This window comes from Phoca vitulina, unplaced genomic scaffold (assembly GCF_004348235.1).
Source record: "Phoca vitulina isolate PV1807 unplaced genomic scaffold, GSC_HSeal_1.0 scaffold58, whole genome shotgun sequence".
NCBI classification, from domain to species: domain Eukaryota; kingdom Metazoa; phylum Chordata; class Mammalia; order Carnivora; family Phocidae; genus Phoca; species Phoca vitulina.
The window spans coordinates 4,958,368-5,060,396 of record NW_022589761.1 but is presented as its reverse complement, the minus strand read 5'-3'; the positions used below and the strand labels follow the sequence as shown (position 1 = coordinate 5,060,396).

The 102,029-nt window shown below is 46.6% G+C and overlaps 2 protein-coding genes across 6 annotated transcripts in view; both read right to left on the bottom strand.

The window, feature by feature from the left end:
- The window catches only part of GPI (glucose-6-phosphate isomerase), a 24,408-nt gene extending 9,946 nt beyond the window's left edge, over nt 1-14,462 (bottom strand). The window contains exons 1-9 of the mRNA XM_032390449.1: nt 14,247-14,462; nt 13,107-13,197; nt 12,694-12,762; nt 11,251-11,370; nt 6,764-6,847; nt 6,488-6,634; nt 5,663-5,734; nt 5,116-5,160; nt 3,850-3,903 (exon numbers count right to left, since the gene is read on the bottom strand). Coding sequence (XP_032246340.1) covers nt 3,850-3,903; nt 5,116-5,160; nt 5,663-5,734; nt 6,488-6,634; nt 6,764-6,847; nt 11,251-11,370; nt 12,694-12,762; nt 13,107-13,197; nt 14,247-14,368 — 804 coding nt within the window. The 5' untranslated portion in view covers nt 14,369-14,462. The remainder of the gene's footprint in view (nt 1-3,849; nt 3,904-5,115; nt 5,161-5,662; nt 5,735-6,487; nt 6,635-6,763; nt 6,848-11,250; nt 11,371-12,693; nt 12,763-13,106; nt 13,198-14,246) is intronic.
- A 7,609-nt stretch (nt 14,463-22,071) lies between these two features.
- On the bottom strand, nt 22,072-101,746 carry KIAA0355 (KIAA0355 ortholog). 5 transcript variants are annotated; one of them, XM_032390441.1, is made up of 15 exons: nt 94,207-94,294; nt 82,834-82,888; nt 72,291-73,600; nt 48,125-48,331; nt 43,431-43,571; nt 43,117-43,212; nt 42,837-42,998; nt 41,780-41,938; nt 38,966-39,063; nt 33,766-33,891; nt 31,814-32,838; nt 27,600-27,765; nt 26,683-26,820; nt 25,173-25,251; nt 22,072-24,679 (listed from the first exon to the last, which is right to left on the bottom strand). In XM_032390441.1, exons 3-15 carry the CDS (start codon nt 72,783-72,785, stop codon nt 24,371-24,373), a joined length of 3,201 nt encoding a protein of 1,066 aa, XP_032246332.1. In that variant the 5' UTR covers nt 72,786-73,600; nt 82,834-82,888; nt 94,207-94,294; the 3' UTR covers nt 22,072-24,370. The 5 variants fall into 5 exon arrangements, with proteins under 5 accessions (XP_032246332.1, XP_032246331.1, XP_032246335.1 ...); XM_032390440.1 differs by lacking the exons at nt 82,834-82,888; nt 94,207-94,294 and adding an exon at nt 101,680-101,746; XM_032390444.1 differs by lacking the exons at nt 82,834-82,888; nt 94,207-94,294 and adding an exon at nt 94,876-94,912.
- Between the last annotated feature and the right edge of the window lie 283 nt (nt 101,747-102,029).

Sequence of the window (102,029 nt, the reverse complement as noted above, 5' to 3'; positions counted from 1 at the left end):
GTGGGCCAGTTCTACCTACCTGTGCTTGACCTTGGTTCTTCAGACCTTACCTGGCGGGCCAGTTCTACCTGCCTGTGCTTGATCCTGGTTCCTCAGACCTCACCTGGTAGGCCAGTTCTGCCTACCTGTGCTGGATCCTGGGTCCTTAGACCTCACCTGCCAGGCCAGATCTACCTACCTGTGCTTGCTCGTGGCTCCTGACACTATGTAGTGGGCTAGCTCTGCTTACCTGTACCTCCTCTCAGTTGCTTACATCTAAGAGATTCGGCTCTTACCTGGACTCAACTGTGACTTTTTAGATCTCACTGGACAAGCCAAGGTATGAACCTGCCCTGATCTTGGCATAGAGCTTACCTGACAAACCCTGCTGTACGCACCTGTGCTTAACTCATATGGACAGTACCAAGGATACAAACCCGTGCCACATACAGACTCCGTAGACCTTACCTGAGAAACTCAATTCCACATATCTGTACCTGACCACAACTCGTCAGCCTTGCAAGACAGCTCTACAAGATAGGCAGAGCTACAGGTGCAATTCTGTCTGCCTACCTTGACCTTAACCTAGGAGATCCAGATCTAGGCACTTGCACTCAATCCTGGCTCCTGAGCTCTCACCTGAGAGACCAAGCCCTACCCTCCTGATGTCACTTCATTACCTCAGAGATCATCTAAGAGATAGCGTTCTTTCTAGATAAACCTTACACGGCCTCCTTAGGCCTTACCTGACAGATCTGGTCTACCTACCTATACCTAAACTCAATGGCGAAACAGAATTAAGTGAACCTAACCATGGTTCTTCAGGTCGACCTACCTCTGCTCACCCTTGGTTTCACAGATGTTACCTGAAAAACTCAGCTCTACCCACCTACGCTTGGCCCCAACTCCTCAGGTTCAGAATACAAACCAGGGCCCGACCTCAGCAATTCAGACCTTACCTATTCTAGATCCAAAAGTACAAACCTGAATCTCACCTCCCCTCTCAAGCCCCACCTGACAAACCTGTTCTACATACCTGAGCTAGACCCAGAACTCATACACCTTCCGGATGCATGCAGTTCCCCATCCCTCTGCCTGACTCTAGCTTTTGTCTTTCCCCAGAGGACCCAGGACCACGTCCAGGATCATCAACCTATGCATCACCAGAACCGCTAGATATCACCTGAGGGCACAGTTCTCACCTGGACCCAATCATGGATTTCTAGTCCTCACTTGTCAGACTCAGCTATGTCTGCCCTTCTTCGGCTCCAGTGTCCTTACCTGAGCAACCCATTTCTACCTATACGTACCTCATCTTGGCTCCTCAGGCCTCCCTAAGAAACCTAGTTATATAGACCTTGTCTGATTCCAGCTCCTGTGACCTCAGACGGATGAGGTTCTGCAGCACCCGCGCCCCCCCCTCCCCAGGAGACTCCACTGTACCAACCTAACTTGAACGGACACCTCCCTCAGACCAGACTGCTCCTGGCTGCTTACCTCAGCCTGAGGGAAAACTGGTGAGAGCCCCTTGGTGCCTGAGAGACTTGGGCCTCAGACAACTCACCCTGTAGACGTGGTTCTCTAGGTCTTTATCTACCACAAGCCTCTCGGACTACACCTTACCAATGTAGCTCCTGTCTGTTCTTCACGTGCCCCCAACTCCCCAATCCTTACCTTTTATAACTCAGTGTATTCCTACCTTTTACTCATCTGGGCCCCTTGAGTCCCACCCCAGCCAGAACCCAGTGCCAGAACCTTGGGCTGGTTGTAGGTCCTCAAAGGCCTCTGCAATCCCTGAACTCTGCTTATCACACCTGGTCAGGATGCCAAGAGCCAGGTAGCTGACATGACTCGGGGGACTATCTAGGTTTGCCTAATTCTGAGTTTTAATCACCTCATTTAAATAATCAGACACCCATTACCTGACACTCACTTTGCAGAACCAGTTGGACAGACCCCAGTGTATACACCCGTCCCATGCCAGGGACTTCAACTCACAGATCCAGGTTAAAGTACCTGTATGTGACTCTGGCTCCTCAGACCTTATGTGATAGAACCATCTCGAAATACCTGTGTCCTCCGGAATTCACAGACCTCATCAGTACCTTTCCCTGTCCTGGCTCCTCGGAACTCACCTGTACCTATCCTGGCTCCTCTTCAGACCCCACCAGCCAAAGTCAGCTCTCCAATGTGTGCTAACTCTGGCTGAGCCCTGAGAAACCCCATAATTTACTACTAAATTATTATTACTGCCTGATCCTGACATGAAGCTACCCCATGACTGACTCTAACTAACCAGGCCTCACCACTTGTATGTCCCCCTACCAGACTGGCCTCTTCTGATCTTACCTCAGAGCCAGCACAATATCCCTATGTCTGTCCTGACCCTCCGTCTCGCCTAAGAGATACTAGCTCCAGAAATTTCACCTGTCCCAGGCTCCTCAGATGTCACCTTCTTGATTCGAAACAATATACATACTTAGCGACCCGGGCAGGACCCTCTTCCAGCCACTGTGTATGTAGTTTGTCTGGCCTGGCCCAGGAGGCCTTCATTGTGCCCACCTCGGCCACTCAGGCCTCACTATCCAGCCCCAGCCCCACATTCATGTGCCCAACTGTCATTCCCAGGCCTTACCTGAGAGGCCTGGGCCTCGCCCTAAGCCGCCCCCTTCCCCATCACCTCTATATGCTGGGCAGTTATGGGCAGTGAGAAAACCCCACACAGGGTTTTGGCTAGCACGAGACCCTCTTGTTCCTGACCACCACCTGTTGAGGCTCCAGATCCCAGAGAAGAGGTAGCAGGTGCCTCCCCTACTTTATCAGACATGCAACATTTGTCAGAAGCTGCCCGATCTCTCTCGACCGGGGTTCCTCATCTGAGCCACAGGATGCAGAAAGTGATTTGAGTGACTTCTCGATTCTTCCAAGGATGGTACATAATTAGTCCCATTCTAGAAAGAAGTTAACTCATTACACACAACAGTTGCCTCAGAACATTTAGGGCTTAATGTTCTCCCAGACTCCAAGGCCTTTAGAGTTTTCAAAGGAGATTCCATCTGTGGATGCTGCCACCAAGCAAAGAGCTTTCCGTCTAAAGGCCTGGAAACAGCCCCAGTGGGAAAACCCCCAACTGGACAGTGGCCTCCCTGGTGCGCCTGCCCCAGTCATGTGTTAGAAGAGCGCCCCCTGCATTCCCAGCACCCACACTGCACCCTGCATCCCACAGCCGGAGCCCCTCTCCCAGGGCCAGCCGCAAGGCAAGGTCCCACTCGCTGCCTGACACCAGCCGTGGCTGTTGCAGAGATGAGTCTGTGACGACCCCCCGCCGCTAGACTGGCCCCAGCTCGGCCTCTCAGGCGCGGTTTGCTCTGCAAGCTGCCTGACAAGGCCCCAGGCAGGCCCCAGGCCTGGCGCCACCTCTCTGCCACCTTGCAGCTGTTCCCGCACCTCCTGACCGGGCCTGCCCAGTCACACCTCCTGCCTCACCCTGCCCTGTGGCCTTTAGAGACTGCGGCTAAAAGTTCGGAGAAAGGCCATCACTGAGAATAACTCACAAGCTCAGTTGTGAGAAGGGGGGAGGGGTGGCTCCAGTTACCCCCCCGGGGGTGCTGCTGGCAGACACCCCGGGGAGTGTTGGCCTGGCCCTGCAAGCTCAGCTCGCCCTGCTGGAAGTGGAACCCTCCTCCCGACGGGGCTGGTCCTGCCCCACAAGCCTCCCTGAGGGCCTCTCAGCCCTTCCCAAAGCCAGGCATGCAGCAGGTGCTCAATAAAGGTTGACCTGACCTCACAGGCCCCTCATCTGTGGCACGGCAGTCATGCCTTGACCCAGGACACATAATTCACCCAGCGCAGGGAAGTGCCTTTACTTACATCCCAGAACTCGAACATGTTTTGAGGGTCAATCCCAAACTCCTTCACTTTGGTCTAAAAAGGGGCAAAGGGAGAAAAGGAAAAAACCTACGTTAGCTGGATGAGAACAGGAGCTCCAGGGTGCCAGGTGTCACGCTGTCCACGCTGCGGACGGACGGGGTGGGGCTGGAGCGGCCTGTCAGTCTGGGGCAGGAACCGGCAGCGGCCACCCCCAGAACTGGACACAAGGCCAGCTCCCATCCAGCAACACCCGCGGCCTGGTGCCTGTGAAGCCCCTCACACTGCCCTGCGAGAGCCACCACCTGGACCTGTCGGGGTACAGACACTGACCCATGCAGGTCATGTGGGAAACTGAGCCCAAGGCTGGAGCCCGAGCAGAGCGGGGGCCACCTCCCAGGCCAGCTGTCACCCAGCCAGGACACCTGTCCAGCCCTTCCAATAGCAGAGATGGGGACTCTGCCCCAGGAAGCCTTCAGGAGATAACCAGTCCTACCCCGCGGGTGCCCTGTCCCCTGGGCAGACAGGGTCAGCGACCCCTTATGCCGTCCCTAAGAAGACGCCTTAATATGTCCTCCTGTCTCCCCTCCCTGGGCAGGTCAGCACTGGAGGCAGGGGTGGGGGTTGGACAAGAGGGGCAGAGAAGGGGGGAGGGAGTGGTCAGGACAACCTGAGAGTGGTTCCAGTTCTGACACAGCCCCGTACAAAGCCCACCACACAGCAAGTGCTCACCTGGTTTGTTACCCCGGGCACACAGCTCCGCCCAGCCCCACAACCCCACCCCACACCTCACACAGCCTCAGGCCAGGCAGACCGGGACAAATAGCAGGCAGGGGACCGCGTTCTCCTCCCAGCTCCACTGACTCATGCAGTCACCGGGCAAAAAATCCTTCAGTGGGGCTTAACCTCCTTATGTAAGAAATGGGATGCACCTCCACCCCTACCCCACACATCCCATGTGGGGAGAGGCCAGGGGCAGGCAGGTAGAGGCCAAAGGAGGTCATGTGTGTGGATATGTGTGTTCTGGACATCAGTCAGGCCTGGGAGGTGTACGCAGCCAACCGGATCCCTCTTTGGAGCTACAGAGATTTGATGGGAGGATGCAAAAGGGATGGTTTGCAGCTCACATCCCTCACAGGCAACCGACCCTTCTATCCCATCAGCCGAGCCAAGATCCCTAGGCCTGCGAACCACAACTCGACTTGAATATTCTGATAGGCCACGACCTTGACGTGACCAGGATGTCTGGGAGCCCACGTGGGCACTTACCGTGTTGGTAGACAGGGCAACAAAGTGCTTCGCAACTGCAGAAGGCTACAAGAGACAGAGCCAGGTTACACCAAACCCATCCCGGGGGGCCACCCGAGGGTAGTGAGCCTCCCATCTCTGGAGAAACCGAGGCCCTGGGTGGGACTGATTATTCCCAGTCCTTGGCTCTGAGGCTATTAGAGGAGCCCCATGTCAAGGTCAAGAGGACAGAAGAGTCAGAGGCCCATCCTACCCATCCCAGGCACACAAGGCCCAGGTTCCCTCCCCTGTAAAGTGGGTGTGGCAGGGGGGTAGAGAGGATCCTCCCAGGCCAAGGGACCTTGAAGTGCCTTCAGCTAATTTGAGCGGGTTCTGGCACATCTGACATGTCTGGGACTGGCAAAGCCAAATGCCTAAACGAAAAAGCAGGCACCAAGAGAGGCTGCCTCCTGCTGTCAACTTTGGGAGAAACAGGGCGACAGCATTAGCTTGGCCACTCAGGTGGATGGGCCGGCCCACCCTGCCCTTCCCAGCACACGCACTGCCCACCACCCACCCCAGCACTCACGTCCTTGGCCGACTGGAGAAACCACTCCTTCGCCGTCTCCGCATTCGTGATGGTCTCCTGGGTGGTAAAGGTCTGCAGCCAGAAGGTACAGCAGTCGGTCCCAGCTCGGGCTCAGTGTGGCCTAGAGCCAGGGCCCAGTGGCAGAGGCCATGGGGGTGCCCACGAGCAGTGACAGTCACCCCACATAACCTCCACCCACCTGTCCACAAAGCCACAGTGAGTGGCTGTGTCTGGGCACGGGCCTGGAAGGGGTAGTACCACCATCCTGGGATTCCAGGACTTCACAAGCAGAGGAACAGGAATCCTAGTAAAAGCCACAACCCCCACCCGCAGCCCATTCCTCCACCACAGGTCAAAGGCCAGAGCATCTGCCAGGAAAGGGGCTGTGGCCACACCTGGGGCTCCCTTCAGCCCAGGCTAGGCTGTGATCTCAGAATTCAGATGGAATTCTTAATATTTTATGTGCATCGATGTGAGTAAACAGGGCGTAAATGACAACAAACAAAACCCTTATGTTATCTGGGCATGGCTCTGCAATCAGAAAGGAGCAGACATTAAGCACAGAGGTTTCAGAAAGACAAGAACAGTCCCAGGCTGGGCACAGATCCCAGAAAGCAAATGGATGTGGTCTTAAAATGAAGGTTCTAACTGACTAGTTTAGGCTTCCATCAGGAAACTGTGTTTGCCACCTGCCAAGAACAGTCTGAGGGCAGCAGGGCTGACCCGATCCACAAAGTACAGTGAGCCCGGGGATAGTGGCAAAGCATCCACCCAGCACCGCCCCCCCCCAGGGCTGGGGAGCCAGGCCAGGACCAAGGCCCATACCTTGGAGGCAATGATGAACAGGGACGACTCAGGGTTCAGAGTGGCCAGAGTTTTGGCGATGTGGGTCCCATCGATGTTGGAGACAAAACAAACCCGGGGACCTCCTGAAGAGTACGGCTTAAGGGCTTCAGTCACCATGAGGGGTCCCTATGGGGAACCGCCGCATCAGAAAACAAGATTCCAGGGCCCACAGAGATGGGGAAGCCAGGTCTCACCCTGGAAAAACCAAGGCTCTGGGTGGGCCCCCTCACCCCACCCCCAGGGAGTCCTCCTCACCAGGTCAGAGCCGCCAATGCCGATGTTAATGACGTCCGTGATGGGCTTGCCCGAGTACCCCTTCCAGTCACCGCTCCGGACTCGCTGAAACAGAGTGGGAGGGGGGGATGCGTTCAGCCCAAAGCCCCCAGAATAAACCGCTGCTCAAAAGCACCCTCGCACCTCAGGTCCAACGTCCAGGTGTTTGCAGGGGCTTCCTGAGACCACACCGGCAGCTCCCTGCCATACTCACCCCCAGCTAGACCCCATTTCATCATTAGCAAAGTGGGGGACAGCCCCACCTCTCAGAATTCGCAAAACAAAGGCAAACTCTCAGCAGAACCTAAGGTATAAGAGACCGAGAAAGGTGAAAGGCCAACTCCTGGGACTGGTCTGTGCCAGGGACAGGGCTATCAGACATGCAACCAGCCCCTACGTGGACCCCACCGATTCCTGTCTCCTGGCATATTTTCCCCTCCTTATAGCACCCCCAAGCTGAATAAGGCCAACCTCTGCACCCACTGGGATACAGTAACCCGTTAGTCGTGTTAAAGGAACCGCCTGGCTTCCTGGTGCTTACAATAAAATGCGAGAAAAGAGAAATAAAGGAAGAACTTTCAAGCAAACAAACAAAAAAAGCCAGGGGGACGCCTAGGCAGCTCAGTCGGTTAAGCGTCTGTCTTTAGCTCAGGTCATGATCCCAGGATCCTGGGATTGAGCCCCGCTTCCAGCTTTGCATTCAGTGGGGAGTCTGCTTTTCTCTCTCCCTCGCTTCTCCTCCCTCTCATGCTCCCTCCCCTGCTCAGCGGGGAGTCTGCTTCTCCCTCTGCCCCTCCCCCCAACTTGCGCGCTCTCTCTCAAATAAATAAAAAAATCTTAAAAAAAAAAAAAAAAGCCAGAATTGTTGGGTTTAGAAATTCCCAGCTTCTTTAGGCAACAAGAGATGCTAAAATTAAGAGATGGCTCCTTGGCAAAGATCAAACGCAGGAAGCTGTAACAAAAAGCAAAGTATGAAGAGGAAGCAGAGGATGTAGCTGTAAGACCTTCCCTTGCTTGGACCTCCGAAAGACCTAAAGTGGTAACACAGAAAACATTTTGGTCAAAGATAAGGCTTCTGGGGCACCTGGGTGGCTCAGTCATTAAGCGTCTGCCTTTGGCTCGGGTCATGATCCCAGGGTCCTGGGATCAAGGCCCGCATCGGGCTCCCTGCTCGAGGGAAGCCTGCTTCTCCCTCTCCCACTCCCCTGCTTGTGTTCTCTCTCTCACTGTCTCTCTCTCTGTCAAATAAATAAATAAAATCTTAAAAAAATAAAAAAATAAAAATAAAAGAAATGCAGGAACTACTATGTTTGTACCTAATTTACATGATGAGGCTCTTGACTCCTGGCTGACACTGTAATGGGATATGGCCTTAGGAGAAGGTGAGGAGGGTATTCTCCATGTGGAAGGAACATGAATCACTGGGAGCCTGAAGGCAGGCTATGTAGCCAACTTCCAAGATGGTTCCCAATGGTCCTCACCTCTTGGCATTGCATTCATGTCCTTGTGCTGTCCCCTCCTACTTTGATCAGAGGTGACCTGTACAACCCACAGGGTATTACAGAAATGACAGATGTAATTTCTGATGCTACTTCAAGGTAATAAAGGACCTTGAGGCACTCTGCCTTGCTAAGCTCTCTTGGATCCCTCATTTGGGGAAATCAGCTGTCTTGTGATGAGGACACTCAGCCTCTAGAGAGGTCCACAAGGTAAGGAACTAAAGCCTCCCAAAAGCCAGCACTAACTGCTAGCGAGTCATCTTGGAAGCGGATACTCCAGGCTCCATCCATCAAGCCTTCAGGGGAGAGCTAACCTTGGCCAACATCTTGTCTACAACCTTAGGAGACCAAAACCAGCCTGCACAGCCACGGCCAATCCTGATCCACAGGAATGCTGACTTTTGTTGACAGACGCTAAGTTTTGGAACCATCAATAGAAAACTAGTAAATAGATCTTTCCCAAAACCAGTAACAGCCAGCAACGTTTTTTGTTTGTTTTTGTTTTTTTTTTATATACGGCAATCAATTGCCATGGGAAATTTTCCATCAATACAGAAATAAAGTTGCTCAGCTTCTCAACCCTTAACCTCACCATTAAAGTTTCGGTACATTAAAGCATCCCAGAGAAGAAAATTGTAGGTCTTTAATAGGATTACACACACCCAGGGCGCCCGGGTGGCTCAGTCGTTAAGCGTCTGCCTTCGGCTCAGGTCACGATCCCAGGGTCCCGGGATCGAGCCCCGCATCAGGCTCCCTGCTCAGTGGGAAGCCTGCTTCTCCCTCTCCCACTCCCCCTGCTTGTGTTCCCTCTCTCGCTGTGTCTCTCTCTGTCAAATAAAAAAAAAAAAAACTTAAAAAAAAAAAAATAGGATCACACACACCCTTTATCTGACCGGATGGCGTTTTACAACACGTGCCCGTTCGGCAACTTCCACTTTGAACTTCATAGCACATCCTGCACGGTGTGGCAGCTCAATGTAACCACAGCTGCCTCATATCTGCTGGTGCCTGGGACCACACCGTGTGAACATACGCTGACGTCACTAATTAGTCCTCTGATAAATGGGCTCTGGTTGCGTGTTTAATTTTTATTTTATTTTATTTTTTAATTTTATTTATTTATTTGACAGAGAGAGAGAGAGCACATGCACAAGCAGGGGGAGCGGCAGGCAGAGGGAGAGGGAGAAGGAGGCTCCCCGCTGGGCAGGGAGCCCGACACGGGGCTCGATCCCAGGACCCTGGGATCATGACCTGAGCTGAAGGCAGACGCTTAACCGACTGAGCCACCCAGGCGCCCGTTTGTTTAATTTTTTTTTTTTTTTTTTTAAAGATTTCATTTATTTATTTGAGAGAGAGAGAATGAGAGAGAGCACATGAGAGTGGGGAGGGTCAGAGGGAGAAGCAGACTCCCCGCCAAGCAGGGAGCCCGATGCGGGACTCGATCCCGGGACTCCAGGATCATGACCTGAGCCGAAGGCAGTCGCCCAACCAACTGAGCCACCCAGGCGCCCCTTGTTTAATTTTTAAATTAAAATTTTTTAAAAGATTTTATGTTTAAGCCATGTCTACACCCGACGTGGGGCTCGAACTCACGCCCGAGATCAAGAGTCACATGCTCCACCGAATGAGCCCGCCAGGCGCCCCAAGCTCAGGCTGTTTTTGATTTCTACCACTATAGACAAGATCATGGTGAACATCCTCAACCCAACCTTGGCGAACTTCTAAGAGCACAGCCACTGGGGAGTGTTCCTTACGTGTAACTGCTGCCACTCAGTAGCATTTTTTGAACTATAAATACCCCATTCGCCTGAGTCAGGTATCTTGCAGCCAGCCGTAAGGGCGGGCTTTCCTGGAAATAGTGTCCCAGACAGCCAGGACCACGCTCTCCACACAGCCGACCTGAGCACGCACACATTCGATGAGCTTCTGACGCACGTCAGCTCCACCACTCGCCACCGATGGCGGGGAAGGCCCTTCCCTACACCCGGCACACGGGTGCTGACCGGCGTTAAGGGACATTCTGGAATCCAGATTCCCAGCAGGCTGCCAACCCGTCCTCACCCGCAGGAGTCCCACTCACTTGGCTATCAGGCCTCCAGGATTGATGGCCAGATCACTGCTGCCATCTGAGGTCTGAAGTGGCTCTGAGCCAAAGCAACCAGACTTGGACCAGCCACCGGCAGGGGCCGCTGGTTCCAGGGACAAGCGGCCTAGAGCCCAGATTATCACTCCCAGAGCGTGCACAGCCCATACGTACAATGTGCACACGCACACACATGACCCCCGCACCCCAGGCTTGAGGATGGCCCCTAACCCTTGCAGAATCACCCCTGGGATAGACACTGAGGTAACAGTGGTTGACATGGGGAAATCGCTAGCTGGTCTCTGAGGCAATCCCTACACCACCACCCCCCAACAGGAAAAAGGGGCACGGTTATGAGCATCAACACGGACCCAGAGACATTTCTTACTTATTTGTAAGTACAAATAGGCTGCAGAAGAGTAGGTAAAAATGAACCCGTGTGTGTGAATACATGTGCACACGTGTTTCAAAGAGGAGGACACAGATGTACACATACATAGCACACGCACAGGAAGCTTCCAGAAGATCTCACAGGAAACCCCATAAATGCGGCTTCTGGAGAGTTGGCTGGGGGTACGGCCAAGCAAATGTTAACACACTGATTTTATCTAGTTCCAGCCTAGAAAAGGAAGGCATATCGCTAAAGAGATTAGAAAAGGCAAGTCTCTCCCCTACTATCCCACCCCTCAGAGGCCTCGCTTTTCTTTTTGGTAGGTTCCCTCACCACAGGGGCAGGGAAATTCCCTCAGAACACGGGGTGATCCCGCAGACCGCCTCCACCTCAGGCTGCAGTGAGGCCGTGGGTCCTCTCCAAGCAAGGCCCCCAGATTCCCAGACCCACGCGCACACGCATGGCCAAAGGCACGTCCAGCGCAGCAGCGGCCTACCTGGCAGAAAGACTTCATCTTCTCCAGGACCCTGTTGACCTCTGGCATCACATCCTTGCCATCTACCAGAATGGGTGTGTTTGCCCGGTTCCGCAAGGCCACGTGCAGCACCGCCCGATCCTGGGGACGACAGTCAGTGCGTGAAGACCCCCACCCCAGGGCAGCCACCCGGCTGGGGCGGTGAGGGCCCGGTGCAACATGGCCCTCACTCCACTGGACACACATCCCCGAGGTCTACTGACAGTCACAAGGGGAGGGAGACCTGGAGAAGCCCAGGACAAGGCCAGAGGGCCCGTAGCTGTTCAGAGCATGAAAAGCCAGGGACAGAGGAACAGAGTGAGCAAAGGCAGAGAATGGGGACAACACAGCAATAAACAGCTTCAGAGGACCAGGGTTCGTTAAGGTTGGTCTCATTGTCTCCATGAGAGCACACGGTGTTTTTGCCAGCCCCTTCTAAAAAGGACGCCCAGCCCCCTGGATGTGGAGCAAAGCAGGCAACTCAAACGGCCCTCGCCAAGCAGCCCCATCATGCTAACTGCCAAAAACCAAATGCAACTGTAGGCCTGTGACAGGTGCCAAGAAGCTGGCCTTGTCATGTGAGAGCAACAGTCCCATCAAGCTGAAGCCGGGAGAGGAGCCCTTGAAGGAAACAGATCTAAAGACTCCAGGTGGGCAGGAAAGGGATGGTCGCTGGACTCCAAACCAAGGAGAGGCCCACTGAGGTGGAGAACTTCATGCCACTCTGCCCTCACCCTGCCCAACTTCACTCCTGTCCCCCATTCCATAGGAAAATGCACTCCTCCAGGAAGCCCTCCTTGACTGCAGCCTCCCTCAGCCTAGCCCAGCGTCAAGACAAGTGGAGTTTGAAACCTCTGTCTCTTACAGATGTCTCGGGTAAGTGATTTGCCCTCTGAACCTCAGCTTCCTGGGGTGTAAAAAGAGAATGCTAACCCTGTGAGGAAGAGACTCTGAGCACCCAGTGATTATTATGCCCCCAGGCTGCCACAGCAATTCAGGAACAGGGCCCCCAAGCCCTGGCCTTATCGCTGCTTCTTACTGACTCGTACCACAGAGGAAGCGGAGCTTATGTCCTAAGATTCCTCTTTTCACTAAAAAAATATGCAGCAAAGATAGCCCCGAGGTAAGTTTTCTAAGCATGCCTTGAGTAGGCATCTCCCTGCAAGCCTGAGACGTGCTCTCCCCAGGTAGACACTGGGAGCCATTCCACGCTCACCAGATCGAGACGGCCAGTCCCGGGGAGGATGCACCCCACGGCCCTGCAACCCACCCTAGGAAACAGGCTTTCATGCCCCTCGTTAGGCAAAAACATTGCTTAAGAGGAGAGATGAAGACACAGTGTGATGCTGTCAGTCAGATGAACCCCAAAGGGAAGGAAGAGGCCCTGAAGGGTAGGCAGCGTCTGCCGTCCACAGGCCAGCTCACCTCTGTGAAGTTGATCTTCTCGCCGCTGAACATGCGCTCCCGGGCAGCCTCCACACCCCTGGATTTGGCCTGAGAAGAGAAGATGCTAAGGCTTGAGCCCATCCACACTGGCGACCAAGAGCGCAGGCCACCAAGCTCTGGGCTTGATGCAGCCCCCAATGGGGCTGACAGATGGCTGCAGCCTGCTGCCCTCCCCCGCTACCTGCAAAGGGTCTGCCCTGGGTCCCCTGGGATGCTGGTCAGAACCTGAGCCAGGGGGCAGGAGCTCAGAGCCCTACACTGGCACAGAGGCAGTGACCGAGGTCCACCGAGAGAAGGAAATAAAGCTGCTCAAGGACCCGGGGGCTCCCAGGAGCCCAGCTCGCTTGCCAAGCCGTGGGTCACAGGTCAAGCCCCCCACAGCAGAACATTACCAGGTCCACCAGCATCTGCATCACAGTTTCGGTCACAAGGTTCTTTGAGTAATCCACCAGAATATGCCCATGGTTGGTGTTCAGGTTCAAGCTGAAAAAGATGGCAGAAACCAATGGCCACACCCCAGTTCTCCCCTACCTATTCTCTGACCAGAACTGCATCCAGAAAAAAACATCCCCCCGAGCCACACCCCAAACAAGCCTCAGCTGCCCAGCACCATGGTGGTGTCCCTCACCTGCCTGCCCACCAGCAGCGGCAGCACAGTGAAAGGGAGCACCCTCGCAGAAGGGAGGTGCAGACCCCTCCTGAGGAGCCATTCCTCTGCTAAACCAGCGAAGACAAACAGCTGGGTGCACAGCCCCTGCCTAGCCAGGGGAGTGACCATTCCCTCCTAGAGCCTCCACGCTGCGACTCTCTCAGGGACGGACTCAGAAGGCGGGGCTGGCCATGGGGACTTCCAGTCCGGAGCCACAGACGCCCCCTCCCCAACACACCCGCACCAGTCACCAGAGCACCCCGAGATTCCTGCCCCCCCCCAAGATTTCCTCTAACAGACTTCCTTCCATTTCCTGGTCGTTCATGGGGCTCCACACCGAGCCTCTTTCGCAGAAATCATGCCCCCTCATCTCCACCCTTCCCCCACGGCTCCCTGCAAATCCCCCAGGCCTGCGCAGCCTGATCGCACCCCGCGGACGTCCCCACCCGCTCGGGGCCAGGAGCGGGGGGAAGGCGACAGCCCTTACCCCGCCTCCTGCGTCAGCGAGGGCCCCTGCCCACAACTGCGGAAAGAGTCCCTTCTCAAATGGCAGGGGTTGGGAGGGCGGGGGGGGGGGGGGGCGACAAGAGGTGGAGAGAGAGGCCCCTGCAGAGACGCAGCCGCGGAGGAGCCGGCTTCTCATGACTAAGCAGCCCGGGTGCCGAGACCTCCGGCGAGCCCGCGAGCCCCCCAGGAACCTCCTTCAAGGAGGCGTCAAGGACGAACGGAGGCCTGGGCCCCGATCCGTGGCCGGGGGCGGCCGAGGACCCTCGCCGAGGACCGCCGGCCGCGCCGTGCCGACCCCGGGCCTGCACACCTGACCCCGTGCGCCCGGACCCAGCTCCCGCCCGTCCGCGCCCCGCCTGTGGCCCCGCGCGCGCACCTGAAGTGGCTGAAGCGTTCCTTGTCCCCCTCGAAAAGGCGACGCAAGTTGAGGTCAGAGCCGTGCTCGCGGTACCACTTCTGCAGCTTCTGGAACTGCGGATTCTGGGTGAGCGCGGCCATGGCGACAGCAGCGGGGTACACGGGCTTGGACGAGCTTGGAGGAGGAAGAGAGGGTGGGCGGCGCGCAGCTAGCGGAGGCCGGGTGCGCGCAGCGGCCTTTATGGCGCAGGCGCAGCGTCCGCCCCGCCCCGCCCCGCCCGCCCCCCCGCTGTCCGCGCCCTCGGGGCGACCTTGGCAGCATCTGCAGCTCTTGGGCCTTAGCTTGTCTCTCCCTGCGACAGGTCAGCCACTTGGTCGGCCAGCCTATGATTGGAAGTGACTGCGGTAAAGAGGCCGAGCTCCCCATGCCCCGGCCAGCTTCCTTCGTCCATTCATTCATTCAGCACCTTCCACATCCCAGGTCGTGCTCCAGGTGTTGAGGATACAAAGTGATAAATAAAATATATGGGGGGGGGGTCAGAGGCTGGTAGGTGCTACTGACAAAAGGAAAGCTGGAAGGGGTGATGGGAATTGGGATTGCAATTTTTTTTTTTTTTTAAAGATTTTATTTATTTATTTGAGAGAGGATGAGAGGAGAGAGAGAGCACATGAGAGGGGGGAGGGTCAGAGGGAGAAGCAGGCCCCCTGCTGAGCAGGGAGCCCGATGCGGGACTCGATCCCGGGACTCCAGGATCATGACCTGAGCCGAAGGCAGTCGCTTAACCAACTGAGCCACCCAGGCGCCCCTGCAATTTTTTTTTTTTAAGATTTTATTTGAGAGAGAGAGCATGAGGGAGAGAGAGAGCAGGAGCAAGGGAGAGAGGCAGAGGGAGGGGGAGAAGCAGGCTCCCTGCTGAGCAGGGAGCCCAATGTGGGGCTTGGTCCCAGGACCCTGGGATCATGACCCGAACGGAAGGCAGATGCTTAACCCATGGAGCCACCCAGGTGCCCCAGGGTTGCAATTTTGAATAGAATGGCCAAGGGAAATGACTAGTGGAGGTGACTTTTTGAGCAAAAGCCTGAAGAAGGTGAGGAAGTCAGCCAATTAGATGTCTGGGGGGAAAGTGTTCAGGCAAAGGGAAGAACAGCTGGAAAATTCCCCTGCGAACATGCTCAGGTGTTTCAGAAGCAGAAGGAGGCACGTGTGGCTGGAGTGGGGTGAATGAAGGAAAGAGAAATTGAGGTCAGAGAGAAGGAAAGCAACAAAACCACATAGAACTTGTAAATCCAGGTTGCCTGGGTGGCTCAGTCAGTCAAGAGTCTGCCTTCGGGGGCGCCTGGGTGGCTCAGTCGGTTAAGCATCTGCCTTCGGCTCAGGTCATGATCCCAGGGTCCTGGGATCGAGCCCCACATCGGGCCCTCTGCTCAGGGGGAAGGCTGCTTCTCCCTCTCCCACTCCCCCTGCTTGTGTTCCCTCTCTCACTGTGTCTCTCTCTGTCAAATAAATAAATAAAATCTTTAAAAACAAAAACAAAAACAAAAACAAAAAACCTTGTAAGTCCTTGTGAAAATTTTGGTTTTCTGAGAGAGATAGGAAGCCATCGAAGGGTTCCAAGCAGTGGAAGGACATCATTTGACAAGCTTTACAAAGGATCAGACCCACAGTGTAGCAGGAATGGAAGTAAGGGAAACAGATAAGAGGCAGGCCAGGGAAGAAGGTGACTGGGTCAAGGTAGTAGGAGTTGGGCATGGTGATCTAGACACACTGAGTGAAGAACTGAGAGACAGAAAAAGAACAGTCAAGGTAACATCCAGTTTTTAACACAAGTCGCTGGAAAAATGGAATTGTCCTCACATCTCGGAGAGATGAAAGTTCTTTTTGGGGGGGGGAGATCACAAAATCTGTTAGAAATCTAAGTGTAGATATCGAATTGGGTATTTCTGACTGGAGTATGGGGAGAGACCTTTCGAGCTGGAGGAAAAACTTGAGAGTCATCAGTGGATAGATTGCATTTGAAGTCAGGAGCCTCGGGGCGCCTGGGTGGCTCAGTTGGTTAAGCGACTGCCTTCGGCTCAGGTCATGATCCTGGAGTCCCGGGATCGAGTCCCACATCGGGCTCCCTGCTCAGCGGGGAGTCTGCTTCTCCCTGTGACCCTCCTCCCTCTCATGCTCTCTGTCTCTCATTCTCTCTCTCTCAAATAAATAAATAAAATCTTTAAAAAAAAAAAAATGAAGTCAGGAGCCTCGGTGAGAGTCTGGATGAGACAGTATGTATATATGGCCACAGAGGAGCAGAGGTCCAAGAACTGGGCGCCCAAATTGAGCTTCTCCATTGTCTGCTTCCCCTAGAGAGGCCAGCCATCTGGGACTGAGCCCTGTCCTGCTGCCACCCCGGCCACCTCCCAGCTCCATGGAGTCACTGCCCCCTCTGACCTCTGCAAATGGCTTTTCCCTTCCTGCCCAGGAATATCCTGCCCAGAGGTCCTAAAGATTCAGGAAGAAAATAGGGAAAGGCTGAAGACTGAAGCAATGAGTGGTCAATAGGACTTTACAGGGAGCCGCCCTGTCCACATGGGCCCTTACTCACCCAGAGTTTTGAGTCAACTGTCAACTCTGAGATGTAACTCAGCACACCCCTGACAGCACTGAATGCCATCTGTTCTCCTGGAGTCCCTGAGAAATACTCCAACCAGAGTTTCCCATGCAAGCCAGTGCCTTGTCTACACAGAATAGCACATCCCATCGCTAAATCCTGTGTTTCATAACCTCATCCAAAAGGAAGGCTAGCCTCAGTAGCCACCGCCCCATCATCACTTGCCCTGTGATTCCTCAGATGACCCTAGCCCAACTGTAGCCACTGATTGCCTTTTTCTGGTAGGCTCTTTCTGGTGACCACAGTGGATGTCTGTTGTCTTTATCCAAAACCACTGCATCCCACTCCCGTGTCTCTTTCTTTGCCTCCCCGATTGCATCAGCATGACCTAAGTCAGCTAAACAAGTACCAGCAGGAGAAACTCAGTTTTGTGTAGGGTTAAGTTGCCCCTTCTGGAAGAGTAGGCCGGAGGATCAGTCTGGTCTGAAGGAAAACAATGCAGAGAGCAACCCCCGGAGAGATGCCAGAGTCAACTTCACAGGGCCCAAGTTCCTCGTGCCAGGCCACCTCCGTCTGTGGCTGGAGCATAAGTCAGTGATTTCCCTTAGTGTTGATGTTGTTTGGAGCTGGGCTGTCATTTACAGCTGCAAGTCTTTCCAAAGGTTTTCTGGGTGTTCACCTAAGTACTGCCACACTGCTTCTCTAATGTGGTCTCCTGGCCACTTGAACCCCACAGGTACTGCTTTGGTTATGAAGAAGAGGCTGGACATAAGGCCTGATGATTGCCTTTTTGAAGGCTTTATTTTCTCTTTGACATTCTCTGATATACACCTCCGGCAGTTTGGCCTCTGTGATTCCCAGCAGGTTCAACTACTCCAGATTTCCCAGTAATATTTTAAATTCGACATTGTGCTTTGAAAACCCAGTTACATGCATTTTCTTTCTTTCTTTTCTTTTTTTTTAAGATTTTATTTATTGGGGCCCCTGGGTGGCTCAGTCGGTTAAGCGTCTGCCTTCGGCTCAGGTCATGATCCCAGGGTCCTGGGATCGAGCCCCGCATCGGGCTCCCTGCTCTGCGGGAAGCCTGCTTCTCCCTCTCCCACTCCCCCTGCTTGTGTTCCCTCTCTCGCTGTCTCTCTGTTAAATAAATAAATAAAATCTTAAAAAAAAAAAAGAGAGAGAGAGAGAGATAGGAAACAAATATGAAGAGACAAAGGAGATCCTTATTACTTGAAGGTCATGCATCATCCAACTACTAGCATTGTTACTGCTTCTGCTAGTTGACTGTGTTTGGAGCTCTGCGCCAAATGCTCTCCCATATAATCCTTACAGCAGCCCTGTTATCCTGCTGTCCTCCCCACTTAGCAGACAGGTTAAGAAATCTGAAAATAGCCACTCTGTTGCTATGTGGAGCAGCAATCCAAGGTTGCCTGATTTCTTTATCACAAATAAGAGCCCTGTTCTTTATCACAACCCTGTCCTGCCTGCCACTTTCTGGCAATTCCCCATCATCCCAATTCTGTTTTAACCTCAATTAGGCCTCTATGATATTAATTCCAATTGACAGGGTAGAATTTTGCAAGTGGAAAAGGCCAAGAATAGCATCTCAAACAGAAAGGACAGGAGCTTAATCATAGGAAACAAACTGAGGGTTGCTGGAGGGGGTGGGGTGATGGACACTGGGGAGAGTATGTGTTGTAATGAGCACTGGGTATTATATAAGACTGATGAATCACAGACCTGTACCCCTGAAGCAAATAATACATTACATGTAAATTAATTGAATTTAAATAAAATAAAAAGAAAGGACAGCAGCATGGAAAAAGTCAGAGAGGTAGGAAAATCCAACCACTGCGTTAACACTGGTCCCTTTGTACCGGATCTAAGGATTTGTGTAGGGCAACAGGGAGAAACGCTTCAGGGAAGGTGCTGTGTGTGGGAGGGTGATCAGTTACTGGAGTGTGAGGTTAGCATCCCGGATCAAATCTCGCGGGATGGTTTGGGATTTGGAGTTTGGAAAATTTTCAATGTAAGGTAATTTTACGTTCCCACAAAAGTTAAACCCTACTGTTTTCTACCACCATGACCACCATCGCCACCACATGTTGTGCCAAAGCCCTGTCTATAACTACCCAGAGTATAGTGTTCAGATACCTTAAGATCCTGAGGGCAGTGAAGCTTGGAGGGCTGGACTAAGCCACAGACGAAAGAAAACCGGGCTCAGAGCCTAGTGCAGCCTTGGAAAACCTGATGGGTCCCACTGAATATTTGCGAAACTAGCACTTAGTGAGCCTGTGGCGAGCGAGCAAAGTTCCAAACAAGAGCCCTGTTCTGTAGATGGGGAAACTGAGGCATGGGCATTTAGATAAATCAGGCCTTAATTCGGGACAGCTGGACAGGAGTCAGGCAGGATCTGGAGCCTAGGGAATCACCCACTAAAGTCGGAGATGGTGCGGGGGGAGGAGAGAGGAGAGGCAGTTCTGCGGCTGAATTGAAGGAGCCCACGGGAGGTCGGGCGCGGGGCGATCCACGCCGACGGATTTTCGCCAGCTGCTCTGGGGAAGCGCACCCACCGGGATGCCGAGTCATGGCGGCCTGGCGAGAGCCAGAGAACTGCGCCTCCGAGGAGCCGCACGGAGCTCCTAGCGCGGTAGCCACTCTCAGGAGAGGGCGGTGCGCACGAGCCTACGTGCAGCCAAGGCGAGATTGGCGCAGGTCGGGGGCGGTTGCGCGCACGCGTCTGCGTGTGGGCTCGCACGTCCGGGGTGCACGTGTGCGCATGTCCCCGCGCCTGGGGGGTTGGGGGGCGCTGGGGCGCAGAGAGAACTGGCAAACGTCTCCGTCCGCACGTCTGGGATGGACGTGCGCGCGCATGTGCGCAAAGTCCGAGTGGGGCGGGTGTGCGCGTGCGCACGCGAGCAGAAACGCGAGTGGGCTCGCCAGCGCCCCCCGCAGGCCGCGGGCTTGTTCTGCGTCGCGATGTTTGCCTGCGCGACAGAGATTTGTCGCTTCGGGATGCCGCCCCCAGATTTTCCCTGTGACTCCATGGTTAGGTGCTTGAAAAAAATTCCTTACCGCACAAAGGCGTGGGTTTCCACGAGAATAGAAAACTCTATAGTTACTAAAAAGCTATATAATCCTGCTTGCAGTTCTAATGTCAATCTCACCTCACAGTTCTGGTACAAACTCTGGTCATCATATATTATTCTTTTAGAGGTGAGAGTTAATTCTAAGTCATTCTTTTTTTTTTTTTTTTTTAGCATTAGAATTTGCTCAATAATTTGCCCAAATAATTTGCCCATCAACACCTCGTTTGGTCTGGCTCCTCTGGAATTGCTTCGCACTGTTCTGCACCCCGGCCATGTGCCCGTGAACAAGACTTGTCCCCTTCTCACAGGAGGCCTTCGTTCTAGTGAGAGGGACAAAGGCAAACTCAATTCCAGGGGAGGGCTAAGTGCTGTAATGAAAAACAACCCGAGTAGAGGCTGGGCTCTGGCCCAGAAGAGAACAAATGGAGGCAGAAGCAGGGAGCACTGTGGGAGCAGAAGGCAGGTGGGCACTGGGGGAGGGACGCTGAGGTTGGCAGAAGTGTATGGGAAACCCTGAGGCCAGAGAGGGAAAGGCAGGAGCCAGGTGAGGACCAGATTGTTCGTAGAATATTTAAGAAAATGATGGAATTCAAATGTGCTTGAAGATAGATTTGTGGGACCTGCTAGATGAGGAGAGTAAAGAAAAGAATTAAGAATGTCTTCTAAGATTTCTGCCAGAGCAGCTGGGTGGATGGATGGTGGCACCTCTTAGCAAGGATGGACAAGATGGGGCTGTTGCCCCTAAAAGACTGAGTTTTCTTCTCCAAAGAAGACTGAGTTTTAAAAGCAGAGACTGCACCTTCTTTTCAGCCCTGGCTCCTAGCAAAGGCCTTGCCCCTAGGTGACTTTAGATGTTGAAAGGAACATGACCTCCTAAAACAATCCTTCCTCCTCACTTAAGCCCACATTCCAAACTCAGCCCCAGTACTAGCCACACCCAGTCCCCGCACCAGACACGCAGAGGCCTGAGCCCAGCCAGCCTACCCTTGTGGAATCAGAAGGCCAGCTGTGTGTGTTACTTCCAGGAGCCTGCCCCTGGACATTCCTCCGCATATGTGGCTGGGAGGCAACCAGTCATGCTTTCCGTGTACATGGCTTCTTGGCATTTGAGGAGCTGGCCATTGGAGGGATCTATTTTCTCTGTGTCTCCAGATCAGAAAGCAGGTCACAACAGTGGCCAATGCACAAAGGGCCATCCCCTCAGAGTGCCACATCTGTTCAGGTTTCCACGCTCACCCATCTGGCACGTAGCCAGGCCCCAGGACTCCTCTTCTGTCTCCACCACTGCTGGGAATTGAAGTCCGTGAACAGCACCACGTACTGGTGTTGAACAGGCACATGCTTGAATAAAAGGCTAGCATTTTAATATGCACTTCTAGTGTATTTCCTAGCACACTCATACGACACAGCGGTTACTAAGTAGCCTTGTCCTGAGGTGCATTTAGAAGGCTCTGGGTCTTGGTCCCCATGCTCAGCTTCTCGGCATTTCAGCAAAAAGAAGCCTGAGTGGTACTATACTCATATCCGTTTTCCTGAGTTCATGAAAGAAAGTTTTGATCTGTCTTGCTGTAAGTGAAAAGAAATTGAAATTCCCCTGTAACCCACCCTCCTTTTGTGGTTCCCACTGAACAAGCTTTCCTTTTGCTAAGCAGGATGACATCATCCAGTGAGACGAGCCCTTGTCCCTGAAAGGTATGGTCTCTTTGCCAGACATGGGGTCCCTGGCAGAGCAGGGGGAGAGCTTATCCCTGGGTCCGCTCCTTGGAAAAGCTAGCTGGGCAGTTCACAGTGCCCATGGTTGGTGGAATGTGGGTGCTGGCAGACCACAACCCAAGGAGAGAACTTGCATCCTTCCAGATGGTCTCCTTCAGCACGACATTGGCTCTGCCCCCACAGAGGCCTCTCCCAGCTTTGGCCTTAGGAAAGCCGACTGGAGAGGTGTGGTAGGTTGTCTGCTTCCTGCCCAACCACCGCAGCTCATCCTAACACTCTCGGTGGTCTTTCCTCTCGCAAGGCCTCAGAACCAGAGGACGAACTGACCTAAAAACCAATGTGGGTGCAGCTTTTCAAAGTCATGAACCAGGCAGGGCTTCTGGCCTGTCTGCTGCAGTTCATTTCAAACAGAGATACAAAATATTATTAAATGTATATTTTTAATAAAGCCAATAGTTATTTTACTTATAGGAGCTTTAAAAGGAAGATACAAAATGTAGAGTTCCAGTTTGGAAGCGTTTAACTATTCACACAATGTCCTGCTGATGCCCGAGCAAGGCAGTCACGCCCGGCCATGCAAAGGACACACACACTCACACACGCACACACATGCGCTTTGGCGAGACCCCTCTGCCCAGCGCAGCACCTGGAATTACCAGTGTTCAGAGCAAGGCGGTGCCGAGAACACAGCACCTACGAGGAGACCACACAAACAGCTTCACACAGTCTCACAGCCCACGGAGATGGCGATTACAAAATGTCCCGCTTAATCGAGAAAAACAGACTGGAGAGTGACAACGTGGCGGTATCAATGTCACCTGCACTGGGGCGTCAAGGGCTGACCTCCGTCCAGGGTGAGGTCTTTGGGGAGGCACTATGAAAACAAGAGTACTTCAGTATAATCGAACTTGAAATACAAGGTACTGTGGACACGTTACGGAAGGAAAACAGAAAACTATCCTACAAGGAAAAGAGCCACAAACATCGGACAGATTAGTGCACACACTGGGACAGCGAACAGACAAGAGCCACGCAGGGTCAGTGCAAAGCACGTGCCTGAAGAAGTCTATGTACAAAAGAGTTCTCTGTAAACATGGTGAGGTGAACGTTCGGAAGCCGCGGTGAGAGGATCGTAAGTGCAGGCAGCAACGACATCCCCACACAGCACAGAAGACGACACCCGAGGCCTGGAAACAGCCGGGCAGCACAGTACTAAAAGGTCAGATGGCTGGGCTCAGACACCCGAGGGGGCCTCTCTCATTAGTGTGTATACATACATATACATATATATTTTTTCTTTTTGGTATTTTTAAATATAAATTTACTTATATCCGTAGAAAAATGAGAACATAAATGTGTTATTACAATGTCTGCTGGAAAAGCTTATATGGAGTTAGAAAGAATAAACCATTTATTAGTAGTTAACATATATATTAAAATGGTTTAATGATTTAAGAAAATATAAAAAAAATATTAATACTGTCAAACTTTCATACCAGAAAATATTATGGATTTTTCTCAATTAGACTTTTTCAAAGATGAAATATGAAAAATTTAAATAAGTTTTATATAAAGAACTTCTGTAACCTCGATTAATATACAGTGGGATGTCTACTCTATAGAGATATATGTATCATTATTTCTCAATTTAAGCACCATTCAATTCTTCTGGATCCATTCTGGCTGGAAAATATCCCTAAATCCACAGGATGTTATCTCTTTAATGGCACATGTTAACTGAAAATGAGGTGGTTTTTGTTCTTTTTTTTTTTTTTAAAGAAAAGACTTTAAATTAATTCCTATCTACATCTTAATTGGTTTGTCTTGAGCCAGCTCACAAATGTTACTGCAAGTTCAAGTGCAGGTGTCTCTGTGCAGCCTCTTGACCACACCCCCATGTTTGGAGACTGTGTCAAAGCCTCTGGCCACGTGTGGATCTGAGGGCAGCAGGTGCAACTTTATCCCGCACACGGACGCAGCCAGCTGGCTCATCTCCATGCACCATCAGGAATATGCCTCTGACATCAGTTTTACGATCCTGCTTTTGTAAATCCGGTCAGGACTGCACCCCTTGGGTGCTGCTTGGGGTGGCGAGGGGCTGCCCACCCACAGAAAACCCCAGTGATTGCTTCCAATCACAAATATTCTGTATTTTGCCCATTTTGTATAAGCTTAAATAAAGATAGTGTTGAACAAACCTCCAGCCTCTATATCTGTTATCTTAAAATATTCAATGCTTTTTAGGCGGGAGATGTTTTAACTAAAAACCTATATGAAAAATAGCTATAAAATACAGTGATTGATGTGGTCATCACTCAACGTGTTAAGAAGGGGGAGGGGGAGGGTTTCAGAAGAATGGTCAGTTTTGCTCTCAGCCTTCAGGCCTGATGCCTTCCCAACACACACAGTGGGACTACAAACTTGAGAGCCGTGTTTCTCAAAGTGCGGCCTATGGCCCACCTGCATCAGAACCACTGGGGGAGCTTATTAAGCTCAATGATCCCCCAGCATCTCCCTGAGGGTCAGAAACCTGTTTCTAGCTGGCCCTTCAGGGCTCTGATGCCTCAAAAGTTTGAGAAGCCAGGCCTTAAAGGCTTGGAGCTGCCAACTACCCCCATGCCCAAGGATCCCTGCCTGGGACAGGGGTGCACTGGTCCTCTGGGGGGCTGGTGCCAGCTAGTCAGCCCTGGGGTGGGGACACTGGCCCCGACAGCTCTGGGCAGGCAGGCAGGCAGGCTGGCCCTGGGTCAGTACTGGGGCAAGTAGGCCGGCCTGCGCTCAGCCTTCCCGGGGAAGGCCTTGAAGCCCTTGGGTGCTGCCTTGTGTGCTGGTGGGGGCGGGGGCTGTGGTGGGGTCTGCACATAGGTAAAGGAGGCGGTGCTGCAATCGCTGGTCGCGGCCCACACTGGTGACTGCAGCATCTGCATGGTGTCGTTCCACTGGCTGCCAGGGCCGGCAACTGCGTAGAGTGGTGCGCTCGGGCTAGGCAGTGTGCTGGGCAGCGGGGAAGGGTGTTGCCAGGGTGCTTTGGGTGGCCACGTTTTGGTTTTGTTATCCTGAGAGACAGAAGAGGGTTCTTAGTGGCATTTCTGGCAATTCGTCATCTTTTCCCACCTCCCCAGGTCTCTGGTCCTATTTCCACCTAGGAGACAGGGTAGGAGCCCCAGACCTCCCCACAGCCCTGGAGCAGCACTGTCCAGCTCAATTTGCAGTGATGGAGGTGATCTGTGTCTGTGCTGCTCCCACGCAGTGGCCACTCACCACATATGGCCAGTGCCATTAAGGAACTCAATTTGTATTTATATTTGATTCATTCCAATTTAAATAGCCACATGTGGCTAGTGGCTATCACAGTGGATGGCACAACCCCAGGGCTTCCTCTACATTTGGCTCGGAGATGAGATGGTTAATCATGGGGGAAAAAAGTCGTTCACCACAAAGAACCCGTCATTGCTCTGAAGCCCTCTTAAAACTTAAGCTTTGGAACCTCGCTCATGGTCTGCACCCCATACAGCTGGCCCTCCGTGGCCAGAGCAGGGCCCACAGTACCTGGTTCATGTCCTCCACTGCGGTAAGAAGAGGTGGGGAGGGCAGCGTGCTGGTCTCCTGCTCTCCACTGCTGTGTTTCCTGGAAGAATCAAGAGCGCAGTGCAGTGGGCATCTGGCTTGCTGCCCCACTGACCTTGACACGCTAGCCACCTGGTTCTGGGCGCTGGTTCTAGGTGGGGAGACCTTGGGCCCAGTGCATGCGGGGGGATCGGGTGGGCGGCCAGTGAATGGAGCACTCCCAGAAGCCATTCCCGGGCTTGGGGAGGGGCGGGGTGGCAGGTGGTGGCTGTTTCAGCTGCTCTGATCTACTGGCTGGGGCTTCCGTTAACATATTCAACAGATACTGTTCACCATGCCCTGGGGAAGTGGGACTTAAAAGACTGTTAGTTTTAACTACAAACATGAAAAATTTCTGTTATAATGTTGAATGAAAAAGGCAGGACGGAGCAGGCTCCGAGCCAAGTAAATCAGTCTGTCCGTGCTCCCGCCTGCAGACACCAGTCTCTGTAGAGGCGGTTCTACCATTGGCTTCCTCGGCATCTCATCGGCCTCTCCGACTGCCCTTGTCTAAAACAGACATCTTAGCCACTAGCCCTGGCTCAATCGTGCTCCTCCTGCATCCTCCGGTCTCAGTTCATCGGCACCCCCTTTCATATAGATGCTCCAGCCAAAACCTTACATATCATCCCCGATTCTTCTCTCTCACACATACCCCATTGCCAATTTCTCACCAGTTGCTCCCTCATTTTGTTCAGCTGTCTGCTCATCAGAGGCCTCCCTGACTCCCATATGTGTGTGTGTGTGTGTGTGTGTGTGTGTGTGTGTGTGTGTATTTAAGTAGGCTCCATGCCCAGTGTGGAGCCCAATGTGGGGCGTGAACTCATGACTCAGAGATTAAGACCTGAGCCAATATCAAGTCAGATGCTTAACCGACTGAGCCACCCACGTGACCCCCATATTTTTCTTCATAGCAACTAACCCAACCTGACATGTTTGGTGTTTCCTTTTTCCTTTTCCTTCCCTCCCTTTTTTTTTTTTTTTTTTTGGAGTAGCCTTCATGCCCAACATGGGGCTTGAACTCATGACCCTGAGACTAGGAGTCTCCTGCTCTACCAAATGAGCCAGCCAGGCATCCCTACTTTTAAAAACTTCTGAGACCTGAATATACTCTATTATGTTTTCTTTTCAACTTTGATGAAGAAACTAAGGATCAGAGAGGGCCAGGTTCATCTCCAGAACCCTCCCTTGCCTCATACTGGTATTTTCGGCTACTACTTGCGTGAGACTGTTCTGCCAGCAAAGCCTCAACCCAACGTTAAGTCACCTGGGCTACAAGCAAGCCTGCACGGTAGCCGCAGAAGATTCAGCAAGGCTGTGCTAGCAGAGGCCCTCTGCCTCTCTCACACCAGGCTGACAGGGAGCCATGAGGTTCCTGAGCTTTCCAGAGGAATAAGCTGGGGATCACATTCACGTGCCCCTCTGTCCTTTGTCTTTAGAAATCTCTTCCTACCTTCTCTGCTTGACAGCGGCCACGAGGTCAGGCCCTGAAAACATGGAGAACAAGCTGTCCCCGTTGGCGGAAGACGTCTCATCACTTGAGCTGGCGGAGTCCCCCTGAGCACCTGACCAGCCGCTGTGCAGACCGTCCCTGAAAGCCAGAGAGAGAAGCTGGTCCCGGGCCTCCTGCAGCCAGCCTGGACACCAGCCGGACAAGCCTGAGGCCGCCCCCACACCACCAGCCCTAAAGGAACAATCTTTACCCTGCACCCATCTAACAACCAGATGGCAGTCTCTTGTCTCCCCTTCTAAAAATCCAAGCTTTCCTTCCTGTCCTCCCTTGTTTCGAAAATAACATGTACTCTTCGCTGCCCTTTATTCTTGCCAGAAGCCTGTGCTTTGCATGTGAAATTCATGTTAGAGCAAAAAGCTGAAATGGTCTTTAGCTGTCCAGATTTATTAACTGGGTAGCAATAAGAGATGTGAAAAATCAACCTCCCGTTGTCTTTGGGATGCAAATCCGCAGTTCTCTGGGTACACTGGCATCTGAACCATACACCTTTGCTTTTTGGAGGCTACAAGGATCCCATTCCACGAATTGCACGGGTTTCACAGGCATGCCCATTTCAGCATAGAGACCGTGTTAAACGCTCAATGACCTCACAAACATCGTCAAATAAGTTCCTGGTTCCGGGCAGAAAAGTCTGTGCTGAAAATCATCACTTCCTACCAATGGTGTGTTCACAGGGACCCATCATGCCACTTGGCATCCTCGGGTCTGTCGCAAAACTGTGACCACTTGAAGATCTGACCAGATGTCACTCTCTCACAGGGGGCCTCGGAATCAAGTTGCCTGATAAGAGTGCACGAGTGCCCCCTGGGGGATACCCAGTCCCCAAACTCAGTTTCCCTGCCACCCCCAGCACTCACCCTTCTGTGAAGAACTCCGGGAAAGGCCAGGTCCGATGGGCATCGTCCATGGGGGGCCAGTGGCCCCGGGGGTGGCCTGGGCGGCGGCCGTGTTGCACTTGCCGCTTCTGCTGCATTGCCTGGCTCACTCCTGCCACATAGCGAGCAAACTCGGGGTCCGAACCCACTGCGTTAAGACAAAGGGACAGAGAGGGGCTGGGGCCACACTGGCCTCTCGTTTCCTTCCCTGCCTCCCGAGCATGTGTTGGTCACACACGCAGTGACAAGCGGGGAGGTGCTGCCAGGCTTGTGGCCCCGAGAGCCAGGGAGCTGGCTGCAGGATTGGGGCTTTCAGCCAGGTGTCTGACCTGGGGTACGGGGTGTGCACAGGGACTGTGAAGAAGGGTTATGCCTAGGACAGAGGCAGGCTGAATGCGACCGAAAGACAGAGAAAGAGAACACAAAAGGATCCATGATTAAAGTTTAAAGACAAATACCAGATACTTAACAATGTTCCAATGTCTGTTGCTACGTACATAACAACTTAGAAAATCACATGCTTGATGTCTTTAGTGAACTGACAACCTGCAAGTTGTAAAAGCATCAGGGTCAGCCAGATAGAGGTATGTCATTGCCACGTGACCCAACTTGAATCCAGGATTTTCCTGGATATTGGATGGCAGACCTACTCATTCCGTGTGAAGATAGTGAGAGTGGTAATGAATGAGATGAAATTTCAGAATTTCAGAGGTATTAAGAGGTGACTGGAAACATACTGGCCAGAGCTGAGTAAGGATGGGAAGGACAGTACAAGTGGGAGAAAAAACAGCATAGAGGACATTGAGAGAAAAAGTCAAAGAAGAAGATACGGCAGGAGGGCGCCTGGGTGGCTCAGTTGGTTAAGCGTCTGCCTTCGGCTCAGGTCATGATCCCAGGGTCCTGGGATCGAGCCCCACGTCGGGCTCCCTGCTCAGCGTGAGGCCTGCTTCTCCCTCTCCTCCCCGCTCATGCTCTATCTCTCTCTCTCTCTCTCAAATAAATAAATAAAATCTTAAAAAAAAAAAAAAAAGATGCAGCAGGAAAGTATCTATTGTTCACAAGCTGAATATGACTCAGCAGTGTATACTTCTCAGCTTCAGGCTGGGAAAGATACTAGGGCAAAATCTCATTCTTAGCTCGTCCTCAGGGCACTGCCCACAGGACTGCTGGTGAGTCTGCGCACTGCACAAAGATGCCCACACCAGGGGAGGGGAGGGGCTGGGCCAAAATCAAGGCCCCCTTCTCAGTGGGTCAAGCCATGCCTCCAGGGGCTGTGTGCCCTGTCCAGAGGGGGCACTCTGCTCTCACTGGCCCTGCCTGAGAGGGGGCCTTCTGTGATTCATCTATCGCGAGGAGTGCCCTTCCTTTATTTGGGGAAAGGGCGATGTAGATCTTATGCCCTCAGGGCGGGGTCTGCAGGAAGCTACATTAGGGACCTGCAGGTCAGATAGGAACTAACTCATGGAAGATAAAGCTAATAGGATTTGTAGCTTAAAGACATAGAGGCCATCCAGGCCTCATCAAAGATCAAAGACGGTAAAATTCTGCCAAACACTGTTTATACTCTGGATTAATTACATGACTATCAAAAGATGTAGGCTGTTGAATAGCAGTTGAAAAAAATGTGCCGTGCCACGCCCACCCCAGTCAGTGGCAGCTGGGTGGGGCCTGCTCTTCTGGATCGGGGTGGAACCCTGTGCCCTTCCTGTGCCCCAGGGTCCAAGGATGCTCACATCTACCACCCATGGGAAGCAAGAGCAAGAAAGCGTGAGCAGCAGCATGAGGGATTCTTAGAAGACCTAAGAAAACATTTCTTTTCATTCGTAGCTAATGCTGGGTTGTTTTAGCAGGGAATTCCTCTTCTGCTGGTTATTTATATAAATATTTGCAATAATTATTTATATATTTCACAGTATTCTCCTTAAATGAAATATATTTTCCACCTGTATACCTTTTGCTAAATTAGAGAAAAGAGTAACGGATTTCTACATATTTATCTTGTATCGACCCACCTTACCAGATTCGCTAATTCTAGGGTTTTATTTTATTTTATTTTTATTATTATTTTTTTAAAGATTTTTATTTATTTGACAGAGACACAGCGAGAGAGGTAACACCGCAGGGGGAGTGGGAGAGGGAGAAGCAGGTCTCCCATCGAGCAGGGAGCCCGATGTGGGGCTCGATCCCAGGACCCTGGGATCATGACCTGAGCCGAAGGCAGACGCTCAACGACTGAGCCACCCAGGCGCCCCTAGGGTTTTTTTTTTAATCGAGGAGTCTCGTTGAGTTTTCCCCCCCTCCAATTCTATTGCCAGCAAAGAGATGTGCTTTTCAATGTATCTTTTTCTACAGCTTATACATGTCTTGCTGTGTTTGCTAGCAAGTCCAGGACAAAAAGTTAGTTACACGCTATTGGCAGTAACAGTTGCCACCCTGTCTTGATTTTAACTGGAATGATTTTGTTTCACTATACAGAGTAATACTTGCTCCCGGCCCTTGGGAGATAGTCTTTCTTTAATATTGAAGAAATTTATTTCTATTCATGTCTTACTTGGAGGGTTTTTTTTTGAATCACTGGTGGCTTTTACCAAATGTCTTTACAGCATCTGTTGTTGTCTGGCCGCTCCTGCAAGTGGGGTGATGCCAGGCATTACTGAGCAGCGCAGAGCTGGTCCGCTGCCCCACCTGCCACCCCCGCAGTACCGGAGCAGTAACGGAGCTGCTCTTCCCACCACGGCTCCGGGGTCCAGCCTCCACCCACACTCCTACAGAGAGGACTACGGTTTGCTTTTTAAATAACCCTTATAACGTTTTTAAATCTTTTTTTTTTTTTTTTATTTGGTAGAGAGGGACACAGCGAGAGAGGGAACACAAGCAGGGGGAGTGGGAGAAGCAGGCTTCCCGCTGAGCAGGTAGCCCGATGCGGGGCTCGATCCCAGGACCCTGGGATCATGACCCGAGCCGAAGGCAGACGCCCAACGACTGAGGCACCCAGGCGCCCCAACCCTTATAACGTTTTTATGGTAAAACCATGTTGGCTTCATAATTACTGTTCCAATTTCTTCCACTGAAACAGATCTGGGCAGGTTTTCCACTTCTTGGTACAATTTTGGTGATGTGCATTGTATTAGGAAAGAAGCCATTTTTCCAATCAGTTTTCAAAGATGTTGTCATATGTAGAAACGTCTTAAACTTCTTTTACTCTCTCCTGTTTCTGGAATGACATCTTCTTTCTCTTTCCTTTTTTTTTTTAAAAAGATTTATTTATTTATTTATTTATTTTAAAATTTTATTTATTTATTTGTCGGGGGCGGGGGGAGAGCGCGCACACAAGCAGGCAGAGCACCAGGCAGAGGGAGAGGGAGAAGCAGGCTCCCCGCTGAGCAGGGAGCCCGATGCTGGACTCAATCCCAGGACCCCGGGATCATGCCCTGAGCTGAAGGCAGAGGCTTAACCGACTGAGCCACCCAGGCGCCCCTCCTTTCTCTTTCCTAAATCTTGTTTCTCTTTGCTCTCTCTTATTGAGGCTTACAATAAATTGGTTTATCTATTTTGTTGGTCTTCAAGAGACCCTTCTTTTAGATTTTATTTATAATTTATATTTTTCTTTTAAATTTCATCAATCTTGGCTTTTCTCCTTAATTACTTCCTCCTCCTAGTTTATTTTTGTTTCTAAGTTCTTTTTCTAATTTCCATAGATAACTCTGGTGGTATTTTCACACTGTTCAGGCCAGGAGAAGCCACGTTCTCCGAAGGCAGGAGGGTGCTCTACCACCTTTCATAGGTCCTAGCGTTTAAGCAAAGAATCACAGAACAGGTTATGTAATCAGGAGAAGAGCAGCTCACAAAGGGCCTGCCGCCTTGGCTCCCACAAATAGGAGGGCCCACACAGGAGCCCACTTGAACTATGAGACATGGAGCCATTCAAGGAACTTCTCTTAGCCTCAATCCAAGCCTCTGTGCAGTGAGAGAAATAGTGGTCCTGACCTTCTTAGCCTCACTCTCACCAAGGCTGCCTACCTTTGCTGGATGTGTCCCATACTTGCCATCCGACAGCGAGAAAGGGTCTTTAAAGAGAAATTAGGTCACTTGCCAAGTGTCCTAAGTAAGTAGGCTGTGTCGGATGGGCCCTATGAAGTCCTCAGTGATTATACTGATGTGAAAACCCCAAGGGGAGGGGAGGCGGGTCCACATACCTGCAGGATCAAAAGGCAGAATCTCTCCCAACATCCCAAAGACTCCATCACTTTGGTCACGGTTTGGCCAGGTGTTATTTCTAGGTCCCTGCGGCTTCTGCCCCAAAACCTCCGACATCACATTATCCATATAGCTGCTCACCAGACCCAAGCTGTACAAGTCAGAACTGAGATCAGATATGCCAGGCCACTGGCCAAGAGGAGACAGACCTGCTCCGACAGGCTGGGCTGGCTGCTGGGCTGAGCCGTGCAGCCACTTCCCCGGGGCCCGAGGCTGGGGCGGGGGCTGCTGAGGTCCAATGGGCTGGAGCAGGGGTTGGTAGTACTGGACCTGCGGTTGCTGCTGCTTCGGGGACTGCTGCTGAGGCGCCAGGCCCGGCTGGGGGGTCAGAGGTGTGCGGGCCCCAGCCGGGGGTGGCCGTGGAGGAGGGGGCACTGGCAGTGGCGGCTGCATGGCTCCGGCCTTCTGTTCAGTCACCGTGGCTGCGGCAGCGGAATTACGCCTTGTCACCAACGGGGAGCCCTGATGTGACTGGCCCATGTTAAAGCCCGAGAGAAAATCGATCACCTCCTGCATTTCCTGATCGGTTGGTAGGTTCATGCCCTTCTCGTCCTTGCCATCATCCCCTGGCAGGAAGCCATCACGCCTCTCCAGGAGAAAACCATTGGCCGTCTGGTTACCGGAACCCTGCGCTGACTGTGAAGGGTCTGTAGTCCTAGGGAAATTACCAATGTTCAAAATGCTTTGTAACCTTGAGTCAATACTGCTGGGCATTTTGGCCTTCTCTTCCGAACACCCAGCTACGAAGAGGTTTTTGGAAGGGGTGTTTGGGATGGAATAATTTGTGCTGCTGCTGGAGCTGGTGCATGAAGCTTTCTTGGTGAAGCGGGATGTCAGTTTGGAGAAGGTCTTCTGCAGGCCGCCTGAAGATTTGTTTCCGTTCCCAGAAGGCAGGTCGGCCTGATTCCCAAAATCGCAGATCTCCCTCTGAAGCTGGATCTGTATGCAGGGTAAAGCTTGTTCCCTATTTAAACAGAAACGTATTGAAAATTACAAAAAAGACAAACATACAAATTGGACAATGAAATGGATCTCTCTGCATCTAAGAAAGACTCTAAGGACAAAAACAGTCTCTCTGGTTGGTTGGTATCAGGTTCACCTATTTTACAGATAAATAAAATGAACACCCCAGACTTTTAAGTGTACGTAAGACTGATCCAGCAGAGGGATGTGGGTAAATACACACAGCAAGGATGGGGGTAGTGGTGAGTGGGACTCAGTGACACCATGGGGAACTGTTGACGTTGGAAGGAACTTATAGACAGTGCCAAGAACAGACACCGGTTACTTCCAAGGTTTTCCGAGCACTTTCCTAGTACTGAAAGAGAGCCCCAGGGATGGAAAGTGGTTGGGGCTGAGGCAGGCAACGGCTGCTGTGACCCGGGACAAGCCACCGCAGTGTTTTGGGCCTCAGAGCTCGTGAGTTCAGAAAGGGGGCCCATGGCTGGATGTTCGAGGTCCCTACCATTCTGAAGTTCGTAATTCCCAGAGACAGTCTCGCAACTGTCAGCTGCTTTCAGATAGAAATAAATTTCATGCAGGATATAAGTAAATTTTCTACACGTTTCTCTGGTCTTCGTTCATGAGGAGAATATGAGTTGGGCTAAAATCCCCTTGATGGACTTACTCTCAAATGATAAAACAAATGAAGACAAACATGTTAAGTAACTGAGGAATCTGGCTAAAGGTCAGAGAACAATTCTTGGTACTACTGCAACTTTTCAGTAAATTTGAAATGATTCCAAATTTAAGTGACCAAAAATTTCTTTCTCGCCTTACTTCCTCACATACAATCAGTGATGTGAGTGCGCGGGAGACTGTACGTGGTCACACTGACCCTGAGTATGGGCCCGAGTGTAAGCTACTTCAGGTGACCGGCAGGGACACCCACCTCCCTGCCCTCCAGCGGCTGAGGTCCAGCACGGCCGTGTAGAGCACGTCCACCAGCCCCAGGGTCTTCTCGGGATCGAGGCTTCTCTGCAGCAGGGACATGGTAGCGGGGTCTTCTTTCAGGCACCTAGGCAGGAGGCAGGCCGCATCAGTCTGGGCGGCTCTGCTCTGAAAAAGTGTCTCAAGTAGGCCTCGTACAAAAGGTGACAATGTGTACATGCTTTTGGCACCAAATAAAAATTCAGTAATTAAAGACCAGTTAGAGAACGACAAGGCTAACATTGGAACGTGCTGCTCTGCAAGAGGAGGAGCCACGGGGGCCAGGATCTCCCTGGATTTCTAGTCATCTAGAGTCTGTTTGGTAGGAAGAGAAGGGTTCGGTGGAAGGGCTACCTTCTGGGGCCCTGATGCCCTCTCACTGTCCACACTGGCTCCAGCCTTGACTTTCTGTCCCACTGTGTTCAGAGTCTGGGATCAGTATCTACTCCTCTGCAAACCCTTTCCAAAACACCCCTGCCCCCAGGAAACTCAAGGTCAATGGAGGGAAAAACCCGGACTCACTGCAAACTTCCGGTAAGCCGCAAACATAGCCTTCTCACATAAGTGAAAGTTTTCCCTTTCCAAGCTGACCACTTGAGCCCGCATCCCCTCTCCTCAGAGCTCGGCCATCCCTGCTGCTTCTCCTCTTCTTTCCCATCACAACTCTCACATCACTGAGAGGAGGTCTGCTCCCCACCCTCCCCACTAATTCACCAGCTTGAGTGCCCGTGCTCCTGATGTGCCCCTCTGGTCACAGTCAAGGTGGAAGACAAGCCCCACTCTGCCACCGGCTGCCCCTCCAGCGGAGCACTGCAGGCTCTTGTACCCTCCTGCTTTCCCGAGGACCCCGCTCCCCTAATCTCCCCTCTCTCCCCGTGACGTTCCCCTGGGCCAACAAACGGGCCTCACAGACCAGCTTCTTTCTCTTGGCTCCACATTCCCTTCCAGATACTGCCGAGTTCTCTGCTCCCCCTTTTAGCAAAACACTTGGTCTCCTCCTCTTCCTCTTAGTCTCCCCTCACCCCACTCCCGCTGGGCTTTGGTCCCCATAACTGCACTAGAATGGCTTTGATCAAACACCTTTGATCTCGACAGTGTCAAAGGTCAATTACCTGTCTCCACCTTACTCAATCTCTCAGCAACGTGGTGCAATGCTTCTTTCCTGCCCGAGCACTATCTTCTGTAGCTTGGGGACCCCAAACTTGCTCAACTTTCCTTCCACCTGGCTGGCAAGCGCCTTCCCGGTCTCCTCTGCTCCGCTTCCCCACTCTGTGTGGCGGCGCGTCCTAGGCTTTGTCCTTTCTCCCCACAAGGCTGCATCTGGGCCTGCAGCTGTATAGACCATCCCTCCACTCAAGACTCAAATTTCCTTCACCAGCCGACCCCCTCCCCCTGAACCCCACTCTCCTGTATCTAACTGCACACTCAACATCTCTTGGGTACACCTAACAGGCAGCTTGGTCAGCACGACTGCTTCCTCTCCTCTCCAAAAACCACTCTGAACCTTCCTCCATAAGTCCACACACAGCTGTCTACCCCAAACCGACACATCATCCCTGGCTACCTACAGCCCACGCCAATCCATCAGCAAACCAAGCACTTCCCGCCACCTCTCTTATTATGACTCTACTCCAAGAAACCACCAGCACCTGTGTCTCGGGCCCAACCTCCCAGCTGGTCTCCTGTCCCTACTCCTGTCCCTCCCAACCCTCTGCTCAGAGCCAGAGTGAGTCTCTGGTAGCACAAATCAGAACACATCACTCCCCTGTTAAAAACTCTCCAGTGGCATCCAGTCATGATCGAAATAAAATCTAAACAGCCCTCGAGGGTTTCTGTGACCTTGTCCCTCCTGCCCCTGGCCATAGGTCTCTCCACTGTCACCTCCATTACCCTTGTCCCAGTTACAGGCCTTGGCTTGCTCCCTGAATATGTTGGATTTGCCCACATCTCAGGACCTCTCCTTTTGCTGCCTCTGCCCACACTGCTCTCCCGAGAGCTGCTTCCCGCCATTCAGGTCCTCACTACCCATTCAGGGTACCTCCACCAAGAGGACTCTTCTGAGAGGCAGAACCAGGAAGATGTTGTCTGTCTGCTGCTGGGCACTCTGGGAGTTAAATGGTGAAATCGACACTTGCAAAGCCATCCTAAGGAGGCAGCAGCACTCCCCAACATGCCTTAGGGCTTGAGAAGAAATAGGTCTCTGAGGATATGAGCCAGCCAGCCTCAGAAACACTGCAGAACGCAAGCTCTGCTAGTGCCCAACCAGACCCTGGCCTCCTGGGAGAGAATCTTGGCCAGTAGACCTGGCCAGGGTTCACGGACCCGATTCTCTCAGCCTGGAATTGCTGATTATTAGGACATCCTTGCTCTGCGCTCCCAAGCCACTGCTGGCTGTGATTTGGCTGGTCACATATGTTTGCCCACTAGGGGAGCATTTGCTGGTCATGCGGAAAGAAGCACTACACTTGCTGGTGAGAATAATTTCTCTTTCTGAAAATCAACAAATCAGCACTTTTATTTAATTCATCAGTCCTGAGAGTTGATTGACAGAATCCCCTTAAGAGACTAAACCCATTCTTTCGGCAAATCATGTAGACTTGCTTAAAACCCTCTACCTGCTCTTAGATAAAAATCCAAGTCCCTCGGGGACCCTGTAAGCCCTGGTTTCTATGACTCTCTCTCTTTACGACCACCTACCACATCTCCAGCCACGCCGGTTCACTCCCCAGAAATCCTTTCCTCATCTGCTCTCTGCATGGCCGGCTCCTCTCCAATGTCATATCTTCAAGGAAGGACCCTTCGTGACTGACCTCATCCCAAACAGCCTCCCCTCCCCAGCGCCACCCCCGTTATTCTCCATCATATGACATCATTCTGCTCTTATCCCCTCATACATGTGCTGGGGTTTGAACTGAACTCTTATGCTTGCTAGCTGTCCCCTCACCCTCCCTCCCATTACAAAGTCAGCTCTATTAGGGGCAGAGACCCCATCTGTCTTGTTTATACTTAAATTCCCAGAGTCCAGGCAGTGTCTGCCACACAGTAGGTATTTAGTAAGTATCTGTTGAAAGAAAGAATGGACGGACTAAACTTAAATAAGACAGTTTAAAAAATCTAAATAAGGTATTACTTTGTTTGGGGAAAAAAAACATATCTGGCAGTGGGACACTCCATTTTATTAAAAGCAAAGCATATAATAAATTCTTGACTGCCTTTGCTAACAATTTCATTTTTCCGAAGATGGAGTAAAGCAATCACTTCTGCTTGCATTCTTCTCAACAAGCATGTAATTTATACTTTGAAAGAAACAAAAACATGTATTTTGAAAACTTTGTATTTTTACTAAAAGCAACCAGCAGAGGGAGCCTCTCCAAGAAATTATAGTCTATAAGGTCTTTCGTGGAGGTTCAATGAATTACAAAGGAAATCAATCATACATGGAGAGTTCTGGAAGTAAACTGCAGTGTTAACCATTTTAGTACTAGTCGTTTGTATTCACCCAATTATTCAAAAGTTCAAACTATTTTCTCTACAATGAGAATCCTGGTTAAGTTTAATATTTTTCAATAAGAACCTGAATAGGAAAACAAATTAAGAATTCAGGGACACAAAAATCTTACAGAAAAGTGAGCTTTTGGTAGGAGTGAAGATATGTGTATAAATTACAGGTATGTCATCTCGGGGTGCCTGGGTGGCTCAGTCGTTAGGCGTCTGCCTTCAGCTCAGGTCATGATCCCAGGGTCCTGGGATCGAGCCCCGCATCGGGCTACCTGCTCAGCGGGAAGCCTGCTTCTCCCTCTCCCACTCCCCCTGCTTGTGTTCCCTCTCTCGCTGTGTCTCTCTCTGTCAAATAAAGAAAGAAAATCTTTAAAAATAAATAAATAAATAAATAAATAAACAAACAAATAAATAAATAAATGTATGTCATCTCAATAATCAAATAAAAAACTCATGGGGGGAGGAAACTGAAAGAAGGGAGGTTTTGGGACATGAAGTGAACTGCTCACCTTACTTGATATATCAACAAGTCCTAAAACTTCTGGCAGAGTCTACCACTGGACCCTCACATTTCAAGGAGAAATGGTTTAAATACAACTCGAACACATTACCCAGCTACCATTTTAGTCCACAAAGGCACCAAGAGTGCCATCATGCCTTACTATCTCTCTCTCTTCCTACCAAAATGTTTCAAAATTTTTCTATATGGTTAAATAACTCATTCATATCATAATCTTACTAACAGAAGTCTTCCAACACATGCTCAATTTTTGCTATTTATTAATAAAGTTATGATGCTGCTCCTTTAGCTGGATTTCTATGCATATCACAAGGATAAATCCCCAGAGGAGGAACTGTGGAACTCCTGAGGTCAGATCTCTTATTTTAGGCTTCTCATACACTGAACCCCTCCAGAAAGGCTGTGTGATTTATCCACCTCCTGTGCCTACTTTTGCACAGTCTGGCCGAAACCTTATTTATTTTTTAAAAATTTGTTTATTATTCTAAAACAATTTAACAACATCTGGGCAAAATGATATCATATTGTTTCTTTACTCTGCCTTTATTGGGTGAGGTTACTCATTTTCTTCATCTATGTGTTGACAGCTGTGCTATTTACTATATTTTTTTGTTGCCTATCCATGCATCTTGCCCATTTTCTTACTAACTTGTAGGAGCTTCTGTTTTAATAAACTAAGAAGAATACTTTATCTACTGTAAGTTTATAAATGTAATTAAATAATTAAAAATAAAAATGGCTCAGTCTGTCCCCACACTTGTAATGGCATGAGATCAAGATCATCAGGGTTGTTACTGGAACAGAGAAGAAGGGATTCTATGTTCTGTGCTCAGCTTTAGAGAAACACTGGTGACTTAGAGAAAATGATGGACTCAGTAACAAAGAGAAGATAATATTGCTCATTATGATCCATGAGTACATAACATTTTACTTACATGATTGGTCAAAAAGACTATTTTTCAGACATCTTGGCTTCCTTATCGTGGACTGAGAACCAGGACATACCACTGCACGTGTACCTGCCCAAGTAGCAAGACCTGATGTGCCACCTAACATGGGGTTTGTCCAAAACAAAGCAATCTTTTCAAAGATGTGCAAGCTTCAATCAGAGCCTAGGCTTGTGTTAATATAAGAGTCACGTTACCATGTGGACGGGACTTGAACCACAATTCTGGAGCCCTCTAAACTGATCTGGGGGGCATAGGCTTCTTTATTTTCAATCTGTGCTGTGTCAACTACCACCTAAGAGAAAGAGAGAGAGAGAGAGAAACAACAATCAGCTTTCCGAGAGGAAAATGGATCACAAACAAATCTAATACATGAGCCTGCTGATGCTGAGTGAGTCTGGCAAGAATGATTCCCATGGCAAGGAAGTTGTACAGAGGCCAGTCAAGAGCCCCATGAAGACAAATGCAAGTAATAAAGATGACTGAAGACAGTAATACTTCAATGAACAGAAACCAAATTCTGCGTGCAGGATGTACTGAACTTTGTAAGCACTTTCAGTACTTTTTCCAAGCCATAAATATGTTAATTAGGAATTACTTTGTTTCCTCTTAGTTTTTTTTTTTTTTTTTTTTTTTTACTTTACGCACTGGAAAGAAGTAAAACCGTTATTAAAAATCTAACCACAGCTTCAGAAAAGGCCATTTGTAGGGGCGCCTGGGTGGCTCAGTTGGTTAAGCAACTGCCTTCGGCTCAGGTCATGATCCTGGAGTCCCAGGATCAAGTCCCGCATCGGGCTCCCTGCTCAGCAGGGAGTCTGCTTCTCCCTCTGACCCTCCCCCTCTCATGCTCTCTATCTCATTCTCTCTCTCAAATAAATAAAATCTTTAAAAAAAAAGAAAAAGAAAAAGAAAAGGCCATTTGTAATGCCTGAACACAAACTAGAAGTGGAGGAAGCTTTTTTAAAAGATCATTTTATCCTCAGCCATCAATAAAAACAGAACTAGCTCAGAAAGGTAAAGATGATTCTTCTCTCAATGATTTATTTTCTTTTCCTTTTTTTTTTAAGAGACACAGAGAGAGAGAATGCATGAGCAGGGGGGAGGCAATGAGGGGCAGAAGGAGAGAGAGAATCCCAAACAGGCTCCACGCCCAGCATGGAACCCGACATGGGGCTGGATCTCACAACCCTGAGATCATGACTTGAGCCAAAATCAAGAGTCAGAGGCTCAACTGACTGAGCCACCCAGGTGCCCCAGTGATTTCTTCTTATTTGGAGTAGAGTCTTTAATATTACACAGATGATGTAGTAGCCTAGGTAATTTAGAGACTTTGACAAAACCATGAATATATTTTCAAATAACTAAAAGAATTTAAGAAAATAATCACAGAGTGCTTTAAAAATAAATCTGTTATGGCGTGCCTGGCTGGCTCAGTCGGTAGAGCATCCCACTCTCTTGATCTCAGGGTCATGAGTTCGAGCCCCACACTGAGTGTAGAGATTACTTAAAAATAAATAAATAAATCTGTTAGATTTCAAAAGCCATGCAAAGCTGCTTATTATGATTCCAAATTCGGCCTCTAATGGAGCTGATTTCCACTGCTGTAAACAGAGTTCCCACAGCTGGTCTGCAATGTCCTTTGGAAAAGACTTCCTGTCCAAGTAATAGCCATTGTTGGACCAGGCAGGTGTTTCCTCTCTCCGCCCATCTCTAGAGCCATAATCTAAAGGTTCTTTGTCAGTCACACACAAAGGTGCCCTGGGAGCAAGGAGTAGGAACTGGAAGAAGTTTCTGCTCTCTCAATAACATGGGCCTTTTTTTTTTAACCTACAATGTTTTCCCAAAACAGCCTGTGTGTCCTTCTGCCTTACTTTTTACTCCTTTCTGGAGAATTTACGTCATGTTTCTCCTAGTTTCAGCTAAAATGATCTCTGGGAATATGGATCAATTTCCTAGAGGCAGCAGGCTCTCACATACTTCAGCAGGGAGCCTCCAGCTTACTCCTTCTCTTAGGGGTTCCTGTATTAAGAACTGCATCCTAAAAGAGGTATAACTTACCACTGTGGACAGGCCCTCACCTGGCCCTACATAAGGCAGGGCCACCCTGAGCTAGGCCACCTGAGCCCTCATCCGCATGAAACAAAAGGACAGCATCCTCCCCACAGTTCCATTCACGAATAAAGTAGGAATTAGAGTAAGAAACAGTTTCTTAAAATTTTCTTAATCTCGAGTTAGTTTCCTTTAACCACTGACTAAAATGCTGTATCTTTTCAAAAAGTAGTCATTTAGTTCTAGAAAGTGGGATCAAGTATGTAAGGTTATATGGGTCTTAGATGCCAAACAAAAAGCTAAATGGTGCTTTCAGATGCTGATTTCCTGATCCCATGCAACTCTGGCAAAAAAGTCACTCTTCTCTCCAAAGGTGAAAAGACTAAACCAACTTCTGAGTTGATGTTGTTATTTTATGGCTAAGAAGGAGATAAACAGAGAGCTGGGATACAAAGTGACTGGTGGGGGGACTACTTATACCACGGAGGTTTCTCAGAGCTGACATCAGGGAGCCAAGGAGTGAGTCACATAGAGACTAGAGAGGAGTATTCTCAGGTAAAAGGGGCAGCCAAGTGCAAAGGCCTGAGATAGGAAGAAGCTTGGCACGTTTGAGCATGAGAAAGACATCCACTGTCACTCCAGGGTAGGCAAGCGAGGCAAAGAGGCCTTCCCCATCAAATCATTATTAATGTATAGGTGTCTTTAAAATGAGGAAAACCTGCAACATCATTTTGCAACTAGGATCCCGGCAAATACATATTATATTATCAATCTACAAAAGAAAACAAAAAGGCTTTTTAATGCTGCTGTTCCTTTACCTTCTCCACGTGGTCTGCACCCTGCAGGACCGAAGAACTTTTAAAATTATTCAGTATTTCCACACCTGTGCCCAAACCACATGTTCCCCTGCTGGAGGCATAGCTCCCGGATTTCTCTCCCATGCATCCCACACGTCTGCTCACCAGTCCAGCCTGGCCAAACAGCAGCTGCACGGCAGTCTTGCAGGCGCCCCGCCACGTGGACGGGCACACCTGGTTCAGTACTTCGGTCACAGGAAGATCATCCCTGGGTGTGATTCCATTGTAGCAGCCCGCCTCCTTGATCAGCTGTAACATCGTATGCTATGGATTGAAAAGACGAGAGCTCACTGCTCAAGATAAAGCTGTACAATATTCTAAAATGTGTTGAAATGAATTTACAGGCACACAGTAGCCCTCAAGAAGAAAGCATTTTGTTTCAGTCCCCACCCCCCCAAATCACGTCATTTTAATGTCTCAAGTAATTATCATCAGATACCCTCAGAGAATACGGATACATGTACATTAATACATACATGTGATTTCTATACTAGCAAAAAATACAGCATCATATAGCCATTTGCTGATGCAAGTTGGTTGAGGAATTTTGAAATTCTGAATCCCTCTAAATAAGGAGACAAAATCATCTGGTAAAAACAAATACCAATGAAAACCTCAACTTTATTTTGGATGACCAAGTGGTCAGGTATGCAGGCTCTGGACACAGACTGCATAACCTCAAATTCCAGTCTACTCCTTTCTGGCTGTGTGAGCTTGGGCCTTCGTCCTTCTATCCGTCAAACAGAGAACAGAGCAGCACCCACTTCCTGGGTGAACATTAAACAAGACAGTGCACGTGGAGCCCTTGGCTCCATGCCTGCCACACATGATGCCCCACGAATGTGCATAGTTACTGCAGTTGTATGACAAGACTTCTCTTCTTATTTAATTTGTGTAAGTCCACTAAACCATCAATTGTAAATAGCATTTTATAGTGCACTTTCAAAACACTTTATGTTAAACATTTAACAAAATTGTGAATAAAACTTGCCAAATGTCTCATAAGATAAGTCACCATGGTCTGTTTTTAGACACCAATTTACTAATACCACCTGCTTTGACTTCAGTTTTGTTTAACCTATATTCTTTACAAGCCCTTAGGTGTCCCTGAAGCACTGTTTCCACGTTCACACCCGGTTGCTGAAACCCCATGGAAAGCTACCGTCTTAAGTTTCAGGTTGTCGGCGGCCGATTCGTTGAAGGAGACGCCCTTCAGGAAGTGGGATCCTATCTGCACGGGGACGGTGGGAAGCTCACACTGCATGGGCTGCGGGGGGGTCTGCCGCCGCCCCGTCTGCTGCGCCTCAGCCTCGCTGCAGCAGCCCTGCGAGAGGTTTGGAGAGGAGAGGTGACCCACGGCACACCTGCCCAGATAGCTGGTTCACTTGGGGTGGCACATCTGCCATACCACAGCTCAAGAGCAACCAGAGAGAAAAGCATACCTGTAAACTGGCTTCAATTGCCTTTGGATTCAGGTGGAAACCAGCTTTCATTGCATATTCACAGTGGCCTAAGCTTTCCAGAGCTATTTTATAAGCCTGCAAAGAAATTGTTTTTTTAAGAATCAAGATTATATGGCAGATCATAAAATGACAACGTCCAGTGACAACAGAAATGGAAAATTTCTATAGTTAATTCAAAGACTTCAGGTCAACTACCATCTTACTATGCTTTCCAACTGGTTCAACATCACAACTTGACCTGCCTCCCATGTTCTTGTCCTCGGATAACTATGTGCCAATTCTAAAACACTTACTTGCAAAGCACTGTCGATTTTCACATTCAGTTCTTTGAGCTGGTGCTCAGGAATCGCTGCGCTCTGAGAACAGAAGAGCTGCTGAACTTCAATGCCTGCCAGGTGGCCGTCACAGCCTCTTTCCCTCAGTCTGGATGTCGCCTGCAACAAGAAACAATGGCAGGTAGGTGACAGAGATGTGACAGACATTAGCAATATTTAAAAAACAAGAAACAAAAAACAAAAACAAAGTTAAAGCGAGGAACTATCTAAGCATTAGATGTACACCAGACTTTCCGGATTGTCTGTATTACCAAGTGAGCAGCCAGAAATTTAGGAAGATGAAATCAAGCATCTTTTTTTTTTTTTTTTTTTTTAAGATTTTATTGATTTGACAGAGAGAGACACAGCGAGAGAGGGAACATAAGCAGGGGGGGAGTGGGAGAGGGAGAAGCAGGCTTCCCGCGGAGCAGGGAGCCCGATGTGGGGCTCGATCCCACGACCCTGGGACCATCACCTGAGCCGAAGGCAGACGCTTAATGACTGAGCCACCCAGGTGCCCCCCTGAAATCAAGCATCTTGAAGAGAAAGCAAAGCTGACACAGCGCTACTTTACTTAAGAAACCCTCGAAAGAAGATGTACCCATCTGTTATTAATTTTTTTTATATGTCAAACCTTCACATTTTTTATTTCTTTGCTTTAAAAGACAGAGAAGCTAGAATATTGGCACTTGGAGTTTCCAGAATAATAATAATAAAAAAGAACACATAAGGTTAGGTGCTCCTCTACACCAAAGTAAAAAGCCACACCAACACAGAACAGGAAAAAAAGATACATTGGAATGCTAAAGGAAAAACAGTACTTCTAAAATCTGCACAAAAAAATTAAATACTTATTTTTCGGTCATTAAATATTTATGAAGAGTACATAATCAAGACAGAGAAACAAGAAAAAAACGAATCAATGTTTTGTTGTGATGAAATATAAGTTACCTATCCATGTGGGTCAGGACCAGAGAATACAGAAAAAAATATATTTAATTTCTTAGACGGGAGGAAGAATTCAGGATGAACTGTCTTTCAATTTTTCCATGTCTATTTTTGTTGCAACAATATCTGTGCCACAAATGACATTTTTTAACAGCTAATTTTTGTTCTTCTTCTGTTCTTCTGGTGTAGGAGTTGTAATATTTAACAAGACTGCAGGAAGGTCATTAGCAGCTATAATGCTATAAAGTTCCCAAAGCTCCACAAATTACCTATGACTACCATTCCATCCAGTCCCTGAACCCTAACAGTTTCACAGTTTAAAACCATTTGACTCTCTTTCTAAGAGTGTTTCACTCAAATATTTAACCCGCAAGGTCCTGTGTCAGGTGTCGCTGGATAGGCAGTCAGGTCCACAACCTGGTCCCTGCATCTTGGAGCTGACAGCCTCATGGGCCAAACAAAACATTTACAGCATCTAAAATGGAGGAAAACACACCAAGGAAAACAGAACTGTAACAGGGAGCATCCCAGACACTGAGAAATCAGCATTTTGGTTATGAGTTTACGGAGAAGGAGGCAGTCAGCGGAAGTGTGGGATGGATGAGCAGACATGTCAGCGAAGAAACCAGAACCCAGTGAGCAAGGAGGAGAGTGGCCACAGATAAGGCTGCTGAGCAGGGCAGGAATCAGACTCTGTGGGACGAGGTAGGTCAGGGTGAAGGGTCTATACTTTACCCTAAGGAAATAGCAACATCATCCACTTTTTTTTTTTTTCTTATAGAATATATATATTTTTAATTTTATTATGTTATGTTAGTCACCATACAATACATCATTAGTTTTTGATGTGATGATCCACAATCCATTGTTTTCATATAACACCCAGTGCTCCATGCAGTACGTGCCCTCCTTAATACCCATCACTGGGCTAACCAAAACCCCCTCCCCTCTAAAACCCTGTTTGTTTCTCAGGTCCATAGTCTCTCATGGTTCATCTCTCCCTCCAATCCCCCCCCCCCAATTTCTCCCTTCCTTCTCCTAATGTCCTCCATGTTATTCCTTATGTTCCACAAATAAGTGAAACCATATGATAATTGACTTTCTCTGCTTGACTTATTTCACTTAGCATAATCTCCTCCAGTCCCATCCATGTTGATGTAAAAGTTGGGTATTCATCTTTTCTGATGGCTGAGTAATATTCCATTGTATATATGGACCACATCTTCTTTATCCATTCATCTGTTGAAGGGCATCCCAGCTCTTTCCACAGTTTGGCTATTGCGGACATTGCTGCTATGAACATTGGGGTGCATATGGCCCTTCTTTTCACTACATCTGCGTCTCTGGGGTAAATACCCAGTAGTGCAATTGCTGGGTCATAGGGTAGCTCTATTTTTAAATTTTTGAGGAACCTCCACACTGTTTTCCAAAGTGGCTGTACCAACTTGCATTCCCACCAACAGTGTAAGAGGGTTCCCCTTTCTCCACCTCTCCAACATTTGTTGTTTCTTTGCCTGTCCATTTTTGCCATTCTAACTGGTGTAAGGTGGTATCTCAGTGTGGTTTTGATTTGGATTTCCCTGATGGTTAATGATGATGAACATTTTTTCATGTGTCTGTTAGCCATTTGTATGTCTTCTTCAGAGAAGTGTCTTTTCATATCTTCTGCCCACTTTTTGACTTATTTGTTTTTTGGGTGTTGATTGAGAAGTTCTTTATAGATCTTGGATACCAGCCCTTTATCTGTAGTGTCATTTGCAAATATCTTCTCTCATTCTGTGGGTTGCCTCTTTGTTTTTTTGACTGTTTCCTTTGCTGTGCAGAAGTTTTTTATCTTGATGAAGTCCCAAAAGTTCATTTTTGCTTTTGTTTCACTAGCTTTTGGAGATGTATCTTGAAAGAAGTTGCTGTGGCCGATGTCAAAGAGGTTACTGCCTATGTTCTCCTCTAGGATTTTGATGGATTCCAACATCATCCACTTTTAAATGGAGAGTGATGAAGGATGCCAAGACAGGGAGGAGAGAAGGGAGTTCATTTATTGCAGGGGTCAGGGGAGAGTAGTGATTCCCTAAACAAGGGCAGTGACAGAAAGGGACAGATCTGGGATAATACTTTGGGGGTGGGACCTTCAGGGCTTATGGACTGGATGTAGATATGACACAAAGACAGGAAGAGAACTCTCAAGTTTTTTGCACGAAGGACCCAGTGTGGGATAGCAGCACTTGCTAGCCTGGGGAAAATCTGGGGAGCCCCAGGGGTGTGGGGAAAAGCTAAGCCTGAGCCACCTGGATACCTGAGGTAAGCAAGGGCTGAATACAGAGGCCTGGAGCCCACAGAAGTGGACGGGTCACACATATTTGCGGGCCCCCAGCACACAGGCAGTTCTTAAAGTCCCAAGGGTAGATGGCGACCCTTTAGGGAGAAGGGCACCCAGAACTGAGCCTTGAGAAACTGACATTCGTAAGTTGTGTTGGAGAGCGGAAGCTAGCGAAATAGACGGAGAGGATGACCCAAGAGGTTAACACTTGGCTCAGGGAGGCCACAGGGAGAGAGGGTCTCCAAGGGCCCATATTGCCGAGAGTGCCGACTGGAGTCAAATGGTTCCCTGGATTTGGCCACACAGAAGGCACCGGTGACCCTGACAAGTTAATGCCTGTTCTTGTGTAGGAGTGGAAGCCAGATTTCAGTGAGTTGAATGATGCCATTTATATAAAGTTTTGTACTGGGCAAAATAATAACTTACGTTATCTATGGATACATGCAGAGTAAAAATACAAAAATATGCACAGGACTCACAAACTCCTAATTCAAAAGAGGCTATCACTACAAAGGAAGGGATGTGAGTAAGACTGTAAAAAGGTACAAAGGGAACTCAGCTGCATTTGTAAATAATATTTTTTTTCTGTTAAAAATAAAAGGCATGAAAGGAGCACCTGTCTGACTCAGTTGGCAGAGCACGCAACTCTTACTCTTGGGGTCGTGAGGTCAAGCCCCATGTTGCGCATGGAGCCCACTTAAAAATAAGTGAGTAAGTAAGTAAATAAAAGGCATGAAGCAACTGGTAAAAAGTTAAGATTCACTTGAAGAAGCTAAAAGGAAGACAAGAGGGTATATGGGACATTTCCTAAATGCTTGAACTGTTTCATAATAATGTCTTTTAGAATGACTCAAAGGTGAGGTGGACAATTCCTCCAAGAAGCTGGCTGTGAAAAGAACAGAAAAACAGAGGCAGGACATCTCCAGACACCAAGGAGTATTAAAATGCCTACAAGAAATGTGTCGTCCCTGACCACATCCGACCTGGCTGCCTGGCTGAGCACTTACCCTCCGCAGCCAGCTCTGGCCCGTCTTTCCAGACTGAGGCTCCAGCCTCTTCTCCCTGGCCCCTCTTCCTTGAAGCTCTGCGGCCCTGCTCCTAGTTGGAGGCAGGGCCCCTTCTCTGGGCTCCTGCACACCTCCATCACAGCCCTTTCACCCTGTTTTTGTAGGCCCTTTCTCTTAGGAGGCTGGGAGTAGAGGCTGTCACCCCGGTGCCTGGCCCGCGCTCGGCACGAAGTGCGCATTCACAAAGGCATTCACTGTCAAATGAATGAACAAGCGAACGGTAACAGTTTAAAACTAACACCTCTAAATAAAACACCTCTTTTAGGAACCAACAGGCAAAGGTCCTGTGGAGCCTCCGCTATTTGAACACAGGGTTCCCATCTCCCCCAGGTCAGGGTTACCTCGGCAGCCCCCCGCCAGGAGCGCACAGCTTCCTCCAACTCAGGCGTGTGGCTCATGCTGGAGAAGCCGCCGCCACCGCTGTTCTTTTTCTCTGGCACAACCACCTCGGCAAAGCAAGAGTGAGCCACTGGCTGGACCTTCTGTAAGGCCTGGGTCAAAAACTGGAAATGGACCTGCACCACTGTCAAGAAACATCGCCCCAACACCTGTGAAAACAAGAAAGCCAGGGGTTTAGCTTGTGCGTGCTACTGCATTCGTGCGATACGCTGTTAACTACCAACATGGGCAGAAGGTAACAGTCCCCGGAAACCTGAAATCACAGGGAGTTAGAGAGTCACCATGCTTTAGAAGGATCTCTGCGCTCACGTTTGCACCTGGGTGCCTGATGTCTACAAGACAAAATGTTTCAACCAAATAGCAAACCCCAAGGTTCAAACGGGCCTTCTCAGTTCCCACCCAGCCCCCCACTCCTTGTCTCCATTCCCCTCACGTGCACTCTGGCTCACGCTAACCCTGGTTGTCTCTGGGCTCCTAATGAACCAGAGGAACTCACAGTTCCAGTTACGGGCACACAGCATTCAGAAGGCACAGTAAAAGCCATGTGATTGAAAATCTGAAAGGTCAGTTTGACTCTAAGAATTCTATTAGAAATGGAATCCAAAGATACAAGTTATTTTGGTAACAGTGTTATTAACATAGCTCTATGTCATAATTTCAGTCTTAAGAAACAAAGCTGACAGACCAGTCTTCTAGGAGTCAACAAAACATACTGGATGACTCTATTTATCACAACAGTAGAAACTCACTCTCCTGATACATATCAGTAGTTAGCTGGTCGATGGAGCACTCCATTAAAGTAGGGAATTCATTAAAAAAAAAATACTATATACAAGGGCGACTGGGTGCCTCAGTCGGTTAAGCGTCTGTCTTTGGCTCGGGTCATGATCCTGGGGTCCTGGGATGGAGCCCTGCCTCGGGAATCCCTGCTCAGCAGAGAGTCTGCTTCTCCTTCTTCCTCGGCCCCTCCCCCCTTCTGTGCTCGCGAGCTCTCTCTCAGGTAAATCAATAAAATCTTTATTTATTTATTTATTTATTTTTAAAAAGATTTTATTTATTTATTTGACAGAGAGAGACAGCGAGAGAGGGAACACAAGCAGGGGGAGTGGGAGAGGGAGAAGCAGGCTTCCCGCTGAGCAGGGAGCCCGATGTGGGGCTCGATCCCAGGACCCTGGGACCATGACCTGAGCTGAAGGCAGCCGCTTAACCGACTGAGCCACCCAGGCGCCCCCAATCAATAAAATCTTTAAAAAAAATACTATATATATAATACTATGCTAATATACACTGTTAATATGTAACTATAATAATTTATATGCCAAAAAAAACTATATAGCGTATTTTAAGATACAAATGTGCATTTATCTGCCACCCTTGGCAATCGCCAAAACTATTCTCTGAATTTTTTTTTTTAGATTTTATTTATTTATTTGACAGAGAGAGAGAGTGAGCACAAGCAGGGGGAGCGGCAGGCTGAGGGAGAAGCAGACTCCCCGCTGAGCGAAGAGCTTGATGTGGAGCTCGATCCCAGGACCCTGGGATCACGACCTGAGCCAAAGACAGCCGCTTTAACCAACTGAGCCACCCAAGGTGCCCCTACTCTCTGATGTTGTTATTCCCTGTTTGCTTTCTTGAGGTAACCCTAGCTACAAGGTGTTCTCTATGATTTCCTACTTCTTTTTCTTTAAAGGAAAGCAAGAGAAGTGCCTGGGTGGCTCAGTCAGTTGAGCATCTGCCTTTGGCTCAGGTCATGATCTCCAGGTCCTGGGATCGAGCCCCACATTGGGCACCCTGCTCAGCAGGGAGCCTGCTTCTCCCTCTGCCCCTGCTCTCTTTCGAATAAACAAACAAACAAACAAATAAATAAAACTTCTCTAAAAAATTAAAAATAAAGGAGAGTAAGAACTTGTCACTCACAAAGCAACCTCAACAGAGAACTTCCAGATTATTGACATCTTCCCTTAAATTTTTACAGTTGTTTTGCCCATACTAAATTTGACAACAATAACAAAACTATCTGCAACTCTTCTATCATGTTCCATAACATTCACATTTTTTCCATGGAGGGTCTATCATATTTCATTGGCTCACACAGTAGATTACTTACTCAAGAAATTACTCTACTGAGTTTGCAATTTATTTATTATATTGCAATTTATTCAACTGGTAGGAGCACAGCTGAGAGGGCCCACTTGCTGCCAGGACTCAGTGCACTGCCTTGGGGAATGGTTTCCATTGCTTTTACAAGGAACTAAAATTCGACCCCAGTGCCCACCCTCCAGCCTAGTCCTGTCCCTTGAAGCACCTAAAAATAAGACCCAAGTCGGGGCCTCTCACCTGCCAGCACACATTTTTTAGATGCTGTCCTTTTCCATCCCCACTGGTGAGAGCTCTGCTTCCTGGAGAAAGAGTCAGGCAAGTCTCAGGGGTAACTTGTAACCACTTGTTCCCTCTGATTTTCCCCTGTGGAAGTCACCAGGGCCAGACTAAAACAAACAAACTCACACAAATCTCACACCAAAGCATCAGCCCTCTACGGAGAACAATTAGAATTGGAGGCTGAACTCTCACCCAAACCTCCTGGGTCTCCACTCATACCTGCCTCAAAGCTCCTCCCCATCAGTGATCTGTGCCAGACAGGGCAGGGTGAGGGACACAGAGGAAGCGGCCCTAGCAACCTAGAGTCATGTGACAGGAACAGAATAAACAGCATATATTTTGTCTTGTACATACTAGCAGCCAGCCTTCATTGAACACTCCGCATGTACTTCACCTATGCTAAAGGTCTACCATGGATTATCTCATTTCATCCTAGGAACAATTGTATGAAGTCATTCCCATTTTACGGACAGTAAAACCAAGGCACAGAAAGGTTATGAAACTTTGTCACGGGAATACAAATTGGATGTAACAGAGTGGTCACTTGCCTCAAGTGTCTGTGCCCTTTGCCACTGTGCCCCACTGCCTCCAACAGGCTCGAAACAACTGGGTACAGCTGTGGGCTGGCAGCGCTGAGACCAGGCACACGACAAACTCAACCTTAACTGGCCTAGGCCAGAATGAGGGTATCCAGAAGCCCCACACAGTGCAAACACAGGAGGAGGAGTGGAGCTGGCTCCTAGGACACACAAACTCTTCCTCAGCCTCTTGGCAGGCTATGGGGAAGAGAGGAAGGGGGAAGTGGAGATGCCGGGTACCATTTGCTCTGGGGTCACATTCTTATGGCTTCTGACCAATACAATTAAGTCATTCATTTGTTCAATAAATATGTAATATGTGAATGCCTGATATGTACAAAGCACAACAAAAGGCCAATGGATACTACAAGAAAGACAATGAGCAAGTCCTTGTCCTCATGAGGGTTTCTTTCCTTGCTTTTTTTTTTTTTAAGATTTATTTATTTGTTTATTTATTTATTTATTTATTTGAGGGAGAGGGAGAGAAGCAGACTCCCTGCTGAGCGTGGAGTCGGATCCAGGACTCAATACAGGACTCGATCTCACGACCCTGAGATCACGACCCGAGCTGAAATCAAGAGTCGGATGCTCAACCAACCAAGCCACCCAGGTGCCCCATGAGGGTTACTTTCTAATGGTGGGGAACAAACTGCTAAATTGATATGCTAAGTCAGGGGCTAGTGGAGAAGGAACACAAAGGGGAGGTGAGAAGGAGAAGGCTCTCTGAGGGAAGGACTAAGGGAACAGGAAACTACCCCTCCCCCTTCTAAAAGGGAAAATTCTGGGAAAAGCCTGATGCAGGGTCCCCGGGGTCCAGAATAGGACAGTGCTGCCTGATGGGAGGATGGGGCTGGGGAGGGTGCCCCTCTTGGTAGGATGGTGGAAGGAGGATGCTGCTGCAGGAGTAAGTGGGGGAAAGATGCAGGACAGTTTAAAAGGCAGACATTTGGTATGTTGTCTCTACCGTTTTTACATGTTTGACCTTGGATGAGTCATTTAATCTAAATTTCTTCCCTATAAACAAGGAATGATGAGAACCAGAGCTCAGCAATCTTCCTCCCCACCCTTCCTTCCCCCACCACCACGATACATGGAGCATCAGTTCTAATTACAGCTGCAACAAAATATCTGTGTTGTGAACAATTCACTAAAAGCCAATCAAATCAATGGCCACCCTGGACTTTGGAAAAGCTATTTCACAGGATATCTGCTCTAAAGGCTTAAAGTAATAGATGCATAAACACTACTTTCTCTTGAGAGAGGACAGAGCTCAACCTCCAGCCTGCCTCTGCCCATCTCCTGTCACAGCCCAGGTCTCCTCCTGTAATAGACCCCACCGGCCTCCCCCCAGACCTGGGCCAGTCCTTGGGGCCTCCTGACAAACCTGGAAGGAAATACAGACTCTAACGTTGTGAATTCGAAAGCATGCGACCGCAGGGCCGTGGGCAGCTATTTTGTCCTTCACATGGAGAACACTGCCTGGACTGCGGGATTCCGTGAGGCTGCAGAACAGATGTGACAACCTGGGGAAACGGGTGAGTGGGGCGGTCAGAGACACCGGAGTTTAAAATGTCAGCAGACAGACACCTGCAGCTCTATCAGCAGCTACCGTTCATTGAGTCCTTAAACCCATACCAAGCACTTTACTTGCAGTGAAGCAACTCTGTGGGGAAGAGAAATGCACCCATTTTACAGATGGTAACACTGAAGCTTCGAGAAAGAAGCCTGCTCCAATGCCATGCAGGTGATAAGAGGTGGAACAGAGACCTGATGCCAGATATGTTCCAAAAGCTGTGTTCCTAACCACCAGGCCACTCTGTCTCCCTAGGATAGGATCCAGGATGCAGCCATAATAGTGGTGGTTACTAAGAAGAGGGGAGGAGCCCTGTGCAGGAACCCTGACTTCTCCTGCATGGTGTCAGGCCCTGGGGTGGGAAGAGAGACTGGGAGGCATGGCTCTGTCTTCTCTGGCAGTGGAAAAGGGACTGGGACAAAAGTATCAAGTGGGGTAGCCTGTGGCACTCCTGGATGGCATGAGTCTCCAAGTTTATGATTCCACAGCAGAGCGCAGCTGCAAAGACTGGCTCGAAACAGCAATGTGAAACAGGGAGAGGGTACAGAGGGCTTGGGAGAAAGAGAAGCTTCTTCTACCTCTTGAGGAATTCCAAACCCAAAAACATCTGTTCAGTCCTTCAGCACATCAGTCTCATTTAAGAATTATGAATAAAGCAATCGTAATTAATTGGCATTTGCATTTTTAAAAGATTAATCTAGGGGCGCCTGGCTGGCTGTCGGAGAAGCATGCGACTCTTGATCTCAGGGTCGTGAGTTGGAGCCCTAGGTTGGGTGTAGAGATTACTTAAATAAATAAAACTAAAAAAAAAAAAAAAAAAAAAAGATTAATCTATCCATAGCATCTCGAGTTGATGGAATTTCAGACTTCTGCATTAAAAGAAATCTTTTACTGTGACTTAAATTTCTCATAAAGGCCCAAATCCTGAACAGAAACCATCAGTGACCTTGCCACTCCTGCCTATCAACGTCCACGGAGCATTCTGGATATAAACAGCCTCAAGGATCTACCAAAAGGAAACCTTGTTTTCTGGAACTCCCTGATGGCGGCGGGAAAGGGTATGAGTTCACTTTCCCATATCCATGTACACATACCACATCTACTGCTAAGAGTGTTGTGTTGATGGACAGAACCAGAAAACCTTTTCTTTTTGGTGATGTTTACATTTTATTAATTAAAACAGATTTTAGTTTAAGGTCATCCTATTTTGAATCCCAAAAGACCACGCTTTCTACATCACTACTGATGCTGAGGATCAATGGAACTCTACCTTCTTAGAATATTTCAAAATTTGGTTTTAGTTACTGCTGTTCTACGGCCAAGCAAGGCCTGACTCAGCCCTGAATATACGCCTGTGGTGGGATGATGGAATGCCCAAATCTACTCCATCTTCCAACATGCCTTGTGATTTTCACATTAAAACACACAGTGTCTCACCAAGTTCATTTTCTACTCAACCTCACTTAACAATCTGTCTTTCTCACATCCCCGGAGTGAAGAACAAATAAAACTGTCACATACACCACACTGTCAAACATTTCCAGGAATTCTAGCATTTATTTCTGATCAGTTTAAAAGTCTAGAGTGAATGGAGTCGATCTGGACTGGCTGCTTTTATTAGAAATTCCAAAGTCATTCAATCATTTCTTTCTCTGTAATATTTACTTTTACCTTAAACATAACAGTTGGTTCCAAGTATCCTCAACCTTGCTCTTTTGTTCATATGATAATTCCAGAGTTATTACATAATGACCTAACCAATAGACCAGAATGTGATATAGAGACCTAAATGTGTCTCCAGAGAAATAGAGAATGCAGTGGACCATGCCCAGGCTATGGAAAGTGCTCTGCAAAGATTAGATTACGGTATAAAAATGCAAAAAACAAACTTACTGAAACTATGTATAGTCTGACCTAAAAACCGATTACAGCGAGTGTTTAAATATTTAAAAATTTTTAAAAAGGCAACTAACAAAACAACAAAGATCTCTTTGCAGTCGGTATTAACCTAGAGCAAGCTGCCATGCTATGTATAGGAGAGAGAACAAGGAAAGGAAAGAAAAGCTAACACATGCCCAAGGGTGGCTGAACTAACACCAAGTGCTAATTATTCACACAAGATTATATATATTCTGCCTCTGGACATGCTCCTCTCGCCTGCTGGTGAAAATATCAACAGAGACAGTTTCAGAACTCCTACTTCATGGGCTGAGCACTCTGGTGCACAAAACCTTTCACATCAGTAATACATAATCACTGCAAACAAATTAGGGGAAAAAAGATCAGCTAAATAAAAATCTACCAAATAGCACTAAACAGATATAACCACTGATTACATGTTTCCTATACAGCCTATATTTGTACCTGTAGATGTTTGTTTTTGTAAAAACTAGATTATGTTTATATGTTCTGTTTTATAGCCTGCTTTCCAAAAGAAAATATATCAACAATTTATTACCATGCCAACACACATAGGAAGTTTTATATTTTAGCTACATTGCTATAAATCTTAACTAATAAGGATAATTATAAAATATCATTCAGGACATGAAAACGTGAAAGGCTACTCAAAGTAACTAAGTCCACATTAATTATGGTAAACAAAGGACTCTGCTCTTCTAGTAATTTTTCCCATTGAAAATGCAAGTTTCCTCCATAAACAAGCAAAGTAATATTGTGGGTTTCTACAGGGCAGAGATAAAATATATTTAAGTCACCCAGACAAGTTTATGGCCTGGGAGCCTATTAGAGTTCAGGAAATTCTTTTTGTTGATATGAGTGTATTTTTCATTAAAAGTTGTCACTGCAGGGACGCCTGGGTGGCTCAGTAGGTTAAGCGTCTGCCTTTGGCGCAGGTCATGATCCCAGGGTGCTGGGATTGAGTCCTGCCCGCATCAGGCTCCCTGCTCAGCGGGGGCCTGCTTCTCCCTCTGCCTGCCGCTCCCTCTGCTTCTGTGCGCTCTCTCTGACAAGTAAATAAAATCTTAAAAAAAAAAAAAAGTCATCACTTCAATCAAGAAGAAAATATTACCATTGGGACATCCGAGTGTTTAAGGCACTGGGACTTAAGAAAATACTAAACTATCAACTGGGGGCGCCTCGGTGGCTCAGTCGGTTAAGCATCCGACGCTTGGTTTCGGCTCAGGTCATGATCTCGGGGTTCTGGGTCGGGCTCTGCGCTCAGTGTGGAGTCTGCTTGAGATTCTCTCTCCTTCTCCCTTTGCCCCTCTTGCTCATGCTGTCTCTCTCTCTAAAATAAATAAATCTTAAAAAAAAAAAAATTTCTCAACGGATAAAATGATTAAGAAGACAAATGGGGAATTCACAAGTGGAAATTCACTCCGTCAACATTATCTTCACCCTACAACACTGAGCGGAAGCCCTCTGCATCCCAGTGACATGTCAGTACAGGGCAGTACGTGCCTCACCTGTTACTTCACTGAGCTAGGGTTCACCATGCCCATGTGACCGACAGCCTCTGTTATTCACGTGGTATTCCTCCTACCTTGAGCGCTGTGGCAAGTGTTGGGCTGAGGTGGGGAAGCGGGTCTTCCACCTCTTCCCAGCAGCATGGGAGACAGTGGGCCGCTCCCCCCTCCTGAAACACTGGCTTCTCTTGGCTTCCAGGACACTGCACTTGCTCCATCTCTACCTCACTCTCTGGCTGCTCCCTCAGCAGACTCCTAGGCTGCTTCCGAGTCATCTCCTCACCTCTAAATACTGGAGTGCCCCAGGGCTCACTTGTCCTTGGATTCTCCCTCTGGCTCGCTAGTTATATTCACTTCCTTGATGACCTGGTCCAGTTTTACAGCTTTAAATACCGTCTATTGACTCAACTGTTCCCAAGTTCCTATCTCCTGACTGGACCTCAGCCTTGAACTCCAAATCTGTATATCTGACTATCCACTTGACATTGCCCCTGGGATGTCTAATAGGCACTGCAGACCTTTATTCCAACACACTCTTGCCCCACGGCTCCCCATCTCAGTAAAGAGCACGACCAGTGGTCCAGGTGCTCATGCGGTAAACCCCGGAGTCATCGTCGACCCCTCTTTCTCTCATGCACGCACACACATGTCCCACAGTGCTATATTCAAATAAAACTGCTAGAATATCAATCCGCCTTAAAAAGGAGGGCAACTCTGACACATGCTACGATATGGATGAGCCTTAAAGACATAATGGTAAGTGAAAGCAGCCGGTCACAAAAAGACAAATATTGTACCATCCCACATATAGGAGGTACCTAGAATAGGCAAATTCAGAGAGACAGAAGGTAGAAAGGTGGTTTCCTGGGTGGAGGAGGGTGGAATGGAAGCTATTGTTTAAAGGGAGCAGGGTTTCAGTTTGGGAAGATGAAGACGTTCTGGAGATGGATGGCACTGAGGGTTGCATAACAGGGTGAATGTACCTAATGCCTCCGAGCCATACACCTAAAAACAAGTCCAACTGCTTCCAGTCACCTCCTCTGCTAGCATTCTGTTCCAAGTTATGATCATCTCTTGCTTGGATTAATTACTATAATAGCCTCTTAACTGATCTTCCTGTTCCATTCAATTAGGATTAGGTCTGTCTACACACAACAACCTATACAGTGGCTTAAGCAAGAGTGATGTTTACTTCTTTCTAAGGGAAAAAATAAACCTAGGGTTCGGCAGTCCAGAGCTGGGATGGGGACCCCCCGGGCATCCCAAAGAACCCAGTTCCCATCTTTCTGCTCTGCATCCTCATGCAAGGCTGACATTCTTCCATTGCCTCAGGTCTAAATGGCTAAATGACCTTCAGCCATTCGCCTGCATTCTAGAGAGCAGCAAACTGGGGCAGCAGACTCATCCCAAACCTCTAGTTACATCTTCACAGACCAGAACTTATTCAAGCGACCCCTAGATGGAAGGAAGGCTGGGAGCATACTCCCTTTTCTGCGCACAATATGCCTGAAAACCAAACAAAACACAAACCCAGAGTTTTGTTGCTAAGGAAGAAGGGGAGACTGGATTTGGGGAGGCAACTAGCAGCATCTTCTCTCTCCCCTAGAGTCTACTTTCCACACAGGAAACAGATTATAAAACAGAAACCAAATTGCACTCGCCTGCTCAAAATCTTCCAATGGCTTTTCACTGCCATCAGAAGAAAATCCATAGTCCTCGTTCTGTCCTACAATACCCTCCATGATCTGGCCCCTGACTATTCTCTGAACTTATCTCCTGTCCTTCTCTCAGCCCTGGCCACCCCGCTTTTTTGCTGTTCCTCAGAAATTCTGAGCACAGCCCCTGTCTCAAGTCTTCTGCATAAGCCAGTTCCCACTACCTCAGGGTTTCTCAACATCAATGCTATTGACATTTGGGGCCAGAGACGTCACTGTTGTGGGGGGCTGTCCTATGCAGGGCTGTGTGTTGTCAGCGGCATTCCTGGTCTTTACTTAGGAGATGCCAGCAGCACTGGTTGGAGGTGCAGTAACCACAACCTCTCAGATCCTATTGTTTTGAATACATTTTCAAATCCTTACTTTTTTTTTTTAAAACAAAAAGCAGAGGGAAATCCCTTCCCCCTACAGTGACTTCTGAGAGACCAAGAGCTGCAGAAGAGCACGAATGTGGCAGCAGAGGGGAGCTTTTGAGTATCCACACTTCTGCTCCACTGCAGGACTGAAACACAACCTGATGGGCTATGAGGAGAGAAACACCAAGATTCCGCCTTCTCCAAATAAATTTGAATTGAAAATCAGATAAATCGAAGAGCTTTGTGCCCCTGCAAACTTATGTCTTTCAGGATCTGGGGCCTGAGTCTGGTTGCCTAATGTTCCACGGTTCTTTCAGAAACACCATCCCACCATGGGTGTGTATGTGTGGGATAGGAAGGATGGGATATTGGTCAGAAGCAGAGAGGGAAACTGAAGTCTTAAAAGATGGCAAAAATTTGTTCCTAAAATATACAGTGAGTCAGTGAAACTCTGACTCCCTAGCATGCAAGTTCAAACCTGCTCCTTCAAACCATTCTGGGCCCTCTGGGGTAACAGTCAAGTTCTTCTCAATGAGTAAGACTTCTCTTACCCTACCCCTAGCATGGAAAAAAATGGGAGATGTCATTTTTGTGACAATCAAAAATACTGCTAGACACTGCCAAGTGTCCTCTAAGGGACAGCCTATCCTGACCCACTGGTGAATGAACCACTACTCCATCTGGAGCATACTGGCCCTTGGAATTCATATGGTCTGATGGTCTTTGCTCAAATGTCCCATCCTCGGCCTTTCCTCTACCTCTCTCTCCCCCCCTTATCCTTCTTCATCTCTCTTCACAGCAACCCCTACTACCCGACATTACCTTTGCATGTGCTATTTATTTTTCTATTTTCCCACCTAGGAGCTAAGCTGGATGAAGGTAGGGTCTTTGTTTTGCTCTCTGTTGCATTCTCAGTGCCTGGTGCATAGTAGACAATCCCTCCTATGTATTTGTTGAAAGAAGGGAAGAAAGCAGTTGCTACCCTCCACGTAAAAGTGCCAAGCCAAGGGGTGCCTGAGTGGCTCAGTCTGTTGAGTGTCCGACTCTTGATTTCAGCTCAGGTCATGATCTTGGGGTCCTGGGATCTAGCCCCACATCGGGCTCTGCGCTCAGTGCGGGGTCTGCTTGAGGATTCTCTTTCCCTCTCCCTCTGCCTCTACCCCTGCTCACACACACGCTCTCTCTCAAATAAATAAATCTTAAAAAAAAAAAGAAAAAGTGCCAAGCCAAGCCAGGAGCAGCATGGTGACTACAGGGCTGAGGGCAGGGCATCCAAAATGCCAGTATCTTTGTGCAGATGACATCGGATTCTTCCTCCCAAAACTCTTCCTGCTTTCTTTCCCTGGACAGCTCTTCAGCAACCAGCTCGCCGCAGACACCAGCTGCAAACCTTGAGATGACTTTGAGGGTGACACTACCAATAGGCTTGGGGAGATCACAACTATTATGCAGAAAGGAAGTCTGTAAACCATGCAAGGCTTTCCTGTAAGCAACACACTCATCCATGAATGAACAATCAGGTATAACATCTGTTATGGCTTGGAACTGTATGCTTATTCTCTCAAACTAAGAGCCAGTATGTAATTAATGGGTATGCTGTTTAGAGATATGCATAGGGAATAAAAAGATGTATTTTCTCTATATGTTTCTGTGTACATACCTATTTGCTACTACCTACACAGATACATAAGACAATGGCAGTTATATCTGGCACTGTCATGGAGTTGGAAGGGAGAGTCAGTATTTTTGAAGAAGGAGACTTAGGTCATTCAGAAATGTTTGAATTTTTTTACCATAAGCATGCACCACGTATAAGAAAAATTAATTTGTTAAAATCAATAACTAACAGTAATATATCCAATGTATTCCCATTAAAATAAGGACCAAAACAAGGATGCTCACTCTTAAAGCTGATTATTTTATATATTAAAACTTACCGGGGCGCCTGGCTGGCTGTCGGTTAAGCATCTGCCTTCGGCTCAGGTCATGATCTCAGGGTCCTGGGATGGAGCCCCACCCGGTGTTGGGATCCACGCTCTGCACTCAGCAGGGAGTTTGCTTCTCTCCTTCTCCCTTTCCCTCTGCCCCTCCCCCAGCTCATGTGCTCTCGCTCTCAAATAAATAAATCTTAAAAAAAAATTATGGGGACACCTGGGTGACTCAGTCGGTCAAGCATTCACAGATGAATAAATAAAATCTTTTAAAAAAATTATGGTCAGCACAACAAGATATATAACTATTGGAAGGGAAGAGATATATGTAGATGGCATGACTACATATGCCAAAAAACCCCAAGTAAACTAATTGAAACATCAGAATGACTGTATTCAGTCACATGGAAGGAGACAAAATCAAGAGTGTTTCCATAGCATAGGAAAAAAAAACTTTAAAATATTATTTCATTCATTATAGCTACTGAAATATAAATTACTTAAGAATTTTGTTTTAAAGATTTTATTTATTTGTCAGAGAGAGCACACAAGCAGGGGGAGCGGCAGGCAGAGGGAGAATGAGGCTCCCCGCTGAGCAAGGAGCCCGATGTGGGGCTCGATCCCAGGACCCTGAGATTATGACCTGAGCCGAAGGCAGACGCTTAACCAACTGAGGCACCCAGGTGCCCCATAAAAATCCCATTTCATTCTCTATAAAACCTAAATTCTTAGCAGGGCCTACCTGGTTCTCTACCCTGCCCTAACCTCTTCAGGCCTGGGTAGGAAGGTCTGGGGTAGGAGCCTGGGTCCTGTCAGGGTGAGTGGAGCATGAGAACACTGAACCAACCGGCAGTCAGCCTTGAGGCTATTCTCCACCTGCATCCCACAGCATCACACCTCATGTCTCAGTCTACACATTTATGTCTCGCCCACAAGGCATAGAGCACTTTTTTTTTTTTTTTAAGATTTTATTTATTTATTTGACAGAGAGAGACACAGTGAGAGCAGGAACACAAGCAGAGGGAGTGGGAGAGGGAGAAGCAGGCTTCCCGCTGAGCAGGGAGCCCGATGCAGGCGTCCTGGGATCATGACCTGAGCCGAAGGCAGACGCCCAACGACTGAGCCACCCCGGCGCCCCCAGCCTAGAGCCCTTCTGACTGCCCTCACTCATCTCTGCCCGCTCGCAGCCAGCTCCTGTGTATTTTCTTCCAGAGGATGGGCGGCAGCAGCTAGGTGAAGAGGAAAGCAGACCAGGGCACTGAGGCCTTCTCCAGGGGCTGGTGAGGCCTCAGGAGGGGTCCTGGAGTGAGCAGGGACTCCCGGGGGTTCCTTCACACCAGGCTATTTCTACTTTCCTGACTCTGGGTAGGTCAGCATTAGCGAGAGGGCCAGGAAATGCAGTCTCATGGAGGAATGGACAAGGCAAGCCAGCCCCTCTGCTCAGAGACCGCACTGGCCTGAGGCAGCGGAGGGGCAGGGGACACAAGCCCTGTCTATGTGAGTCCCAGCATTGCCGGCAAATGTCATTTCACGCACATTCAGAATCCTGATTTGTAAAGATGAGGGAGGCTGCCAAAACAGACTGCTATCCAATCCTGTGAGATCTCACAAGCCGACCAGCAACCATAAACATTTAGAATAAAGAATAATTCAGGAAAGCTAGTTCTATGTAAAATTATACTCCACGAACTCTTCTGTTTCTGTCTCCTTCTAATTCACCCACCAAACCTAGTATTTCCCTTATGTTCACTCAAACCTTTTTAGCAACAATGAAATTTTAAATCTTCTCCTCCTAAAGGAAAGCAACCTTGCCACTTTGGTCACCAAAATTAGGAGCACACCTGACTCCTACCTGCTATTGGGGTCCTGCCCAGGGGATGGGGTGGGTTCTCTGTTCTCATTTTCTTCCTTGATTCACTTTTATTTTCTTCATTTTTCTGAAAAGTACCTGCTTTTCTTTTCATCACTACAACTTACTCAATAATACACCCTGTGATACTGTGATTTACAGCAAGAAATGTCTATTTTGGTCTTCTTCCAAGGTTCCCGGCACAGAGCTCCTAAAACCGTTGGAATTTTCTCGGTGATAAGGGAGATAAAGTGTGCTTTGTTATTCATAACAAGCCTCTCTGAACTATACCTGAGTTTATGTTAATGAGGTGACTTTTGAAAAGCCCCTAAGAATGGGGGCTGGTTGTTAGGGGAACCAACCACTGATGAGAGGTTTGGAGCTTTCAGCCCCACCCCTTTGGGGACGGGAGAGGTTAGAGGTCGAATCAATCACCAATGGCCAATGATTGAATCAATCATAGCCACAGATTGAAGCCTTGAGAAAGCCCAAAGGAGGGTTCAGAGAGCTTCTGGGTGGGTGAACATTTGGAGGTGCTAGGACGGTGGTGTATCTAGAGAGGGCATGGAAGTGCCACCCCTTCCCATATACCTGGCCCTATGCATCTCTTTCACCTAGCTGTTCCTGAGTTAGATCCTTTTATAATTTAGTAAGTAAAATGTTTTTCTGAGTTTTGAGTTGCTCTAGCAAATTAATGGAACCCATGGTGGGGGTCGTGAGAACCTCTGCTTCTTTACAGCCAGTTGGTAAGAAGCACGGGTAATAACACCCTGGCCTTGCGACTGGTGTCTAAAGGGTAGGAGGACATTCCTGTGGGACTGAGCCCTTAAACTGTGGAGTCTGATACTAGCTTCAGGGAAATAGTGTCAAAACTGACTCACAACTGCTTGGCATGGGAAACTCCCCACCACACATTTAGTGATCACATGTGCCAGAAGTGGACTATTTTGTGAGTAGACAGAAAACAGAAGAGTCTTCCTAAATACTCCTATTTCTGTTACAGACCACTTCGTATGCACAAATCCTCCATGGAATGGAACCATTTATGGGATATTCCTGATACGCTACTCCTAACATAAGTTTCTCATTCCCTTTTTTTAAACTTGGAAAATACCCAAACAAACACAAAAGGAGAGTATAACAAATCCTCATATACCCATCAAAAAGCTTCAATAACCACCAACCTTTTGCCATGTTTTTTTTCCACCCTTCTTCCCACCACCACTTTTTTTTGCTGGAATGTTTTGAAGCAAATCCCAATTAACCAAGACCTAGTACATGTTCAAACTTCCCAAATTATCTTTTAAAATGTACTTTGTTTGAATTTCAACCCCAAAAAGATCATCTTATTTGGTTGTCATATCTCTTTATATATATATATATATATTTTTTTTTTTTTTAATATTTATTTTTTAAAGTAATCTCTACACCCAACATGGGGCTCGAACTCCCGACCTTGAAATCAAGTTGCATGCTCTTCCGACTGAGCCAGCTGGGCGCCCCTGGTTGTCATATCTCTTAACTCTGTTTTTAGATGCCTTCTACCTCTTTTTTTTTTTTTTTTTCCTCTTATGCTACTTGACTTTGTTAAACAAATCAGGTCAACTGCCTATAGAATATGCTACATTCTGATTTGTCTAATGGCTTCCTTGTGGTGTTAAATAATTTGCTCCACTACACCCCATATTTTATGTAGACTGGGAATTCGTTCTAGAGGACCGATGAGATTATTTCAGGTCCCCTCCCACCCTGGGGAGAGGGAAGAAGTGTGAGAAGTACAAGAACATACTATGGGGGTACTGTGTGGTTCTTAGGATTCATGATCAACTAACTGGCTGTCTCATTTTCAGTGATGTTGAGGTGGACCAATAGATTTGGGTGGGAAAGGCCTGATCTTTCCCTTATGAAGTTCCCCAATGACCTTTTATCAACTGGTTTTATCCTCCATTGTTGACCACTTGCCTAAGTCAGTTAATTCACTATGGTGTGCAAAATGGTGATTTTCCTAATTGTATCATCCCTTTTACATAGAAGAATACTGAGATTCTTCTAAAAAGAAGAAACTTCCCCCATCCATTAGGGCTATTTGGTTACCCTGAAAAACAGCTGTACTAGAGAAGAAGGAAATTTGCTTAATTCCTTATTTTTCTTTTAATCAGCAATTTTCAGAATAATGAGGTGGTGGCATAGTGTGTCTTGGCCAATCAAAATCAAAGGATCCAGTGCCTCCAGAAGGGCAGATGCCCTCTGGCCCCAGTGGCTTCCACCCACACAGAATGGGCTCGGCACACAGTACATCTTGTTGTTCCACATGAAGTTTACAAAATCACTCAAATTCCAACTGCTTAAATTAATTATAGGTTCTTCTAAAACCTAAAATCTGAAGACAATTTAGATAATAGAAGAGGCACCTCAATAAAAGAATAAGCCAAAAAGAGTGGTTAGAAATTAACAACAGCCTGAAAACCAGAACTATATAAGCTATTTTCAGTTTCTGATTAATAGCAATTTGGATTTTCATTTGGCACATACAGTTAGGAAATACTTACTCCACAAGCTATTACGGAAGATCTACTAGTCAAAACAAGAAAGGAAAGAGAGAAGTAACACTGAATTTTACCTTTAGGCAAAAAAAAAAAAAAAAAAAAGAAACATGCAAATTTAATTCCATTCAGGTTAATGAAAATCGTAGTTTGAAACCAGTCCCTAATACTTTCCATTACTGTTGCTCTACAGTATTTCTGGCATATATCTACCCAAAATAAATTATTATTTGGTTCTTATGAATTAAGGTTCTTAAGAGTCAGTGAGTACTCACAAATGAATTATTTCAAACAGATTCACGGGTAATCACACAGTTACACAAAAGACATTTGTCAGTGCATCAAACTAAGAGCCAAGGTTCAATTACATAAAGATTTGATTTAAGGTCTGCCTGCCCATTTACAAGGTGATGATACTTGGAAGGCAGCTAAAATCGTCAGAAGATATAAAATATAGTCCCCTTAAAGAACTACAACTCATGGAATCCCTAGAGCTGCCCTGGGCTTCTGGAATGCACAGCACCTGCCCAGAGGGCCACACCCTCCCAACCCTGAGGCCCCAGAGGGAGACCAGAGCCCTGGAACAGTCAAAGGGTGGAGGCCAGAGGAGAAGTGACAGCACTGCTCACTCACACAAGGATCCTTTCCAGCTGCCCGCCCTCCACCTTCCCTTGAAAGGCTGACCCCACCGTTTTGCTGTTTCGGCCACAATAGGTCCCCTCTGCTCTCCACTCAGGTTCATTCTGCCTCAGAAACTCCGCAGTAGCTGTTTCCTCTGTCCGGAATCCTCTGTTCCTGGTTATCAACAGGGTTTATTCCTTCACCTGCTTCAGGTCTTTATTCAAAAAAAGAAACAAGGAGCCCCAGATGGAGTCACTTGTGCTAAGCCCTACATCAGCAAACCAAGACTGAACACTTAACCAAACTGCAATTTCAGCCTCTCCCAGGAATGAAACCTGTAACCTGTCACTCTGGAATGACCTGGTGAGGTAATTCACTGGAGAGACCCCTTCTGTCTCCTATAGGAAGGTGGCCTTGACTGAACCAATCCACTCTGCTCCAAACTTTCTTTTCCTGCTCCCTTCTGCCTATAAAGGCCTTTTATTCTGAACAGCTCTTTGGAGCTCCTCTCCGTCTGCTAGATGGGATGCTGCCCGACTCATGAATAGTTGAATAGAGCCAATAAAATCTTTAAAATTTACTCAGTTGAATGTTGTTTTTTAACAACTCAAATGTCACCTTAGTGATGCCTTTTCTAACCCTCTTATCTAAGACTGCAGTCCCCTTTTAACTACCTGAAGGGAGGGATTTCTATCTTGTTCACTACCATATCCTTTGTGCATAGAACGGTACCTGGTACAAATAAAGTGTGCAATAAATATCTGTGGAATGAAGGCATGAATCACAAGTCAATTTGATTCTTTTACTTACATTTCCACTGAAAAAGAATTCTATTTAAGACAAGTGACAGATGCTTGTAAAAAGAGGTGGACATTTGTGACTTTCTAATGAATAGAAAACCACATTATAGGGCTGTCTATACTGCTTTAATATGAACTACATGGTTTAATTTGCAAAGGATAACCCATTTCTCTGACAAATGATACTGAGGTAGATAAAAATCTAAGAGAAATCAGCCACTCAATTTAGCTAGTCTGGCATTTTACAGGAACACTGGAATTAACACAATCCTAACGACCACCAGTGGAAATGCTCCTAGACTCAGAGAAAGGACAGATAGCAGGTCCCGTGCAGTCTATTTCTAAAAAATGTGTGGGTGGGATATTCAAAGCTTTGTATAAAGAACAAATGCAGCATGGGAAACCATAGTTTTCCTGAATTCACTCGGCTGGACTGATAGTTTGAGACATACAAAGGAATTCCCATGAAGCACTTAATTATGATCACATTTCTTATTTCGACAAAAATCCCACTCCATATACAATGTAAACTATGTATTTTCTTTTTTAAAAAAAATTATTTATTTATTTGAGAGAGAGAGTGAGAGAGCGTGCTCATGAGTGGGAAGGGCAGAGGGAGAGGGATAATCTCCAGTTGACTCCGTGCTAAGAGTGGAGCCTGACGCAGGGCTTGATCCCAGGACCCTGAGATCATGACCCGAGCAGAAACCAAGATTCAGACACTTCACCGACTGCACCACCCAGGTGCCCCTATATGTTTTCTATAAATCCAGAGGAGGAAAAATCCTACCTAAACTGTCACCTGGCTTATCCAAAGGTTCTTGGTTACTGCAAGGGTATTTGCTGGATACCCTACCCCCTACCCCAATGTCCCATTCTAGGCACAAGGCAAACAGCAACGACTATTGGTAGAAGAGGTCCCCTTGGGCTTTTATGATGAAAAGGCCCTGCAGTTGCTACATCAGGCAGGTAGTACTGCGGCTGCCTTATAAGGGAGGCACCTACTTCAAGAACCAGGAAAGAAATGAGCAGAGCTAATGTTCTGGGAGTGGCAACTCTTTCCACCTAAAAGGGTTTCAGTTAGAAGAATAACTTGCTGGAGTGCCTGGGTGGCTCAGTTGGTTAGACATCTGACTCTTGATTTCAGCTGAGGTCATGATCTCAGGGTCGTGAGACTGAGCCCTACCTCAGGCTCCCTCGCTTAAAAAATAAATAAATAACTTGCCCAACATTTCTCTCTGATGTTGGGTTTGTACATAATTGTGCTCTGCACTTCAGAGAAGGGCTCAAAGCACCTTTTTTTTTTTTTTTAAGATTTTATTCATTTATTTGACGGAGACACAGTGAGAGCGGGAACACAAGCAGGGGGAGTGGGAGAAGGAGACGCAGGCTTCCAGTGGAGCAGGGAGCCCGACATGGGGCTCGATCCCAGGACCCTGGGATCAGGACCTGAGCTGAAGGCAGACGCCTACCGACTGAGCCACCCAGGCACCCCTCTCAGCACCTTTCAAGCCATGTTGGAAGCAGTAAGAATGATGATGGCAATTAACTGGGTACAGCCTTTCAGACACACTAACCACATCAGATTATCACGAAAACGCGAACCCACAATCCCGAGATCAAGAGTCTCACGTTCTTCCAACTGAGACAGCCAGGAGCCCCGATAATTCCATCTTATAGATGGGCAAAGTGAGGATTAGAGATGTTGGGAGCTTTGTTCAAGGCCGTACAGATGGTAAGAAGCAGAGTCATTTTTTAACCCAGATCTTCTGACTCCATGCCCCCTAACAGTGTCATAGGTGCCCATTACCTAGTGAAACACCATGGTCACAGCTCATTCTCTGAGAGTGAGATTTTTATTTTAACAGTGAGATTGTGATGAGGGTGAAGCACAAGGGTAGGGGCAAAGTCACTGAAAAGTACAGACAAGACAGGACCCACGTACACCCTGCCTGCCCCAGAGCACAGAGTGAGCAACTGGAGTTCCTAGAGATAGGCACCGGGATCAACGAGCATATCCCAAACCTGGCTGTAAGTAAGGGAACATGAGAAGCATCTCTGGCCCCCCCTCAGGGGTGGGCCAGTGGGATCAGTGCTTTCTCTTAGGTGTAAAATGGTCAAGGGGCACCTGGGTGGTTCAGTCATTAAGCGTCTGCCTTCAGCTCAGGTCATGATCCCACAGTCCTGGGATCGAGCCCTGCGTTAGGCTCCTGCTCAGCGGGGAGCCTGCTTCTCCCTCTCCTCCCCCTGCTTGTGTTCCTTCTCTCGCTTTGTCTCTCTCTGTCCAATAAATAAATAAAATCTAAAAAAAAAAAAAAGGTCAAGCATTTGAGGGGCACTTGGGTGGCTCAGCTGGTTAAGTGTTTGCCTTTGGCTCAGGGTTGAGCCCCGTGTGGGGCTCCCTGCTCAGCAGGGAGTCTGCTTCTCCCTCTCCCTCTGCCCTTCCCCTCTGCTCCTGCTCTTTCTCTTTCTCTAATAAATAAATAAAATCTTTAAAAAAAAAAAAGAAAAAGGGTCAAGATTGGAACACTGAGTTCAGGTTTTTCCTCACTCACAGTCCTGGACTAAGCACCTCAGAAGAGGTCCGTACCTAGCCAGTCAAGTTCAGCATCATTAGGCCTCAGGGATGAATGTTAAAAAGCCTCTCAGGGCCCTTCTGATAAAACCCTAAGAAGACCAACAGGAAAAAACCCAAATGCCCAGTCTTTCCATCTGAACTGGTGAATATTCTGAGAGTGAGACCCTTATTGGCCTAGGGCAGCACATAAGTTCCAGAAACAACAAACACTGCTCTGTGGAAAAGGTAAAATGTTAAGTCTGCAGGCCGACACTTGGCAATCACATTTTAGAATTTACTTATAAGTCAACTGTTTGAAACTCAGAATACACCCATAGAGTCTAAAACCCACCAATAGCACTGAGTTTCCAGTCTAGCCTCCAAAGCCAGTTTAGCCTATTATGTACAAAAACATGGTAGTATTCCAGCTCTCCTAATCGCATTTCAGTGGCAAAAGCCAAGTCAAAATTCCAAACCACAACAATCAGAAATATTTCTCCTTCTCAGCTCAAGTGGTCCATGCTGGTCTTAAGAAAGCAGAAGGGCCAAGAGAGGTGCAACTTTAGCCCAGTGGCTTCCTAAACCCCCAGTCCTCAGGGTCGGTTCATCCTGCTCTAGTGGTCCTGACTTGGGGAACAAGAGCGCTTGCCAGGCAGGGCTGGAAGGCAAAGGGCCATGCATGTCCAGCTCTGTCTCCACCAGCACCTGGAGGCATAGACTGAAAAAGAGCTCAGTGATGTTCAGGTTAAAATAAAAGCATTCGACCTTATTTTTCAAACCACTCTTGCCTGAAATTTTATTTTTTAATTTAAAAATTTTTTTTTAAGATTTTATTTGTTTATTTGAGAGAGAGAGACACAGCGAGAGAGGGAACACAAGCAGGGGGAGTGGAGAGGGAGAAGCAGGCTTCCCGCCGAGCAGGGAGCCTGATGCGGGGCTCGATCCCAGGACCCTGGGATCATGACCTGAGCCGAAGGCAGACACTTGAAGACTGAGCCACCCAGGCGCCCCTTGCCTGAAATTTTAAATCAAGCTAAAAGTGCTGATGTCACAAAAGGAAAGAGCTGTAACAGGCTGGGTCTAATACAGTATAACCCCTTCTGAGAGGGCAGAGTCCCTAACTGCTCTCTTGCCACATCTCTGCAAAGTAGCGAGCAGGCACACTGGTGGCTAAACAACACGGTCCTTTCTGTAGGACAAACAAAAGCTAAAGCTGTCCATTTGTGCATGCGCATGCATGTATCCAGACAGCAGTCTGGGAAGGCACACGCCAGCCAGCTAACGGCAGCCACTTCTGAGAAACGGAATGGGATGGGAGAGTAAGTCGGCACTTCTACGTTTCACCCTTTGAATCTCTTTTGAGAAGTCCATTTAAAAAAAAAGCTTTATGGGGTGCCTGGGTGGCTCAGATGGTTGGGCGTCTGCCTTCGGCTCAGGTCATGATCTCAGGGTCCTGGGATCGAGCCCCACATCGGGCTCCCTGCTTGGCGGGGAGCCTGCTTCTCCCTCTCCCTCTACTGTTCTCCCTGCTTGTGCTCTCTCGCTCTCTCTGTCAAATAAATAAATAAAATCTTTAAAAAAAATAAAAATAAAAAAAATAAAATAAAAAAAAATAAAAAAAAAGCTTTATGTATGCTTTACACGTGTTAACTCAAAAAATACTTTAAACTATCACAACCCATTTTAAAAACACTTCAAAACGGTAATTTCCCTGAATATAAAATGTGATCATAGAAATACTCAGAAATTTGGGGCGCCTGGGTGGCTCAGTCGTTAGGCGTCTGCCTTCGGCTCAGGTCATGATCCCGGGGTCCTGGGATCAAGCCCCACATCGGGCTCCCCACTCCGCGGGAAGCCTGCTTCTCCCTCTCCCACTCCCCGTGCTTGTGTTCCCTCTCTCGCTATGTCTCTCTCTGTCAAATAAATAAATAAAATTAAAAAAAAAAAAAAAAAAAAGAAATACTCAGAAATTTAAAATATACTTGGGATAGATTCAAAACAGAATGATCCATGGAGGCTATTATACATTTATACCAGCAGGTTCAGCAAACGACAGCCCGTGGGCCAAATCCAGTTCAACAGACAGGTCCACAAAGTAAGACTGGTTTTTACATTTTTAAAGGGTTATTAAAAAAAAAAAAAAGATGTGACAGAGACCACATGTGGTCCATAATTCCTAGAATTTACTATTTGCTCTATACAGAAAAAGTCTGATGATCCCCAATTTACACCAATAATACTGTGTCTTTTCAAGTACAGTTCTTTTCTTTTTCTTCTTCTTTTTTTTTTGTAGGCTCCATGCGCAAAGTGGGGCTTGAACTCTTGACCTTGGGATGGAGAACTGCATGCTCTGCTGACTGAGCCAACCAGATGCCTCTCAAATATAGTTCTAAATTCTCTTGGAAATGCCTTCAAAATAACTTTTTTTTTTTTTAAGATTTTATTTATTTTTTTGACAGAGAGACACAGCGAGAGAGGGAACACAAGAAGGGGGGGTGGGAGAGGAGAAGCAGGCCTCCCGCCAAGCAGGGAGCCCGATGCGGGGCTCGATCCCAGGACCCTGGGACCATGACCTGAGCCAAAGGCAGACGCTTAATGACTGAGCCACCCAGGTGCCCCTCAAAATCACTTTTAAACACGATAGAAATTAGTCATATTACTTAACAGCCTCCGTTTTTTCCCCCTAAACCCACAGCAGTATAAATTAGCTTGTTTAGCTACCCCAGCCATCAGAGTTGGCTCAGAAGATGTGATTTCCTAAAATCAAATTCACCCCCAGGATGGGAAAGGGACATTCTCTCTCCTAGCATTCAAGAACCTAACCTCTGATGTGCTGCTAAAATGTACAAGGACTCAAGACATCAAACTCAGAAGAACTCTCTGAGCAGATAACAATAATTTTTAAAATTTAGCAGTTACACTAGTGACACTAATCTGGCAGCAGATCAGCTGAATAAATGATTTCCTAAATGAAGGAAGGAAAAAGGTCATCTTTATTCTGAATGAAAACTGTATTCTAATCTTACATTCTAATCTAGAGCCCTGAAAGAGGGAGGATATTTCACTTTGATTATCAAAGACCCTAAGAAATGTACTGAGTAAGAATCAAACACAACAAAATGGGAACAACTATGAATGTAGAACTGGAAAAATAATTTATCCTGTAAACATGGGTGAACTTTCTACATTAAACCAATGGTTCTATAGAATGACAACTCACAAATACAGTTCATAATCATATTTAGAAATCTCAGTCCCCATTAGGTACTTTTAGCAGGATGTTATTTGGAAATTAAGTTTCACCTTCAAAATGCAAAGAACATAAAATACCGGCTGATTTGCTGGTTTGTTTCACAGTCTTTGAACTACTTAATTTGAAACGAAAGCAATTCAGAACCTGGAGTGCACCAATTTTATTTTTTTATTTTTTATTTTTAAAGATTTTATTTATTTACTTGACAGAGAGATAGAGAGAGAGCACAAGTAGGCAGAGTGGCAGGCAGAGGAAGAGGGAGAAGCAGGCTCTCCACTGAGCAGGGAGCCAGACGTGGGGCTCGATCCCAGGACCCCAGGATCATGACCCGAGCCGAAGGCAGCCGCTTAACCGACTGAGCCACCCAGGCGCCCCAACATGCACCAATTTTTTACAAGGACAGAGTATCAACAGAAAGAAGATGGAGATCACGATTATAGTAATTTGGGAAACCACGAAGACGACACTCTCACTTACCTCTGGGACATGTTTTCCTACCCAAGTATGACACAGAAGGCACCCTACCTCAATGTCCTGGAGGCTGAACTCCTTCTGGTCTGTAAAGTTTGCGGCCCCGGCGCTGAGTTCCATCAGCATCTTGGCAATCTCGGGCTTTATGGCTGAAGTCAGCCGACTGGCTGCTTCCATGACGTGCTCCTGCACATCTTTAAGCTGCATGGCTGCCTTGGAGTAGTGAGAGTTCCTGAACACAGTGCTGAAGAGATCTGTGAGGAAGGTGCTGGCCCGGCAGAAGACGTTGAGGGCGTCCAGGTACTTGGAGATGCCCTGCTGGATGTCGGCGATAGGCGTGGAGTGGGGCATGGCATGGTGGCAGCCGCCTGCAGCGGTCAGACTGCCCAGGGGGGCCGCGGGGGCCGCCGATGCCAGGGGAGCACTCAGCGCTCGGCCCAGCTCAGGCATCGGGTACTGCTGGTGCTGCTGCACCTTCTGCTTGGACCCGCCAAGCAGGAAGCGCCGCTTGTAGTCCATTTTACTGTCCTGGGCACTGCAGCAATACATGCGGGAGGGGGAGCTGTCCCAGTGGGCGGGGCACGGTTCGGATTCCTCTTCTTCCCCCGGTTCAGATTCCTCTTCTTCCCCCTGAAACTGTAGCTAGGTATAAAAATAGTGGAGTTCTGCAAATCTAAGTTTTGAAAAAGGCATTTCCATGAGGCAGGTGACCGTGTGATCCAACGTCGATGGGAGAACGATGGGTTTATGTAAGTAATATTTTCAGGGTAGGCGGGACCTCTGACAAAAAAATAAAAGTGTGTCCAAAATGCTGTATAAGAACTGTTAGCATTCCGCTCTCTTAATAAAAAGATATGCTTGCGGAGAAAAATGTTTACCTATCATTGCAAGAATATTTCGATACTTGTATTTACAATGGCAGAAAAATAACTTAACTTTAAAAAATGTAATATAATGTAATATAATGTATCTTCAATATACCAGAAAAATTAGAACCCAAAAACCCACAAGCTGATCAACAGCGATTCAAAAAGCAGTACAGTTACTTCACACTAAGTCCTTAGGAAGGAAGATCAAACTGCTGTGGAGGTTTGACAGAGCCCGCCTGCCAAATCCATTCACCTGCAAATCTTATTCTCAATGCGAAAAATTTCCAAGTTTCCTTTAATGTTTTCTGAAAACAAGTGTTTTTCTTAAAAATGGCATTTGTTATTATAAGTCTTCTCCTCCTTTCCTTCTGTTTGCTGAGGTAGCAGTTTCCTTGTAACAGTAACGAGAGGTGCTTCCAAGACTGGGTTGGCCCTCAATTGTAAAGTCTGAAGCAAGAATGCACAGATGTATTTGTAAGGCCTCTAAGTCATTTCCTGTGAGGGGGGAAAATAAGATAAAGTTAGGAAAGTTACAGGATGATGAGTAATTCCGAAACATTAACTCCTGAAATGCTGCAATCCACAAGGCGGGCTTGAAGTAAGAAATCATATATAACCTTACCAAAGCAGGTGCGACAGTGAGAGTTCAACTATGACATGACTACTAGAAAATTCCTTAAGTCGTATAAAACTAGTGCAACCAAAAAAGTTTGATTCCACACCAACCACTCCAAAGCTGAGGCTAATGGGGCCTGAACTCGTGTTTGTGTTCGGCATACCCTTGACTCCTCCTAAAAGAGCTCATAAATCGGCAAGAGGATCAGGAGAGTACCCAGATCGTGGGGAGGGCTGTCAGCAACCACAGCACTCCCAACACTTTAAGGGGGACTAGAACAGAGAGGGAGAAATCGGGAAGGCTGTGATAAAAGAAATGTTACTTTGAGGGAGGCCTCAACCGTAGGATAGGTTTTGACCAGTGCTAAAGGGATGGGTGGGGCTCACCAGGTCAAAGGACCACCACAGACAGCAAGGCCCTGAAGCAGCATGGCATGGGGTCCGCTCAGGATTCCCAGCTCGGCCAAAGTGCAGTGCACGGACAGAGCCTGGAGTGGTGAGTGGCTGACAGGAGGTCTGCAGACAGGATTCTCCTCACCCTCTCCCAGGTTCCCTCTGGATGTTCAAAGAGAAGCCTGGCAGGGTGTGCCCGTTCTTACACCCGGGGGTAGCTCCTGTAGAACCCCTGGCTCTGGATAGGTTCAAAGAGCAACGTCTGGACATGTGCGGTAATAGTTTGATACCTCCAACAGTGGAGTGGTGGGATTCTTCTCACAGAGCTACTATTGGGGTTCCCATTTGCCTGAACTCTCCGTTCTCTCAAACATAACACGAGTTCAAGTCTATTTTACTGAGTGTTATATTTAGTCTACACTGAACTTCAAACCATGTGATATCTCGATATAGTTTGGACTACTTATTGATAACTAGGTTTTCTTTCTTTCCGTCTTCCTTTTTGGTTGATTAAAAAAAAATACAAGTCACACTTTGTCCCTCATCATGGCCAACTACCATGCCTCCACCATCGATCGCACAAGGAACCCAGGAAGGTAGGGGGGTTAAAAGAGCAAGAGATGAGAGATACAAACACGTACCCTGAAAGTGTAGCAACCCTAACCCAGCTAGCATGTAAATGCAACTAAACTGGCCATCTGCAGCTCCGATTCAAGAGGATCTTGACTCAAAAAAATTTCAAAAACTTTTCAAGAAACAACATATCAAATGACTACTTGTAAGAAATCTGTTCCCAAAAGGTCTTTTTTCAAATTTATGACAATAAAGAAATCTTATCTATCCCTACCCAAATGCTCTATTGTAATCAGTGTAGCTTTACAAATTCTGATGTACAACAGATGGCCTCAACAGGAATGTTGTTCATACAGAAACTGTGAAGTATGTGAAAGAAAACCATTGCCTTGAGCCGGCTAGAGTGAGCATCTTGAGCAGTCCTGAGGAGCACTTTCTTCCTTCTGTGTTGCACACCGCTGCCTCTGGCCCTGAGAGTCCACTCCCACTGCTCTGTTAGTTGGTCCTAGAAGGCCAAGTAAGACTCATCTACTTACCTAATTTTAAAGAAAGCACCATAACATTATACTTTTTCTCACTTTACATGTTTCCAAAATTTATCTGAATGAAACTTATAATGCTTAAAAATATACGTCACCAAATTCACCTACAAATTCAAAATCAAAATCTGAACCACCTTTTTTTAATAGAAATGGGCAAGCTGATCCTAAAATTCATATGGGAATGCAAGGGACCCATGATGGCCAAAACATATATTGGAAAAAAAAAATATGTTGGAGGATTCACACTTCCTGATTTGAAAACCTACTACAAAGCTATAATAATCAGCAGAGTACTGACATCAGGAAAGATAAATAAATCAATGGAATAGAAATGAGAGTCCAGGATAAACCATACAATTATGGTCAACTGATTTTAGACAAAGATGCCAAAGCCACTCAGTGGGTAAAGAATAGTTTTTCAATAAATGGTGCTGGAAGAACTAGATATCCACATGCAAAAGAAAGAAGGTGGACCCCCACCTATACCATATGCAAAAATTAACTCAAAATGAATCAGACCTAAAAGGAAGAACTCAAACTATAAGACCCAGAAGAAAACACAGGTGGAAATCTTTGTGATCTTGGATTAGGCAATGGTTTCTTAGATATGGCATCTAAAGTACAAACAACAAAAAAAATAGGTGGGACGCCTGTGTGGCTCAGTTGGTTAAGCGTCTGCCTTCGGCTCAGGTCAAGATCCCAGGGTCCTTGGATTGAGTCCCACATCAGGAGCCCGCTTCTCCCTCTACCTGCCATTCCCCCTGTTTGTGGTCTCTCTCTCTCTCTGACAAATAAATAAAATCTTTAAAAAAAAAAAATAGGTAAGTTGAACTTCATCATAATTAAAAATATTTTGGGATTTCTGGGTGGCTCAGTTGCTTGGGTGTCTGACTTCAGCTCAGGTCATGATCTCATGGTCCTGGGATGGAGCCCTGTGGCGGGCTCCATACTCAGCAGGAGTCTGCTTGTCCCTCTGCCCCTCCCTCCACTCATGCTTTTTCTCTCTCTCAAATAAATACAATCTTTAAAAAAAAATTAAAAATGGGGACGCCTGGGTGGCTCAGTCATTGTCTGCCTTCAGCTCAGGTCATGATCCCAGTGTCCTGGGATCGAGCCCCACATCTGGCTCCTTGCTCCGTGGGAAGCCTGCTTCTCCCTCTCCCACTCCCCCTGCTTGTGTTCCCTCTCTCGCTGTGTCTCTCTCTGTCAAATAAATAAATAAAATCTTAAAAAAAAAAAATTAAAAATGTAAAAAAAAGGTAAAAATGTTTGTGCATCAAAGGTCACTATCAAGGTGAAAGGACAACCCACAGTATGGACAAAAATATTTGAAAACCTGGGGTACCCGAGTGGCTCTGTCAGTTAAGCATGGGACTCTTGGTTTTGGCTCAGGTCATGATCTCAGAGCCCTGGGATTGAGCCCTGCGCTGGGCTTTGCACTCAGCAGGGAGCCTGCTTGAGAGTCTCTCTCTCTCTCTCTCTCTCTCTCTCTCTGCCCCTCCCCCTGCCAGTGCATGTACGCATACTCTCTCTCAATATATTCGAAAATCATACAACTGTTCAAGTTCTAGTATCCAGAATATACAAATTCAATTCAACAAAATAACCTTTAAATTAAGGGGCACCTGGGTGGCTCAGTCGGTTAAATGTCTGACTCTTGGTTTTGTCTCAGGTCATGATCTCAGTGTCCTGAGATTGAGCCCTGTGTCAGACTCCATGCTCAGCAGGGAGTCTGCTTGAGATTCTCTTCCTTTCCCTCTCTCTGCCCCTCCCCTGCTTGCACACTCTCTCTCCCTCTAAAATAAATAAATAAATCTTAAAAGCAAATGAAAAGATGTGCAACATGGTTGGTCATCAAGAAAATACAAAGCAAAACCATTCACACATGCTAGGATGGCTGCAATAAAAAACAACAACAACAACAATAACAAATAAATGTGGGCAACAATGTGGAGAAACTGGAATTCTCACACATTGCTGGAATGTAAAATGATGCAGCCACTGTGAAAATCAATTTGGCAGTTCCTCAAAACGTTCAAGAGAGTTGCCATATGACCCCAAAATTCCACTCCTAGGTATGTACCCAAGAAACCTGAAAACCTAAGTTCATATAAAAACTTGCACATGACAACTAAATAAAATCATAAATGAAAAACTTGCACATGAATGTCCATAGTATTATTCATAATAGCCAAAAAATGGAAACAACCCAAATGTGTATCAACTGATAAATGGATAAACAAAATGTGGTATAGCCATACAGCATTATTCAGCCATAAAAAGGAATGAAGTACTGATTAATACTACACTGTGGATGAACCTTGAAAATATATGGTAAGTGAAAGAAGCCAGACACAGAAGGCCATATAATGTGAGATTCCACTGACATCAAACCTTCAGATAAAGCAATTCCACAGAGTCAGGTAAAAGTAGATTAATGACTGCCAGGAGTTGAGGAGAGGAAGGGAATGGGGAATGACTGCTAATTAACACAGAGTTTCTTCTTGGGGTGATAAGGATGTTCTGGAACTAGATGGTGGTGATGGTCATACAATTTTGTTAATACATTAAGACCCACTGAATTTCACACTTTAAAATGGTAAATTTTTTAAAAAGATTTTATCAATTTGAAAGAGCAAGCAAGCGCACAAGTTGGGGGGGGGCAGAGGGAGAGGGAGAAGCAGACCCCCTGCTGAGGAGGGAGCCTAGGACCCTGGGATCATGACCCGAGCCAAAGACAGATGCTTAACTGACTGAGCCACCCAGGAGCCCCAAAATGGTAAATTTTATGGCATGTGAATTATGTATCAATAAAAAAAGAGAGAAATAGGAAAACACATATACTACTGGCCTCCAGAAATGTTTACTTAGAATAGATGAACAAAGGTCTGATATGCTACTTCTGAAAAATGACCCACGGTTACTGGGCAGATCTGCAGCATTGTGGGTAGCTCTTGACTAACCAGGGCGGTGATTACCTGCATGTTTACTTGGAGGTAAAAAAAAAAAATCAAATATTGTTAGTATACTTTGTGTACTTTCCTACATTATTCTTCAGTAAAAAAAAAATAAAGGAAAAAACAAAGAGTTAACTAGCACAGAAAGGAGGGAAGCTTGGGTAGGGAAACTGTCACTCTAAGCGGAACGGCACTGAGGGTGGGGGAAAGGGGGGACCTGAGAGGGAGCAAGACAGAGATTACTGAATGGCCAGTGTCACTCAAATCTCCTTCCTTCTTTACAATAAAGCAGTGGGGCCAAGAATATGTGCACTGCACTACTCAGAAATGTATGTGCTTACATGACTAACTTGGGGTGTAAAGAAAAGTCCTAGATTAAAGGCTTTGGCAAACTCTAAGATTCAGACCTAATCTAAACTGCAATTTCACTATTAGGAAGAGAGCAACAGATTCATGAAAATAAAAACCGGAAAAGGAAGGGGAGGGGAATGATGTCATCAAAAATGGCAGAGTAAAGACCTCAAAAAATTCTCTTCTCCATAAAAACAGTAAGAAAACTGGCAAAAATGGTCAGAATCAACTTTTTCCAAACTCTGGAAATTAGGAGACTTACAACAATTTGGGGGAATATTTATTCTAGAAAAACAGCTGAATTTCAGTAAGAATAGTGAGCTTTGCAAGCATTTTAACTTGACCTAGTTCCCTTCCCTGTTCTCTAACTCTGCAGTAGCCTTGAAAACTAACAGCAGCATTTGCAGTGAAAACCAGAAGGCAGGCGGCCGCCAGAGGGAGAACTGGGCTAGAGCTCCTTCACCGCCAGAGGGAGAACTGGGCTAGAGCTCCTTCAAAGTTTCATTTCCAGGAAATTATCATTATTTGACCTGTCTGGTGGTTCCCTGGAAGATCCCACTTCTCTATTTGAACGGACATGGAGCTCACTTGGAAAGGGGAGAAAATCTGCTTTCCAGAGTTCCCCCATTATATCATTTAAAATTTTCAATTTTCAAGTAAAGTTTACAAGACATGCAAAGAAACAAGAAAGTATGGCCCATACACAGGAAAACAAACAACAGAAACAATTCCTGAGGAAACTGGATTTACTAGACAAAGACTTAAAATCAGCTACTTAAAAATATGTTGAAAGAACATGTAACATATGTAGCAGATGTAAAGAACTAAAGGAAAGTATGACAGTGCTGTCTCAGCTGATACAGAATACTAATAAAAGATAAAAGGTGTATTTAAAAAATAGATCCAAAAAGAAATTCTGGAGTTGAAAAATATAACTGATATTCTTGTGTTGCCTCTCTCGCTGTGTCTCTTTGTCAAATAAATAAATAAAATCTTTAAAAAAAAATGCACTAAGTGGTTCAACTGCAGATTTGAGCAGGAGTCAGCAAACCTGAACATAAATCAAGATTATTCAGTTTAAGGAGCACAAAGAAGGAATGAAGAAAAAAGAAATCAGCCTCAGAGACCTGTGGGGCACCATCAGGCATATAATGTGATTCCCATAAAGAGAGGAGAGAAAGGCACAATCACTGAACTCTACCTCTGAAACTAATAATACATTATATGTTAATTTGTTCAATTTAAATAAAATAAAAATTTTTAAAAAGGTACAGAAAGAATATTTGAAGAAATAAGGGCTAAAAACTTCTCAAATTTGATGAAAAATATGAATCTACACATCCATGAAGCTCAACAAACTCCAAGTAGGATAAACACAAATTATAATCACGTTGCCTAAAGTCAAAGAGAATCTTGAAAGCAGCAAGAAAGCAACTCATCACATACAGCTGACCTCATTATTTACAGTAGTTATATTATATAAGGTCACCACGTAAACTGTTATTCGCAAATACTGAATCAGTTCCCTTAGAAGACATACAGAGTTAAATTCCTATGAGCCTCTGGTCATAACATTTTCATCAAGCAATCAATACATAACCTTGTTTTATGCGTGTTCTTTTCAAAGATATTTAATATATATTGTTAATTCATTAACACTGAACTCACAGCCAACAGCACTATACCCCATACCTGAATGAAGCTTATCTAACACACACATTTTCTCCATATGGCACATTACCGCTTTCTTGACCTTAGGAACACTTAACAGCCCTTCAGCACTATGCTGAGGGGCCATTTTATTATTTTTTAAATATTTTATTTATTTATTTGACAGAGAGAGACACAGTGAGAGAGGGAACACAAGCAGGGGGAGAGGGAGAGGGAGAAGCAGGCTTCCCACGGAGCAGGGAGCCCAATGTGGGGCTCGATCCCAGGACCCTGAGATCATGACCTGAGCCGAAGGCAGACGCTTAACGACTGAGCCACCCAGGCACCCATGAGGGGCCATTTTAAACAGTGAAACTGCCAACATAAAGCATAAAATGTAAAAAAAACAAAAACAAAAACAACCCATGGCAGTAGATAGACTATGGAAAGGATACTTGTTTATAATCTGAGTTGAAATAAGAAGGCAGAATATCACCTTGTTTGACCTCAGCCAAGGGTGTGCACATTGGGCAATTTAAAATTTTCTGCCGCTCTGCACATGTTCACCAACGATCATGAGAGGTTCACAAGTACTGATTTTGTGTTACAAATAAATTTTAGCCAGTAAGCTAATCCACAAATACAGAATCTGAGAATAATGAGGATAGACTATATAAATACACGGCTTGAAATACTTGTATCCCCAACATAATGGGGTATGCCTCTTCTTAAAAAATCCTAAAAATACAGGCGTGCCTGGGTGGCTCGGTTGGTTGGGCATCGACTCTTGATTTCGCCTCAGGTCATGATCTCAGATCGTGGGATGGAGCCCCACGTCAGGCTCCCTGCTCAGCACGTCTGCTTGTCCCTATTCCTCCCTCTCTACTCCTTCCTGCTCCTTCTAAAATAAATAAATGGATAAAATCTTTTTTTTTTTTTAAAGATTTTATTTATTTATTTGACAGAGAGAGACACAGCAAGAGAGGGAACACAAGCAGGGGGAGTGGGGGAGGGAGAAGCAGGCTTCCCGCTGAGCAGGGAGCCCAATGCAGGGCTCAATCCCAGGACCCTGGGATCATGATCTGAGCCAAAGGCAAACACTTAACGACTGAACCACCCAGGCGCCCCATAAATGGATAAAATCTTTAAAAAAAATCTAATATACAAAAACATCAACCTTTGAAACAAATAATCAGAGAGTTACTGAACATCTTAAAAAAGATACACAGAGGCTGCTCTTTAAGTAGTGAACCCTGAGTATATTTAATGTAATATATCAACAGTTCCATCATGTGTAACTTGTCAAGATTTCATTTTGATTTTTAAAGGCTCAAGCCTATATATTTAAGGTACAATCCATGTGATAATTTAGAAGTGTGTAGTTTACAAAGACAAACTTATGCTTTAAGAGAACAATTACATCTGGTGAATCATTTACTCCTTTTTCCCCTTTGGGAATGTATTATTTTAATTTTTACTTATTTTTAAATTCAAGTATAATTAACATACAGTATTATAGTAGTTTCAGATATAAGGAACATATTATTTATTTATTTTTTAAAGATTTTATTTATTTGACAGAGAGATAGAGCACAAGTAGGCAGAGCAGCAGGCAGAGGGAGAAGCAGGCTTCCCACGGAGAGCAGGGAGCCCGATGCGGGGCTCGATCCCAGGACCCCAGGATCATGACCTGAGCTGAAGGCAGACGCTTAACGACTGAGACACCCAGGCGCCCCATCATGGAATTGAAATACCATTCAAGTTCTATCATTTTCAAATGGGATTTTGCCAAGAAATAATAAGCAGAAAAGGTGGTGACATCCATTTAAGGAGTTGTCTTCATGGCAGTGATCATTTCCCCTGACAAATACTGTTGGAAGGTGGGTGATGGGTACACGAGACCCATCATATAATTTGCTCTACTGTTGTGTATGACTGAACATTTCCATAACAAAAAGTTTAAAATGCATACAAACATGCACAGAAGCACCCCTTTTGTTAATTTTTTTTTACACGGAATTCTTCTCAATGCTTAATATTTTCCTAATGCTTTCCCCCCATATTTACCAGCCTGAAGGACTAAAATATGTTCAATCCATTTAAGGACATTTCTGTATTTTTTAAAAAAGAATTTTCACTGGGAAAATATTCATCATGTATAAACCCATCATTCATATGTATTGTGGAATCAATATACATTGTGAAGACCCCAGAAGTTAGCTATAGCCAAGACTTATAAGAGTTAAGTATTTATTCATAAGTTTTAATGATGCCTGAAGAGTCACAAACACATAGCTAAAAAGGACATTTTAGGAGATAAGTCACATTTTTTCAACACCACAGCAGTTTGCTAAAATTCTCAATAGATTAAAACTGAACTCAGACCTGATTATGTCATTTAAAACATTCCTTTCTGCAACCAAAGTCATCAGCAATCTCAATTTCACACAATAACAAAGAACATGCTTGAAACTAGACAAAGATTAAGTATAAAAGGGTTTTCTTATACCCATAACTGACAAGATATAAAAAGTGGTTTGGTCAGCCTGAGAAAATCTGAAGAGCTTCCCTTTATAGAGAGTACTGTGGATAAGAGAGTGACCTTGGGGTCCGACTAACTGGGTGGGATCCTGGCTCTGCCACTTACCAGCTATGTGACCTTGGGCAAGTTCTTTAACCTCTCTGTGCCTCAGTTTCATCGTCTGTAAAATAGGGATAATAACAGTAACTACTGTTATTGAGTTCAATGAGTTTATACATATAAAGCACGTAGAATAATATCTGGCATACACTGAGCACTGAGTGTTAGATGATCTTGTTATTATCATTCCCATACAATAAGTGAAAGTAAGCAAGCCTTGCTAGCTCTGCTTGTCTGGAAAAAAGTATAGACAAAGGTCCTGTAAAGTCACCTGATCCCTGAACTAAGTAGAAATCTATGTATCCTCGGGTAGGAGGCATCACATGCTTCAATGATGTGATAGCTATGACTTGTGAACACAGAGAACAATTTTAAATCCATTTCAGTCATTAAGCCAACAGAGAAAATGGGAATGAGAAGCAGTCCTGTTGTCCGCAATAGGGATGGCACAAAGTAGCTTCATTTCAGGATGACAGGCTAAAGAAACAGGCACATGTACTTACCTTCCCACTGGCCCCAAATCCTAAAGACATAACGGTAAAGACATTCACAAAGGAATCAAAACATAACAGTGATGAGAAGGGCTGAGGGATATAGTCTCTTTAAACGCTCCTTACTTTCTAGAAGATGAAGAGAAAGCAGAGGGAACTGTATGATACAACGACCACAGCAGAGTTGGACACTTCCCAGAACATGCAGGGCCAAAGGCAGGCAGAGAGGCAGAGCCCTTTTTCCTGGGGAAGCTGGAGAGACGCCCAGCTCTAAGTAGGCAGGTATAGAAATCAGGAGCGGGAAATAGGTTCATCAACCTGATTTCCTCCACACTTCTCACTCCTGGTCACTCACTCAACCAACTCTTACCAAGGCAAAAAGACTGCTAGAAAAACAAGAACATTTTCTCAATTACCTGTATCATCAACCCACTTTTTTATTAATAAGGATCACCAGACAGTAGGAAAAAAACCCCCAAAACCAAAGGACAATAAAGGACACCTAAGATGAAAAGCAGATCAGACTCCAGAAGAAACATATATTTTAGGTCCCTGAAAAGAAATTCCAACTGGTATCCTCAGAGAGATATAAGATAATGCAACCTTAAAACAAAAGCAAGCAAACCATAAACAAGAAAGAATTCTTGGAAATAAGAATTATGATTGCTAAGGTAAAAAAGAAGGGAAAAAATAAAATGAGAGTGGAGTAGGGTGCACACATTTGCTTATATATTTTAAAATAAGCAATGGAAGGATAAATCAAAAACCAATAAAAATTTTACCTATGTGGTATAGAGAAGAACAAAGGCAATGAAAGGAAGCCAAAATTCTCTCAATCTACCTTGCTTTATAGTTTTATCTTTAGAATCAAGTAAATATTTTATACAATTAAAAAATAAAAGTCAAAAAGAAAACAATCCCTAAAAATAAAAAAACAGACAAATGAACCTGAACTATTTATCAAATTGGTGGCATAACCACACAGAGAAGGATTACCTGAAGTTTAAACAGTGTTTTTTACTATACCTCTCCGGTGTTACTGTCAACAAAGGAGAACAGACATAAATATAAAATCAAAGAAATAAAAATCCTTTAACCCTTCATTTGAATTTGAAATATCAGTCTGAAATCATGATTTACCTTTTAATTTCTCTGAACATATTTACTTTACTGAAAAGACCTAGAAGGATTCAAATTCCAGTTGTAATGAATGCCCCTAATTCTTTTTCCCACCAAAAAATCAGAGCTCCTAATAAAAATGGCTGATTTTAGATCTGGGGTAAGAAACAAAAAAAGGTAAGCCAGGAATTCTTATCAGGTCAGAAAGCAAAGAACCCCTCTAATCTGGCTTGTGTCAAAAGGACTCAGAGTGAACCTGAAGAGTAAGCTGTACTAATGACCAATAATGGGACAATTTAAGCATACAAACAAAACAAAACAAAGCAAAAAACCTCCCCTGGAGCAAAAATCATTAAATACATAAAAATTAATGAGTTTGGGGGCGGCTGGGTGGCTCAGTTGGTTAAGCGTCCGACTCTTGGTTTCCGCTCAGAGCCTGATCTCACGGATCTCATGGGTCGTGGGATCAAGCCTTGTATCGCGCTCCGTGCTGTAGGAGTCTGCTTGGATATTTTCTCCCTCTACCCCTTCCCCCACTGATGTTCTCTCTCAAATAAATAAAATCTTTAAAAAAATTGAGTTTGGACTTGGCAATAATTTCCTGGATAAAACACCAAAGCACAGGGACGCCTTGGTGGCTCAGTCTGTTAAGCGTCTACCTTCGGCTCAGGTCATGATCCCGGGGTCCTGGGATAGAGCCCTGCATTGGGCTCACTGCTCAGCGGGGAACCTACTTTTCCCTCTGCCTGCCGCTCCCCCTGCTTCTGTGCTCTCTCTCTCTCTGACAAATAAATAAAATCTTAAAAAAAAAAAAAACAACAACCCACCAAAGCACAGGCAACAAAAGAAAAAACAGACAAACTGGACTTCATCAAAATGAAAACTTTTGTGCATCAAAGGACACTATCAATAGAATGAAAAGGCAACACACAGAATGGGAGAAGATACATGTAAATCGTACCTCTGAAAAGGGATTCATATCCAGAATATATAAAGAACTACATACAGCTCAAGAACAAAAAACCAAACAATCCAATTTTAAAATGGGCAAAGGACTTGAATAGACATTTGTCCAAAGAAATAGACAAATGGCCAAGAAACACATGAAAAGATGCTCCACGTCACTAATCATCAGGGTGAAGCATGATGATTTGATCAAAATCACAATGAGATACCACTACAAATCCATTAGGATGGATATTATAAAAAGAAAAAAAAACACACACAGAAAATAAGCCTTTGGCAAGAATGTGGAAAAACTGGAACCCTGAGCATCACTGGTGAGAATATAAAATGGTACTGCCACTGTGGAAAACAGTAGGACAGTGCTTCAAAAATTTAAATATATAATTACCATACGATCTAACAATTTCACTTCTCAGTATATACACAAAAGAAGTGAAAGCAAAAATTTGAACAGATATCTGTATACCAATGTTCTCTGCAGCATTATTCATAACAGCCAGAAGGTGGAAATAAGACAAATGTCCATCGATGGATGAATGGATAAACAAAATGTGGTACAACCATAAAATAGTATATTCTTATTTTTTTTTTAAAGATTTTATTTATTTATTTGACAGAGAGAGACACAGTGAGAGAGGGAACACAAGCAGGGGCAGTGAGAGAGGGAGAAGCAGGCTTCCCGCGGAGCAGGGAGCCCGATGCGGGGCTCGATCCCAGGACCCTGGGATCACGACCTGAGCCGAAGGCAGACGCTTAACGACTGAGCCACCCAGGCGCCCCAAATAGTATATTCTTAAGCCTAAAAAGGAAAAACATTCTGATACATGGTTCAACATGGTGGCAGTATCAATGGACTTAAGAAGGCACAGATCATGGTCTCTACTTCCAAAGTCATAGCTAGGTAACAGGATCTCAAGCACCCTGTTTCTCAAGCTCAGGTGTAGAGTGAAGAGTATAGGTGGGTGGAGAGTGCTGGCTATTTCTCTGGGGGAGCCTGTCCTTTATCTTCTACATCTGTTTATAGCATCTTTCACTACGTGTGTGCACACGTGCGTGCGCGCACACACACACCCCTCATTTCTCTAGTCAAATACGTTAATCTGTTCTTTCAGTTTTGGGTTTTGCAACTTAATTCACCTTGCCAAAATTAATGATCAAATGTAGATGAACCTTTCAAAAATGATATATAAATGGTCAAGAAGCACACGAAAAGATGCTCAACATCACTAGCTATCAGGGAAATGCAAGTTAAAACCACGAAGATACCACTAATCACTGGGATGGCTTTAATAAAAACAGACAATACCAAATGCTGGGGAGGATGTGGAGAAACTGCCTGTGAGGATGCAAAAAAGGTACAGAGACTCTGGAAAACAGTCTGGCAGAACTTCAAAAGGTTAAACATAAAAGTACCATATAACCAAGCAAGAGTATACCCCCAAGAGAAATGAAAAACATGTCTACACAAAAACCTGTGTATGAAGTTTACTATTCATAATTGTAAAAAAAAAGTGGAAACAACCCCAAAGTCTATCAACTGATGAATGAATAAACTAGATATAGGAGAGCCATGCAATGGAATATTATTCAGGCATAAAAAGGAGAGAAGCACTGATCCATGCTACAACATGTATGAGCCTTGAAAACACTGCGCTGAGTGAAAGAAGCCAGACACAAAAGGCCACATACTACACATGATTCCATTAATATGAAACGTCCAGGACAGGCAAATCCATTGAAATAGAAAGTAGATGAATGGTTGCCTAGGGCTGGGGTGGATGAGAAGAATGGGGAATGACTGCTAATGGATACAGGGTTTCTTTCTGGAGTGATTAAAAATGTTCTAAAATTGATTGTGGTGGTAGCTGTAGAATTCTGAATATACTAAAAAGCACTGAATCATATACTTTAGATGGATGAATTGTATGGTATGTGAGTTATGTTTCAGTAAAGCTGTTAAAAAAAAATAAAGATGAACCACTCCATAAAGAGTTCCCTCTTCAGAGCAAAAAACACAGAAATTTTTTCTCCCCTCCAGTCTGTAACAATGTAAATCTAAATCTACCCTTGATAATATGGAGACACCACAGGAAATTCTTCAGGGAGATTAGTGAAGTTATTGTCTGTCAAGTTCAAAGCCCAACCATTTCCATGTTTTTTGTCGGTTCAGAATGACACGAGCCATATTTAGAAATGCACTCCAGAAAAATGCTTTGAAGAATTTTATTCTCAACATTCATGAATTTAAAATATCTATCCAGGCAAAAGAAAATGCCTGAAAGATTTAGTTTTGTTCTCTCAGTCCTAGGACTCTACTTTTTTGGCTCCCTTTGTAATATGTTATCACACTAAAAAGAGTGAGGCAATTCTGTATGGGAAGATGCCTGTCCTCCTTGCTCTCCTCCCGCCCCTCTGGCCATTCTTAGTTGCCTCTGGGAACCACTCCTGCTCTAACCTGAAGCACGTGGTTCCCCAGAGCTCTATGCTGTGCCTTGTCTGTTTCTATGATCAACATGGTTTCCCTAGGAGGATCCCCCAATCCATCTCTCTAGTCCAGATCTTTCTCCTGTGCTCCACATCCCAAATATTCAACTGCCTACTGGACAGGTCCCCAAGTCAAGTGCCCATCACCAACCCTCCCCAGGCTCTCGTTCCTTTCCTGCCTTGATCTACCATCTGCCTGTAAGCCAGAAACCTGGCAGTCATCCTCTACTCCTCACTCTCCTTTACAGCCACTTAATCATTTAGTCATACACCTCCTGCCTCCTTAATATGTCTCAAGTCTTTTCCCTTTTCTCTACCTTCACTGCCAATCCAAAGTTCACACCTTCTTTTCCTCTTGCTGGAATTACAAGAGGAGCCTCCTGAGTGATCTTCCAAACTCCAGGTCTGCTCCCTTCTGGTTGCTGTGTGATTGTTCTAGAGCCAATGTAATCACCAATGTAATCACCTATTCTCCTGCTTCACATCTGTTACGGCTCTCCACTACCCTTCCCAACTGTCTTCCCCCACCCCTCTGCCCACCACTGCCCACTTCTTGCTGCTGCCGTCTTCCCACTCACCGTCTACATGCTCAGTTCCCTCCACCTGGCAAGCTCTCCTAGTTTATTCTCACTCCTCCTGGATGTCTAACCTAGAAATCACCTCCTCTGGGACGCGACCTCGGCAAAAAGTGGACTAGGAGCCCCTCTGTGTGCTACTGGAACACCCTGTTTTTAGGCCCCATCTTGGCCGAATTGTGGCCGTACTGTAACATACGGCATCATGCCACCAGTTTCCGTGTTTCCCCGCCACCTCCAGCCCTCGGGATCACCGAGCTCATTCAGGATAGTCAAGAGTGCTAAGCACACTGTAAACATTCAACAGGTATTTGTTGAATGATTAGCTCATCCTCAGTATTTATTTAATGGTGTTTTTTTAAAAAAAAGATTTTTATTTATTTATTTGACAGAGAGAGAGACAGCGAAAGAGGGAACACAAGTTGGGGGAGTGGGAGAAGGAGAAGCAGGGACCTGGGATCATGACCTGAGCCGAAGGCAGATGCTTAACAAATGAGCCACCCAGGTGCCCATAATGGTGTCTTTTTTTTCCATACAGTGTTTCATACAGTCAGTGTTGCCATCCACAGAAGCAGTAGTTAAGTGCTAGAAATAAGCCTCTGCTTAAATCAATAAATCAATAAAGCGACTGACAACGTGCCATGTTCACACAAGTACTCCTCAACAAAACAGACCATTCATTAAGGGCCGACAACCTGTCAAGCATTAAACTGAGCTTCAGATACCTAAACTCATTTAATCCTTGCTAGAACCCTAAAATAAAAACAGCTGACATTAACTGAATGGGTACTTGGGGCCAGGCTCTGTGCTATGCACTTCACCTGTATTATCTAATTTAATTCTCACAATGACCCTGTGAGGTAGGTAAAGCATCTAGAGAGGTTAAGTGAGTTTTTCAAGGTCTTGCCATGTGGTTGAGGTGGTTGTCACCAACAGAACTGGGTTTGGGGCTTGGTAATCTGAGGCTGAGCTCTCCACTGCACTAATCTACCTCTGTCAAATATCTAGACCTTGGCATTCTGTTTATCACTCTTAGAGGAGATGGCTGAAAACTGTAGTCTTCTTGGAATTGACAGGAAGTTGAGTTGGAGTAATGAAAAGTAAAGTGACCTCTGTTTGGGAGATCATACCCATACCTATTGCTGATGACACCCAAATTCAACTCTTTGGTCAAGACCTCTCCCTGCCAGGACTAGACTCATGAGACATCTCCTCAGGTCCTTCAAACTTTACCTAGTCACCCTTCCATTCCCTGAGCCTCCTGCTGTATGTACTGTTTTGGCTAAAGTCACTACCAACCCTGAACCCAAACCTAAGATGTTGTCCCAGATGGTCCCTTGTCCTGTTCCCTCGGCTTTCTATCCCTTACAGTCAATCCTGCCAATTCTGTTCACCTGGTCTACAGCAACTGCTCCATGAATGTGAGCTACTGTTACTGTTACATTCTAGATACCTTTCATTTTCTCCTTTATACCCACAGTGTTCAGCTTCCCAGGAACTAGCCTTCTGGAGCAAGCAAGATCAAGACTGAGAGAGAATGCTTTCCATGAGGATCAGAAGCCAGGCTGTCAGATGCTCAGGCCCCAGCTCTTTCAATGGAGGCACACAGAAGGGAAGATATACTTCAAAGCTGACTGATAGACAATAGCAAAATCAAAGAGGCAAACCAAAAATGTATGAGAATGTTAGATATTGGAATAGAAACTAACAAATGGCTCTAATCCCAAGGAACCAAACATTCTTTTTTATTTCTTTTTACAAAATTAAAAGTTAGCCTTCAATCCTTTAACACAGTGGTTCTCAACAAGTAGAGGAGAGGATGCTTCACACACATACACACACCCAGCTCAGGGGACATTTGGCAATGTCTGGAAACACTTTTTGGTTGTCACAACTGGGGAAGCAGGGGAGTGCTAGTGTGTAGAGGCCAGAAATGCTGCTAACTACGCTACGAGGCACAGGACAGCTCCCTGGTTCATCCAAAGCCAAAGAATTACCCAACCCAAGATGTCAATAGTGCCGCTACTGAGAAACTCTGCTAAACAAGTGCTTTGAGCACCTTCTGTATTCAAGTTACCTAATGTATAAAAAGTTACTTCTTTCTGAGAAGATGATACAAACTTCTCCCTAAGCGAAGCTCCCACAGGTCCACAATACGATAAGAGTTGTCATGGGAAAAAAGAGGGTAAATGCTAAATAGTGATTTAGAAGACAAATGCCATGAGTTCAGAGGAAGGAGAGCACCACGAAGGCTGAGAGAGACCCTCTTCAAAGATCTCAGAGAGCAGACAGGGCCCCTACAGTCAGGGCTCCCACCCTGGGAGGACCAGAGTCCACCTTCCCAGCTTTGCTTTTAGAACAGGTCCCTTCAAGCCACCCTTTGCTTCTGCCAAACTGTTAACCCACGACAGCAGCTGGGCCACACGGCTACGATGTCCCACTCCTACTGTTATAATGGAGAAAACCTCTCACCTACTACTTCACCAAAGCGCCGCCCTCCAACTGAGCAGCACCCCACCCCACCAAGGGTGAGGAGGACATGTCATCATCTCAACCCAATCACAAAATCATGTTCCTATGATTCCTACAGGAAGGAGGTAGTGAAAAGACCAAGGAGGAAAATGTTTTAAATGGCTCAGGCCCTTGTCCTCTGCCACCTAAAATCAGTGCTTAGGAGCAGTCAGCCAGGAGCTGCCTCATTTCCTGTAGTTGCTCGGTAAAAATAGGAAGTGGGGGAGGAAGTTCACAAAGCAGAAACAAAAGTAATCACTGCCTCGCTTCCTGAACACAAATCACCGAGCAGGGAGGGTATCATTAAAACATCAAAATGGAAAGGCAGGCATGGAGAGCCAAAGCCAGAGCAAAGGAAGTGACACTTCTGGGTCCACCAAGCCTGGATTATTTCTGCGCCCGGAGACTGCTCCCAAAGAAAAATTATGTGCAAAACTGAACGCTAGCCTATTATACAAAAACAGTTCCCAAGGAATTAATACTAAGTATGTTAATTTAAAGAATCGTCCAGGGCGCCTGGGTGGCTCAGTCGGTTAAGCGACTGCCTTCAGCTCAGGTCATGATCTTGGAGTCCTGGGATCGAGTCCCGCATCGGGCTCCCTGCTCGGCGGGAAGTCTGCTTCTCCCTCTGACCCTCCCCCCTCTTGTGTTTTCTCTCTCTCTCTCTCAAATAAATAAAAAATAAGAAAAAAAAGAAAATTTAAAGAATTGTCCAAAAACCCTGGAGACACTAAAGTTCTATCAGAGTAAAAAATGTCAATGAAGAAGTTTTAAGGAGGCCAAGATTATTTTTTTTCTGTTCAAGAAATGACTACTAAAACTGCTGTTAATACAAAACAAAAACTAAAAACTTACTGAATAACTGCTCAGTTGACGAAATCTGAAGCCCATTTATCCTAAACTGAGCTCTGAAAACTCAAGTACATAGGAAAATGAACAAACCCTACTAAATAAAAATTTTGATCAACGTTCAAATCTACCATAGTTAAAAGGAAGATGTTTCTATACGCATCCTCCAGTAACACGGTCAACCCTACGAGTGGTGCCTGAATGCTCTGAATGCTTGGGGCACTCAGGATGCAGAGGGAGGGTATCTGTGCCTGCCCTCAAGGAGCTTCTGGTCTAATGGGGGAACAAACTGCCCCCACATGGTGACATCTGACTGCCTCTTGTCCTGACACTTGCTCTGTAACATTTATCACCACAAAATAGGACATTCCTCTATAATAACAAAGCAAGCTATCATTAGTGGATCTGAAAAGCTTTTTTATTCAGTAATCTACAAACAAGTAATAATTTAATCTAAGCAGAAGAAAAAATGTTCTAACCATAAAGTCAACAGAGTTGAAATGTAGTTTCAAAATAGCACAGGTTTAAAAAAAAAAAAAAAAAAAGGCCAAATGTGTTAAACAGTCATACAGATGAAGGGCAATTTTGTTTAAATTGAGGATATTTTGGGGTTAGGGAGAGAAAGAGGAAGATCAAAGGCTATTTTTTAAACAGTCAACACATAAATAAGTAGAAAAGTAAATGAAATGGATGGTAATCACCATATATTCAGTTTCATACCAAGAAAAATGGTGAACATTTATTGGGGAAAAAAAAAAATCTATTGCCAGTCCTGTGAAGGGCTGATCTAGCTATCTGTCAAATTTTCTGGTGATAAATCAACCTGCTGTATTCTAAGACTTGTTTTTAGTTTTCTTATAAAATCAAAAGAGTAACTCAAAACCTGTTGCCTTTAAAACAAGTATTAGAACTTTTGAAAGAATTTTATTAGAGAAACACTCTGAGCCAAAACACTTTATTAAACAGAAATCTTCAAAAGAAGTTAAAGCAGGAGACGGGAGGCAGTCAGCAAAGGTTTATCTACAAATGACTACCACACATCACCAAAGGATAAATGAATTTGGCTCTGAAACTTCTGAAAAAGTTTGCTCAGGTAAAACTAGGTTTTTGATAAACTAAAATGGCGTTGGACCATTAGAAGTTTTCACATCCAATACAGCCAAGCACGATGAAAATAGTCACAGCAAAAAATTGTGACACTGATGGAAATTTGGGTATAAATTAAGGAGAATGACTTAAAGTAAATCTTTTTTTTTTTAACTGAAGTACAGTCGACTAAGGAAAATCATTTTTTAGAAGTCACAAGCATTGATGTGATTTTTTCAAACCCAAATTGTTAAAACATTCCAAAAAATCTACATCTATTAAAAACCACTAGTTTATTTTTGTTAGTATGTTACAGCATGAAAAGGCCTTGATCCACTCAGCTCTGTTTGAGTCTAGTTTTAGCCTTCATTACCCAAAAAGTTTCCAAACATAAAAGCAAGTTGACCTAATGAAAACTAACGTATCCATTAGAAAGTTATTTAAGAAAACTTAATTGTGCTACTTATTCTTAACTTTACACTATGGAACCTGTCTAAAATTAACCTCAAATGGGGAAAAACAAGTACTTATCAAGAAGCTTACATACAGGGGCGCCTGAGTGGCTGAGTCGTTAAGCGTCTGCCTTCGGCTCAGGTCATGATCCCAGGGTCCTGGGATCGAGCCCCGCATCGGGCTCCCTGCTCGGCGGGAAGCCTGCTTCTCCCTCTCCCACTCCCCCTGCTTGTGTTCCCTCTCTCACTGTCTCTCTGTGTCAAATAAATAAAATCTTAAAAAAAAAAAAAAAAGAAGCTTACATACAAACGGTTAAATCAAACTGTAATGTATAAATTATTTCTCTTACTATGGAGAGGAATGATATAAACTTCAGATATAAGCACTTCAGATTTGGGACCATTTCTGAGAATTTAAGGCACCCTTGAAAAATTTGATCAATGGATAATTACAGCAGCTCCTGCCTCCAGGCTGGGAACACTGACTCCAGTTCTGCACACCCAGCAAGCCTTCCCATCTCTCAGAAAGAACAGCAAGTCAGAGTCAAGGCGAGGGAGCCCGTTCTTCCCCACAAACATAGCAGCAGGTCAGGTATTGAGCAGTGAGGACATTCAAGAAGCCTCCTCCCCATCCCTCCCGTTATTCCCCAGGCAGAGAAGACAGCCCTACAGTGCAGGCCTGCAGTGGCTTACCACCATATTGACTTCCAGGACCTCATTTACTGAGGTCCTACTATGTGCCCGACACTGCTCCAGGCACTGGGGGTACAGGGCTGAATGAAACAGACACAATTCCTGCTCTCCGGGAGCTTACAACCTCATGGGAGAAAAACCTCATGCTTTTACCTTGTAGGTAAGATGCTACACAGTACATGGGACGCCTGGATGGCTCAGTCAGTTAAGCGTCTACCTTCGGCTCAGGTCATGATCTCAGGGTCCTGGGATTGAGCCCCGCATCGGGCTCCCTGCTCCGTGGGGAGTCTGCTTCTCCCTCTCCTTCTGCCTGCCGCTCCCCCTGCTTGTGCTCTCTCTCTGGCAAATAAATAAATAAATAAATAAATAAATAAATAAATAAATAAAAATCTTAAAAAAAAAAGATGCTACACAGTAACAAAGAGATTTCCTGGAAACAGGCAGTGACAAAGTGCAGCAGTTATGGGTATGGGAGTCAGACTGACCTAGATATGAATCCCAGTTCTCAGTAATTATCAGTTAAATGAATGGCACTTATTAACTCTATGCCTCTGTTTCTTTGAACTCTGTGCCTCAGTTTCTTCAGTACAGTGGTGGGGCTTAACCCCATAAACCACAACACTTGGCACACCTTGAGTCTCACTCAGAAACTGGAGCTCTCTGCTCTGAAAGAAGCTGGACACTAGTCAGAGAAAAGTATTTTATCTTCTAATGAAATACTTCACGCTAGCCTACTATTAGTGAAAAAAAACCCAAACAAACCCAAACTCTTCCTCCTCGAAATACCACACAGCTACGAAATTTTTCAAAAATATTACTTACCTTCCTGCTGCTCTGGCCCCAACTCTCAAGGTCCTGGCAACAAACTAAAAGGAGGGCTGCCCTGTGTCCTCCAGAGGGGAAGGAGGTCATGGCTCCTCCCATTTCCCTGCCCACCCTCCCTCCTCTTTCAGCCCCAAGCTGAAGGAAGACGGGCAAGGACAAGCCTCAGGAAGGGATAACCTTGCACTGTAAAGTACAAAGCTACTGTGGCCGCATTCTCTGCTACCTTGAGACCCACGGGTAGGATAGGTCTTTGGGAGCTGGGGAGAGGGACCGACTGCTCTTGCCTCCCCTGCCTAGGTTATCACAGCCTGCAGCACTCAGGTCTGGTAGCTGAGTCTGGGAGCTGAGCCAGCTTCCCTCTGCCTCTGTTCTCAGGCATACACCTGGGGGTGGGGTGGGGGAGGACTCAGGTATTCCCAGGTTCCCCGTCGTAAATACCATCTCACTGGCACCTAATCCCAAAATTATTTCTAATAAGAAAATTAGATTTTTTTCCCCCAGGTAATCTCTAGCTCTAATTCTGCACTCAAAAACTATCCCACTAAGATTCTTTGCAACTCCCAATTTGAAAAAGCACAGATTGGACAGCGACCCAGACACAAGGATCACAGTCAAAAAAAAAAAAAAAAAAAGTGATACCATCTAGGAATGAATCCTAGAAACAGACTCAGTAAATGTAGAGGCCTATATCAGAGACACTCACTGGCAGCACTGTCTGCAAGCTTCCACCTGGAAGTAACCCACGTGGGCTGCATTAAGGGATTCATTAAGTAAATTACACAGGAACACCTCATGGCCATTTCAAAGAGCAAGGTCCAGCTACCCCGTCTCATCAAGCTTAAGATGTCATTTATAAATCATATCATTATTTTATATAGGCTAAAAAACTCTGCCGTATAACGATGACCTGTCATCACACGCTATATCCCAATTTCGGGCTCCCCTCAGGCTCTTTCCTGTCTCATTTCTCCATCTATCTGGGGCACACATCACCCCTGGAACAAGTCCCTGGGTGCCCTTTTCTCCCTTTCACTTTTTCTAGAAGTTACCCATATTTAAGAGTCACTGTTTGGATGACACCATCCTGGGCCCCTTCAGTCCCCACGAAGCCTGTCCGAGCTCCACTGCCGTTGCTTGTCGCTAGCTCTGTATGCCTTCCCCTCCCAGAGGAACTGTAAGTGCACGGAGGCAGGCTGGCCCCCTCTTGGTGCGCACCGCGGTGCCCAGCACTGGGCCATAATGACCCTGCCGCCAACAAAAAAAACATACCAGTCGGGAACTCTGGATGTGTCTAAGGACTTCACAAATATTAAGTCACTAACGCCTGACTATTAACTCCAGGAGAGAGCTCGTGTTACCTCCCCCATTTTCAGACAGGGTAAAATGAGGTAAAGAGAGGTTGGGTGACTTAGAGATGAATGACTAGTAAGTGGCAGAGACAGAAACCGAACCCAAGCAGTCTGGATAGAGTCCTTATTCTTAGAGTCTGTGCTACATTCCCTCTCTAAATGGCTGCTTACGTACATAGCAAACACTTAAAAATTTGTTTTTATTATCTTCAAATTGAACCTATAATACACATATATAGTGAAAAGAAAACCATCCTGTACAAAGGGGTACGCAAGACAAAGCTAGTTCAGTCTAACAGCCTAGATTTCTGGGGCCTCATCCCAAAGGCAACCACTGTTTCTTTTCTATCATTCCAGAATTTTTTTTCTACACTTAGAAACCTATTTCATGTTTATCTGTCTCTCTCTCCTTTGTTTTTTACACAAATGGGCCATATACGCATTGTTCTGCATCTTACCTGTTTCACTGACTGACATTTCTCTGAGCTCGATGCATATCTGCACCTATACTGTGTTTATTCAATTCTAAGATACACATATTTTCACATTTTAACCCAAGATGGTTCCATAAAGCCAGAGGATCTTGGTGGGCTTGGACTTCACCAGGTAATAGGAGTCACAAAAGCTTTTAAATGTAGATAAGAAGGACGCCTGGGTGGCTCAGTCAAGTTAAGCGTCTGCCTTCGGCTCAGGTCATGATCCCAGGGTCCTGGTATCAAGTCCCACATCAGGCTCCTTGCTCAGTGGGGAGCCTGCTTCTCCCTCTGCCTGCCACTACCCCTGCCTGTGCTCACTCTCTCTCTCTCTGACAAATAAACTCTTAAAAAAAAATTTTTTTTTTTAAAAGGTACAGGGGCGCCTGGGTGGCTCAGTTGTTGAGCGTCTGTCTGCCTTCGGCTCAGGTCATGATCCCAGGGTCCTGGGATCGAGCCCCGCTTCAGGCTCCCTGCTCCGCGGGAAGCCTGCTTCTCCCTCTCCCACTCCCCCTGCTTGTGTTCCCTCTCTGGCTGTCTTTCTCTCTGTCAAATAAATAAAATCTTTAAAAAAAAAAAAAAGGTACAAAAGATATTAAGTGTTAACCTTGCAACCGTGTGCAGGCTGAATCACCAGGCAGAGACCAGCAGCTGACACTGGACACTAACTTCTCCTGTAACGTAAGCACCTACATCACAGGGTTGTTGTGAAGATGAAACAAGGTAATATACACAAAGCACTTGGCACCAAACCTGGCTAGTACAATGAGTGAAGGGATTAACATCACACCTGACACATTGTTAGTGCCCAGTAAGTTACATATTGTCATTAATTATTTCTTCAAGAGCTGGCCCCGCTTTCCTCTCCAATCTCATTTCCCTCCACTTCCATATTCATACCTGTCCACCCTTTACCCTAAAACTCCTTCAGCTCACATACCTCCTGCTTGCTCACCTACTCCTTTGTACCCATCATGGCCTTTCCCCTTACTGTGGTGCTGTACTACCGTTCTCCCAGCGTACTCAGCTCAAGCCCGTCCTTCTCCAGGAAACCTTCCCTGACAACAGCAGTTGGATTCTCTGGATGAGCAGCCTGGGCAAAGTGCATCTGTCATGACTTCCCCTCCGGTTCTCAGCTTTGTCAATGCACCCAGGAGCAAGCAGGTCCAGGGCAACTGAGTCAGGCCACCTAAACTCAAAGATGACTGTGTACTAACCAGAAGACCAGTTACTAAGTTTATAAATACTGATGAGGGCTAATATTTACTAAGCACTTAGCAGGTGCCAGGCAACAAAGAGGTAGGTACTACCATTCTCCCCATTCTACAAAGGGGCAAACAAAGAGATTAGCCAGCACCCCAAGATGAGGATCTGATCTGAGCGGTTTGGATATGGAGCTCTCAACCATTCACATTCTCTCCTTGGCAGGAAATCTCCATGTGAAGCCACGTTCTAATCAGAAGGTATTAGGAGTGTGGAAGCAAAGCAAGGGAAAGATTCTCCTGGCTAGAGGCATCAACAGAGATGCACCCATCTGTTTGGTGGTGCAGAGGCTCACTGGGGGACTGCACACAGCTCCTCTGGCCAGGGCCCCCAGGCAGTGCTCCCAGGCAGTGCTCCAGACATATCACCCAGTTCCTCTCTTGGACCCGTCACCCCAATTTCCATAGACACCATCCCAACCCTCTCCTAGAAATGCAGTCTTTCTTCTGAGGATACAAAATTAAGTTTAAGCATTCTGGCTATGAACACATTCCAAACATGCCTTCTTGGGGTTACAGCCGGGTCATTTTGGTTGAACTTAAAGTTTTCCCTGAAATTCTCCAAACTACACTTAAAAAATGTCTCTTGGTTTATATCTTTTCTATAGACAGCGTTTTATTCTCATTTCATTCTCAGATGATCACTGATTCATTCAACAAATACTTGATTGTTCCCAGAACACTGTGTTCTAGGTCCTGGAGCAGTGAACATGCAAGATCTCTGAAACCTGGGGGAGCTCATTACGTGTCCCCCCACTTCTAAGCACTTAGGATACTTTATGGCAATTGCTTTTTTGGCCTTCTTGTTCAGACTGTGCCTTTCAGCTCTGTATTTTAATTTTCCACTACAGTAACTAGCTCATACTCGGAGTACTCCATCAATGTGAGTTAACTAAATTAATGAATAAAACCACTGGGTCTCATCTTTCTCATCCAGGGTGGGACCAGGTTATGTCTGAAGTCTCTAAGAGCAAAGATACAAAGTCTAAATCAAGTTGTAGGGACAGAAAGCAAACAGCAAATACGCCCAAATCAAGAAGGAAAAGGAGATGGGCTAGGTCCTTACAGTTATGAAGGACAGGCCACCTTGGCAAGCAAAGAAGGGCTCCCTCAGCTGGAGAAAATATGGCCTTGAGAATATGACCAGGGGTCAGCTGGAGATAAAGAAATGACTTGCAGCAAAGTCTGACTTGGGGTCACTGCATGGAGACAGGAGTGAGGGGGTGAAGCGGTTCTCTGCCCAGAAGTCATATACTGGATGAGTGGGAAGGAGCATGTTTTTTGGGAAAAGAGGTAGAGGCATGAAGCTAGGCCTTGGAAAATGCTCACAGGCAGATGTGGAAAGAGAACAAACTCAAGTGAAAAAGCACAGTCACAAAGTTAAGAAGATGACCACAATAGCTCCAACTCAAGAAGGCCAACCAAGAGGAGACTGACAACAGCAAGAAAATCTGGCTCACCATGCCAAATATTTATGGTCAATGTCAAGGCAAAGAGTAAGCAGCAGCCACTGCATCTATCAATTGGGCCTTAAGAGCAGTTTCAGTAGAGATAAAGACATGTGAAGCACAACCCCTCACAAGTTCAGGCTGTGAACTTGTACTAAGAGAAAAAGGCATCCTTTTTTTTCCCCCCCTGTAACTCCAAAGTAAAGCAATTCCTTTTCAAACCAACATTCTTTGTCCACCTAGGAAGGTCATCATTTTCCACAAAGGACAACATCTCAAGAGGGAAAGAAAGAGACTGGACACTCAGCCCATGTGATGCCCCAGCCTACTAGCTCCTAGATACAGTTACTTTCCTACAGACTTGGAAGACCCACTTGACATAAAGCTTCTGGTGTATTAGGCTCCAGGATTGAAACAGAATAAACATTTAGTAAGATTTCAGCAGAATCATGTGCAGCTTGTTTAAAAAAATTTTTTTAAAGGATGCTTAAAACATGCTGTCTTCCAAAAATCCAGAGATAATTTTAGATTGAAAAAATCTAGGCTTGCCAAGGGAATCTGAGAGCTTTTCTATCTTGGTCTCCAATGCTAACCTACGTATTCGTGTGCAAAAATAGAGGAAGATTAGAATCTCAAATGCCAGACTGAAAAGTTGCCACAACAAACCTGAACTCTTCATATGGAGTTTGTTATCTTGTCAGCAAGAAAGCAAATGAAACAATAAACTTTTCACTTTAAAAGATAAAAAGAAAAAACCCTTCAAACATGAACTATTTCCTAGACTTGTAAAGGAAATGATTAAGAAAAAAAAAAAAGATACTGCGAATGAAATGTAAAAACAGCATATACAAAATCTAAATATCAATTTTGTGAGTAGTCCCTTATAAACACATACTGAGAACTTTAAGTCTAAAATATGACAAAACAGCAGTCATAGCTTATTCAATAAAACTGGGTCAACTAACCATTTGGAAAATATTTCGTATCTTACACCGAGACGAAATTTTAAGTAGAAATTTTTAAGCTGGAAGTTAAAATAAAAAAAAAAGGCCATGAAATGAGAAGCAAAAATGAATGGAACTTTTTATAACACCGGGATGGAGAAGAATTTTCCAAACAGGTCAACAAAGGAAACAAATATAAAGCTATTTTTTAAATGAATGTTACCTTTGACCTCTTTTGTAAATTTATCCTAAAACAATCAGACAAATCCCTTTGGCAGAATTATCTTGTGACGAACTGGAAACAATCTACATGTTCATCTGTAGGGTTTGGTTACATTATGGTATACAATGGTAACTATGAAGTCCATACAAGTGATTATACAAGTAAAACAGACTATTTATTGGTATTAACAAAATGTTAGCAACGATTGTCACTGAGTGGTAGGTGGGCGGATGATTGTCATCTGAAAAAGTATTGTCACGATACTTTTTGTGCTGTCTCGAATGTGAAGAGAACGAATTGCTTTTATAATGGGGGTGAAGGGGCGGGAACAAGCGACTTTCAAATTGGGGTCCCCCAACCGGAGTGTTCATCTGGCAAATTTTGTGAGGAGTATAAACAGAATTCTTATCGTGCCAACCAGGCATGCTTCTTTCCTCGCACCGCGCGGAGCAGGAAGACACACCCCTGACCCTGCACTCGCCCCCAGGCGTGGGTCCTTCATCCCCGGCCCTGGCCCTGGCCCTGGCCCTGCCCGATGCCCGCAGAACCTCCCCCGGCCCAACTGCGCCAGCAGGCTCCGGAGAGCCGAAAAATCGTGTTCCTCGGCGGCCCCGCACGGCGGGGAAGGTGCGCGCAGCCGGCCGGGCAGCCGCCGGGCGGCGTGAGGGCCGCGTCCCCAGCTAGTCCCGGCGGACCCCGGCCGCCCACAGGCCGCCGTGCTTCGGCGGACTGGTCCGCCGGCTTCCGGGAGCGGGTGCCCGCGCCAGCCCGACCTCTCCGGCCCCGGCGGCCCGAGGGAGCGCCCCCCGCCCCTCCCGCCCCGCGTCTGCGGGGTTCCCCCACACACACCCGGCGCCCCCGGTCCCGGGCACGAGCCGGGAGGCCCCTCCGGGCTTCCGTCCGCCCGGCCAGCGCCCCCAGAGCCCGGCGTCCTCCACAGCGGACGGGCAAGGGGCGGGAGCCCGCGGCCCCGCGCCCCGCGGCCCCGAGCGGAGCGGCGCCCCGCGAGCTCGTCCAGTCGCCGGCCCCGGCCGCAGCCCACCGGCCACCCCCCAGCCCTCCCGCCTGCGCCAGGGAGCGCCCGCTCGCGCCCTCTCCTCACCTGCGACGCGCCCCGGCCCCCAACGCACCGCCCGGACCGGCTGTGTACACCGGAAGTGACGTCTCCGGACCGGCCCCGCCCCCGCCCCAGGCGGACGCCGGGGTGGCTGCGGACCCAGGGGCTCTAAGCCAACCCCCCTTGCGCGAGCCGGGAGGGGGCGGCCCTGAGCTTCCTACCTCAGGCGCCGAGGACCTCCCTGTGGGGCTGCGTTAGGGCGGGGGTTGAGGACAGGCGGCCAGAGCCCGCAGGGCCACCCCGATCCTCCACTTTGGCTTGGCCCCTGGGCGGGAGGGGTTAGCTGCGTCCTCACGTATTTATTATTGAAATAGATGACTAAAATATTGACTGCT

Coding starts and splice junctions, on each gene's coding strand:
- KIAA0355 (XM_032390440.1), bottom strand. CDS start 72,785: ATGTATTGCTGCAGTGCCCAGGACAGTAAAATGGACTACAAGCGGCGC. Junction 43,213..43,430: donor AAATCGACAGTGCTTTGCAA/GTAAGTGTTTTA, acceptor ATTTCTTTGCAG/GCTTATAAAATAGCTCTGGA. Junction 32,839..33,765: donor AGCCGCTGGAGGGCAGGGAG/GTGGGTGTCCCT, acceptor CTGTTTAAATAG/GGAACAAGCTTTACCCTGCA.